This window comes from Anomaloglossus baeobatrachus, chromosome 10 (genome assembly GCF_048569485.1).
Source record: "Anomaloglossus baeobatrachus isolate aAnoBae1 chromosome 10, aAnoBae1.hap1, whole genome shotgun sequence".
Classification (NCBI taxonomy): domain Eukaryota; kingdom Metazoa; phylum Chordata; class Amphibia; order Anura; family Aromobatidae; genus Anomaloglossus; species Anomaloglossus baeobatrachus.
Window position 1 is genome coordinate 48,880,499 of NC_134362.1, and position 144,179 is coordinate 49,024,677.

The 144,179-nt window shown below is 47.4% G+C and overlaps 3 protein-coding genes and 1 long non-coding RNA gene across 5 annotated transcripts in view; 2 read left to right on the forward strand and 2 right to left on the reverse strand.

The window, feature by feature from the left end:
• Nucleotides 1-29,601: 29,601 nt before the first annotated feature.
• Nucleotides 29,602-86,001, reverse strand: LOC142254665 (uncharacterized). Of its 2 annotated transcripts, none has more exons than XR_012727295.1 (5): nucleotides 85,928-86,001; nucleotides 35,069-35,176; nucleotides 31,130-31,278; nucleotides 30,729-30,797; nucleotides 29,602-30,523 (listed from the first exon to the last, which is right to left on the reverse strand). It is a non-coding gene; the product is annotated as an uncharacterized LOC142254665 (long non-coding RNA). The 2 variants fall into 2 exon arrangements; XR_012727296.1 differs by lacking the exon at nucleotides 85,928-86,001 and adding an exon at nucleotides 44,987-45,116.
• Nucleotides 58,120-74,157, forward strand: LOC142254664 (uncharacterized). Its single transcript, XM_075325845.1, has 4 exons — nucleotides 58,120-59,005; nucleotides 67,827-67,959; nucleotides 71,711-71,911; nucleotides 73,514-74,157. Exons 1-4 carry the CDS (start codon nucleotides 58,448-58,450, stop codon nucleotides 74,062-74,064), a joined length of 1,443 nt encoding a protein of 480 aa, XP_075181960.1. The 5' UTR covers nucleotides 58,120-58,447; the 3' UTR covers nucleotides 74,065-74,157.
• A 19,912-nt stretch (nucleotides 86,002-105,913) lies between the features above and the next one.
• TTC9C (tetratricopeptide repeat domain 9C) lies at nucleotides 105,914-131,529 on the reverse strand. The gene is made up of 4 exons (XM_075326606.1): nucleotides 131,443-131,529; nucleotides 127,375-127,621; nucleotides 110,842-111,024; nucleotides 105,914-106,078 (listed from the first exon to the last, which is right to left on the reverse strand). Exons 1-4 carry the CDS (start codon nucleotides 131,452-131,454, stop codon nucleotides 105,984-105,986), a joined length of 537 nt encoding a protein of 178 aa, XP_075182721.1. The 5' UTR covers nucleotides 131,455-131,529; the 3' UTR covers nucleotides 105,914-105,983.
• Nucleotides 131,530-132,170: 641 nt separating this feature from the next.
• The window catches only part of HNRNPUL2 (heterogeneous nuclear ribonucleoprotein U like 2), a 47,705-nt gene continuing 35,696 nt past the window's right edge, over nucleotides 132,171-144,179 (forward strand). Inside the window, exons 1-8 of the mRNA XM_075326607.1 lie at nucleotides 132,171-132,685; nucleotides 134,901-135,033; nucleotides 136,069-136,139; nucleotides 136,626-136,765; nucleotides 137,783-137,873; nucleotides 137,982-138,094; nucleotides 140,227-140,490; nucleotides 140,642-140,764. Coding sequence (XP_075182722.1) covers nucleotides 132,250-132,685; nucleotides 134,901-135,033; nucleotides 136,069-136,139; nucleotides 136,626-136,765; nucleotides 137,783-137,873; nucleotides 137,982-138,094; nucleotides 140,227-140,490; nucleotides 140,642-140,764 — 1,371 coding nt within the window. The 5' untranslated portion in view covers nucleotides 132,171-132,249. The remainder of the gene's footprint in view (nucleotides 132,686-134,900; nucleotides 135,034-136,068; nucleotides 136,140-136,625; nucleotides 136,766-137,782; nucleotides 137,874-137,981; nucleotides 138,095-140,226; nucleotides 140,491-140,641; nucleotides 140,765-144,179) is intronic.

Below are 144,179 nucleotides of genomic sequence, written 5' to 3' on the forward strand. Positions count from 1 at the left end.
ACTCCTGGGTAGCTTTGGCTGTATGCTTGGGGTCATTGTCCATCTGTACTATGAAGCGCCGTCCGATCAACTTTGCGGCATTTGGCTGAATCTGGGCTGAAAGTATATCCCGGTACACTTCAGAATTCATCCGGCTACTCTTGTCTGCTGTTATGTCATCAATAAACACAAGTGACCCAGTGCCATTGAAAGCCATGCATGCCCATGCCATCACGTTGCCTCCACCATGTTTTACAGAGGATGTGGTGTGCCTTGGATCATGTGCCGTTCCCTTTCTTCTCCAAACCTTTTTCTTCCCATCATTCTAGTACAGGTTGATCTTGGTCTCATCTGTCCATAGAATACTTTTCCAGAACTGAGCTGGCTTCATGAGGTGTTTTTCAGCAAATTTAACTCTGGCCTGTCTATTTTTGGAATTGATGAATGGTTTGCATCTAGATGTGAACCCTTTGTATTTACTTTCATGGAGTCTTCTCTTTACTGTTGACTTAGAGACAGACACACCTACTTCACTGAGAGTGTTCTGGACTTCAGTTGATGTTGTGAACGGGTTCTTCTTCACCAAAGAAAGTATGCGGCGATCATCCACCACTGTTGTCATCCGTGGACGCCCAGGCCTTCTTGAGTTCCCAAGCTCACCAGTCAATTCCATTTTACTCAGAATGTACCCGACTGTTGATTTTGCTACTCCAAGCATGTCTGCTATCTCTCTGATGGATTTTTTCTTTTTTTTCAGCCTCAGGATGTTCTGCTTCACCTCAATTGAGAGTTCCTTAGACCGCATGTTGTCTGGTCACAGCAACAGCTTCCAAATGCAAAACCACACACCTGTAATCAACCCCAGACCTTTTAACTACTTCATTGATTACAGGTTAACGAGGGAGACGCCTTCAGAGTTAATTGCAGCCCTTAGAGTCCCTTGTCCAATTACTTTTGGTCCCTTGAAAAAGAGGAGGCTATGCATTACAGAGCTATGATTCCTAAACCCTTTCTCCGATTTGGATGTGAAAACTCTCATATTGCAGCTGGGAGTGTGCACTTTCAGCCCATATTATATATAGAATTGTATTTCTGAACATGTTTTTGTAAACAGCTAAAATAACAAAACTTGTGTCACTGTCCAAATATTTCTGGACCTAACTGTACCTGTTATAGAGAGATCGGATGCTTGGTTGCTGAAATATCTTTAATCAAAGTTGTAGAAATGCCCCTCACTTTAATTGACAGGTGCAACGGGGGTGGGTTTTTATGGGTTGGATCTTCTACGTTTATGCCTCCTCCGGCGTCCTTTTATTTATTTGAATATTGCTCTGGTAGTGCTGTTGTTGGCGGCGCATGTGCATTCCCATAGTAATTCTGTCTTCAATAAAACGGAGCCAGAGCCCGCGCATGCGCGTACCACGATCTTTGGCCCCATTTTAGTGAAGACACTGCGGTGAAGACTAAGATTTAAAAATAAATAAATAAAATTATAATCTGCACACGCGCCGATGCCGCTCATAGTCCTCTCCACAGTGTTTTTAATAAAATGGCACCGGAGATCGCAATATGTGCATGCACAGACTCTGGCGCCATTTTAATAAAGACAGAATTACAGTGGCAATGCGCATGCGCCGCCAACAGCAGCAATGGTGGCACCATATTCAAATAAGGAAAAGGGAACAAGCCAGGAGGACGCCGAAGGAGAAATAAACACCAAGGTCCTGAACCACAAAAGCCTGCAGTGCTGCACCTGTCAAAGTGCAGGGCATTTCTGCAATTTTGATTACAGATATTTCTGCAACCAAACATCGGATCTTTCTATAACATGTATGCCTGGATTCAGCATCTCACTGCCTGTATTGAACCGCCTTTACTTTATATAGCAAAATTCTGATGTTTGGTTCCCTTTAAGTCTTGTTCTATCGAGTCCTCCTGAGTTCGTAACCCAAATTATGATTCCTATTGTCTAGTAGTAGCTTCAAGAAAGAAAATAATAAATGTTTCCATTAGATTTTTTTGTTTAGGGTAAACTCCTGGGGTAGGATAGGTCATCAATAACAGATGGAAGTGGGTATCTGACAGCCATTATTCCCACGGTTCATCTGTTATCAGCTACAGTGGTGGTCAGAGGTAAAAGGTGATGTAAGATGGTGGCACTGGTACCTGTAGTTCTATAAGACTTATTAGAGCGTGTCTGTCTAGCCACATACCACTACACATGGGTGTGTCTCATATGTTATAATGGTGTCCGTTTGTTTGACACATGGTCAGCGTGTGTGGAGGTTGTTATGCCTCCTGTGGGATCTTGGTGAGTGATCCTGTGCGGGTGAACCCCGCAGAGATATATATACATATTATACATACACACACACACACACACACACACACACACACACACACACACACACACACACACACACACACACACACACACACACACACACACACACACACACACACGGCCCCTTTGAGTTTTTCAACCTTTTCCCACATTTCAGGCTTCAAACAAAGAAACATTTTTTTAATTTTTTTGTGAAGAATTAACAAGTGGGACACAATTGTGAATTAGAACAAAATGTATTGCTTATTTTAAACTTTTGTAAAATATAGAAAAACTGACAATTGGGGCGTGCAATATTATTTGGCGTCCTTAGGTTAATACTTTGTAGCGCCCCCTTTTGCTGCGATTACAGCTGCAGTCTCTTGGGGAATGTGTCTATCAGTTTTGCACATCGAGAGACTGAAATTCTTGCCCATTCTTCCTTTGTAAACAGCTGGAGCTGAGTGAGGTTGGATGGAGGCGTTTGTGATCAGCAGTTTTCAGCTCTTTCCACAGATGCTCGATTGGGTTCAGGTCTGGACTGTGACTTGGCCATTCTAACACCTGGATACATTTATTTGTGAACTATTCAATTGTAGATTTTGCTTTATATTTTAGATCATTGTCTTGTTGGAAGACAAATCTCTGTCCTAGTCTCAGGTCTTTTGCAGACTCCAACAGGTTTTCTTCAAGAGTGGTCCTGTATTTGGCTCCATCCATCTTCCCATCAATTTTAATCATCTTCCCTGTCCCTGCTGAAGCAAAGCTTCAAGTGTCTCCCAGGTGGCTTGTGGCAAACTTTAAACAACACTTTTTATGTAAGAGTGAAAATGTGAAAAATGGAATCTACATTCAGTAGCTAAATTTCTCTTGATTCATATGTTCATGGCAGTAATGCAGATTCCATTTTTCACATTTTCACTCTTACATATAGCTATTGGATTTTTCAAGTCAGTATTCACACAGCAGTTTCTGCTATTCCATGTATTCCCCTTACATAGTCACTGGTGTGCATACCTTATCTCCCCATAGTGATGTTTTTTTAGGTTTTTGCACCCAGTTCGGACTTAGAATGGTGTTCCAAACGTTATTCCTATTTGTTAGTATTTTTCGTTTGTGAACCCTCCCCAACCACACCTATTGCCAATCCATATCATACGCATATATAGCCTGGGTCTCAGCTTCCCATACACGGTAGGTTTTTTAACTGCATGAGAGGACACACACAAGCTAGGGACCCCAACGTAGAGAAATACTTTGGCGTAGTGTTGGGGCTCTATTGCATTGATCAATTCAGTAGCTAAATTTCTCTTGATTCATATGTTCATGGCAGTAATGCAGATTCCATTTTTCACATTTTCACTCTTGAATATAGCTATTGAATTTTTCATGTCAGTATTCACACAGCAGTTTCTGCTATTTCATGTATTCCCCTTACATAGTCACTGGTGTGCATACCTTATCTCCCCATAGTGATGTTTTTTAGGCTTTTGCACCCAGTTCAGACTTAGAATGGTGTTCCAAACGTTATTCCTTATATGTCACTTACTGGACTGTGTGTTGTAGTTTCAATACAACTACAAAACACATACAGCTGCACTCTAAAATGCTAACAATGAATAAGTGAACTCTGGTATTACGTTACTGCTATAGGAATATTTAAAAAAAAAAGATTTATTTTAATGTATTGGCCAATGCACGTGAGCCCGGTTACCACGGCAAGGTAATCTCTGTATACCGGGAACTTAACTTGAAATGCCGCTATCTGGGTTAAAACCTCCATGTCTGGGCAGCTAGACTCCAGTTATAAAAGGGGAATGAACACAGCCTGGTTATAAGACGGAGTGCTCAATCAGAAAGCAAAGCTTTACAAATATATCAAAAAGACTGACCCACACATCAAACAGGTGTGAACAGGTGCCAGCTGAAAACACATAACTACAAAACACATACAACTGCACACTATGCAATGGGGTGAAATAGGAAGTGGATCCTCCCAAGGCTCACACCATACAACATATAATCAGTACCCTGTTTATATATTAGCACTCTAAGTATTTGGCACCTACCTAATGAGTTAACTTTTAAATCCAAGTGGGTGTTCCGAGATAGCAAATCATACAAGGAGAAGAACTACGCGACCCGTATTAAATGTATCTTACAACACCCACTTGGTTGGACATTTGGTGCAAATTACTTTCATTACTAATACCTACATTATGGAAAGTCAAAATTACAAAAAAAAAAAAGGTTTATTCTGCTCTCCAGTCACTATTAGGCTATGTGCCCACGGGACTTTTGTATCTGCGGTTATATCCGCAGGTACGGCCGCAGGTTTCCCGCAGCTGTTTGCCGGAATCCGCAGCTATTTTTAGCTGCGGTAGTACAGCGAAATATCTGTGCTGTGGTAAACTTGCGGGCATTCGTGCAGATTACCTGCGGAAGTCCCGGCCTCTATCTCCATAGTGGAGAGCCGGGATATTCGCAGGTAAGGCGGCTTTCACACTACGTTTTTTTTTTTTCCAAAACGTTTTTTATTGATTTTTCAAATTTGTAAAAACATGACAAGTATCATTGCAAAAGAAGAACATTCGTCTGACAAAATGTGACATAGAGGTGGGTGATACCCCAATTTGGAGTTCCATGTTGCTGTTCGATTTAAGATAGTATACAGTAACATTAAACCAAAACAGAGGTAATGAAATATAATATAACATATGCAATACAATTCGTTAAATCTCTGTGTCGTCCCTGAATGATTTCAATTTTGCTAGCGTGTCTTGGTATTCCCAACCGTCTCGTCTCCCCCTCCCGCCAGAGCCCCCTCCTAGGTGATTCTCAGTTTACCCAGGCTGTCCTGGATATCGCTCAGGATATACCACTCCGAGTGAACAAAAGGTGCCATCAGGTTAATTATTTCTCCCTGTGTGAATTGGCTTTCAATAAAATGTCTCCATCTCACAAAAAACTTGGCTGTCAACCCATCTTTATCCCTCTCCGCTTCTAGTTTTTCCCACTTCAGAAGGTTGTGTAGTTCGCCCACAACCTCCTTTATGGATGGGCCCTCCCTTTGAATCCAGTGTTTTAAGATGCAACGCTTAGCTATCATGGCTATGTCATGCGTTATTGCGTATTTCCTCTTTTCCTGCGTGCTCGGTCCTCCTCCTACTCCTCCCTCAAAGGAGTGGAAAATCCACACCATTAAGTCTAGTTTGCTGAAAATTCCCCATGTTGACTGGGCAAATAGTCTGACTTGGTTCCAGAACCTAGCGATTGTCTCACATTCCCATAGCCCATGCAGCATATCTGTTTTTTCTTTTTGACACTTAGGACACCACCTATCCCTACCTGGTATGTTGAAACCTATAATGGCCCTATGTAGAATTCTGAATTGAGTGTCTCTCCATCTCTCATTGGTAATATGTTTCCGCACTTGTACCCATCCTCTCAGTATATCATCCACCACTTCTTCCCTTCCCAATTGTTTCCCCCACGCTTTTAAAGTCTGACTATCCTCCCGTGAGATAAGCACCCCCCCTTAGTGATCGATAAATTTTAGAGACATTTATACTTGTTACATCACATTCCAGTAACTCATCAATCGAACTTCTGTTCAGCTCTCTTCCAACCACACCCAGGTCTCCTATTATTCCATGTTTCAATTGTTCATACTGGATGACATGTGAGCTATTAGGCCTAAGCCACACGGCGAGAAAATCGGTGCGAGTGGAGTGCGATAAAACATCGCATTCCCCTCGGACCAATTCTAGCCTGTGTGTCAGCACACATGAGCGATTATTTTCTCAGCCCTAATCGGACCGAGAAACCAATCGCAGCATGCTGCGATTGTAATCCGAGACTCTTTCTCTCGCACCCATTCAAGTGAATGGGGCGAGAGAAAAATCGCACTGCACTCGCGGTACACCGGTGTACCGTGCGTGCAGAGCGAGAATGTCTATAGCCGGCTACACAGGCGAGAGGGAGAGAAATCCCTCCCTCCCCTCCTGAGAGCCGGCCCGCCCCCCGCAGCTGAGGTCTGCTCGCACGAACGGACCTCAGTTGCAAGGACACCAGCATGAGACTCGGCTCTGCTGTACTGCCAGCACGAGCCGAGTCTCATGCAAGGGGATCGCAGTAGTCCCCGTGTGGCCCCAGCCTTAAGGTTGTACTTATCCAACACTTCCCGACCTGTCATCCACCTCCTGTCCTCCACATTCATAACATCTATCATTCTCCTGACTCCCCTCTCTTTCCATCTAGTAAATAGCTTGTTTTCTCGTCCCAGGGGAAAATTTGGGAATGCCCAGGGGTTCAAGTACTTGGACACTTTCCATGAGAGCCCCAGTTTTTTCCTTACCGACTTCCATGTTAGCATGGTGTCTCGGAATATAATTGAGTTCCTTATGTGCCCTTCAACCCTGGATAGTGGGGAGTGCAGAATGGACGTCAGATCCCACGGTGACGCATATTTAGTTTCCATCGCATGATCTGAGTGCCTACTCGTTCCTCTCACCCAATCAATTACATGCCTCATGATACATACAAGATTATACCCTTGGACATCTGGAAAGTTTAGACCTCCCTCCTCTGCTGACTTCATCAGCGTACGCAGCTTTATTCTGGGTTTCCTTCCCCTCCACAGAAATTCTGTATACGCGGAGTTGAGCTTATTCACATCCTTTAGTTTTAGCAATAGCGGGATTGTCTGGAAGGGATACAGCAGCCTAGGAAAGCTCATCATTTTTATCAGGTGGCATCTTGCCAGTAATGGAAGTGGCAGACCTTTCCATCCCTTTAATTGAACTATAATTTTCCTGATTAGCGGTCCATAATTCAAGTTATAGATTGTTTCCACCGATCTTCCTATATGCACTCCCAGGTATTTAATTGAAGATTGTGCTATAGGAATTCCACATAGACAGCCATCCCTTATTTGTCCCCCCATTGTCCCATGATGCCCCTTTAGGAACATGATCTCGCATTTTTTTTTGTTCAGTTTGAAACCGGAGAATGAGCCAAATTTTTCAATCAAGGCAAGAGTCTGTGGCAAATCCGCACCGGGGTCCCCCATATAAAGTATGATGTCATCAGCAAAAAGCGCTGTCTTTACTTCTGAACCCCTTATCTTGATTCCTTTAAAGCTATTTTGTCCCTGTAGTATTCTTGACAACGGCTCGATTGCCAGGTTGAATAAAAGAGGAGATAATGGGCAGCCCTGTCTTGTTCCCTTCATCAAAGGGAACACGTCTGATAGAAAGCCCGGAGTGTGTACCCTAGCTCCCGAGTTGGCATAAAGGTTTCTAATGTAAAGTCTCATCTTGCCTACAATCCCTATGGCCTCCATTACCCTGTCTAACCACCCCCAATTTACATTATCAAACGCTTTTTCTGCGTCAAGTGTAACTAGGGCAGGTCTAGCCCCTCCCTCAGTGAGACCCAGTCTAACCGCGTCTACCACTAGAATTGTCTTTCGGATATTGGTAACGGCATTTCTCCCCTTAATAAACCCCACCTGGTGATTCGTAATGATCCTAGGTAAGATCTCGGCCAGTCTATTAGCCATGATCTTGGACATAATTTTTAAATCCTGATTTATGAGCGATATAGGTCTATAACTAGAGGGATCATCCAGGTCCTTGGTTCCCTTGGGGAGTAATTTAATATATGCTATGTTGGAATTTTTGGGTATTTCCGCCCCTCCCAGGAAAGCATTAAAGACTGAGGTTAGATCCGGCGAGATCAGATCCTTCAGAGCCTTATAGAATTCACTATTGAAACCGTCAGGTCCTGGTGCCTTGTTGGTGTTAAGCTCCCCAATTGTTCTCGTCACCTCCTCTACTGTGATATCTGCGTTTAAGGCACTCAAATCTTCCTCCGTCAAGCTAGGCATTTGGGCTTGTCTTAGCCACTCTGCCTCATCAGTCATGTCGTTATTCCCTGACCCATATAGTTTTCTATAGTAATCTCCCAACAGTTTATTAATGTCCTTAGGATCCGTAGTCACCTCTCCCCCCTTTGTTTTCAGTTTAGAGATCACTGTCATCTTTCTGCTGCCCCTTGCCAGATTGGCCAACATCCTTCCCGCCTTGTTGCCAAACCTATGTAAGTCAACCTCCTTGTGCGACCAGAATAGTTGTTCCTTTTTTTTGGCCCATTCGTCAAATCCCTCTTTTGCCTCCAGCCATCTGCTTTTTGTCATGGGAGATCTATTTGTCACATAATTTGTATATGCTACCCGTACTGCTTCACTATGGAAATTATAATTCTCATTGGTTTTCCGTTTGATCATGGCTGCGTACCCCACCAGACGGCCCCTTAGGACCGCTTTTGCCGTTTCCCAAAATATCACTGGGGACTCTCTATGTTCCTTATTGTCCTCTGCGAATTCTCCCCACCACTCCTGTAGCACCTTATGGAAATTATCTTGCCTGAGAAGGAACGATGGGAATCTCCATATGATATCTGTACCTCTCCTGAATTTCTCTCTAATGCCCAATCTCACCGGACTATGATCAGAGATCACCATATTCTCTATCACACAATCTTGCGTTCCACTCAGTAAGTCTTGCGAGATCCAGAACTGATCAATACGTGACCAGCTATCATGAGGGTGAGAGAAGTGTGTATACTCTCTGTCATGTGGGTGAGTTAGTCTCCAGATGTCTTTCAGTCCTACGTCTTCTAATGTTACATCCCTATTGTCTAAACTCCTGCCCACATTAGCTGTCCCCTCCTCGCCCCTCCTCCTATCTTCAGCTGAGTCTGGGACGGTGTTAAAATCGCCTCCCACTCACACTACGTTTTTTTAACATCCGTCATGAAAGTTTTTTTAACGCAAAAACGGATCCAGTGCAAATGCGTTTTCATTTCAATGCATTTGCAATGGACTCGCGTCAACATGCGTTCACCTGCGTTTGCGTGCGTTATAGTGAGGATCCAGCGACTTGCAGTTTTTTAACTTTTTTCAAAAACGCTACTTGTAGCGTTTTTGAGCTGCCTCCAAATACTGCAAATTGCTGGATCCTGACTATACTGGACGCAAACGCATGTGAACGCTGGCATGCTGATAGACAGGATCCTTCTTGCTCTACTGAGCATGCCCAGAAACCAGCCTCGCGTGATCAGTCTGTCTATCTACCTCCCTCTCCCTCTCCCTCTCTCTCCACCTCCCTCCCTCCCCCTCCCTCTCTCTCCACCTCCCTCCCTCCCCCTCCCTCTCTCTCCACCTCCCTCCCCCTCCCTCTCTCCACCTCTCCCCCTCTCTCTCCACCTCCCTCCCTCCCCCTCCCTCTCTCTCCACCTCCCTCCCCCTCCCTCTCTCCACCTCTCCCCCTCTCTCTCCACCTCCCTTCATCCCCCTCCCTCTCTCTCCACCTCCCTCCCTCCCCCTCCCTCTCTCCATCTCCCTTCCTCCCCCTCCCTCTCTCCACCTCTCCCTCCCTCCCCCTCGCTCTCTCTCCCCCTCCCTCCCTCTCTCTCCACTCTCCCCCCCCTCCCCCTCCCTCTCACCACCTCTCTCTCCACCTCCCTCCCCCCTCCCTCTCTCTCCACCTCCCTCCCCCTCCTTCTCTCTCCACTCTCCCCCGCCTGAGAGCGGAGGACGCTCGTAACCAAGGTAAACATCGTGTAACCGCTGTCTTAGTTACCCGATGTTTATCTTGGTTACGTGTGCAGGGAGCCGGCTCCTAGCAGCTGCAGATGCTCGTAACCAAGGTAAACATCGCGTATCCGCGGTCTTAGTTACCCGATGTTTACCTTGGTTATGTGTGCAGGGAACCAGCTCCTAGCAGCTGCAGACGCTCGTAACCAATGTAAATATCGGGTATCCAAGCAAGTTACCCGATGTTTACCTTGGTTACGAACCTCCGCAGCTGTCAGAAGCCGGCTCCCAGTCTTTCACGTTCAGTTCCCCTCACTCCCGATCACATGACTCCAATGCCCGCCCATAAACTTAAAGTGACAGGATCCTGCAAAATAATACATGCGTTTGCATGCGTTTTTTTTGCTGTAAAAGCAGGGTCCGCTTTTGCAGCAAAAAAACGTTCATGACGCATGTTAAAAAAAAAACATAGTGTGAAAGCAGTTTAATTCCGCAGAAAAAATTGACATGCAGTTATGTGCGCCTGCGGGACATCCGCGACATATTCCGCAGCTGCACGTATCCGCAGCATGGACACAGCACTCCCCATGTCCCATAGGATAACATGGGGAGTGTCTGTACTTGCTGAAACCTGCGGATTTACCTGGAAAATCCAGAAAATCCTCAGATTTTCCGCAGATAAATCCGCAGGTTTAATCTCCCATGGGCACATAGCCTTACACAGAGTCCTACTCAACATGAAAAATGTGAAATGTTTATCAAAGTAGCGGAATATATTTGAAAAATTTCCAAATTTTCCAAAGACATTGATAGCAAATGTCAAAAAAAACCATATAAATAAAAAAAATATTAAAAACACTGTCTTTGGTGCAAAATATATATATTCTGCTTTTACAGCTCATGTTTTAAAAGATGTCATTGTCTGCAATTTCCTTCAATATATAAAATCAAGCTAAGAGTGCATGATGAAATTAATATCGTAGTGACTGTCTCAGATTTTTTCGTTAATAACTTTTCAACATGATGTAATTTCTATCAGGTATGTGCGGAGGTTTGCGTCAGCCCCATGTATTGCCTGTCAGCCATGTGTTTGCTTTATTTCTCCCCCTAGTCAGCTCTGGCCTCCTACATGATGTACGTGTCCTTTTCCTCGTCTCTGCCTCCCTCTGTGCCTTTTTCTCTGCAGCGGCATACCTTTCATGATGTCCCAGACTTCCCACTATGACTTTGCTGCATCTTGTGACCCGTCCTTTCACTCTTTGTGCCCCCTCTCCTTTTAATACCACTTGCACAGCTAATGACTACATTCCTCCAAAATGCTCCCTACAGTCACCGTGGGGCATGGGATAACAGGGGACTGGGGCTCCTAGCCTGACCCTCAGGCAACGGGGGCGCTAGCTGTCCCCGATTCCAGAGATACGTCTGAAGGTGACGATGTCTGGGCCGCCTTCCTACCCCTGCTCCTTACCATCCCTGATCTAGTACCCCATCCCTTCCTACCCCAGGATGAGAGGGCCGGTATAGACGTGTGTAAACACCAATAGTGATAGACAAACAGGGGAACCAAAACTATCACACAGAGTAACCATACAATAAGGGATAAGGAGGAAAACTAAAGCAGGGAGGAAATAACCAAACGACAGGGGTTATTCTACAGTACACCAAACAACACACAGTAAATCACCTGACTGCAAAACAACAGCACACAGACCGGTGTAGCAGAAAGCTATAGTCGGCACAGGAAGACAAATTCCTCCATCTTAAAAAAGAGGGGAGTACCTGTGATAGGTCTCTTGCAACATATAATCCAAAAGGTAACCAGCAGGCTAGCAGAAATGAACTCCTGCTAGCCCGATCACTATTTAGCACACAGCTGGTCGACGCCAGAGCCTGCCCGTGCAACTCAGAAGCACCAGAGAAAGTATAACCTGTAATATGGCTCCCACCTGGCATGTGCCATGTCTATTACTGGTAATGTAGCAATTGGGCCATTGGGAACCTTATACACCAGGGTCCTGTGTGCGACTGCTACCTCTGCATCACCAGAGCTCCCGTTTCTACCAATAAAATCACAATTTTCCCCATAATAAATATTATATATAATTATCACAAAGTGGTAGAGCAAAGAGAAAAAAACAAAAGAAATATCCCACATCCAGAAAATTTTGCAAAAAGATAGTCTCCTGGTTTGATTGCAACACACCATGCATGGAGCAATAAATGGTGGCCCGAGTCACCCTGCGCACTTGCATAGGGTGGAGAGATCGACACCACAGAGGTTTATTCAGAAGAGGCACTCGATGTATTGAGGTCACCCTATTATGGATTAAAAGGATTTTCTGATAGTATAGTCTTATACAGGGGCGGACATATCATTGGTGTAACCAGTGCAGCTGCACGGACGTCCGAGAGGTAAGGGGGCCCATTTCTACCCCCAAAGTAGGTGGACTTGTGCATTTTGATGAGTTATTGGACTGCATATACTGTTTTTGCGCCCTTTTCTGCCTGTCTTCCAATGGTTTCATATCCCATTGAATAGACATCTAAATATAAAGACATACTAGATTATACTTGCACTTAGATCAAGTACTGCTTTTAGTGGATCTTCCCAATTCCTCCTACGTCCAATAATTCCTTCAGGTAGATTCACTAACCCAAGGTATGGATGTCCTCAATGGCTTCACATACAAAGGGCATGGGCTATCAATTCCCCTATAGAAAAAGTAACAAACAGTGAAAGTATTTTTTGTAAAACTGAAATACACCAAAACAAAATTCGAGTGGAGATCGTGCCAAGTATTGGCAACTGGAAATCACTGTTGAAACCCCGTAACTTAAGGCCCCTTCACACGCAACGACATATGTAACGAGATATCGCTGGGGTCACAGAATTCGTGACGCACATCCGGCCTCGTTAGCGACGTCGTTGCGTGTGACACTTACAAGCGACTGCTAACGATCAAAATTACTTACGAAATCGTTGATTGTTGACACGTCGTTCATTTTCAAAATGTCGTTCCTCGTTCTGGACCCTGGTTGTTCGTCGTTCCTGAGGCAGCACACATCGCTACGTGTAACACCCCAGGAACGACGAACAACAGCGTTCCTGCGTCCTCCGGCAACGAGGTGGAAGTGACGTTCATGCGGCTGCTCTCCGCCCCTCCGCTTCAATTGGTGTCCTGGTGTGTGACGTCGCTGTGACAGCCCCCTTAAAAAAGAGGTTGTTCGCCGGCCACAGCGACGTCGTTAGACAGGTATGTTTCTCTGACGCGACCCAGCGATGTTGTTCGCCACGGGCAGAGATTTGCCCGTGACGCACAAACGACAGGGGTGGGTGTTTTCGCTAGCGATGTCGCTACGTGTAAAGCAGCCTTTAGACTGCTTTGTTGCTAAACTAGAGCCAAGTCAGTAATCAAGGGTCTATCACAAGGACCTTGGCTGTGGGCTCATTACAAGGCTAGAGCAAGAGCGCACATACTATTGGGGCAGCCTGTTCGACCGCATAGGGGCCCAAGAGGTCAGGGGGCCCATTTCAAACTCCAATGCAGGTGTAATTGTGCATTTTGATGAGATCTTGGGCTGGAAAGGGCCCATATAGTTCTTGCATAGGGGTCCTTTCAGTCTGTGTGCGCCAGTGGGCTAGAGGTCTAGTACCCCGAAGCACGATGGTCGTGACCGTGCAGATTCTATTTTGGCAAGAGGATGGCTCTATGGTGACCAACAGGGACATGTAGGTGGTGTTCGAGATAGATGGGCTTCTGGTGGGACCTCCTGTGATATTTGGAGGTCTCAAAACCTACATGAGACTTGTTGCACCGAACACACTATACAGGTCTTGTAAATCCTTTAAGTAAAGTTGTTCAATACGAGTTTATCCTCTCAGCAAAATGTTAACACTTTACAGTAGATGCCAATACGCGTTCAGTTTATATTTTGACCTGTAATATTGGATCTAGGTAGCAAGGACACTCCATTTTTTAAAAGTCCTCTGATCATGCAGGAGACAGAACTAGTGCATGGGACAAGTGGTCGTATGTGCATGATCACTCAATTACTCCTTCTAGAAGATTCTTCTGTATATGTCCAATTAACCAAAATGGAGAGTGGCCACTAATATGACCCCATTACTCCACTGGGCACAGTTATCACTCACTATAATATTAGGATCTATTAAAAACAACAAATAAAATAAAAAAAACAAACAAAAAAAAACTTTAAGACATTCCTGTTAATACAGAGGGTGACATGAGTATTGAACTTGTCACCAATTTTCAAAGTAAATATACTTCTAAAAGATGCTATTGACATGATTTTTTTTTAACCAGATGTCGGTAACAACCCATCCAATCCACACAGGCAAAGACATAAAACCATAGATGTCCATAAATTAAGTTGTGTAATAATGAGAAATGACACAGGGAAAAAAATATTTAACACATGCAGAAAATAGAGGTGCAAACAGCCAAGGAAATTCACAACACCAGCTGAAATCCATCAGTAATTAGAAAACAATCCTGCCAGTTTGTGAAAAATATCAGCTGATTCAACCGACGGCCTATAAAAAGGTGTCTAAATACCATAGTGCCACACAAGAAACATCTTACAGTAGGTAAAACCAGTGAGCTTGCCTCAAGATATTCACAACCTTATTTCTTGCAAAACACACCGATGGCATTGGTTACAGAAAATTTCTAAACTACTGAAGGTTCCAGTGAGCACTTTTGGGCCAAAATCTGGATGTGGGAAGAACATTTCACCAAAAACTGGCCAGGACCAGGTGCCCCCCCACAAGATTTCAGATAAAGGAGTAAAAATAATTATCAGAGGAGTTGTCCAAGAGCCAAAAAAACACCTATGGAGAGGTACAGAAAGATCTGGAATCAGCAGGTAGAACTGTTTCAAAGAAAACAAATAATGCACTCAATCTTCATGCTCTGTATGCACCCCGCACTCAAAACTTCAGTGCTGAAAAAAAAACATGTTCATAAGCATTTAAAGTGTGGTCAACAACATTTAGACAAGTCTGAAATACTGGGAGAATATAGTTGGATCAGATCAGACCAAAATTGATCTCTTTGGAAGCCATAAGACACGCTCTGTTTGGAGGTCAAAAGGCAAATTACCCCCAAAACACCAGGGAAGTTTATAGGTGGGAGCATTACGGGGTCAGGCTGTTTTTCAGATTACAGAACTGGCAAACTTCATACAGAAGGAAGGATTAATGGACAAACGTACCAAGACATCTACTAAGATGATAAAGATAAATTGAAAGTGGACATTTCAGCAAGATAATGATCCTAAACAAACAGCCAAGGAAAATCTCAATTGGTTTTAGAGGAAGAAAATAAAGCTGCTTTAATGGCCAAGCCGATCACCGGACCTTAATCCAACAGAAAATATATGGAAGGAACTAAACCTCAGAGTTCATAGTTAGAGCCTGGGACCTTCAGGATTTGAAGAGTGTTTGTGTGGCAGATTGGGCCAAAATCACACCTGAGCAATGATGCAACTACTTTCTCTATACAGGAGGCTCTTTGAAGCTTCATCACCAATAAAGGCTTTTATACAAAGTAATAATACATTTCAATAAGTGCATTCAATACTTTTTCCTTGTGTCATTTCTTATTCTTAAACATAACTTAATTTATGGACATCTATGGTATATCTTTGATTGTGTAGATTGGATGGGCTGTTACTGACATCTGGGGAGAAATTCATGTCAGTTGCACCATTAAAAAGATATTTACTTAGAAAACTTGTGACATGTTCAATACTGAATTCACTTGCTGTATACAGTGTGTCCACCCATATCCTGTCCACTGCCATTAACTTGAGAATGGCGGCAGATATAGGCATAGAAGTGGTGTCTAGGTATAGTAAAGTAGCCATGCGCTACGCAATGAAACCACCTATAGCGCCACCTGGTGGAAAACAACGGAGATAGCATTTTTATCTCGAAAATGGAACGAGATAGAGAAAAAAAGTGAATTAAAAGATTGTAGGGCATCATCAATTCAATACGAAATGCTATGATATGAAACCCATGACCCCCCCCCAAAACATTGAATGCTGGTCATGCATATGGCGCTCATTTAACTTTGATGCTCAAAGTGGCCCCCGTCAGCTGCAATGCACATCTGGACTCTGCACAGCATACTGTATCTTGCTGCACGTTGTGCAATATGGTAGGTGACACGTTTGCACAAGCATCTGTGATACGTCGTCGTAGGTCCTGCAATGTTGGTGGAGGGGTCGCATACACCTGCTGTTTGATGTGACCTCACAGAAAGAAGTCCAATGGGGTCAGGTCAGGTGAGCGTGGAGGCCACTCCACACAGCCACCATACCCAATGACTTGTAGGAAGGTCTCCATGAGGTATCGCTTCACATCTGCAGCCTTGTGAGTTTACATGTTCTAATCATAGCATTTCTGTATGCAAGGTGTCGATTCGTATTGAATTGATGATGCCCTTCAACTTTGTAATTCACTTTTTTTTCTCCATCTTGTTCCGTTTTTGAGATAAAAATGCTAACTCCGTTGTTTTCCACCAGGTGGCGCTATAGGTGGTTTCATTGCGTAGCGCATGGCTACTTTACTATACCTAGACACCACTTCTAGGCCTATAGCTGCCACCGTTCTCAAGTCAATGGCGGTGGACAGGATATGGGTGGACACACTGTATATTGATGACTGGTACAAATCAGCAGAATGAATGGTCCCTGATTCCCCAGAACTTACCATAGCCCCTTTAATATTTTTCAGGAGTACAGAAATACAGTGCCTTTGTACTACATATACAAAAAAAAAATAAAAAAAAAAATAATATATATATATATATATATATGTTTATATATATATATATATATATATACACACACACATATACATACACACACAGTATAGCCCCTCATTGGCCCCTCAATGGTCTTATCCTATGGATTGGGCATCAGTGTGTGTGTCCTTCTCCATTCAATGTCTATATAGTTGAAGATCTTACCACAGTGATTAGACACACACAGATGGAGAAGTCATGTTCTAGATAAAGATGGGGTCCCGGTAGTGAAGACCCCAGTGATCACATTTATCACTTTGCTTGTGAATAGGTGATAATGTCCATTGTTGGATAGTGTTCACTAGTGTGATACTTTGTATTTATGGTTAGCATTTTTTGGGTTCAAACTAGTTTCTACTATTGTAAGCATGAAAATAAACAGAAACCAATTAGTAACCACTTTAATGAAGCTCTTAGTAAAAAACTTCAGACCTGGATGCGGTGATCAGCATAGAATGTCACAGCTCACAGCGTGCACGAAGCGGACTTTACTGACACTACAAAAAACAAACTATTAAAAGTCACTTTAAGACTCGGAAAGTGTGAGTAAATACACTAAAATAACTGCAAATAAATCTGCCCCGCGCTCAGAGCATCCGGCAAAGAGGTGCAAGGAAGGGGCTGTGACTGTATGTGTATCCAGACCGGACAAATCTGGAAACCTGTGTGTGTGGGGTACACACGTCTGCATTTAGTAAATAAAAACTCCATCACTTATGTGATTACTCTTTACAAATGTCTGTGATGTGTGACCTCAAGGAAAGGCAGCCTTGTAAAATCCGCATTCTGATAATCAGTATTTTATGCTGCGGGTGGGCTTCATGCAGTGACATATGTATAGTGATCGAAATCTGTTGGAAGGCATTGTACATCTTCCGTAAAGTAATCCACACCTAGTGGTTATTTACCTTCCTCAAATTGTAGCACTGGCGATTCACCAAAAAGAGTTAAGATCGCAGTCATATTTTTGCATACGTCATCTGCGGTCTTTGGTTTAAAGGGCTATTGCCATATAATATCCACAAGTGACGGTTACTCATCTGTCATGCAGTAGCTACCGGGGCTCCCTAAGGTATAGGGGAACTCTTGGCAAGCGCCGCAACACACACATAATGTATACCGGGAACACAATACAACGGTGGACTCTGGTGCTAGGGCAAGGGGAGCTGGGTCACCTAACACTCACCTGTGGCCTATACTGGTCCTTCCCCCTGTCGCCGATCACGTGCCACCTAGGTCTTTGCTTGTCCTTAAAATCACCCTGGCTAGTGAGAAGGTAGGCAAGAGCACTAGTCTCACTACTGTAATAATACAAGGGAAGGGAGACAGACAAGGGGAAAATAGACACAATAAGGAAAATACTCCAAGTTCCTGCAATGCAGCTGAATACCACACCTGTAATTGTCACAACACCTCAGCTTCTTCCAGAGACTGGCTCCTTCCAAAGTGGACAACATAAAGATTCTGTAACCAGCATCAGATGGTAAGACACGTGAGCCGCACCTGAGATTAAGGCTACAAAGTATAGCTAGATAGGAAAGAGTCCTTAAAGGGAACTTGACACCTACTCACCATTGGGGCGGGGCGGTCCGGTCTGATAGGCGTCACTGATCTTGACCCGGCACTTCTTCTATCCTTGCAATCGCCGTCCTCCTTCCTGCTTGGTGTAGATGATGCGTCCTCTGTTGCACTCCTGCGCATACGGATGTCTCTCTGCCATGCCGTGGGCACAGCAAAGTACTGTAATGCACAGGCACGGGGAAAGGTCAAGAACGCACTACATTACATTGCTGAGGGAATGGTTTGTGCACAGGAGCACAATGGAGGGAACTGTGTGGATGACGTAGGACACATCAACCAAAAAAACAAACAAACAAAAACAAACTCCACAACTGACGGAGGTTTCTAAAGCTTCTTGGAAACCCAGACCGCACACAGATATTATCAGAGTGCTGCTCAATGTTTTTTGATGGAACCATAGTTTTCCATTTGCAAATTTATTCCGAGATTTGGATCAAAATGTAACAGGTCTCTGTGATTTTGGGTGGATAACTTGGTCCACAAAAACACACAGACGTGAACAGAATACTTTGTTTATATTAATTCATACTTGGAATTTTTTTTAATCTTATCTAAATTAAATGTGATTTTTTATTGGCATAATTCATTCATTTTTGCTATGTATTCTATTTCAGTTACATGCCTTTACATTAGCTATAGGTGGGAATTTTTCTGATATTTTCAATAGGTCTTAGAGCCCCGACGTCTGCAGAGACGCTGACTTACCATCCTGGCTAGGTTGTGCCGTCTACCACACTTCCCCGGCCATCCACATGGGCTGCTGCCTCATTTCCCTCCTGGGCCCTGTACATGCCGCACGAGGTTCCCACAAGTGCATCTAAGATGCGCACACACTGGCCCTCGTCTTAAAGAAATAGTGTGATATTTCCAGGCAGGGCCGGCATGCTATTTCCAGGAAATGCCTCCCAGCCTAAAGGCCCCGTCACACTAAGCAACATCGCTAGCAACATCGCTGCTAACGAACAACTTTTGTGACGTTGCTAGCGATGTTGCTGTGTGTGACATCCAGCAACAACCTGGCCCCTGCTGTGAGGTCGTTGGTTGTTGCTGAATGTCCTGGGCCATTTTTTAGTTGTTGCTGTCCCGCTGTGAAGCACAGATCGCTGTGTGTGACAGCGACAGAGCAACAACTAAATGTGCAGGCAGCAGGAGCCGGCTTCTGCGGAGGCTGGTAACCAATGTAAACATCGGGTAACCAAGAAGCCCTGTCCTTGGTTACCCGATATTTACCTTTGTTACCAGCCTCCGCCGCTCTCACTGTCAGTGCCGGCTCCTGCTCTGTGCACATGTAGCTGCAGGACACATCAGGTTAATTAACCCGATGTGTGCTGTAGCTAAGAGAGCAGGGAGCCAGCGCTAAGCATTGTGCGCTGCTCCCTGCTCTGTGCACATGTAGCTGCAGGACACATTGGGTTAATTAACCCGATGTGTGCTGTAGCTAGGAGAGCAGGGAGCCAGCGCTAAGCATTGTGCGCTGCTCCCTGCTCTGTGCACATGTAGCTGCAGGACACATTGGGTTAATTAACCCGATGTGTGCTGTAACTAGGAGAGCAGGGAGCCAGCGCTCAGTGTGCGCTGCTCCCTGCTCTCTGCACGTGTAACTGCGTGCGCAGGTAACCAAGGTAAATATCGGGTTGGTTACCCGATATTTACCTTAGTTACCAAGTGCAGCATCTTCCACGCGGCGCTGGGGGCTGGTCACTGGTTGCTGGTGAGCTCACCAGCAACTTGTGTAGCGACACTCCAGCGATCCCTGCCAGGTCAGGTTGCTGGTGGGATCGCTGGAGCGTCGCAGTGTGACATCTCACCAGCAACCTCCTAGCAACTTACCAGCGATCCCTATCGTTGTTGGGATCGCTGGTAAGTTGTTTAGTGTGACTGGACCTTAATGCTGAAAGGTACAATGTATTTAAGGCAGCTTCCCATTAGGGGAGGTGCCTTCACAACACATTCAGTTAGTCAATATACCAGTCTGCTAGCTAGTTGTCAGGTAACGTTATCCCAGTGTCCGCTACCTATACCTCAGTCTACCTTCCCATACCTGCCTATCCCTACCATGCCCTCCATTCTTGTCCGTGCTCACCTGTCCAGCCTGCCTCAGTCATCTAGCCTGGGGGTTAGCTGCCACAGTCCTGGTCACTTTCCTGGAAGTGGTACCTGGCTTCCACCTTGCCATGGACGCTAAAGGCTGCTTTTTACATGCAGCGACATCGTTAGCAATATCGCTCATGAAAGCACCCGTCATTTGTGCATCACGGGCATATCGCTGCCCGTGGCGCACAATATCGCTAACACCCATCACACGTACTTACCTTCCTAGCGATGTCGCTGTGGGCGACGAACAACCTCTTTGTTAAGGGGGAGGTTCGTTTGCCGTCACAGCGACGCCACACAGCGGCCGACCAATCGAAGCGGAGGGGCAGAGACAAGCCACATTAACGACACGCCCACCTCGTTGCCGGAGGACGCAGGTAAACTGTTCGTCGTTCCCGGGGTGTCACACGTAGCGATGTGTGCTGCCTCAGGAATGACGAACAACCTGCGTGCACAACGACCAAAGAGATTTTGAAAATGAACGATGTGTCAACGATCCACGATTAGGTGAGTATTTTTGATCATTAATACTCGCTCGTAGCTGTTACACGCAACGACATCGCTAACAACGCCGGATGTGTGTTACGAATTCCGTGATCCCCACGACATATCATTAGATATGTCGTTTCGTGTAAAGCCCCCTTTAGTTAAACCCTTCCCACTAAAGGGTAAGCCCAGGTCCCCCCTGTGGTCCAGTGGGTGCACTAATACCACTCGCTGCCCCTACACTGGCCACAAGTGTTACAAATTTGATCTGTCTTTCAAAGAACTCGTACCTGTATGAGAAAAATAGACATCTGAATGAGCCGAGACAGTGATTGGTAACCATTATCGTCGGCATGTCGTCTTGACTAATAATTATGATAATTCTGTGTGGATAGAATTCTGTTCAGCCATATAACAAGATTTGATTGGCTTGTATATAGCCGATTGGCGGTTTAACAGTTAATGATGGTCTGTCCAAATGGGCTCTAAGTTATCAATGCTTCCCTGGAGGTTATGAAATACCTGTTCTTTGTTTGCCTACCGTTACCCATCCCTATGCATCGAAATATAGTGGTTTTCCAGACTATGGCTGGGACTACATGGCCATAGACCCCTGTATGTCAATGCTACATCTGAGCATAGTCCAAGTCAACGGGGGCTGCATTGTGAGCTGCAATAAGCAAGCTGCAAAATATACAAATGATTTGACTTTGAGGCTTCCATGTCTTTGTAACTTGGATGTCACAATGCAATCCTATTCCAACTGCAGCAACATTTTGTTATGCAAACTGCCTGGTGGCCAAAGTCACTATGTAGCCTCCAGCCTAATAGAAGAAGAGATGTAAAGAGGGGGGGGGGGTCAATGGGAGGCTGGGGTCAATTAATCTCATGCCCCCCAGATATGAATACTTTACCTTCCAACAGCCGAGTGTATATGGACCTTGTGATTACTGTCTATTATAAGAAGATAGATTTCCATGTTCCTTGTGAATGCCATTTGCAGTACTCACCAGTGTTATCAGTCAGAACTAATGGAGACAGTAAGGAGTTTAGATAGTATCATGTATTCTGAGATGTTTCTATTTCCTAATCCAACATGTATATCTGTAAACCTTATACTAATAAGACACAAGATTTATTACATAAACTTGTTTAAAAATAAAACAGCCGACGCCAAGATAGTATCCATTACACAAATAAGTCATTGTTACACTGTTGTGTTGGCCTCGGTGTTCTGTAAAGAGTGGAATTAATAAATCTTGTGTTATAAATTATTAATAATAATAATAAAAATTTATATCTCTTGTACATAGTCTGGTCTTTTCTGTAGTAACACATGATGTGAAACCTGGATGATAAAGAAGCAATACAGAAGAAGATTCAAGGCCTTTGAAGTGTGTTGCTGGAGAAAGATGTTCTCAATACCATGGATGGCAAGAAGAAGAAACAAATCAATTTTAGAACAAATCAAGCAGAGACATGTCACTCAAAAGGAAAGATCACCAAGCTACGAATTTCCTACTTTGGACACATCATACGAAGAGAGCAATCACTGGAGAACGACATCATGGTCGGAAAAGTAGAAGGAACAAGGCAAAAAGGAAGACCAGCAACCCGCTGGTTTGATACAATCAAGATAACGGCAGAGAAGAGCCTGGTGGACCTGTGGAGGCAGAGAAGAGCCTGGTGGACCTGTGGAGGCAGAGAAGAGCCTGGTGGACCTGTGGAGGCAGAGAAGAGCCTGGTGGACCTGTGGAGGCAGAGAAGAGCCTGGTGGACCTGTGGAGGCAGAGAGAAGACCCTGTGGACCTGTGTAGGCAGAGAGAAGACCCTGTGGACCTGTGTAGGCAGAGAGAAGACCCTGGTGGACCTGTGTAGGGAGAGAGAAGACCCTGGTGGACCTGTGTAGGCAGAGAGAAGACCCTGGTGGACCTGTGTAGGCAGAGAGAAGACCCTGGTGGACCTGTGTAGGCAGAGAGAAGACCCTGGTGGACCTGTGTAGGCAGAGAGAAGACCCTGGTGGACCTGTGTAGGCAGAGAGAAGACCCTGGTGGACCTGTATAGGCAGAGAGAAGACCCTGGTGGACCTGTGTAGGCAGAGAGAAGACCCTGGTGGACCTGTGTAGGCAGAGAGAAGACCCTGGTGGACCTGTGTAGGCAGAGAGAAGACCCTGGTGGACCTGTGTAGGCAGAGAGAAGACCCTGGTGGATTTGTGTAGGCAGAGAGAAGACCCTGGTGGACCTGTGTAGGCAGAGAGAAGACCCTGGTGGGCCTATGAAGGCAGAGAGAAGACCCTGGTGGATCTGTGTAGGCAGATAGAAGACCTTGGTGGAGCTGTGTAGGCGGAGAGAAGACCCTGGTGGATCTACGTAGGCAGAGAGAAGACCCTGGTGGACCTATGTAAGCAGAGAGAAGACCCTGGTGGACCTATGTAGGTGGAGAGAAGACCCTGATGGACCTATGAAGGCGGAGAAGACCCTGGTGGACCATCTTCTTACAGAGTAGTCATCCATTGAGATGAAAGCTCAAATCGATGGAAAAAAAATTATAAAATCTCTACTTACACTTTAGCTAAAGCATTATAAGATTGTAATTAGGATGTGGTAATGGTTAAATCTGGATGACAATGACTTTAATCCCATCACTACATTAGCAATGCTTGATCCTATGCGAGGAGATTCATTATATTGCAAATTATTTCTGTTATTGTGAAATCAGTGCAGTACAAAGGTCTTGTCCAGCTGTAACATATGCAAGACATCCCTGAGATACCTGGACCATGGCCTTCTATTGTGCATGTACATCAGGTCAGGTGCTTAGCGCAGGTACCTGCTGATAGAGCATTACCATGTGTAAGCTGGGTGGCTCCCGCCATCTGCTATTATCACTGGAGGGGGTGAGCTCTGCTCTTATCTACAGTCATTACACCCCACTGGTTTCTGTTGTTTTCCTAGAGTTGTGGGGGAGGGAGGGTCATTAATGAGAACAGACTGAGTTTGGAGGATGACATCAACCTGCTGGTAACTTGTTGAGACACCGACAGAAGTGGGACCTTGTGCACGAGCAATATATTGGCTCTTTGCAGTCAATATCTCATCATAATGCATGATTTCAAGTGATTTGGAGGGTGAAGTGGGCTCTACTACCTCTTGGGTACCTGGATGCACGACTGTCCTACTCTGGTTCTGATAACAGAATACCCCCTTCAGAGCAGATACGGTTTCCCCCTCCCCCCTCCTCAGACTGTGCTCAGAAGATGGACAGCAGCGCTCTTTTCATATATGGCTATGCAAGAGCTAATAATTCACTAATGGTAAATAAACTGTTCCTTGACTGTATCTATGGTAAGGAAGTGAAGTAATGGGTTAGCGCAGGTTCACACCGGCCACCTAAATGTAAACCACAGATTGGGCATGGGGATCAAGGAATAAACAACTGGTTTTAAAGGGTCATAAATGTTCAGGAACTGTTGGCCAAAAACATTTCTTCTGATGTTCCCATATACAAGCATTGAGGTATTTTACATATTGAGAGGGGTATAACCTATTGTCAGACACCTATCGAGGAAGGTCATCTCTGGTGGAACATACGTTGGACAGGTCCAGTCTATATTTCCCCCATAGACATTAACCGGTAGTATATGGCCCCCGTAGACATTGCGGGGGGCATATACTACTACCATGGATCCCGCATAGACATTAACTGGTAGTATATGGCCTCCATAGACAGTAGGAGGGCCATATACTACCACCATGGATCTCACATAGACATTAACGGGTAGTATATGGCCCCCATAGACATTGGGAGGGCCATATACTACCATCATAGATCCCCCATAGACATTAACCGGTAGTATATGGCCCCCATAGACATTGGGGGGGCCATATACTACCATCATTGATCCCCCATAGACATTAACCGGTAGTATATGGCCTCCTTTGTACTTTAGCCATCACAGGGGTTGCATAGTGGTAACCATATAACATGCATGGAGATTTGTAGCCTGATGAGTGGTGAACAGATATCAAAAGGGGAGTCCCTCTTAAATGCCAACACTTAAGATGCAGTCACAGATCAACAGAAAAACTCTATTTTCACAGCATAAAGCACATTATTTCTGTGTGACCCTTATCGAGGGCCAGTGACTCCACTCTCTTCCAGAGGTACCATCAAGCAGGACCTTTAGTTCACCGTCCAACTACTGTGCCACTATGGGTCTCAGTGGTGACCATCACAGTTTTCCCCCCTGTATATCCGACTCACAGGGTTGCACCTGTCACTTAGTTTGGAAACTGCTCTGCACCTCCATAAATCTTTGTGGCCACTTTGCCACTATTTTTTGCAAAATGCCAACTACACTTGGAGGAGTGCATACAGTTCCCATGAAACTCTGTGCAACTCAAGCGTATGGAGTGGAAAGGGGTACCATCTATTTAAAGGGCCGCTTAAGCATTAAGTTAATGCTACAATAGTAGACTCTACTTCCTCCCTTTTAGAGAACTTCTCGTTAGTCCTTCTAAGAGCCGTAAAGGCACAAAGCAATGTTCATCATATTGACATTGATGTCACCTTCGAGCCCTGTGTGGGACATAAATGACACTGAACTTATGAAAGATGGCCCCCAATAACCTAGATTGCCCGGTGTATAGCAACACGATCCGGTTGAGTTGGCAATTTGACAGTCAGTTGCCCACCAAACACTCTTACACAAGGGGCAAACTGGAGCGAGCGCAATAAGGAGGAGAGAAGCAGTGAAGGCTCAAAAACCAGTAAAGGGGGATGCAGACTAATCCGTTAGAGGGGAATTTTGAATGTCATTGCATTTAGTCAATGGAGGATTCAGTCTATGTGCCAAAGTCTTTAGGTTGCTTTCCACATCTTAATCTTTATGCATACATTGCTCATAATCCCATGTGTGGCCACTTCCACTTTCTAAAATGCAGAGCTAGACTCAATGTGGAGTCACCCCATAAACCTTCAGAGCCGTAAAATATATCTATAGGCCAACATAGGATCTATAATATCTGCATCTCACCCATAAGAGCAAATGAAAGAAAACAAGAATCATGACCCAAGTTCCTAAGATCAAACCAAGAATGATAAATACTATATGTGTTATGTCATTCTAAGGCTCCTTTCACATTGCGTTTTTCCCTACGTCCACAGGTCTCGTCGGGGCATCCGTCCGAACCGCCCCTCCCCCACTCTGCAAAGCGTGCTCCGGACGCATGCGCCCGAGAGGGCCATTCACTGTGATGGAGCACACTACGTTAGCGTGTGCTCTGTTTTGTGCCATTTTTGCACATATACGTTTTCTGCAGACGGACACCCGAACGTAGTCGACTACGTTCGGGTGTCCGTCTGCAGAAAACATATATGTGCAAAAAAATGGCACAAAACAGAGCACAAGCTAACGCAGTGTGCTCCATCACAGTGAATGGCCCTGTCGGCGGATGCGTCCGAAACACGATTTGCAGGGTGGGGGAGGGGCGGTTCGGACGGATGCCCCGACGGGACCTGTGGACGTAAGGCAAAACGCAATGTGAAAGGAGCCTTAGGCTGCTTTCACATTTCCGTTTTTTTCCTTCAGTTGCAATCCATCGCCTTGAGGAAATACAGTATCCTGCAAAATATTTAGTAGGATTCCATTTTTTCCCCATAGACTTCTATTACCGACGGATTATGACTGATGGCTTTGCGCTGCATCCGCCGCACAACGGATCAGTCGTTTACTGATTGACCGTCGGGCGGGAGCAACGCAGAATGTAACGTTTTTTGTCAGTGGCGAAAAAACGGATGCCGACGGATGCGTCGGGTTTTATAAATGGAAGCCTATGGGTGGCAGAATCCGTCGGTATCCGTTGCATGACACAATCCGGTGACAGATCCGTCTTTATCTAGGCATGCACAGATTGAGCGTAAATGAACTTCTGGTAAAATCTCTCTCTGTTTTAACCTTTTCCCGAAAAAAAAAAAAAATAATATAATATAATAATACCATGCTATTTCACCTGAAGAAGGCTATCTTTTTTAAGATTTTTAGCCGAAACGTGTTGTAATATTTTTTTTAATATTTTATAGTAGCCGAATAATATTTCTTCTGATATAATATATTTGGGGATCAGTGCCACGTTTTTTTGGAGTTGAAGGATTTTTCAAGCACTTCAATTTACCGGTTTCCTGTGGAGGTGATTCACAGTATATCAAATCCTAGTGAGCAGCAGATCAGCACAGAGATTGTGGAGATTGATCCTAAACAGATCTATGGGTTTGATCTAAAGGTACCGTCACACTTAGCGACGCTCCAGCGATCCAACCAGTGATCTGACCTGGCAGGGATCGCTGGAGTGTCACTACATGGTCGCTGGTGAGCTGTCAAACAGGCAGATCTCCACAGCAATCAGAGATCAGCCACCAGCGACCCGTGTAACGACGCTGTGCTTGGTAACCATAGTACACATCGGGTTACTAAGCAAAGCGTTTTGCTTATAGTTACCCGATGTGTACCTTGGCTACGTGTGCAGGGAGCAGGGGGCCGGCTTCTAGAAGCTGCGGACGCTGGTAACCAAGGTAAATATCGGGTAAAAAAGAAAAATCGCTTTGCTTGGTTACCCGATGTGTACCTTGGTTACCAGCATCTGCAGAAGCCGGCTCCTGCTCCCTGCACATTCAGTTGTTGCTCTGTCGCTGTCACACACAGTGATGTGTGCTTCACAGCGGGTGAGCAACGACCAAAAAATGGTCCAGGACATTCAGCAACAACCAGCGACCTCACAGCAGGGGCCAGGTCGCTGCTGGATGTCATACACAGCGACATCGCTAGCAAGATCGCTGTTGCGTCACAAAAAACGTGACTCAGCAGCGATGTCGCTTAGTGAGGCGTGGCCTTAACTTCAAACAAGGTGAGTGCAATTTATGCACATTTCTTAATTATTTATTATGAATTTAACTGTACCGTGGACCAGAGATGAGCGAACCCGAGGTTCATTACAAAGACATTACAAAATAAACAGAGTTCGGGTGGTTTACGTATACAAAGCCTTCGAGCGAGCATCACTGTGCTCGGGTATGCTTAGTGCTCAGCCCAGTACAAGTCGCTTGCAGTGTTTGATCGGCTCACACTGGGGTAACAACAGCCCGATCGGATGTAGTGTGCACCAAAAAGAAAAAAAATATGGAAAAAACCCTGCTCACCCTTCCCCGGAAGTGATCTGTTTATGGCTGCATGTGGGCGGAGATCTGAACTGCCCAATTTGTGACTTCCATTGGGGTTCAGGTCAAGTTTGGTGTAACGCTCGCAGCCGGTGTAGGAGCAGTGAGTGGGGTTAGTGGACCCATTGGACCACAGGGGGAACCCGAGTTTATCCTTTAATTGGAGGGGCTTAAGGAGCGCTTATCTTGAGGCAGACTCCAGGTACCACTCATAGGGTAGTGACTGGGACTGTGGAAGTTGACCCCCAAGGCAGGAGACGGACTGAGGCATAAGCTCAGATGCAGTCAAGTACAAGCAGGATGGCAAGTACAAGCAGGATGGCAAGTACAGGCAGGATGGCATGGACAGGTATGGTGAGCAGTGCAGGGACAGATAGGTATGGGAAGACAGGTAACAAGGTGATGAGGTGACGGACACAGGGATAACAGAACAGGAGCACAAGAACCTGACAACTAGCTAGCAGCAGATTGATATACTAACTAAGGTTGTTGTGCAAGTGTGACGCCCTGGGCAAGCCAGGGGTCACAGGTCATCACACCACCACACCCTACATCCCAGTTAGGAACACCAAAGCTACTCAAATCCTTGTTGCCTTCCTCCAGGGGCTGATGTTCACACCAGGAGGTGGGCCAGGCGGTAGGCTCCGCCCACCGAGGAGTGCACAGCCCTGGAGGCGGGAAGAACCAGTCAGTCAGCTCAGGGGAGAGCTTGAGTCTAGTTAGGGGAGTGAAGGAGTAAACAGCTAAGTGAAAGTGAAGTGGTAGTGGAGCAAAGAAGAAAAGGAACAAAAGTGAACGTAGAAAGACCTGAAGTTAGTCCAGCTAAGTGCAGGACAGGTCAGCAAGGTCAGCAACAGCGGTGATCGTCTGGAGGGGGACTGCTCGGAGGTTGCTGGAAGGACCGCGGACGGGTAGTGGCCCGGCGGTCTGGAGCGGTATACGAAGGACAGTCAGCACCAGGGCAGGGGCCTCTCGGACCCCGGCAAGGCTAGGAGTCGCCATAATTTGCCGAATCCGTCAGTGAAGGGGACGTCGCTCCCCCAACAACTAAGTCCCGACTGAAGGCAAAAGTCCAACCATTAAGGAGGAACACCGCCACCGCCAGGGCACCAGTTCCTCAGGGCCAGCGTCTGCGGGCAAGAGAGGGCTCCTCCGGCCAATATCCAAGCCAGGGAGCGGGTTACCGGTGGGAACCCATCGCTACCAACACAGAAACACTAGGTGCAGGTCAAAGGGACATCACCGTTACCTACTGGGAGAGCAAGTGCAGCTGTCCGTGGGAACCGTCTTTCCAGCCGTGTGGTTTACCGTAAAACTGTGTCAACGTCTCAGGCTGAGTGAGTACCACAGTGCCGCAAGGCACAGCGCTGCCCCCGCGTCCCTGCGCCCACCAGGCCCTGCACCTTCCACACCATCACTGGGCCCCGGGATCACCAACCCCTACCCACGGAGGGGCAACACAACACCTGGCTGCTCCGCATCACCACTCCCGGGATCCCCATATTGAGCAGCGGTGGTGCTACAAATCACCACAACCGTGGGTGGCGTCACGGACAATAAACCATCCCCACACCCAACAACCCCCTTTCACTCACGGGCGAGGAGCGCCGCTAGAGTCCCCGGGATCCGGCCCACCGCTCGAGCCACCGAGCAGCAGCAGGCCGCAGCAGCCGCGGCAGCCGGACCCGAGCAGCAGTGGGAGAGCGCGGCGTCCCCTCCTCCGCCTGCGACACAAGCACCTCCCCTAATGGGAGGGTGCTTAAATACATAATGCCTCTCAGCCATAGGCCTATGACAGAGGCATTTCCAGGAAATGGTGCGCCAGACTTTTAACAGGAGGCCCGGTGTGCTTGCACCCTAAGCACATCCGTGGTGAGCCTGTACAGCGTGGGGGAGGTGAGGGGGGGGGAGGTGAAGGGGGGGAGGGAGACAAGCACATGTGCGGCTGCGGGGGAGGATGCTACCTGGTGGCGGTGGTGAGTAAGTTGGCATCCCTATAGGGATACCAGCGGTACAATTGGGTCCCAAACCAAACTTTTTCAAAAGTCCAGCTGCACCTGCTGAACCGAACGTCCATGTGTCCGCTCATCTCTATTGAGGACATTTTTTTTCTTCTGGACGTAATGATAAAGACTTCAATTCACAATACATAATATGGCAGAGTCACAGTCAAGAGTCCGCTGTATCCATATGGAGGCAGCTCTTCCCAGCCTGTCCGTAAAATATTGTTCACAACTCTGGAAGTTTTCAAGAGCCTTTCAGGTCGCCAACCTCCGGTGCAAATAATGCTCATCAGAATGCCGCCACATATGTCCCATTGATTGCATTAATGGTTCCAGTGTGCCAGCCACAGATGTTCGGCTTTTCTTTGAAGGCACCAGGGAGCAGAGCGGCAGCCACCTGTCAGCTGACTACTGTGCAGAATAAAAGAATTAGCATTTGAGTGCAAAAAAAAACAAAAAGTCATAGCAAAAGAGCTACTGTACATGTGCCAGTGCTAAATCGTAGTGATTGTAGCGTTTAGCAACAGGTGTCCCCTCATATTCAGTCACAATTAATGTCCATAGGAATGTTCTTAGATTAAATTTTATTCCAAATTAATTCTGATTTCTTAGTTACCTTTTATTGTTTAAAGAGGACCTTTCATCAAATTTTTCATGTTGGAATGGACACACGATGTAACAGTGGCTGCAAAACAGAATAAACCATATTTTATATACAGTATATCTAAGCTTCAACTTCTACCGAAGAGAGCCTACAATTACATCACTAATAAAAATGCAAATTATATCAAATTTTATAACAAACAGACATCGTAAATTCAATGTAGCAATATTAGACAGAAAACAATAGAATGCAGCAGGGTATCATTAACCAGGTAGATCATATAAGGTTCCATATTAAGTGCCCACTTGTTAAATGTGGCCCATTGTAGAACTAGCCCGCTGTGACTACGTATCAGTTGGTACGTATCAGATAAAGTCCAAAATTGTAAATAAACATTAATATCGCAAAAATACCTCAATATCCAGGACACTTCTAAAATGATGCGGAATCCTAGGGTCCTGCGTTCACACAGTGTTCTATTCATGTTTTTCATGGATTGACCACATATCCATTATTGTCTATGGTGCTGCTCACGTGTTGGGGTTTTTTTTGGGACTGAACTCTATATAACAAAAATAAAAATAAGAAAAAAAAAATCACAATAAATAGATAACATCCATGTGCAATTGGAAAAGCTTGTAATTTTTTTTTTAACCCCTTCAGCCCCCGGGCACTTTCCGTTTTTGCGTTTTTTGTTTTTTGCTCCTTTTCTTCCGAGAGCCGTAACTTTTTTATTATTCCGTCAATCTTGCCATATGAGGGCTTGTTTTTTGCGGGACGAGTTGTACTTTTAAATGAAACCATAGGTTTTACCATATATTGTACTGGAAAACAGCAAAAAAATTCCAAGTGTGGAAAAACTGTAAACAGCAGATTCAGTCACTTTGTTTTTCCCTCTGCTCTCGGCCGAGGGAAAACGAAAGTGAAACATCATAGCTGCAGGCGTCATCACATGACCCTGTGCTACGATGGCAACCACCAATAGTCACGTGATAACGCACGTGACTTCCGGTGGGGGCGGCGGTAAGTAAAAAACATGGCCGCGCGCATTTAGATCTTGCTGCCAGACTTTGGCAGCAAGATTTAAGGGGTTAATGGCCGCGGGTGGAAGCGTTTCCACCCGCGGCTAGCAGGCACACATGTCAGCTGTTGAAAACAGCTGATATGTGTGCCGACTGCCGCCGCCTGCCCGCGGCAGGGGGCGGGGCTTAACAGGACACGATCCTTGATGGATAGATCCGTCCAAGGTCGTGAAGGGGTTAAACAATAAATTGTTATTGATTTTCAGATTATTCACATACAGAAAGGAGAGAACATCAAAGAACATATAATGATTCATTTACAATTTGGAGTATGTCACAAAGATTTAATATAACGTGGAGCTAGGAAACAACCATTTTAGCTGTCTGGTCTGTCGCGATATATGGCTTTACTGATCGCATTGGCGTCTATGGCCTGGTAGCCGGATGAGTAAACACGAAAGGTTTTCATGGTCTTGTATATACTCTTATATATTCCTAACCTAAAGCGGGCCTTACACGCTGCGACATCGCTAATGCGGAGTCGTTGGGGTCACGGAATTTGTGACGCACATCCGGCCGCATTAGCGATGCCGTTGCGTGTGACACCGATAAGCGATTTTGCATTGTTGCAAAAAACGTGCAAAATCGCTAATCGGCGACATGGGGGTCCATTCTCAAATCTCGTTACTGCAGCAGTAACGAGGTTGTTCCTCGTTCCTGCGGCAGCACACATCGCTGCGTGTGACGCCGCAGGAACGAGGAAGCTCCCCTTACCTGCCTCCCGGCCGCTATGAGGAAGGAAGGAGGTGGGCGTGATGTTACGTCCCGCTCAGCTCCGCCCCTCCGCAGCTATTGGGCGGCGGTTCAGTGACGTCGCTGTGACGCCGCACGGACCGCCCCCTTAGAAAGGAGGCGGTTCGCCCGTCACAGCGACGTCGCCGGACAGGTAAGTATGTGTGACGGGTCTGGGTGCTGTTGTGCGACACGGGCAGCGATTTGCCCGTGTCGCGCAACAGATGGAGGCGGGTACCCACACTAGCGATATCGGGACCGATATCGCAGTGTGTAAAGTAGCCTTTAGTCCCTCAACTTGGGGAACTCTCTACCATAACCGGGGAGAGAAAACACATATAAGGAGGAGAAAGAGAGAGAGCAAGCTATAAAGAAAGAGAAGAGATGGAGGAGAAAAGATATATGACATTGCACTTTACTTCAGGATATGGCGGTACAAGGGGGACGATAAGAACGCCTCCCAGTGGAACCAAATCTTGGCAACTGTATCCCTTTCCTGGTGGGAACATGCTACTAGAGACTCCATACGGTGTGTCAGGTCCACCTCTGCAAACCATTCCTCCAAAGACGGGGGATCCATGGATCTCCAGTGTCTGGGGGTTACTGTTTTTGCGGCCTGCAGTAGATGTCTGAGTAGTGATTTTTTGTATCTAGATTTAGACATAGGGATCATATAGAGCAAGATTGCTTCTGGAGACTGTGGGACTGAGATCTCTGTCACCTCCAACACCGTTTTGAGGACTCCATTCCAGAACGCGTTCAGAGTTGGGCAGGAGCACCATATATGTGACATCGTTCCCAGCTCCGTTGCACATCGCCAGCAAGTATCCGGCACCCCAGGGAACCATTTATTTAATGTAGCTGGAACCCTATACCATCTCGATATTATCTTATAGCTTGTTTCTTGTGATTTGGATGCTATGATTGATTTATGAGAGAGGGAGAAACATTTATCCCATTGGGTTTTTGTGAAAGTTTTATTAAGTTCTGACTCCCAGGCCTAACAATATGGAGGAAGGGAGAGTAGATCTTTTTCCGAGAGCAACTTGTAGATAATCGAGGTCGCATGTGGCATAGTTGGTTTTGCGAGACAAAGCGATTTGAAGGTTGACAGGGGGCGTGTCAGAGTGTCTTTCTCAGGGATTGATGCGTAAAAGTGCTGGAGTTGAGTGTATTCAAATTCATGGCATGGAGTGGGGGGAGTCTCTCCCAGGATCGTGTTAAGTGGCAACAATATTCCGTTAGGGGCCACCTGGTGTAAACGTAGCGGGTTGGATTTGGGGCAGCCTAGAAATGTCGAAGCGGTACATCCCGGTTCAAACTTAGGGTTTCCCAAAATGGGAAATAAGGGGCCGTGTCCGTCCACCAACCCTTTTTTCAGAGAAGGGACGTTCAGGGATTTCAGCGTATTGGCTGTTTGTATAGGATATGTCTAGATTATTTGGAAGTAGGGAAGAGCATAGCCAGGGCAGGGTTCCGACCGGGATTGGACACACATCCGTTGCCATGCGCACCCATAGTTTCGTCGAATAGCTATGAATTAAGTCTAGTACACGAGCATGTCCTGCCACTGAATAATATCGACGACAGTCCAGCAAGCCCGTCCCACCAGCTTCCTTAGGACGTACCAGGGTTTCCCAGCGTAGCCTCGGGTGTTTTGACGCCCATACGAAATTCTTAAATTTTCGCCTGATTCCGTCCCAAAACGAAGCTGGGATATACGTGGGAATTGTGTGTATTAGATACAACAACCTGGGGAGGATAGTCATCTTTAATATGTTAATACGTCCAAACCAGGAAAAACTCGTCCGATCCCAATCTGGAGAGAAATGGCTGAAAGTTCAGAGGGAACAATCTGGACAGCTCCGAGGGTAGACGAATGCCTAATTAGGTTATGACATTGCCTGCAGGCCACTTAAATGGGTAATGCGTCTTCAAGTCTTGTACCATCTCGTTAGAGAGAGAAACATTGAGGGCTTTGGATTTGTCCATAGTGATCTTGAAATTGGACCACCTACCGAATCTCTCCAGCAAATCCAACAGGTTAGGCAGGTAGGTCGCTGGGTTGGTTATATAAATTAATAAATCGTCAGCGAACGCAGAGCATTTATACTTTTTACCAGCTAATTTAATTCCTCGAATCTCAGGGATGTTGCGGATAGCGGTCAGGAGATGTTCCATGATTATTACGTAGAGAAGGGAAATAGTGGGCAGCCCTGTCGGGTACCATTGTGGATGGTAAAAGGGTTTGATATTGAACCATTAATTTTCAGCCTAGCTACTGGGGATTTGTATAGTGCAAGTATTTTAGCACGGAAAGAGGGACCGAGACCAATATGCGTAAGGGTTTGTGCTAGAGAAGACCATGAAATTCTATCGAATGCCAGAAAAGCTTGTAATATTTTTTAAACATTGTTTGTAAACACTGATATTGGTAAAAACCCAGTTGAAAATGTGAGCCAACACAACAATAGAAATCGGTATATTTTTTATACATAAGTCGTACATCTAAGGCCTAACAGCATATCATATACTCACTGTCAGTATTTTGTTGTGTTGCGGAGTATCGGTTGCTCAACACCTGACCATTCCTGTGGTTTGATACTTTTTTTGACCATGTACCGTCCGCTCATTTCTGATTTTTCACTTGGGACCATCGAGAGAAGTAGAAGAGAAAGAGATTGTCAATTTATCACAAATGAGATGTCATACAGCCATGGTTATGATGCCCAATTATCTCAGAAAACATCTGCCCCTTCACCCTTTAGGTCAGGTTCAGATGACAATGTGGAAAATCGTTGGATTTTCATCCAATTTCCTTCCAATTTGTCATCTGGATGTTCATTTATTACAATTGTATTGACATCAGTGTGTCTGACATTCATTTTTGTACATCAATATTATAAAAATTGATAAGACCAAATACAGTTTGCATGTCAATAATGGTAAGAATAACTGTGGAAAGAAAAGGCGCAAATAGGGTCTTACCCGGTATGACACGTGGGGGCAAGTGTGGGTTAGAACACTCACCTGATGGGGTTGTGCAAGTCACAACCCCTATGAAGGCACGTAGTAAATGTGTAAGGCAGTGGTCCCACAGTGTAGAGGTAATCCAAGAGATAGAGGAGAAAGCAGGTTTAAAATTCCGCGCCAAGCAACAGAGAATCCAGATCCTTTTTAGTAAATCCCTTTCTTTATTTTTTACACAGGTCTACGCGTTTCGAGGACATATGCGTCCTCATCATCAGGACAATGTACAATATAGTTAGTCTTTCTCTGTACATTGTCCTGATGATGAGGACGGATGTATCCTCGAAACACGAAGACCTGTATAAAAAATAAAGAAAGGGATTTACTAAAAAGCATCTGGATTCTCTGTGGCTTGGCGCAGAATTTTAAACCTGCTTTCTCTTCTACCTCTTGCATGTCAATAATGGCATTGTATTTGTAAACATCGCATGTAATACAGATGGTCTGTATAAGATACAATGTTTTTGGCAAACCCATAGATTTCAAATTGGAAAGTCTCATCCAAACCAAGGAAAAAAAAAAATACAAAAATAGTGCATACTACCTATATACTATCTATACTGCACCTGTGTACAGCGCACCTGTGTACAGGACAATCTGCAGAATATTAGTGGGTTTGGCCAACTTGGTTGGGGTCCATTGGTGTGGTCACTGTCAGCTATGGTGAGGAATATTCTTCCTCTACATCTCTCAGGGTATGATGCCACCAAGGTCAAGCTTACGGGTAGACTATCTTCCCCCCTCCAAAACAGCAAAGTGTAAATATATATATATATATATATATATATATGTGACACCCTGGGCAAGCCAGGGGTCACAGGTCACAACATCACACGCACCCCACATTCCCTGCAGGTACACACAAGGTCAAAACTAAAATCCTTGTTGCCTTCCTCCAGGGGCTGGTGTCCACACCAGGGGGTGGGCCAGGCGGTTGGCTCCACCCACCGAGGAGTTCACAGCCCTGGAGGCGGGAGGAACCAGGCAGATAGAGTTTGGAGAAAGAAGTGGAAAGAGGAGATAAGAAAAGTTAGAGGAAGTAGAAGGAGGTGAGGTGGTAGTGGAGCTAAAGAGAAAAGCTGAAGTGACAGAAAAGTGAGAGTAGTAAAGCCTGAAGTTGGTCCAGGTGTGTGCCCCGGACTGAGACAGCAAGGTTGGCAGACGGCGGTGACTGTCTGCAGGCGAGACTGATTGGAGGTTGCCGAAAGGACCGTGGACGGGTGGTGACCCGGCGGTACCGAAGCGGTATACGAAGATTAGTCAGCACCAGGGCAGGGGCCTTTCGGATCCCGGCAAGGCTAGGAGTCACCGAATTTGCCAACAACCAAGTCCCGTTGAAGGCAACAGTCCAACCGTTAAGGGGAGACACCGCCACCGCCAAGGCACCAGTTTCCCAGGGCCAGCGCCTGCGGGCAAGAGTGGAGCTCCTCCAGCTCATATCCAAGCTGGGGAGCGGGTTACCGGTGGGAACCCATCGCTACCAAACAACAATACATAGGTGCAGGGAAGAGACCGTCACCGCTAACTGCAGGGAACCGCAGCACCGTAACCATCCGAGGGACCCGTCCAACCAGCCGTTTGTTTACCGAGGACTGTGTCGTGTTTACTGGCTGAGTGAGTACCTCCGTGCCGTGCGGCACAGCGCTGCCCCTGCGCCCCTGCACCTCCACAGGCCCCATACCCGCCTGTCCACCATACCAACCCCATCACTGGGCCCCGGGAGCACCAAAACCCCTACCCACGGAGGGGCAAATCAACAACTGGCTGCTCCGTACCAGCACTCCCGGGCTTCCCAAACAGAGCAGCGGTGGTGTCCACTCAATCACCAGAGCCGTGGGTGGCGTCACGGACAATAAACTATCCCAAAACACCAATTCCCCTTTTCACTCACGGGCGAGGAGCGCCGCTCGAGTCCCCGGGATCCGGCCCATCGCTCGAGCCACCGAGCAGCGGCAGGCCGCAGCAGCCGCAGTGCCAGCCGGACCCGAGCAGCAGTAGGGGAGCGCGGCGTCCCCTCCTCCGCCCGCGACATATATATATATATAAAAGCCGTAGTACCCGGGCGTTGCCCGGGATAGTAACTGTCTCTTTGTCTCTTTCCCAGTCTCTGTCTGTCTGTGTCTGTCTGTCTCTTTCTGTCTGTGTCTGTCTCTTTCCCTGTCTGTCTGTGTCAGTTTCTATCTATGTCTGTCTGTCTATATCTCTCTGTATCAGTCTCTCTCTCTCTGTCTGTCTCGTTCCAGGTCTGTCTCTTATCCTCCTGTCTCTTTCCCTGTCTGTCAATCTCTGTCTTTGCTTATGTCTGTCTGTCTCTTTGTCTCCCTAGAAACATCTTATTACCTTACCTCACACATAAGTTTCTTATACTAACAATTTATTTTGTTCCTATAGCAACCAATCACAGCTGCTATTAATAAGCTGTAGCTCCTATCTCCATTGACTTTAATGAAGGCATGTTTTTTGGAGAGTAACTGTAAGGCGCAGGATTAAATTTTCCTGTCAAAACATAGTATGACATTCCCTGAGTCCCATTGGAGGTCTGTGCAAAATTTTGTGATTGTAAATGTGACGGTGCGGATTCCTTTGGAGGACATACATACATACACATTACATATACATACATACACACAGCTATATATATTAGATTATATATATATATATATATACATACATACTTTAGAAAAAAAAAATTAAAAATAGAGCAGCACAATAACAAAAACTTTTTTAAGGGTGCAATATTCCCACCTTGCGGTTTCTTCAGATAACTATCCATAAAAAGACAAAAGCAGACAGCACTCCACAGGTTTTTCAATTACCTGACCCTTATTGGTCACATAGGTGTATAGTGACGTTTCGGTTCTGATGTGAACCTTCTTCTGGAAATGATATTGTCAGAAGAAGGTTCACATCAGAACCAAAACGTCACTATGCACCAATGTGACCAATAAAGGTCAGGTAATTGGAAAACCTGTGGAGTGCTGCCTGCTTTTTTTTGTGTGTATGTGTATATATATACTAGAAGGTGGCCCAATTCTAATGCATCGGGTATTCTAGAATTTATTGTGTAGTTAATGTATGATTTTTGTTATATATATATCGATGTTGTTGTGTGTAGTTGCCAGTGTTTGTGTAGGGCGCTGTAAATGTTCTGGGTGTTGTCTGGGTGTGGCGGGGGGTGAGAGCGGTGTTGTAGTTGTATGTGTGTTGCGTTGTGTGTGTTGCGTTGTTTGTTGAGCGCTGTGTGTCTGCAGTGTTGTCTGTGTGTGGTGCTGTGTGTGTTGCACGGTTTGTGTGGGTGTGGAGTGCGTGTGTGTGTTTTGGGGCAGGTATGTTTTGTGCAGTGTGTGTGTTGCGCGGTATGTGCGTATATTTGTGTATGCCGCGGTGTTTGTGTGTTGGGTGTTGTGTGTGTGCGGCGTTGTCTGTGTGTGTGTGGGTGTCTGTGTAGGGCGGTGTTTGTGGTTCCAAGTGTGTGTGTGGTGTGTTGTGTGGTGCGCGTGTGGCACTGTGTGTGTGTTTTGGGGGGAGGTGTGCACCCCCCATCGTGCTCCATCCCCCATTCTGCGCACCCCCCATCGTGCTCCATCCCCCATGCTGCGCACCCTCCATCGTGCTCCATCCCCCATGCTGCGCACCCCCATCATGCTCCATCCCCCATGCTGCGCACCCCCTATCGTGCTCCATCCCCCATGCTGCGCACCCCCTATCGTGCTCCATCCCCCATGCTGCGCACCCCCTATCGTGCTCCATCCCCCATGCTGCGCACCCCCCATCGTGCTCCATCCCCCATGCTGCGCACCCCCCATCGTGCTCCATCCCCCATGCTGCGCATCCCCCATCGTGCTCCATCCCCCATGCTGCGCACCCCCCATCGTGCTCCATCCTCCATGCTGCGCACCCCCCATCGTGCTCCATCCCCCATGCTGCGCACCCCCCATCGTTCTCCATCCCCCATGCTGCACACTCCCCATCGTGCTCCATCCCCCATGCTGCGCACCCCCCATCGTGCTCCATCCCCCATGCTGTGCACCCCCCATCGTGCTCCATCCCCCATGCTGCGCACCCCCCATCGTGCTCCATCCCCCATGCTGCGCACCCCCCATCGTGCTCCATCCCCCATGCTGCGCACGCCCCATCGTGCTCCCTCCCCCATGCTGCGCACCCCCCATCGTGCTCCATCCCCCATGCTACGCACTCCCCATCGTGCTCCACAGTCACACATCAGACAGTATACACGCACACATCTGATCGCATACACTCACACCCCACTTCTCCCTGTGCCCTCCGGTGGGCGGTCCCAGCAGCTGTGCTGCACGCCGTGCTCCTCTGCCTTCTGCCGACACTCACAGATCCGATCGCATACACTCACACATCAGAACACACGCACACAAGGGCGGACTGGCCCACCAGGAGGTCGGGAGAACCCCCGGTGGGCCCCTGCTATTGATGGCCACGCCCCCTAGGCCCTGCCCCCCTACCCCACCTGGGCCCCTATGGATGTGTGTGAGAGGCCCCCCCCGGCCGGTAATTTCACTAATCATATCGGCACATTGCCGATATGATTAGCGACAATCCCATTCCCTCTGGAGCGGCAAGCAGGGAGAGCGATCTCCCTGCTCTGCCTGCTGTCACTGTCAGTGCCGCGCGGCTCTGACTCATCTGCGCAGCGACACTGCAGGAGGAGGCAGTCTCAGAGTGATGACTGCTTCCTTCCTGTGCAGGTGCTGGCAGCATCGCGCTGCGCAAGACGGACCGGCGTCACCCCACTGACTGCAGCAGCACGTGAGTATAGAAGGCGGGGGCCCCGGGGGAGGGTGCGGGGGCCCGGGGAGCGAGCAGGGGCCCCGGGGGGGGTGCGGGGGCCCGGGGAGCGAGCAGGGGCCCCAGGAAGGGTGTACGGGGGCCCCGGAGGGGGGGTGCGGGGTCCCGGGGAGTGAGCAGGGGCCCCTCATGCTCACCTGTCTGCAGCCTCCCGGTGCCATGTCCGCTCCCGGGAACCGCGGCTCCGGCTGTGTGCAGACGGCCGGGACACCTCCGATAGCTGCAGGACCTGGCGCTGATCACCTGATGCGGTCACCTGATGGAATCAGCTGACAGTGATAGTGACAGCGGTGACGCCGGCTTTTTACTACCCGGCCGGCTAAACTATCAGCTGATGCCGTCAGGAGACTTTATCAGCTGATTACCGCCGGGTCCTGCATTGATCGGTCTGACAGGAGTCTGCACAGAAGTGTGTGGGTTTTTTTTCTTTTTTTTTTTGCACTGATGCATCAGCTGATTGTATAAACGGCTTTTATACAATCAGCTGATGTGTGATGTGATTCAGCCCCTAGAACCTGACACATCATCTGATTGCTTTGCCTTCCAGCAAACGATCAGATGATATTGGATCTGGATTGGATGGCGCGGGACCCTGATCCAGGATTACTGCGGAGGGGGGTTCTTTATTTCAATAAAGATGGAGTCACTAATTGTGTTGTGTTTTATTTCTAATAAAAATGTTTTTCTGTGTGTTGTGTTTTTTTTTTATCTTTACTAGAAATTCATGGTGGCCATGTCTAATATTGGCGTGACACCATGAATTTCGGGCTTAGGGCCAGCTGATAATATACAGCTAGCTCTAACCCCATTATTACCCAGCGAGCCACCCGACATCAGGGCAGCTGGAAGAGTTGGATACAGCGCCAGAAGATGGCGCTTCTATGAAAGCGCCATTTTCTGGGGTGGCTGCGGACTGCAATTCGCAGAAGGGGTGCCCAGAAAGCTTGGGCACTCTGCACTGCGGATTCCAATCCTCAGCTGCCTAGTTGTACCTGGCTGGACTCAAAAATATGGCGAAGCCCACGTCATTTTTTTTTTAATTATTTAATGAAATTCATGAAATAAAAAAAAAAAAAAGGGCTTCCCTATATTTTTGGTTCACAGTCGGGTACAAATAGGCAGCTGGGGGTTGGGGGCAGCCCATAGCTGCCTGCTGTACCTGGCTAGCATACAAAAATATGGCGAAGCCCACGTCATTTTTTTGGAGGGCAAAAAACTCCTGCATACAGTCCTGGATGGAGCATGCTGAGCCTTGTAGTTCTGCAGCTGTCTGCTCTCCTGCATACACTAGTGGAGAATGAAGAACATATTGAAGAAGGAAATTACATCAGATCTTTTGTTTCAACAATCTTTAATGGCATTGTTCACTGATAAAAAACGCATAAAAAAGCAGTGAGCAAAAACGCAGCCAAAAACATAAAAACGCATCGCGTTTTTACCGCGGGTGCATTTTTGCGCGTTTTTCTGCAGCCAAAAATGCACAAAAAACACCTAGTGCGCACATACCCTTAGTGCTTGGAGCAGATAAGCGCTCAGTGACCCGAAGATGCAGGGAGAGGGGCCACATAAGATGGCAGCTATATGTGGCTATATGTGGAGAGGGGCCACATTAAGATGGCAGCTATATGTGGCTATATGGGGAGAGGGGCCACATTAAGATGGCAGCTATATGTGGCTATATGGGGAGAGGGGCCACATTAAGATGGCAGCTATATGTGGCTATATGGGGAGAGGGGCCACATTAAGATGGCAGCTATATGGGAAAAGGAGCACATGGGATGTAATCTGCTGGGAAAAGAGGCCATAATGAGATGGGACCTGCTGGGGAAAGAGGCCATAATGGGATGGGATCTGCAGGGGAAAGAGGCCATAATGGGATGGGATCTGCAGGGTAAAGAGGCCATAATGGGAAGGGATCTGCAAGGGAAAGAGGCCATAATGGGATGAGATCTGCAGGGGAAAAGAGGCCATAATGGGATGGGATCTGTAGGGGAAAAGAGGCAATAATGGGATGGGATCTGCAGGAGAAAGAGACCATAATGGGATGGGATCTGCAGGGTAAAGAGGCCATAATGGGAAGGGATCTGCAAGGGAAAGAGGCCATAATGGGATGAGATCTGCAGGGGAAAAGAGGCCATAACGGGATGGGATCTGCAGGGGAAAAGAGGCCATAACGGGATGGGATCTGCAGGGGAAAGAGGCCATAATGGAATGGGATCTGCAGGGGAAAGAGGCCATAATGGGATGGGATCTGTAGGGGAAAAGAGGTCATAATGGGATGAGATCTGCAGGGGAAAGAGGCCCTAATGGAATGGGATCTGCAGGGGAAAGAGGCCATAATGGGATGGGATCTGTATGGGGAAAGTCGTCCATTCCAATTTTAGCAGGGCTCCTTTAGTAATAATTTTTAAAAACTGTAGAAAAATCATTTAATACAATAAGACTGACAGTGACTGGAACAACTGGTGCTGGACAGGAGAGGAAGGGGAAGGAGATTTTACTTTAAATTACTTGTATTTTTTGGTTGAGGAAATTGCGTGAAAATGGGTGTGGCTAACAGAATGGGTGTGGTTACAGAATGGGTGTGGTTTTCAAATGGGCGGGGTTTACAGATAACCTGTTAAAAATTTGAATCCCACCCGTGCTATATATAGTACGGTAACTGTATGGTGCTGGTGGGCCCCAAGATTGATTTTTCCTGGTGGGCCCCAGGTACTCCAGCCCGCCGCTGCACGCACACATCCGATCGCATACACGCACACATCCGATCGCATACATGCACACACACACTGACGATATCGCACATATGCGCTCACACACTCACAACATCCGGAGATACCACATGCTTCCGACCATGTGATCCTCCGGCAGGTCCTGGAAGGTCACTGCACGCACAGTATCGCCGCCGAGAAGTAAGCGATATCACTGGATGTTGTGAGTGTGTGGATGCGATCTGATGTGTGTGTGAGGTGTGTGTGAGAGGGAGTGTGATCTGATGTGTGTGTGTCTGTTCTTATGTGTGTGTGTGCGTGTGTGTGTGTTCCGCCGCTGCAGGACCTTGATGCGCTCACCTGCTCCCGGTCGGCGTCTGGTGAGTATGACTGCGGGGTCTTCTTTCTTCTGTCTTCTCTCTTCTGGGGGTGCTATAATGAAGTGTCTTGCAGTGTCTTTAACTGTTTCACCGCTGCATGACACTTCATTATTGACCACAGCGTATGCCGGCTCCCTGCACATGTGTACCGTGAGCCGGTGTTCGCTGGTAACCATGATACACATCGGGTAACTAAGGGAAGCGCTTTCTATAGTTACCCGATGTTTATCATGGTTACCAGCGTACACCGGCTCCGTCACGATCCCAGCATCGCAAGGTTATGTCCGCCGGAGGCGGGGCCGAGTGTGCCAACGTGTGGCGGGGGCGAGCAGGCGAGGCGTCAGCGTATGCCGGTTCCCTGCACATGTGTACCGGGAGTCGGTGTACGCTGGAGCGGGCGATGCGTGCAGAGGGCCAGGGCAAGCGGCTAATCCATGCAGGGGGCGGGGCCAGGCCGAGGCGAGCGGCCAATCCGTGGGGGGGCGGGGCCAGGCCGAGCCCAGTGGCCAATCCGACAGTTGTCACGCTAACGACACTATCACGGTGACACAATTTTGGAGCAAGACAGACAGACAGAATAAGGCAATTATATATATAGATATATAAAGCTGAATGTGTGTGTGTGTGTGTGTGTATGTATGTGTATGTCCGGGATTGGCATCTGCACCGTTGCAGCTACAGCCACAAAATTTTGCACACTCACACGTCTGGACCCCGAGAGCGTCATAGGCTATGTTGTGAGGCGAAATTTTAACACCGCGCGTTCAAATTACCAATCAATTTTACCCCCATCTACATAATGGGGAAAAAGTGAAACGAAAAGTGTATCCGCACCGTCGCATTTACAATCACAAAATTTTGCACAGACACCTCATGTGACCCAGGGAACATCGTAGACTATGTTTTGACAGGAAAATTTAACCCCGCGCTTTACAGTTACTCTCCAAAAAACATGCCTTCATTAAAGTAAATGGAGCCTGGAACTACAGGTTATTAGTAGGATCTGTGATTGGTTGCTATAGGAACAAAAGACATTCATAGTATAAGAAGCCTATATGTGAGGTAATAAGATGTCGGTAGGGAGACGGATAGAGAGAGACAGACAGAGACAGAGAGACAGAGAGACAGACAGAGACAGACAGGGAAAGAGACAGACAGAGACAGACGGGGAAAGAGACAGACAGAGACAGACCTGGAAAGAGACAGACCTGGAAAGAGACAGACCTGGAAAGAGACAGACCTGGAAAGAGACAGACCTGGAAAGAGACAGACCTGGAAAGAGACAGACCTGGAAAGAGACAGACCTGGAAAGAGACAGACCTGGAAAGAGACAGAGAAATAGAGACAGACAAGGAAAGAGACAGGCCGGAAAAGACACAGACAAAGAGACGGGGAGACAGACGGGGAAAGAGACAGACCTGGAAAGAGACAGACGGGGAAAGAAATATATATATATATATATACATTTGGAGAATAAATAGATGCTGGGGTGAATGCTTCTTGCACAATCTCACCTTAGTGAGTGGAGGCCATTACATTGAGGCACTGGTGATAGTGGTTGGCAGCTTTATAGCTTTTTGGTTGCTGGGGCCATTGATGTTATTCAGACACTGAAGATAACAAAAGCCAAGCTTACCAGAGAAGTGCATAACCTGTGGAAGGAATTACAGGGAGGGTGCACTTTAGTCAACATGTCAGCACAATTTCTTTCTCTGTGTAGGAGCGTTGGGGGGAGGGCGATATCATTAAGTCTTCCTTAGGTGGGGGATGGTACCTTTATCCTCTAAAAAGTTGCTGGGAGTCCTGGGGCAGCTCACATACAACTGTATAGGAGAATAGCTATATATAAGGTCTACCAATGTCCTTACACACAATATTTATCACTATAACTGCTATTTTGTAAATATGTATCTCTGTAGTGGGAAGAGATACAAAGTTACAGAACACCATTAGTTAGCAATAACCAATTCAGAATCATGAGAATTGGAGTTTACATTATTACTGCTACAGTCAATATCGGATTATAAGTTATTCATATGAAAAAGTCAGCAAATAAATTATATGATCACGGTAATTGTACATATATTGGGTTTTAATGGTTATATTGAACTCAATAGGGCATATTTACTTTAACACGTAACTAGGTTTTCTTCCACCTGGAGCAAAGATTCATCTTGGCGTCCCTCCCCCACAGAGTAATACATACAAATCCCTGTATACTGTATACTGACTTGCACTTGTGATTTAGGAATATTTTGTTCAATGGCCAAATAGGAGACATTCAGCTGCAGTTTAGCTTCTAGATCATGGCTGCAAGCCGATTTGCCCGTGTCGCACAACCGATGGGGGCGGGTATGCACGCTGGCGATATCGGTCACGATATCGCAGCGTGTAAAGTAGCCTTTGGCTGAGTTCACATGTTCAGTAGTCATTCGTAAGAACGGATACAGCAGAGATCCATTGGCAAAATAGTTCTGCAAACACAACTTTTTTTGTCTATTGTTTATAACTAATTTCTGCTGGATCCATTTTTTAACATTGGAGTGTATGGAGAACGGATTGCTATTTATCTTCCATTTGAAATGGATCCTGTAAGAAAGAAAAAAAAAAAGGATCTTTTACAAATGCAAGAAAAATGGATGACTGAATAGCAATCTGTTAACGGATTTGTCCAAAGATTTCAATGTCCAAAAAAAAAAACAAAAAAAACAAATAAAAAAACCAAAACAAAAAATGGATCTAACAACAGACAAAAAGAAAAGTTGTGTTTGCAGAACTTTTTTTCCCAACAGATCTCTGCAGGATCCGTTCCAAAAAATGATTAGAGGACATGTGATCTCTGCCTAATATTGTTCATACTGTTTATTCTAGTTCAAAAACCATGAGTTTTTCAAGCAGAAACCAGGAAAAAAAAACTTCCCTGGCTGGGGCGGTTTTTTTAGGTTTCCCAAAAGTGGTTTTCAAGCGTCTTAGAAGTGTTTTTTTTCGAAGCGCCAGTTTGCAGCCATTTGATTGGACAGTGCCTTGTTTGGAGAGGTTACCTTTTGGATCTTTTAGGCTAAGTTCACACATCCTGTGTTTTGCATCAGTCACAATCCACAGCCTTGAGGAATTACGGAATCCTGCAAAATATTTTGCAGGAATCCTGTATTTCCCCATAGACTTCTATTAGTGACGGATTGCGACTGATGACCCTGCGTTGCATCCGCTGCGTCGCGGTCCGTCGTTTTTGACTGACCGCCGAGCGGGGAGCAACGCAGAATGTAACGTTTTTCGGGCCGTCAAAATTAACGCGCCGCGCAGGAATCCGTCGCCATCCGTCAAGCTTGTAATGCATGTCTATGGTGCTGGATTCCGTCGTAATCCGTCTTACAACGGAATCCAGCGCAGGATTCCGTCATGCTCTACTGAGCATGCCCAGCATGCTTGGCACGCCCACTGGGCTGTCCCAAACACAGACGGATCATGACTGATCCGTCAAAAAACGGACGCACAGCGGATGTAACGGACGCAACTGATCCGTTTTTTCACAGGATTCCTGTGAAAGGAATCCTGTGAAAAACACATCAGTTGCATCAGTTGACATCTTGAAAATGACTGATCCGTTGCTGACGGACCTGACGGATTGAAAACACAGGATGTGTGAACTTAGCCTTACAAATAAGTGACATGCACTATTTTTTTTTTCATCAGGTGTTTTCAAAATGTCTTCAGGAAGAATAAAGCTCAAGAAAACTTGTATGAACAATAAATATTGTGCACCTGTCCCCTTCTAATTGGATGCAAAAGCTTCACGATACCTCTGATTGCATATGACCTGGAAGGTATCAGTAGACATTATGTTTGCTGCCCTCCTCTCCATATGGCAGGGAGTAGACCAGGGCTAACCTTTCAACTATTGCAGCTAGTGCCTATGGTCCCCCCAATCCCTGACACCTACTGTGCCAATCCCCTGCCTAAGGTTGCCATTGTCTAGCCTGCATATTGTAAACTTAACCATAGTATCATGGCCGGACATATCATTGGTGCAACCTGTGCAGCTAAACAGGGACCCAAGAGGTCAGGGGGGCCACTTTTACCTCCAAAACAGGTGGAATTAAGCATTATGATGAGCTATTGGACTACAAAGGGCCCATATATTGTTATTGTGTTGCGCCCAGAGAAGGGGGTGCTTGGTCCCAGGCGGTAACAAATGGGAATGTCAGTCTGGTGGCCGTTGCCCGGTCCCGTGCCCTGGGGCTTCTTTTGTAAAAGGGGGTATTTACAGGGGTGAATAGAGTTAATGTCATGGGACGCCACCTGTGGGTTACAGTTAAGGATGGAGAACCGCCGCTGGTAAATGTGGGTGCTCCCAGAGTGGGTGGTGATTGCAGCAATGGTGTTAGGCCCTCCGCAGGTAGGGCCTTGTCTGGGAGATGATGAGGGATAATAATGGAGACCACACCAGGTTGTCTCTACTCACTTGGACCCAAGGGTTGCTGGTTTAGGTCCCTTGGAGTATCAGTGCCAATGTAGTGACCCAGGTTGCTCTGTCCCTGTCTCTGTTGGTTGGGTCCCCGTAGCGTGGAGCATTTGGGGCCTGACTGTCCCTTTTGGGATGCAGTCTCCTTTATACGGCGGGCAGTGAGGACTCTGTGGGGAGATAAGTGTCTGAACCCTGATCCTAGTTTACTGCTGATGCCCCCGGATTATTTGGTTTGGTGAAGTCCGTGAAGGTGTCCTCACCGGGCAGGTATTTATCAAGCCTTGTAGAACTGGCGCCTGATCTAGGGCCCTGTGCCCCGTGCGTGCTCCGGTCCCAGTGGTATCTGTGGTACCCGTCCTGGCGACCTCTCTCCTGTCTCCCCAGGTCACGGCTGCACGGACCCAGCTCAGGCACGTCCGCACACCTCTCCTGTGTGCCACACTCTCTAGACTCTCTACTGACTGACCCCTCCCACCAGGCTGGCTAATCCCAGGGACTCGTTCCTTTCCATGGCGACCATCCCCTTACATGGTTAACTCTCTATGCCCGGTGTCAAGTGGAGAACTAGGATTTTGGTTGTGCTTTGGTGGTATCGGCACTGGTACTCCAGGTCCCAGGGGGTAGGTCTTGCATCCCCTAGAGCAGTCATGGCGAACCTTTTACAGGCCGAGTGCCCAAACTGTAGCCCTAAACCCATTTTTTTTCCCGAAGTGCCAACCAATCCTATTATATAAATAATTGATTTTAATCTTACCTTTGCCGTCTTCTCTTCAGCAGGGGGCATCACGCTCATGCATGCTTACCACACATTGAAGCTGAGCCCTTTCCAGACACAGCAGTTGGATTGATCTTTCTGGAAAATATTGCAGCATATTAAACATAGATTTTAGCCTGGAATGCAATCAGATGTCACCCTGTAATCCACATCTACACTTCAAAGTCTGAACATCTTGAAATCCCATAAAGACGTGCGAGTTGCTATCCTCCCCTTTCATTGTGTAGTTATGTCCCCCTTCCTGGCCTCTTCCTGGTAAACATGTCCCCCATCCTGATATAGATTTCCTACATTCTGGTATATTTGTCCCCATCATGGCCCCATCCTGGTAAATATACCTAATCCTGGTAAATGTCCTCCATCCTGGTAAATGTATCTTATTCTGGCATGTTCCCCCATGCTGGCAAATGTACCCCATCCTGACATATTGCCCATCCTTGTAAATGTTCCCCCATCCCGGCATGTACCCCATTCCTGGTAAATGTCCTCCATCTTGGTAAATGTCCCCCATTCTGGCATGTTCCCCCATGCTCGTAAATGTACCCCATCCTGACATATTGCCCATCCTTGTAAAAGTTCCCCCATCCCGGCATGTACCCCATTCCTGGTAAATGTCCTCCATCCTGGCAAATGTTCCCAATCCAGGTAAATGTACCCCCATCCAGGAAAATGTACCCCCATCTAGGTAAATGTCCCCCTTCCTAGCATGTACCCCTTCCTGGTAAATGTACCCTATCGTGGCATGTTTTCCCCATCCTGGCATGTATGTTTCCTCCATCCTGGCATGCATGTTTCCTCCATCCTGGCATGCATGTTTCCTCCATCCTGGCATGCATGTTTCCTCCATCCTGGCATGCATGTTTCCTCCATCCTGGCATGCATGTTTCCCCCACCCTGGCATGCATGTTTTCCACATCCTGGCATGCATGTTTCCACATCTTGGCATGCATGTCACCCCCCCCCATGCTGGCATGCGTGTTCCCCCCCCCATGCTGGCATGCGTGTTCCCCCCCCCATGCTGGCATGCGTGTTCCCCCCCCATGCTGGCATGCGTGTCCCCCCCCATGCTTGCGTGCGTGTTCCCACACCATGCTGGCATGCATGTCCCCCCCCCCATGCGTGTCCCCCCACCCCACGCTGGCATGTGCGTTCCCCCACCCCACGCTGGCATGTGCGTTCCCCCACCGCCACCCCACGCTGGCATGTGCGTTCCCCCACCGCCACCCCACGCTGGCATGTGCGTTCCGCCACCCCACACTGGCATGTGCGTTTCCCCACCGCCACCCCACGCTGGCATGTGCGTTCCCCCACCGCCACCCCACACTGGCATGTGCGTTCCCCCACCGCCACCCCACGCTGGCATGTGTGTTCCCCCACCCCACGCTGGCATGTGCATTCCGCCACCCCGCGCTGGCATGTGCGTTCCCCCACCGCCACCCCACGCTGGCATGTGCGTTCCCCCACCGCCACCCCACGCTGGCATGTGCGTTTCCCCACCGCCACCCCACGCTGGCATGTGCGTTCCCCTACCGCCACCCCATGCTGGCGCTGCCCCCCCCGGCACAGCCACACACGAGTTATAAAAAAAAAAAAAAAAGCAACACACAGCTTACCTTCCTGCACACGCTTCCCCGCTGCGCGCCACTGGGTCCTCAGTTCACACGCAGCCAGAAGACCTCATTACGCCGGCACCGCTCACTGATGCTCCTCCGTCTCCTAGGCAACACACCTGCAGCTTGGGAGCGGAGGAGTGTCAGAGCGAGGAGAAATGTCTCCTCCGCCTCAACACAGATTTGATCTGCCGGCGCGACTGCACCAGCAGATCAAACCGGCAGGATCAGGTGACAGCACGCGTGCCAGCAGAATGGGCTCTGCGTGCCCCTGGTGGCACGCGTGCCATAGGTTCGCCATCACTGCCCTAGAGGATGCAGTTCCTTGTAGTGCCCTGAGTGGCTCAGGGGCGCTACACTTGCACAGGGGCCCTTTACTGTTAGTGTCCGCAAGTGCATAGTATAACTGTATACAAAGAAGTATTCTGTAAAGCAGTGTTCCCAAACTCCAGTCCTCAGGAGCCACCAACTGTGCAGGTTTTCAGGATTTCTTTAGTACTGCACAAGTGACAATTCCAACACCTGAGCAATATAAGCAGATCCTGAAGGCATGCACAGCTGGAGGCTCTTGGGGACTGGAGTTGGGGGACTCTGCTGTAGGGGATGTTTTTTTATTGGATTCAAAATTTGCAACTTTTATCACCGAGCGCAGTGCGAATTTAGCTTAAATTATCCCGGCTGATCAATAGAGTTTACATTAATCTTTTCATTGGGTAAGAGGCAGACCTGTGTGTGGTATAGCCGTGTGATGGGACCTGTCTCCGCTCTTCACCTGACATTTCTTTTGTTTCAATGCTGGTTTTGTTCTCTTGCTCTGTGCATGAGAAAGAGTTCACACAAGTCCATGGCCCGGGGGCATGCTTTTTACTTCTAAGCTGCAGACAGAAGTGGTTTATATAAGAGACAGGCACAAAGCAGCAACCGCCTCATTCCAGTGCACAAAAGAGGTGACACTGCACAATGTGCAGAACTGTGTACAGACGGGGCCACAGATGTGTTTGCGTGTGTGTATATATATATAAAGCATTATCCCAGAAGGCACCAGTATTGTTACTGGCACATGATAGGTGGGTGGGCTTTTAAGGCAACATTCCAAAGGCATGTAAATTCCTATGAACCTGGTGCAGGGCACTCAGTGGCGCATAAGGCTAGGTTCACATGTCCGTTGTTTTGCATCAGTCACAATACGCAGCTCTGATAAACAACGCAATCTGTTTGGCGGATTCCGTTGTTTCCCATAGACTTGTATGAGCAGCGGATTGTGACTGATACTCTTGCGTTGCATCCACCGCCCGACTGCTCAGTCGTGGAACGACTGACCGTCGGGCGGCAGGAACGCAGAGTGTAACGTTTTTTGAGCAGCAGAATCCTTAGGATTTCGCTGCACATGCTCTCTCTCGGTGGCCAAACGATCAGCTGATCATCCGGCGGCCAGCTGCTGTGAGCGATCAGCTGATCACCCGGTGGCCGGCTAATGAGAGCGATCAGCTGATCACCCGGCAGCCGCCTTCTGTGAGTGATCAGCTGATCACCCGGTGGCCAGCTAATGAGAGCGATCAGCTGATCACCCGGCAGCTGCCTTCTGTGAGCGATCAGCTGATCACCCGGTGGCCGGCTAATGAGAGCGATCAGCTGATCACCCGATGGCCGGCTAATGAGAGCGATCAGCTGATCACCCGATGGCTGGCTAACGAGAGCGATCAGCTGATGACCCGATGGCCGGCTAATGAGAGCGATCAGCTGATGACCCGATGGCCGGCTAATGAGAGCAATCAGCTGATCGCTCTCATTAGCCGGCCGCCGGGAGATCATCTGTTCGCTCTCAAAAGCTAGCGGCCGGCTATAGTGAATGATCAGCTGATCGTTCTCTCTCTCACGTTTTACAACGGAGTCTGATAATGAATTCTTATCCTTGTCATCCGTTGTACAACGCATCAGTCACAAGCGTCAAGCAACGCAGGTGACTGATGCAAACCAACGGAAATGTGAACCTAGCCTTAGCATTGCAAAGGATGAAAGTTGGCAGGACCTCTGCAGCTTACGTTGCATACTTCAGGTCTCAAACCTGCAGCACTTGTCAATCTACAGTCACGGGGGATATATTTTGCAGCCAATATATGAGATTTCTTTTAATCTTGTGCACTGTTCTGGCACTGGAAATTATAGATTCTCTGCAAATGTGTTTTTGCTATGAAGGAATTTACCCTAAGGGTAATTGCACAAGGTGAAGACTTTACATGTGGAAAATCCATAAGTGTAATTGTCACATAGTGACCTCCAGGTATAAGGGAACTCCTAGAAAGCACTGCAATGCCCAGGGTACACAATACAATGGTGTGGCCTGGCGCTAGGAAGACAGAAGAGTGTGGCCACCTCCAAATACTGAACAGAGGCTAATCCCTACGGTCCCTATACAGGTCCTTCCCCTCGTTGTCGTGGGGTCACCTCCTAACACTCCACTGATACTGCTCCCTGCACTCCCTTAATGTCCCTATACAGGTCCACCCCCCCAAATTGTCATGAAGTCACCTCCTAACACTCAACTGAGACTGATCCCTGCACTCACTAAAGTCCCTATACAGGTCCTTCCCCCCCCATCGCTGATCACATGCCTAGGTCCTTGCTGGCCCTGAACTCACCCTGACTAATGATGGCCAGAGAGACAGTAGTCTCACTACTGACATAAGACAACACAAGGAAGGTAAGACAAACAGGGGAGAAAACCACAACAAATAAACACTTGGACAGGAACTTCTCAGCTGCAACTGAAGCAACACCTCAGCTTCCTCCAGAGCCATGCTGCTTCCAAGTCGACAGCAATAGATATGAGCTATAGCTAACATAGGGAGGAGTGGATATTTATAGCAGAAGGGAGTGGCTGCAGCTGAGATTACAACTACCTGTTATATCACTGCAGGATAAAAAGGAACCTTAACCCCTTCAGTACCGGATATAATTAAATACGCTCCAACTCAGGGTAAATGATGAGTGGGCAATAAAGTGGCTAAGCATTCCACAATACGCTGTGACCTTCTGATCCCAGATTCCCCAGAGATCACATCAGGGTGTAACACACTCATGACGGTAAGGCCTCTTTCACACGTCCGTGAAAATCACTCATGTTTTTCACGGACATGTCAAAGGTGCGTATTGTCCTCCGTATGCCGTTTTTATGGCACACGTGTGTTCTCCGTGTGTTATCTGTGATAACACATGGAGAACGGGAATTTTCTGCTCACCTCTCCCTGGCGTCGCTGTCCGTGGTGCTGATCTTCGGTCTCCGGTTCTGCCGGCTCCCCGCTGCTGCTGCTTCCGGCCGCAATGAAGTGACTATGCAATGAGCATAATGAGCGGCGGTCGGAAGCAAGTGACAGCAGCGGCAGAGACAGCAGGACAGGAGAAGGTGAGTAAAGTTTTGTTATTTTTTTACAGACACGTGTGTATTCTCCAGTGTGTGTCACACGGAACACCTCCGTGTGGTCCGTTTGCCTTCTGTGTGACACCCGTGATGCCGGAGAAAAAAGGACATGTCTACGTGTGGAGCACACGGACACACGTATGCTCCACACGTACACACAGTCCATGGCAAAATACGCACCTGAGCGCAGAGCCATTGATTTTAATGGGTCTACATGTGCCCATGTCTCTGGTACATGAGGAAACGGACCAAACACGTCCCGGAGACACGGACGTGTGAAAGAGGCCTAACACAGTACCTGCGAAGTTAATGAGATTTTTAAAATACATTTTTCACAAAAAAACGGAATTATGATGCAAAATGTCAATTCTTTCTACATCCTTCACAATGTACTTGTCAAAAGTCTAAACAAATTTTCAGTATGGAACATGTGAGAATTGTGATGCAAAAATGCAGTGGAAATACAGCAGATATACTGAGAAAAATCCATATCAAATCCGCTATGTGTGCAGGAGAGCTCAGAGTTTACATTTCGGCCAAGAAAGTACAGGTTATGCCCCCATTAATAAAGCAAAGTCATACTAGTGTCATGGTTTTTGTAGATATCAGAACCATGGCAGCTGGACTAAGGTCGAATTCACACATCAGTGAAACATGCACTGTGCTCGGATCACAACCGTCAGGTTTCCGGACCAGAACTAAGTATTTCATATATACGAATGAGAATGTTAGCGTAGGTTGTGAGATCCTCCGAGCGGGTCAGGTACTGTGATCTGAGCACGGTGCGTGTTTCACAGAATTCATGACATATGGAATACCAAACGGATTTCACTCATCCAACTTTTCAGGATGGAAATCAGAGCAATTTTTTATACTCAAGCGGGAGGGAAGTCTTAAGCGGGCTTTACACGCTACAATTTCGCTACAGCGATCTCGTTGGGGTCACGGATTTTGTGACGCACATCCGGCCGCTGTAGCGATGTCGTAGCGTGTGACTCCTAGGAGCGATTTTGGATCGTTGAAAAAACGTCCAAAATCGCTCCTCGTTGACATGGGGGCCCGCTGCCAGTTATCGCTGCTGTCGCAGGGGCGAAGTTGTTCCTCGTTCCTGCGGCAGTGCACATCGCTACACGTGACGCCGCAGGAACGAGGAACATCTCCTTACCTGCCTCCGGCCACAATGCGGAAGGAAGGAGGTGGGTGGGATGTTACGTCCCGCTCATCTCTGCCCCTCCGCTTTCATTGGGCGGCCGCTTAGTGACGTCGCTGTGACACCAAACGGACCGCCCCCTTAGAAAGGAGGCGGTACGCCGATCACAGCGACGTCGCTATGCAGGTAAGTATGTGTGACGGGGGTGCCAGATTTTGTGCGCGCCGGGCAGCGATATGCCCGTTTCGCACAAACGATGGGGGTGGGTCGCATGCTAGCGATATCGGGCCGGATATCACAGCATGTAAAGCCACCCTTATGGTGTGGACTGACATCATTTACGGTAGTCTTCATTCCAGGTACACTAACATCACGCGTTAATTTGATGTATTTGGTCGTGGAACCATTTCACCAAAGTTTCCCAGTAGACATTTTACAAAAAGACATTGCCAGGCCGCTACTGTGAGCAGCCTGCATGGCCTAAATGTGCTACCATGATCTGCAGCATCTCCCATCGAACACATCTGGGATGGCAATTGCGAAGGAAGCTGTCAGCGGTGGATCTTGATGACTTATGATGTGCATTCAGTGTGGCATAACCATTAAAGGGGTGGTTCACTACTCTGCAATAGTGGCCACATCTCCGTAGAACATGATAGGGAAGGCTTTTTCTAAATACCTTGTTCAGCCAATTCAGCCTCTGAGTGGCGCTATTGTGCTCCGCTCATCACCATGAAGTGGCACTCTGAGATCTGGTGATGTCGGGTCAACTCCCAGTTGAAACTCCGCCCACAACCCAGTCACTCAGGAAGACTGGGGCCTGCCGCGTGATGTTGGGTAAACTGGAAGTTGCCCCGACATCACCGGATCCCACAGGTCACGTGATGGGGATGGGCGGACCACAATAGCGCCGCTCGGAGACAGAATTGGCTGAACAAGGTATTTAGAATAAGCCTTCCCTATCATGTTATACAGAGATGTGGCCACTATTGCAGAGAAAGTAACTGCAGATTTTTCTGTGGGAAAACCCGCAGATTTTCTAGATAAATCCGCTGGTTTACGCAAGTACAGACACTCCCCATGTTATCCTATGGGATTTGGGCAGTGCTGTATCAATGCTGCGGTATTTGTGACTGCAGAAAATGCTGCGGATTTTCCGTAGCCGCACGTAACTGCATGTCAATTATTCATGCGGAATTATCTGCGGCATTCCTGCCTTCCCACTATGGAGATTCAGGGTGGGAAATGCGCAGGAATTCTGTATGAAATCCGCACTGTTTCCGCAGGTTTACCGCAACAATTTTGCAGAAATACTGCATCAATTGATAGCTGCGTATTCCGGAGAGTTGCTGCGTGAACCTGCGGAAATACCTGCAGAAAAGTCCACAGTTACTTTCTCCCGTGGGCACATGGCCTTAGGGCTTATGCTCACGTAACTGCTGAATATTCTGCAGCGATTTGACAGCACATGTGCGCTTCAAATCACTGCAGAAACACTGCATAATGGGTGCAGTTTTTGTGTTAAAAAAAAGCCAATTTCATGCGCTGGGAGTGGGAGCTGCATCCAGAACGCACATATCCTCACTGATAGCAGACAAGGCTGATTGTATGTATGTATGTGTATATATATATATATATATATATATATATATATATATATATATATATATATATATATATATATATATATATTATATATTATATATATATTTGAAACAGAAAAAATTGTAGACCAGCTCACCTGTCTGAGCTCAAGCCCGGGTGTCTCAGTCTTCCTTATTGCACGGACCCGAAATGGGAGGCTTCCAAGAAATGTAGAGCAAGTAAAGAGATCCAGCAAGGTAAGATGACTCCAGCGGGCAATAAAAGGAGTATATTTTTCTTTTTCTTTCCGACTTTATTATACAAGGATAAAAAAATTCCAGAGCTCTTGACAGATAGTTATATCCAAGGTATACGCAGTATGGACTATGCGTTTCGGCGGTAACAACCGCCTTCTTCACGGTCCCAAGCCAAAACTAATTTTTTATCCTTGTATAATAAAGTCGGAAAGAAAAAGAAAAATATACTTTTTTTTATTGCCCGCTGGAGTCGTCTTACCTTGCTGGATCTCGTTTTTTTATTTAGAATATATATATATATATATATATATATATATATATATATATATATATATATATATATATATTCTTTATTTCTATAGCGCCAACATATTCTGCAGTGCTTTACAATTCAGGAGGCTCATATACATATCATATACATAAACATATGCAAACAAGTAACGATTATAGACGATACAATATTTAAAGGGAAAAATGGCAACCCTGCTCGTGAGCGCTTACAATGTACAATGAGATGGGGGGAGGGGCAAGGCACAAGTGCTTACTTACAATGACAATCCAGCCATCTCATGGGGGATAGATAATGGCTGCCTGGACCAATAGGCCAGAGCCTTGAGATGCATTTGGGTGCCATGGAGTTTGACGTGGGGTTATGTTCTGAGAAGTTGTAGAGGGATTAGGTGAAATTAGTTTGGCTAGGGAGTGTGATAGGCCGCCCTAAAAAGATGCGTTTTTAGGGAGCGTCTGAAGCTGAGTAAGTTGTGATTTGTCCCAACTTCTTGGGGTAGAGCGTTCCAGAGGTTTGGTGCAGCTCGGAAGAAGTCTTGGATCCGGGAGTGGGAGGTTCGAATTAGTGTGGATGTTAGTCGAAAGTCATTTGCAGAGCGTAGAGAACGGGTGGGGTGATAGACAGAGAGGAGGGTGGAGATGTAGGGGGGTGCCGCACTGTGGAGAGCTTTGTGGGTGAGAACAAGCAGTTTGAATTGGATCCTATGATATATGGGCAGCCAGTGCAATGACTGGCAATATATATATATATATATATATATATATATAAAATATGTAAGTTTGTGTGTGTGTGTGTATATATATATTTATATATATATATATATATATATATATATATATATATATATATATATACATACTGAATATACACAAAATTACTCCATACTCACCTCACATTATATATATGCATATATAGCATCAGTGTAGCTTTACCATATACAGTGCTTGGACCTGTGCTTTGAGGCTGCAGGTTCCCACCCGCTGTGACGTCACTGAGTTTAAATCCCCGGCGCCGAGTGTGAACAAAGGCTGCAGAGCTCGGGGTGCGCAGAGTGGGTGCGCAGGGCTGCGGCTCAGTAATTGGGGCAGAGCTCGCCTGTGTATCCCTCCCTGCCCAGTCTGTGCAGCTGATCTTTGATAACAGCACAAGGAGCAGCGCAGGCTGCAAATCTGCAATCTCCTCTCATTGTCCAAGTGCTGGCATCCGGAAAGTGATTGTTCAGACTGTGACATCTAGGATCCAATTACTCCCGAGCTCTGATTGGCTGCTCAGCCTCTGGGGTCTGCACCAAGCTCTGCTCTCAGGACTCCATGCTCTGATCTTCAGGCTGCAGCCTTGCTGTTCTTGGCTACATGACCGAGGAGTTATATAAAAAGGACTGAACAGAACCAGATTCCATCATCCATCCAGGTGTGATCCGCTTCACTATGAGAGCCCAGCCTCCTGCTCATACCCGATCTGATCGGACATGGTTGAATAGATTGCTGGAGGTGACCACAGCAAGTCTGCAGGAACTCCATGTAATGAGACAAGAGGTACAGGAGAGGGTCAGGGGGGTCCTGGAGGGACAGGGGGAACAGCCCAAAAGGCAAGGTTCTAAGAGGAAAAATCTGGACCTGGATCAGACAAGATGTAGAAGTTTAGAGCTGGAGAACATCCAGGAGGAGGTTCTTGTCAGACTGAGAAGATGTAAACTGGAAAACTTTCAAGAGATGAGTCCTCCAGAGGATGTAATCCAAGGCTACAGTCCAAAATCCAGCAGCTTCCAACAAGATCTTGGTCAAGACTTAGTAGAAGGAGCTGAGGCCAAAGTTCATGCAAGAAAAGCAGCCCAGTGGAGAATGGATCCACAAGCTTCAAGGAGACTGATCCAAGAACCATCTGACGTTGTCTCCAGCCACCAACCCTGGCCGTACCAGCCATCATCATGGGCCAGAACCGATGGCCAAGAACTAGACCATGTGGAGCAAAGTGAAGACCCAGAGGTGAGTCCACCTGTAGCCTGTACATGCCTCATATGTGTAGCTAATAATGGTAATTTCTAGCGTTGTACATAGTGGTGACCCATGAGCTTACACTCTATGGCCATGACACAGTAGCAGAAACGCACAGGAAATGTCTTTATCCTCTATTGCTCTTTTAGGAAGGTCACAATCAGATCTTTTCTAACTCCTTCTATCTCGGTACTTGTTAAGAGCTGTGTGTTTGTGTAAGGTGTGTAGATACTTAATTGCAGGACAAAGTCTTCCTATCGGTCAGTGTTACAATATGGCACTTACAATCCGTGGCTTTCCAACACCTAAATCCGTGAGCTTGCACCAGGCTGTTACCTGACACTGTGATCCATTCTAGTTTGCTATTTTCCTGAATGTCAAAATAAATTAATCTTAACTTCATCCCATAGACCTCTGACTCATTAAGACTAGTGCTTTGTACCTTTAATGAACGGAGCGCTGGAGTAAGAGGTACCCTTTAATGAATTTAGTGAATGTCATGTCTGATAATACAATTAACCTGCAGATATAGGGTTAATCTACAGATTACACAGCTGTATCGAAAGTGCGGCACCTGGGAGAAAACAAACTTTTTTTTATTTGGCCCTGGAGCTGCAGCTTTCAGTCATAGAGACGTAATTACAGTCACGGCTGACAGCACTGAAAGTGGCGTCTGTAAGCATGCCCTGGCACTGATTGACAGCTTGTTATACACTGCAGAGGCGGCTGTCAGTCAGTACCAGTGTGTGCTTACAGACATCTCTTCCAGTGCTTTAAACCGTGACAAATTTCTGTAATTTTGTGCCTAACTACATCGGTATGACTGAAAGCTGTTGCTGGGAGAAATAAAATTAACTTTCTCCCAGGTGTGCTTCCAGTGCTGTAAGCCGTGACAAATTTCTGTAATTACGTGACTGTAACTACATCTGTATGACTGAAAGCCAGCGGCTGCTGGGAGAAATAAAAAGGAACTTTCTCCCAGGTGTGATCCCAGTGCTGTAAGCCATGACAAATTTCTGTAATTACGTGACTGTAACTACATCTGTATGACTGAAAGCCAGCGGCTGCTGGGAGAAATAAGATTATTTTTCTCCCAGGTGCCACACTTTTAGTTATAACACTATTATCATACAGATTAACCCTATATCTACAGGTTAATAGCTTTATCAGAGCCAACCAGTTCCCTTTTAAGAGGTTTATGCCTCTTAATTAAAATAGTGCCTGATATATTCACTGGTCAGAATGCATCTGTCATAATTTATACCACTTGAATTCTGATAACTTGGTCAAGGTGCCTATGATACTTCTTGCCTGAACTCCAACCACTTCTCAAGACGTTGGTGAAGGTGACATTGATGGGGGGGTCTTAGTGGTGGACCACTCACTAATCTTTATCTAATTGATACATAGTCAAAAAAGTTGGTGGGAGAACACCACAAGGGCGAATATGTTTATAAAGTATCATTCTGGACTCCGTGCTGCACAGGCTTTGCTGGAACCTGATACAATGTAGCAAGCCGTGACCTGTGAGAAGTATTGTGGACACATTGAGTACAGCCAATAGATTATTCTGCACCAAAAAGAGTGTTGGCATGAAGTTCAATCAGAAGATTAGAATCGCCACCGCTTTCTCTCCATCCGAGAAAAATTGTCCTATTTGGATCTAACTGATCAAAGTCTGATCACATTGGCGTCAGTTTTTCTGGGACTCCAAGAGGAAAAAAAAAAAAAAAAAAGTTTTTTTTGTTTTTGTTCCATTATGTGAGTCCGTGAGAATCACAGATGGCGCTCGTCCGAGATAATCTGTCCTGTGCACGAGCCCAAACTGTGGGAAAACATCTTGGTGAAATAGGGGCCAGTGTCCATTTCACAAGAGGCCATTTCATCTATCCATACATTAAGGCTATGTTCACACACTGCATCTTTTTTCGACCACAAAGATGCAGCGTTTTTGTCCCAAAAAACGCACCCACTGCAAAACGCGTTTTTGTCAAATCTATTGACTGGAAGGGCTCAAAATCACTGGAAAAATGCAAAAAGAATTGACCTGCTGCCTCTTCAAAAACGCAAGCAAGATGCCGCCAAAAAAAGATGGCAAGTGTAGATGGCAAAATAGAAATCTCTTAAGGCCGCTTTACACGCAACGACATCGCTAACGAGATGTCGTTGGGGTCACGGAATTTATGACGCACATCCGGCCTCGTTAGCGACGTTATTGCGTGTGAAACGCACGAACGACCGCTAACTATCAAAATTACTTAACTAATCGTTGACGCGTCGTTCTAATCCCGATTATCGTTTCTGTTGCAGGACGCTGGTTGTTCGTCGTTCCTGCGGAAGCACATATCGCTACGTGTGACACCGCAGGAACGAGGCACGTCACCTTACCTGCGCCCGCCCGCAATGAGGAAGGAAGGAGGTGGGTGAGATGTTCCACCCGCTCATCTCCGCCCCTCCGCTTCTATTGGGCGGCCGCTTACTGACGCCGCACGAACCGCCCCCTTAGTAAGGAAGCGATTCGCCGGCCACAGCGACGTCACTAGGCAGGTAAGCCCGTGTGACGGGGACTAACGATATTGTGCGCTACGGCAGCGATTTGCCCGTGACGCACAAACGACGGGGGCGGGTACGATCGGCAGCGACATTACTAGCGATGTCGCTGTGTGTAAAGTGGCCTATAGACTTTGCTAGGGGAAGAAAATGCATGCATTTGGGTGCATCTTTGTGACCTCAAAAAAACACAGCAAAAGATGCAGTGTGTGAACATAGCCTTAAACATGCAGTTTTCTTTCAGGTACTCAAGTCTTTCTCTATACGGCTATGTTCACACGTTGTGGGTGTCTTTGTGTTCTTTTTTTCATTGGTTTTAAGCAAATACATGCTAATAAAAAAACTACTTTTTATAGTACCAGCAAAACCTTCAAGATTCTGGAATCTTGTGTGTGTGTGTGTATTCTCACACACACACACACACACACACACACACACACACACACACACACACACACACACACACACACACACACACACTTGCTCCCCCCCCTTCCCCTGACTGAATGGAAAACTGCTCCTTCTTTTTTCTTTTTTTTGGGTGAATGAAACGAACTTTATTTAAACATACACTGTACAAAAATGATACCCCCAAAAACTCAATAACAAAAAACGGCTTCTTTACTGCCAAGAGATCTGGTTTTGATGCAGCAAAAAGGCACTGTGTGAACATAGCGGCACCTTCATTTTATTTATTTCTGTTTTGTGGTGAAATCACTTCAGGAAACCCCCACCCCCTTCATTTTTTTTTTTTTTTTTTTTTTTTTTTTGAAGCATTCTTTGCAGAATGCTAAATGAACAGTGCATAGTTTGGAGAGATTTTTTTTCAGGGCCATCATCAAAGAAGTCACAATAATTTTTTTTTTTTTTTTCCAACCAGGTGTTTTTCAAAATGCCTTCATGGGGGTTAGGGGAGTCATGAAAAGCAAAATACATTTCCCATGGAAAACCTTTCCAATTAATTTCAAAGAGTTCTTGAGGAGGCTTTTGTTTTAAAGGGCTAAACTACCCCCCCCCCCTCCCCCCCCAAAAAAACAAAAAAAAAACAAAGCATCTGTGAAAATACTCATCCGGAACCAGAGTGCCTTTCCCTTTGAACTAACCCAATGCTTTTATGTGGATTTCGAAACCGATCCATTTAAAAAAAATTGTCAGAAAGTGTATTGTAAATATGCCTCATGAAATGGGGAAAAGAAAATGTGTGTGTGTGTGTATGCATGTATGTGTGTAAAATAAAAAAATATATATATTATATAAATTTTACACGCATGTGTATATGTATATATGTGTATGTATATGTATATGTATGTGTGTGTATGTATCTACAGTGCCTACAAGTAGTATTCAACCCCCTGCAGATTTAGCAGGTTTGATAAGATGCAAATAAGTTAGAGCCTGCAAACTTCAAACAAGAGCAGGATTTATTAACAGATGCATAAATCTTACAAACCAACAAGTTATGTTGCTCAGTTAAATTTTAATAAATTTTCAACATAAAAGTGTGGGTCAATTATTATTCAACCCCTAGGTTTAATATTTTGTGGAATAACCCTTGTTTGCAATTACAGCTAATAATCGTCTTTTATAAGACCTGATCAGGCCGGCACAGGTCTCTGGAGTTATCTTGGCCCACTCCTCCATGCAGATCTTCTCCAAGTTATCTAGGTTCTTTGGGTGTCTCATGTGGACTTTAATCTTGAGCTCCTTCCACAAGTTTTCAATTGGGTTAAGGTCAGGAGACTGACTAGGCCACTGCAACACCTTGATTTTTTCCCTCTTGAACCAGGCCTTGGTTTTCTTGGCTGTGTGCTTTGGGTCGTTGTCTTGTTGGAAGATGAAATGACGACCCATCTTATGATCCTTGATGGAGGAGCGGAGGTTCTTGGCCAAAATCTCCATGTAGGCCGTGCTATCCATCTTCCCATGGATGCGGACCAGATGGCCAGGCCCCTTGGCTGAGAAACAGCCCCACAGCATGATGCTGCCACCACCATGCTTGACTGTAGGGATGGTATTCTTGGGGTCGTATGCAGTGCCATCCAGTCTCCAAACGTCACGTGTGTGGTTGGCACCAAAGATCTCGATCTTGGTCTCATCAGACCAGAGAACCTTGAACCAGTCTGTCTCAGAGTCCTCCAAGTGATCATGAGCAAACTGTAGACGAGCCTTGACATGACGCTTTGAAAGTAAAGGTACCTTACGGGCTCGTCTGGAACGGAGACCATTGCGGTGGAGTACGTTACTTATGGTATTGACTGAAACCAATGTCCCCACTGCCATGAGATCTTCCCGGAGCTCCTTCCTTGTTGTCCATGGGTTAGCCTTGACTCTTCGGACAAGCCTGGCCTCGGCACGGGTGGAAACTTTCAAAGGCTGTCCAGGCCGTGGAAGGCTAACAGTAGTTCCATAAGCCTTCCACTTCCGGATGATGCTCCCAACAGTGGAGACAGGTAGGCCCAACTCCTTGGAAAGGGTTTTGTACCCCTTGCCAGCCTTGTGACCCTCCACGATCTTGTCTCTGATGGCCTTGGAATGCTCCTTTGTCTTTCCCATGTTGACCAAGTATGAGTGCTGTTCACAAGTTTGGGGAGGGTCTTAAATAGTCAGAAAAGGCTGGAAAAAGAGATAATTAATCCAAACATGTGAAGCTCATTGTTCTTTGTGCCTGAAATACCTCTTAATACTTTAGGGGAACCAAACAGAATTCTTGTGGTTTGAGGGGTTGAATAATAAATGACCCTCTGAATAAACTTTTCACAATTTAAAAAAAAAAATAAAAAAAGAAATAACATTCTTTTTTGCTGCAGTGCATTTCACACTTCCAGGCTGATCTACAGTCCAAATGTCACAATGCAAAGTTAATTCCGAATGTGTAAACCTGCTAAATCTGCAGGGGGTTGAATACTACTTGTAGGCAGAGTGTGTGTGTGTGTGTGTATATGTGTGTGTGTGTATATATATATATATATTAGTTAGGTCCAGAAATATTTGGACAGTGACACAATTTTCGCGAGTTGGGCTCTGCATGCCACCACATTGGATTACAAGTGAAACCTCTTCAACAGAATTCAAGTGCAGATTGTAACGTTTAATTTGAAGGTTTGAACAAAAATATCTGATAGAAATTGTAGGAATTGTACACATTTCTTTACAAACACTCCACATTTTAGGAGGTCAAAAGTAATTGGACAAATAAACCAAACCCAAACAAAATATTTTTATTTTCAATATTTTGTTGCGAATCCTTTGGAGGCAATCACTGCCTTAAGTCTGGAACCCATGGACATCACCAAACGCTGGGTTTCCTCCTTCTTAATGCTTTGCCAGGCCTTTACAGCTGCAGCCTTCAGGTCTTGCTTGTTTGTGGGTCTTTCCGTCTTAAGTCTGGATTTGAGCAAGTGAAATGCATGCTCAATTGGGTTAAGATCTGGTGATTGACTTGGCCATTGCAGAATGTTCCACTTTTTTGCACTCATGAACTCCTGGGTAGCTTTGGCTGTATGCTTGGGGTCATTGTCCATCTGTACTATGAAGCGCCGTCCGATCAACTTTGCGGCATTTGGCTGAATCTGGGCTGAAAGTATATCCCGGTACACTTCAGAATTCATCCGGCTACTCTTGTCTGCTGTTATGTCATCAATAAACACAAGTGACCCAGTGCCATTGAAAGCCATGCATGCCCATGCCATCACGTTGCCTCCACCATGTTTTACAGAGGATGTGGTGTGCCTTGGATCATGTGCCGTTCCCTTTCTTCTCCAAACTTTTTTCTTCCCATCATTCTGGTACAGGTTGATCTTGGTCTCATCTGTCCATAGAATACTTTTCCAGAACTGAGCTGGCTTCATGAGGTGTTTTTCAGCAAATTTAACTCTGGCCTGTCTATTTTTGGAATTGATGAATGGTTTGCATCTAGATGTGAACCCTTTGTATTTACTTTCATGGAGTCTTCTCTTTACTGTTGACTTAGAGACAGATACACCTACTTCACTGAGAGTGTTCTGGACTTCAGTTGATGTTGTGAACGTGTTCTTCTTCACCAAAGAAAGTATGCGGCGATCATCCACCACTGTTGTCATCCGTGGACGCCCAGGCCTTCTTGAGTTCCCAAGCTCACCAGTCAATTCCTTTTTTCTCAGAATGTACCCGACTGTTGATTTTGCTACTCCAAGCATGTCTGCTATCTCTCTGATGGATTTTTTCTTTTTTTTTTCAGCCTCAGGATGTTCTGCTTCACCTCAATTGAGAGTTCCTTAGACCGCATGTTGTCTGGTCACAGCAACAGCTTCCAAATGCAAAACCACACACCTGTAATCAACCCCAGACCTTTTAACTACTTCATTGATTACAGGTTAACGAGGGAGACGCCTTCAGATTTAATTGTAGCCCAGAGAGTCCCTTGTCCAATTACTTTTGGTCCCTTGAAAAAGAGGAGGCTATGCATTACAGAGCTATGATTCCTAAACCCTTTCTCCGATTTGGATGTGAAAACTCTCATATTGCAGCTGGGAGTGTGCACTTTCAGCCCATATTATATATATATAATTGTATTTCTGAACATGTTTTTGTAAACAGCTAAAATAACAAAACTTGTGTCACTGTCCAAATATTTCTGGACCTAACTGTGTATGTATGTGTTTATATATATATATATATATATATATATATATATATATATATATATATATATATATATATATATATATATATATATATATATATATATATATATATATATATATATATAATTTCACCTTCTTTCCCTAAGCTTCTATACAAGAAAAGAACTATGGGTATTCTTTTTCTCCCTTCCACATCCCTGCCATTGGTTGCACATTGTCATTTAGCAGACCCCATATAATTGATAATATTTATTATTGCATACACTGCCACAAACACCATACTGTGGAAACTCATGTGTTGGCATGACAAATGCTGCATAAAATACGCACTATTTATTTATTTATTTGTTTTATTCATTTCAATGTTATAGGGGGATTTGTTTTGTGGTTTGTTTGTTTTTTTGCCCACAATCATTTGAATGGTTGGGGAAAAAAAACAAAACACACTGATAGGACAGATATGCTGCGGATTTTGAAAACAAAAAATGTTTTTGGTTCATATCCTCAAGGAGAAAAAAAAACGAAAACAGCATCTCCATGAGTTTTCTGAGCTTACTGATTTTTCTGGTACTGTAAATTGCTGCAGACAATTCCCCCCCCCCCCCCCCCCCAGGTAAAAATCCAGAGCATGAACAAGCCCTTGAGCCTGTAGGGCGATGTTTACATGTACGATATGTTTTTCTTGCCCAAATTCTTCTGTTTTAAAAATAAACAACAAACGGAAAGCAGATGGGTTCCATGTAATCACTGGGGCCTCCTCTGCTTCTGTTTGAAACAAGACGGCCGAGGATTCTACACGGAACAGACAAATGGAAAACATAAAGTTACAGGAGAACAGAGGATGTGTTTCCATTTGTCGCCAGTAAACAGATATTGGAATCTGGGATGGAACCAAACTGCAAAGTAAATTCTGAATGTATTTAATTTTTTTAATTATTATTAATTAAAATAAAAATATATTATATAATAAAAAAAAAACTTTTTTAGCATGAACATCTTAGTGAGTTTTTCTTTTCTTTCTTGGAATATTTTTTGCTACAGATAGAGTGTGTGTATGTATATATAGATAGAGATATATATATATATATATAATGAAGAAAAAAAACCAAAACAAATAAATATTAAATATTATATATATATATATTTATTTTTTTTTTAAGTTGTATGTGATTTCATCAGCGAAAAGTTGCGGATCCGCTCCCCCATTGACTTACATTGGGCCGGATCGGATCCGGACTTCTGGGGCAACCCGTGACTGATCCGGATTATTAGCAACCTGCTCAACTCTAATAAAGTATCTATTCTTGGTCTGTTTTATGAATCTGAAATACTTGTAGTTGGAGTTTTGCTTATTTGTCTTTCACATTTTGCAAAAAATAGCGCCACCCCGGTGGCCAAAGCATCTCTGTTCTACACCATATATTATGTCCAATAAACAACTGTCTACTTTCCGTTGTTTACACAGCTCCAAGAAATTCTACAAAACTGCATAGACTACAATCTTTCACATTTACTGGCCTCATTTAGGCAAAATTCATGTATTTGTTGTATTCGCTGCTAACTGAGTTGTCAGATTTTAGTACATGCACAGGGTGGTTATCAATGTTATATCTTTCTTACCATTTCCCTCTTTTATCCAGCCACTACTTCCCACTGAACTTGCACCATTGCGCAGAATTGGATCTGGATCTATGGCACCACGGCTAAGACTGGGAAGTTCTGGAGTTACAACTGATATTCTGTTTTCCAGGAGGATGTCGGCCCATAGCTCAGGTACTGGATATATGCTGGTAAATGTCACTGTCTGCTTTGGAGGATCCTTTTGTTGAGCGTGTTGCCTGCATGGTGCAGCGCAAGAGGAACTCTGAAATTCTTCTGCCAAATTTCGGCTTAAGGGCTCATTCAGACGACCATTCCGTTTGTCCTGGTCAGTTCCTGGTTTTTTTGCAGACCCACGAACAGGACCATCTTTTCAATGTCTTTTGTGTAGGATCGGATGGTACACGGGAGCACTTCCGTGTGCATCCGATCCTACAAAAAAACACATCGGATGCCGCATGTCCGTTCCGATATTATGGAACATGTCCTATTCTGTTCCTTAATAACAGACCGTGACTCAATACGAGTCAATGGGCCCGTAAAATCCCCGGAAGCCGCACGGAAGCACTTCCGTGGACTTCCGTCGGGTGCCCCTGCAGTCTGTGTCCCTCTACAGCCGCAGCCCCGCAGCTACCCGCACTGCAATGTCAGCATATGCTCGCACTGTAGTGTGTCCCCAGCTGCCCGCACTGCAGTGCATCAACATATGTGTGCACTGCAATGTCAGCATATGCTGGCACTGCAGTGTCAGCAGCCGCGAGGATGATGAACACTGCCGTCGGGAGGTTAGTAAAGTTTATTACCTACAGTGATGAAGTCCTGCCCTCCTGACGTCAGCGCTCGTCACTGACAGCCGTGTTCTTACATCACCTCTCGGGGCGGTCCGAGACTGTGACTAGCGGTGACATCACGGGCCGCTCGCGATACTTGGTTTGTGAAGGCGGCGGTCATTGAACTCAGTGACAGCGCTGATGTCAGGAGTGCATCGATCACCGCAGGTAATGTACCTCCTGACAGCATCCCCTGCAGTAACCTGGGCTGACCTATTGATGTTAGCTCAGGTCACTGCACTGCTCTCCCAGCCAATGGGGAACATTATGTTCTCCATTGACTGGGACAGTGACTATGGTATGAATCGTCGTGGGATCCTCTTGGATTACACCAGACCTGGATTTGTTTGTTTTTTTTCTAATAAATTGGTGAAAGAGGGAATGTATTGGGGAGTGTTTTTTCAAATAAAAATGTTTCTTTTTTTTTTTTTTTTTTATTATTATTACTGAGTGGGTTGGTGATGTCAGATAGACGCTTGACATCACTAACCCCAGGGCTTGATGCCAGGTGACATTACACATCTGGCATCAATCCCATGTATTACCCCGTTTGCCACCGCACCAGGGCAATGGGATGAGTTGGGGCAAAGCACCAGGATTGGCACATCCAATGGATGCGCCACTTCTGGGGTGGCTGTAGCCTACTATTTTTAGGCTGGGGAGTGTCCAATAACGGTGGACCTCCCTAGTCAGAATACCAGACCACAGCTGTCTGCTTTACCTTGGCTGGTAATCCAATTTGGGGGGACCCCATGTTTTTTGTTTTAAATTATTTAATTTAAAATAACAGCGTGGGGTGCCCTCAGTTTTGGATTACCAGCCAAGGTGAAGCTGACAGCTGTGGTCTACAGGCTCCAGCCGTCTGCTTTACCCTAGCTGGCTACAAAAGATAGAGGGGACCCCACGTCTTTTTTTTTTTTTTGGCTAAATACAAGGCTAAGCACCCTTTAGTGCCACATGAAAGTCACAAAAGTGTGCCAGCTTAGAATATGCAGGGGGGTGGGACATTATATATGTCTTTCTCATCTATTATCTCTCTATCTATCCCTCTATTCATTCATCCCTTTATCTCTCGGTCTCTATATCTATCCATCTCTATATATCTACTTCTGTATTTATCTTTCTTGCTGCTTCCGATTTTTGCGGTAGGAAAAAAAAACGGAAGGCACACGGACCGTATGCGGAACGGATGTCACACGGGTGCATTCTGCATTCGTGAACAAAGGACCGTTTTTTGTGGCCCGCAAAAAATGAACGGTCATGTGAATGTAGCCTTAGGCCGGTTTCATACATCCCTAAAACATGGACCATCCTCTGATCTGAAGACCCTGCCAGACTGCTGCCATGTTTTCTGATCTGAACTTCCTACCTCATAGGCATTAGAAGTAGTTTGTCTCCCAACATTCGTGCCAGATATTCTGATCTGACATGTGAAACTGGCTTTAGAGCTCGTTTAGAGAAATGGATAACTAATCCCATGTCTAAAACGTGCCAGACTGCACACTGACTCATTATATCCCGAGGTCCCAACCCATATAGAGCCATGGTATTTGTGAAAGAAATGCCCTTTTCTGGTCTTTATATGGACTATAATAACCGGCTTACTGCGGTTCTCCTGAACTAGAATAGGCCATGCAGGCATATGAGATGAGGCAGCGTAACAATTTTTATCACAGAGGGTGTGAATGTGACTGGGTTCATGCTGGAGGAGGGCCCGCTGACTCCTATTTCAGCTGGATATGTATGCCAGGATGCACATTCAACTGAAATGTATTGCAGAGCAGAGACCCTATGGGTCTTCGCACCGCAATACATACCGCTGGCTAATCAGCGGTCGGCAGCTGATCGTGAGCTACAGGTGATGCATAGCAGTGACAACATACGTTACCCGTAACGGGCACTTGATGTCAGCTGCCAGGCTCTATGCTGGCTAGCAAAGAGTAAGTCATGGGAGTGAGGGAAGGTGAAAATGTCTGGGGTTTTTTCTTTTTTTTTTTTTTTATGCATTAGAGAACAGTGGCAGAATGGAGGACATATATACCAGGAAGGGCGACATGTATACCAGGAAATGGCCCAGGATGGGGGACCTATATACCAGTACAGGGGAAATGTATAGAAGGAACAAGCCCAGGATGGTGGACATATATACCAGAACAGGCAACATTTATACCAGGATGGGCGACATATATGCCAGGAAGGGGCCCAGGATGGGGAACATACATACCAGTACAGGGAAATATATAGAAGGAACAGGTCCAGGATGGTGGACATATATACCAGTACTGGGGAAATATATAGAAGGAACAGGCCCAGGATGGGGGACCTATATACCAGTACAGGGGAAATTGTATAGAAGGAACAGGCCCAGGATGGTGGACATATATACCAGAACAGGCAACATTTATACCAGGATGGGCGACATATATGCCAGGAAGGAGCCCAGGATGGGGAACATACATACCAGTACAGGGGAAATATATAGAAGGAACAGGCCCAGGATGGTGGACATATATACCAGAACAGGGAACATTTATACCAGGATGGGTGACATATATACCAGGAAGGGGAACATGTATACCAGGATGGGTGACGTGTACACTAGGATGGGGCCCAGGATGGGCGATGTGAGTACCAGGAAGGGGCCCAGGATGGGTGACATGTACAGGATGGGGGAGATTACTACATAATGGAGGGGCAACACGTACACTAAAAGTGCCTATACAGCTGACCAAAATGCAGGCAAGAGGTGCACATCTAAATCTTAGATTTGGGCCCATCGGACTCTATTTATGTCACTGATGAGATTGTAGGTTCGTATCATTAGACAATTGGTTTGAGGCAGCATTTTGGGATGTATACAGACCGTGACATACAGCCGCCCACACCTGACCTCACTCTCTACACTACAAGTTGTATTTCTACAGTAGTCTGTACTCCTATAATAGACCCCAAACTACAGACTGCCATACAGTAGGCTGTGCCTGGCGTGAACCCACACAGGACATTGTTAATTTATATAGTTCTATTTTATACTTAAAAAAAAAAATAAAAAAAAATGCAGCATTCATGAGCTAGTTGTTCTTTCTCTCCCGCAGGTTTCTATGAGACAAGTGACCTGGACTCCACATCTTCGTCGTGCTCTTCCCTCTGTAGCGACATCTCTTGTCACACTTCTGTTTCCTTGATGTCACCGCATAGAAGCTGTGCGATGAGACCCAGGTCTATAGATTGTAGTCTGGAAAGGAGAAAGGAGCTGCAAGGTGGAATGACACCAGCGAGGAGGCCAATGTCTGCAGGTAATGTACAGCAAGAACTCAGGGGTTTATGCACTTTTTTAAGTAAAGCACAAGATGGCTAAGAATGCAATCACACGTCTCAATTTGGGCTGCAATCCCTTAGCCGACCTCATGTTGACCTGAATGAACAATATATCTATATCTCTTTTTTTTTTTTTTTTTTTTTTTTTTTGTTTTCCCCACTCATGGTTAGTGGTTGGGTGAAGCCATTTATTGTCAAACTTCTGTGTTTTCTCTTTTTAAATCATAATGACAACCAAAAGCATCCAAATGACCCTGATCAAAATTTCACATACCCTGGTGATTTTGGCCTGATAAGGCTATTTTCACACATCAGGTTTTTGGCATCGGGCACAATCTGGCGAAAAAACTGATGCAACGGATCCGTTGAAAAAAATGGATCTGTCGCATCAGTTTTTTTCAATCAGTTTCCTCCGTTTTTCGATGGATCCATTGTGATACTGAGCATACTCGGTTTAAAACAACGCAATCGTCACTGTTTTGCGTTTTTTTTTTTTTGTTTTTTTGCCGTATTACGACAGATCCGGCTTTGGTAGGCAACCATTATCCAACACACCAGATCCGTCGGCGGCCGTTTTTTTAAGTTTTTCAACAAAACCCTTTTTCCTTTTTTCATTTTTTTTTTTCTTTTTTTTTTCTTCAGGCACAAACCTGAAGTGAATTTACATATGTTCTGGGCATGCCCAGAAACAAAAAAACGGATCAGTTGCCTGATTCCATATTGTATATTTGTATTTTTTTTATTTTTTACGGATGGCGACTGGTCTGGTGCCCATAGGCTACCATTGTGTAAAAAAAAAAAAAAAAGCCAGCGCTGGATCCGTCGCAATCCGTTTTTTTGCGGGACACAAAAAATGTTGGATGCTGCGTTCCTTCTGGCAGCCGCACACACCCGGCGCGTGCCGGATCAAAATGCAAGGCCATGCGGCACAATCCGGCTCAAACACTATGACGGAAAAACTAATCCGGTGCTGGATCCGTTTTTTCAAAAAACGCCAGATTGCGCATGATGGCAAAAAGTGATGTGTGAAAGAGGCCATACATGGTGTGTCGTCTTCGGCCACACACAACTTTTGCCGGATCCGGTGCATGCCGGATGAAACGCAACAACATGCGGCACAATCCAGCGCTAATACAAGACTATGGGGAAAAACTGATCCAGCGTCGGATCCGTTTTATCCGTTTTTCGCCGGATTGTGCCTGATGCCAAAAAACTAATGTGTGAAAGCAGCCTAACATGCACAGAAGTTGACGCAAATGGGTTTGAATGGCTAATAAAGGTAACATCCTCCCGGTGACCTGTTTACTTGTAGTGTGTGTGTGTGTGTGCGTGTGCGCATAAAAGCGGAGTGACTTTCTGGGGTCCAGACAGACTGTTGCATCTGTCATCCAGCCTCTGACGTTTGTGGATTGTGAATCATGGGGAAAGCACCCTGTAAACTTCGAGGGTGTGAAGTATTGAGACCGAAGTTCCTGTGTATCCTCAGCCTTTATTGATTGATTCATTGTCTTGTAAAAGTTTCGATTTGAAGAGTACATATATTAATTGCTTAAAGGTACACTGTTATTCTCTATTTACAGGGGCTCTGGACGGTTACTTTTTACGATCTCCTTCTCGATTTGATCTCGCACATACTTACGATGTGGCTCCTTGTGACTATCCGTTCTCCGGCACCCCTCCACTCTGTGTAATCCAGCAGCGTCGAAAAGCTGAGCGATATATTTGTAAGTTGGCCCTGAAGTTCCGCTGCAAACCGGGAGGATCCAATGTGCGCCCAGACCTCGGCCCACCACCAACTTCCAGACGTCCTGCTCACGCCTTGCGCGTTTCTGGTCGCCACGTTAGCTGCCCTTCTTCACCTCAAGTCCCTTCACTTTCTTCTAGCCTGGTGGATGTCCGAAAACACTCCACGGGGTCTTGGGGACGATTTCTTAGCCGTGTCATGCTTAAGAAGGACTCTAGGATTGCAGCCTCCGAGTTAAACCTTGACCAGTACGGGAAAAGCTCACAAGATCCTTTGCAAAGTCCGTCGCTGGCAGAGGGCCAGTTTCTGCGGGCAAAATCATTCCGAGATTTGCTGTCTGTTAACCCATTCAAGAGGAGCCAGAGGGGGCTGAACAAAGCGTGGTAGCTTTATAGTCCTCACCCACACAAGGCCTTTACATTGTTTTGTCTTGATATGTAAATATATATATAAATGGTTTATACTCTAATTAAACAAATTATAATGGTAGAAACAGGTTTTTTTTTGTTTTTTTTTTTATTTTGCCCCCCCCCCCTCCCATTTGTATAATAAATCTTTAATTATGCCTTGATCCGGAGGAGACCTCTAGACACTTTGATTGTATAAAACCTGCAACAAACCTTAATCGCGTGCAGTTGGGACATGCTCCTATGTAGCTAAAATGTTGCAAATTTTTCTGGCGCTTGTGTGCAAAAGGTCCGAAGCAGATAGAACCAGCTACAAAATCCATGGTGATGGGTGATCTGCAATGTATTAATTTATGCTGCAGATTTCATTTCTTGTAAGCCTAACTGTCTGAATGAGGCCTATGTGCCCATGTGGCTTTTTTTTTTCTTGCTTCTTTTAGGCCATGTGCGCACATTGCGTTCAATAATTCCGCAGCGTGTAAGTATTCCGCAGCGTGTAAGTCCCTGCATATGCGTAACAGAATGCAGCCGAAAAAGCTACATTCTGAGACTCATTCGGCAGAACGCAACGTGCGCACATTCCTGGAGAATTCATGCGTTCTGGATGCTTGCTCTGCCATAGACAGAGTGGGAAAAGCATCCAGAACACACATTTTTCACAGTACGGTACCACTCAGCTCTGCAGCATCCCCATAGACTTGCAGCAGAGCCGAGTGGGACCGCACTGTCAAGAAGAGCATGGCTGGCTGCGAGACAGTGCCGCGCGATCAGAATGAACTCGGATGAACTTCACCCGAGTTCATTGTGATCGCACGGCTGTGTGCTTGTGCCACAGCTTGATTTGCGGTCACACGTGAAGGACTCACCTGTGATCGCAAATCCCCTGAGTGACTGCAGTGAGCCGCGCGATCAGCTGTGCTCTCACTCGGGTTAGGCTAGCTTCACATCAGCGGTTTTTTGCCTTAAGGCAAAAAACCGCAAACTGCATGTTACAGGATCCATTTTTAAAGGAGAACGCATGCCACCGCTAGTGACCTGAACTTTTTTTTTTTTTTTTTTTTTTTTTTACTGGATCAGTCTACCGGATCCAGCAAAAAAACTGACTGTTAACTTGTGTTTGCATGCATTTGGGTGCTTTTTTTTTTTTTTTTTTTTTTTGCTTAGTTTTGACGGATCCGTTTTTATTCTCAGCAGCTATGTCAACTGCCATTCAGCTCTGCTACATGGCCACTGACAGCAGACACAGACAGAGCCGCACGATCAGAATGCAGTCGGATGAACTTCACCCGACTTCATTGTTATCCCGTGGCTCTGTCTGGGTGTTGCGTCCTGATTAGCGGTCACCCGTGAAGGATTCACTGGTGACCACTAATCCCCCTGAGTGACTGAAGTGAGCAGCGTGATTATCGCTGCTGTCACTCAGGTTATCCGCGGCCAGCTGGAGTCCTCCACCCGAGACCGCAACTCACCTGTGACTTAATCACTGTCACTCGGGCGACTTGCTGTCACAGTTGGAGGATCCAGGGTGGCTGCGAGTAACCCGAGTGATATCGCTGATCGCGCTACTCACCTCAGTTGCTGCGTGGAGCTGTCAGGAGCGGCGGTGTTCTTCTGCAGCTCCTGTCACCTTCATGTAGCAGAGCTGGATGCGACGCGGGACCTACGTGGATTAGGGCGGACATGGATGGGTTTTTGGGGCTTAATAAAGTGGTGAACGAGGGTATTTGTTCGTGTTTATTATTGCAAATAAAGGATTTTTTCACTGTGTGTGTGTTTATTAACTTTAAATTACAGGTTAATCATTGGGGGTGTCTCATAGACGCCTGCAATGATTAATCTAGGACTTAGTGGCAGCTATGGGCTGCTGCCATTAACTCCTTATTACCCCGATTGCCAACGCACCAGGGCAAATCGGGAAGAGCCGGGTAGAGTCCCAGAACTGTTGCATCTAATGAATGCAACAATTCTGGGCGGCTGCTGGCTGATATTGTTAGGCTGGGGGGCTCCCCATAACGTGGGGCTCCCCATCCTGAGAATACCAGCCTTCAGCCGTTTGGCTTTATCTTGGTTGGTTTAAAAATTGGGGGGGGACCGCACTTTTTTTTTTTTTGTTTTTTTTTTTTAATAATTTTACTGCACAGTATAGACACGCCCACCGGCTACTGGGATTGGTTGCAGTGAGACAGCTGTCACTCAACGTGGAGGCGTGTCTCACTGCAACAAATCATAGGCGCCGGGAAAGCAGGGAATACGAGATTTGAAAAAGCCGGCCGCTCATTATTCAAAGTGGAGAAGCCGCCAGAGCAGTGTGAACGCTGTGCAGTGCTGCGCCGGGGATCGGTGAGTATGAGAGAGGGATAGACCGACATGGACAGAGAGACCGACAGAGAGAGAATAGAGACTTAAAAAAAAAAAAGATAGTTAATACAATAGTTAGCTAAGGCCGGCTTCTCACTTGTGAGTTTCTCGCAGTAGTGCAATGCGAGAAATTCTCGCATTGCACTCGGACACGTTATTCAATAATTCAGCTCCCATCTGCAATTTTTTTTTTTTTTTCCCTCAGTCCAAATTGGACTGAGAAAAAAAATCACAGCAGGCTGCTTTTTGTAGAGTTTCTCGCAGAGTCTCTCCAATGCAACTCTATGGGAGCGTGAAAAAAAATGCATGTCACCCGGACTGGCACTCACACCATACTGGTGACATTCGTTTTTGTAAATACATTAATCGCATGTCTCTCAAAGCACTGGAAATGAGTGAGGTCTCACAATGTCTGTCAATTATAGAGATTGACAGACAATTTGAGACCTCACTCATTTCCAGTGTTTTGAGAAACATGCGATTGTCGGTCGGTCTCTCCATCTCTGTCTCTATTCTCTCTCTGTCGGTCGGTCTTTTTCTCTCTGTCCATGTCGGTCTATTCCTCCCCCCCCCCCCCCCCCCCCCTCTCTCTCATACTCACCGATCCCTGATCACCGGCGTGGTGCTGCACGGCGGTCACACTGCTCCGGCGACTTCTCTTTTGAAAAAGCCGGCCGCTCATTATTCAATCTCGTATTCCCTGCTTTCCCTGCCCACCGGCGCCTAAGATTGGTTGCAGTCAGACACGCCCCCACGATGAGTGAAAGTTGTCTCACTGCAACCAATTACAGCTGCCGGTGGGCGGGTCTATATCATGCAGTTAAAAAATAAATAAACTACATGGCTCTGTCTGTGGCTGCTGTCACCGGCCATGTAGCAGAGCTAAAGTGCAGATGACAGCTGCTGAGAAAAAAAAAAAGGATCACACACGCTCTGCTACCCTGGAAACAATTAAAAAAAAAAAAAAAACCATCGCACTTGCATTGCACACTGACCTAACGTGAACTAAAATCGGCCGAGTTTTTTTTTTCAGGCAACCCGGACCGATTTTACACGCATAGGTGTGTTTCCAGCCTAATGAAGAGATACATAGATATATAGATCGATAGAGAGATAAAGATAGATGCATAGAAATATATACATTATATATATATATATATATATATATATATATATATATATATATAGATATACAGTGCCTACAAGTAGTTTTTTTTTTTTTTTTAATCCAATCAATTTTTATTGTAGGAAGTTACATTACAAAAAGGAGAAATTCAGGTATCATTGGCAATAATACACAAAGAGAATAACGCTGTAACACATGGTAGTATCACCTTTGATTATGATTCACATTTCCTGTCACACCACCACCAATCATGTCTGATGCAAGTTGCAACTTTTTTTTAGGTTAATCAATACCCAATACGTATAGAGTCAACCTACCAATTTACTCTTTAATCCTCAAAGCGAGGGATCCAAACAACCAGAACCAGAGAGTTAAGGCCCCGTCACACACAGCAACATCGCTAGCAACATCGCTGCTAAGGAACAACTTTTGTGACGTAGCAGCGATGTTGCTGTGTGTGACATCCAGCAACAACCTGGCCCCTGCTGTGAGGTCATTGGTTGTTGCTGAATGTCCTGGGCCATTTTTTAGTTGTTGCTGTCTCGCTGTGAAGCACAGATCGCTGTGTGTGACAGCGACAGAGCAACAACTGAATGTGCAGGCAGCAGGAGCCGGCTTCTGCAGACGCTGGTAACCAATGTAAACATCGGGTAACCAAGAAGCCCTGTCCTTGGTTACCCGATATTTACCTTTGTTACCAGCCTCCGCCGCTCTCACTGTCAGTGCCGGCTCCTGCTCTGTGCACATGTAGCTGCAGGACACATCGGGTTAATTAACCCGATGTGTGCTGTAACTAGGAGAGCAAGGAGCCAGCGCTAAGCATTGTGCGCTGCTCCCTGCTCTGTGCACATTTAGCTGCAGCACACATCGGGTTAATTAACCCGATGTGTGCTGTAACTAGGAGAGCAGGGAGCCAGCGCTCAGTGTGCGCTGCTCCCTGCTCTCTGCACGTGTAGCTCCGTGCGGTGGTAACCAAGGTAAATATCGGGTTGGTTACCCGATATTTACCTTAGTTACCAAGCGCAACATCTTCCACGCGGCGCTGGGGGCTGGTCACTGGTTGCTGGTGAGCTCACCAGCAACTTGTGTAGCGACGCTCCAGCGATCCCTGCCAGGTCAGGTTGCTGGTGGGATCGCTGGAGCGTCACAGTGTGACATCTCACCAGCAACCTCCTAGCAACTTACCAGCGATCCCTATCGTTGTTGGGATCGCTGGTAAGTTGCTTAGTGTGACTGGACCTTAAGAAAGGAAGATAAAAGTAGTATTCAACCCCCTGCAGATTTAGCAGGTTTGATAAGATGCAAGTTAAGGTCCAGTCACACTAAGCAACTTACCAGCGATCCCAACAACGATAGGGATCGCTGGTAAGTTGCTAGGAGGTTGCTGGTGAGATGTCACACTGTGACGCTCCAGTGATCCCACCAGCAACCTGACCTGGCAGGGATCGCTGGAGCGTCGCTACACAAGTTGCTGGTGAGCTCACCAGCAACCAGTGACCAGCCCCCAGCGCCGCGTGGAAGATGTTGCGCTTGGTAACTAAGGTAAATATCGGGTAACCAACCCGATATTTACCTTGGTTACCGGCGCACGCAGCTACACGTGCAGAGAGCAGGGAGCAGCGCACACTGAGCGCTGGCTCCCTGCTCTCCTAGTTACAGCACACATCGGGTTAATTAACCCGATGTGTCCTGCAGCTACATGTGCACAGAGCAGGAGCCGGCACTGACAGTGAGAGCGGCGGAGGCTGGTAACAAAGGTAAATATCGGGTAACCAAGGACAGGGCTTCTTGGTTACCCAATGTTTACTGTGGTTACCAGCCTCCGCAGAAGCCGGCTCCTGCTGCCTGCACATTAGTTGTTGCTGTCTCGCTGTCACACACAGCGATCTGTGCTTCACAGCGGGACAGCAACAACTAAAAAATGGCCCAGGACATTCAGCAACAACCAACGACCTCACAGCAGGGGCCAGGTTGTTGCTGGATGTCACACACAGCAACATCGCTAGCAACGTCACAAAAGTTGTTCGTTAGCAGCGATTTTGCTAGCGATGTTGCTTAGTGTGACGGGGCCTTAAGTTAGAGCCTGCAAACTTCAAACAAGAGCAGGATTTATTAACAGATGCATAAATCTTACAAACCAACAAGTTATGTTGCTCAGTTAAATTTTAATAAATTTTCAACATAAAAGTGTGGGTCAATTATTATTCAACCCCTAGGTTTAATATTTTGTGGAATAACCCTTGTTTGCAATTACAGCTAATAATCGTCTTTTATAAGACCTGATCAGGCTGGCACAGGTCTCTGGAGTTATCTTGGCCCACTCCTCCATGCAGATCTTCTCCAAGTTATCTAGGTTCTTTGGGTGTCTCATGTGGACTTTAATCTTGAGCTCCTTCCACAAGTTCTCAATTGAGTTAAGGTCAGGAGACTGACTAGGCCACTGCAACACCTTGATTTTTCCCCTCTTGAACCAGGCCTTGGTTTTCTTGGCTGTGTGCTTTGGGTCGTTGTCTTGTTGGAAGATGAAATGACGACGCATCTTAAGATCCTTGATGGAGGAGCGGAGGTTCTTGGCCAAAATCTTCAGGTAGGCTGTGCTATCCATCTTCCCATGGATGCGGACCAGATGGCCAGGCCCCTTGGCTGAGAAACAGCCCCACAGCATGATGCTGCCATCACCATGCTTGACTGTAGGGATGGTATTCTTGGGGTCGTATGCAGTGCCATCCAGTCTCCAAACGTCACGTGTGTGGTTGGCACCAAAGATCTCGATCTCATCAGACCAGAGAACCTTGAACCAGTCTGTCTCAGAGTCCTCCAAGTGATCATGAGCAAACTGTAGACGAGCCTTGACATGACGCTTTGAAAGTAAAGGTACCTTACGGGCTCGTCTGGAACGGAGACCATTGCGGTGGAGTATGTTTCTTATGGTATTGACTGAAACCAATGTCCCCACTGCCATGAGATCTTCCCGGACCTCTTTCCTTGTTGTCCTTGGGTTAGCCTTGACTCTTCGGACAAGTCTGGCCTCGGCACGGGTGGAAACTTTCAAAGGATGTCCAGGCCGTGGAAGGCTAACAGTAGTTCCATAAGCCTTCCACTTCCGGATGATGCTCCCAACAGTGGAGACAGGTAGGCCCAACTCCTTGGAAAGGGTTTTGTACCCCTTGCCAGCCTTGTGACCCTCCACGATCTTGTCTCTGATGGCCTTGGAATGCTCCTTTGTCTTTCCCATGTTGACCAAGTATGAGTGCTGTTCACAAGTTTGGGGAGGGTCTTAATTAGTCAGAAAAGGCTGGAAAAAGAGATAATTAATCCAAACATGTGAAGCTCATTGTTCTTTGTGCCTGAAATACTTCTTAATACTTTAGGGGAACCAAACAGAATTCTGGTGGATTGAGGGGTTGAATAATAAATGACACTCTGAATTAACTTTTCACAATTTAAAAAAAAAAAAAAAAAAAAAAAAAGAAATAACATTCTTTTTTGCTGCAGTGCATTTCACACTTCCAGGCTGATCTACAGTCCAAATGTCACAATGCCAAGTTAATTCCGAATGTGTAACCCTGCTAAATCTGCAGGGGGTTGAATACTACTTGTAGGCACTGTATATAGATAGGAAGTAAGCAAGATTATGGAAAGACATATATATATATCGATAGGTTGATTTTTAATTTAAATAATTAAAAAATAAAAAAAGGAAAGTTTGATTGCTATAAATATAGAGATAGATGAATATTGATATAATGTAAAATATAAATATTTAATTTACCTTTTAAAATTCTATTTTGAAATATATATTTGAATAAATATATAAATGTATATTATAGATTTTTTTTTTTTGTATAAAGAATTTGAAGAATTTAAAAGATAACTATGTGCTTCAGACCATGTTTTCCACGGGAAAAAGGATCATTCCTGCCGCATACAACCGAAAGTGAGAAACCAGAATCCGGCGCCCATTGAAATACATTGCAGCTACTGCTGCAATGTACAGGAACCGGTGAGCTGCAGTTTTTGGTCGGAGGCAAAAAACGCTACATGTTGCATTTTTGAAACAGGATAGGATCCAGACACTGCCACATGCAAACGGATGCAAATGCATGTTGCCGCTGGTCCATTGACATTGCATTGAGCAGACAATGGATCCGGCAACATGTGTTTTGCGTTTTTCTGCCGACCGGCAGAAAAACGCTGATGTGAAGCTAGCCTTACCCGTGGCCACAGCTGCAGTCCTCCACCTGAGAGTGGTGGCCGCGAGTAACCACAGTGACAGCACAGCTGATCGCGCGACACTTCAGTTGCTGCATGGAGCTGACAGGAGCGGCGGTGTTCTACTGAAGCTTCTGTCAACTTCCGATGTAGCAGAGCTGAAAGCGTCATGGGACCTTGCGTGGATTACGTCGGACCTGGAGGTGTTTTTGAGGGGTTATTAAAGTGGTGAAAGAGGGTATTTTCTTTGTTTTTTTTGTCTATCATTCCAAATAAAGGATTTTTTTTGGATGTGTGTGTTTATTTTCTTTAACTTACAGGTTAATCATGGAAGGTATCTCGGGGAGACACCTGCCATGATTAACCTAGGACTTAGTGGCAGCTATGGGCTGCTAACATTAACTCCTTGTTACCCCGTTTGCCACGGGACCAGGGAAATTCGGGATGAGCCGGGTAAAGTCCCGGGACTGTCGCATCTAATGGGCGGCTGCTGGCTGATATTGTTAGGCTGGGGGGCTCCCCATAATTTGGAGCTCCCCATCCTGAGAATACCAGCCTTCAGCTGTGTGGCTTTACCCTGGCTGGTATTTAAATTGGGGGAACCGCACGTCGTTTTTATTTTTGTTTTTTTTTACTGCTCGATATAGACACGCCCACTGGCGGCTGTGATTGGTTGCAGTCAGACAGCTGTTACTCAGCGTGGTGGCGTGTCTGACTACAACCAATCATAGGCGCCGGAGGGTGGGGGAAGCAGAGAATGATGATGGTTTAATGAGCGGCCGGCTTTTTCAAAACAGAAGCCGCCACTGTGTGACCGCCGGGCAGCACCGCGCCGGTGATCGTGGTTCGGGGAGTATGAGAGAGGGGGTGAGAGGGAGAGACCGACATGGACAGAGAGAGAGATGGAGACATAGAGAGAGACACCGACCGACAGAGAGAAAGACAAAAGACCTACCTTTGTTATGTTAAAAAAAAAAAAAAATGCGGATCGCAACAATAATACAATGCAAGCGCACTGCTTAACATTTTGGCAGCGATTTTCTACAACTCATTGATTTCAATGTTCTTAAAACGCTGCCAAAATGGCAAAAACAATTGACATGCTGCTGCTTCAAACGCAGAAATTTTGACAAATTTTTGAAAATCAAAACGCTGGGTTTCAAAAAGCATCGTGCGCACAGAGTTTGCATGATTCTTATAGACCTTGCTGGGGAATCAGAACGCATGCATTTTGTCAATGACACAGTGCAGTTGTAAACGCAGCCAAAACGCAGAAAAAAACATAAAGTGCACACATAGCCTAAATCACTAAAAGCAAGGAAAAAGCATCCCAGCAAAGTGTGAAAATCGTAACTAGCTGAGCACACACTGCATATTTTTTTTCTTGCAGATTTCATTGTGAAAAAAAAGTAGCATGTCAATTGTGCATGCATTTTGTGCATGGTGTGTGAGGTTCTCTGTAGCTCAGTAACCCAGGGTCGTCGTCCTTGTGGCAGCAATCGGTTCCCTGTGATCGAATTCCAGGGACCTGATCACCAGGGATAGGTAGGAGATCAATCTCCTTGACTTATGAATGCTGCGATCGGAAGCGACACGGGCATCGCTCCGGGTAGTGAGAGCCTAGTGCTGGCTGTCACATCAACCGGAGACCCGGTGGCGATTGCAGGGGTACAGCACCTGAACCCCCTGATGATCATGACTAAAGAAAGCACAAGAAGCATGAATAAAATGCATATGAAATTGTGCAAATGCAATAAAATAATTAGCATTTTTATTTTTTCCTGACAAAACATGCTTTGTGTGCAGAAAAGAAGCATGTAAAAAAGCAATGTGGGCACATAGCCTTAGTTTTCTTATCTGTTTTTTTGTGGGTTTTTTTTTATTTTCCCCCACATGGACCCATAGGCTTGTTGCATTATTGATTTTTTGATGGCACACTTGGCTCAAAATTGGATATGTCCTGTGATTTTTGCACTGACCACATGGTCCAAGGAACAAATCTGATGTGAACCGCTTCAGAGGTACAAGTATTATTCATGGAAAAACTGACATTTACCGTATTTTTTGGACTATAAGACGCACCGGACCAGAAGACGCACCCTTGTTTTAGAGGAGGAAAATAGAAAAATAAAATTTTTGAGGATCTGCTACTGACATTGTATGGGGGGGGTCATTTAAAAAAACAAAAAAAAAACAAAAAAACAAAAATGGCGTGCAGTTCCCCCAATTTTGATAACCAGCCAACATAAAGTCTCACAGCTGGAGGCTGGTATACTCAGGCTGGGCAGACTCACGTTAAGCCTAAAAATATCAGCCAGCAGCCGCCCAGAATTACCGCATCCATTAGATGTGACAGTCCTGGGACTTTTCCCAGCTCATCCTGATTGCCCTGATGCAGTGGCAATCGGGGTAATAAGGAGTTAATGGCAGCAGCCCATAGCTGCCACTAAGTCCTAGCTTAGTGATGGCAGGTGTTTATGAGACGCTGATGATGATGCGCGGGGGAGCAGTGAATACAGCCGCACATGATCACTCCAGGCTGTAGTTGCCTGGGGTGATCACGCGGGCCGGCTCTTTAGTATGCACGCATCCCCTGCCCATCATCCTGCCCACGTGTCAGCGCCGGCTTCAGGGCTGAGAGATGATGGGTGTGCATATGAAATGAGCGGGCCCACGTGGTCAGGGTAGCGCTGCTACAGCCTGCTCCTTCCTCTGATGACCCGCTCCACCGCACCCGCCTTCACCCACTCTACCGCACCGAAGCCATCTGACTATAAGACGCACCCCCCACTTTCCCCAAAAATTTTGGGGAAAAAAAAGTGTCTTATAGTCCGAAAAATACGGTAAATGAGGCCTAAACCTATGTTCACACACTGCATCTTTTACTGCATTTTTGGTGCATTTTTGAGGTCACAAACATGCACCTAAGCGCATGCATTTCCTTCCCCCAGCAAAATCTATGAGATTTCTATTTTGCTGTGTACACTGGGCATCTTGTTTTGGCTGCGTTTTTGAAGATGCAGCATGTCAATTCTTCTTGCGTTTTTGTGCCATTAAATCCTTTGCGCAAAACGTGGCAAAAAACGCATGCGGGTGCATTTTTTGGGGCTGAAAATGCTGCATCTTTGTGGTTAAAAGATGCAGTGTGTGAACATAGTCTAATAATTTGGAGGATGAAATTTTGTAACAAAATCCTCAAAAAAAAAAAAGAATACACAATATTCACATGTGACCAGTAGTTTGTTTTTGGTTGGCTTTTTTTTTTCTCCCCATAATGACACCATCTGCTCTATCCTGCCCCCTGCCATACACAAGGCGGCTGTCAAAGAACCAACATACAGAGTGTTAACACCTCGTTACTAGCAGGCAGAGACTGGTGGTGTGAATGACAGGGCCATCGTGCTACTTAACCCAAAAATAAGCCACATTCACACTGACCGTAGCAAAAAAAACAAAAACCCTGAAGACATCTGATACCAGACAGGCAAATTATCCCTGCAACAGCTGATGTTGTCCCTGCTGTCCTGTTAGTTTATTCCCTCCAATGTCTGGACCTTTAAAATATTACCATCCTGATTCCTCATACACCTTAGGCTGCTTTCACACCTCCGGTTCTAAAACCTATGCAACGGATGCGGCGGCAATATGCAAAGGATGCGGTAAGTTTTTAACATGCGGCCCGCTTGCGGCAGGCTACTGAGCATGTGCAGTGGAAAAAACCGCATGCGTCGGCCGGATGCGGTTTTTGCTGCAGGACACCGTATGCGGCGTCCATAGGCATGCATTGCAAATCGTACCGCATCGGCCGGATGCGTTTTGTTTTTTTTTTTTTTTGCCGGACAAAAAAACGTGCCAGGCAACGTTCCATCCGGCCGCCGCATCGGCTAAATCTGCTGCGTGCGGCAACAAACGGACGGAACGCAAGGCCATGCGGCACAATACAGCACTAATGTAAGTCTATGCAAAAAAACCGCAACAGGCGGCAAAAAAAACGGTTGCGGTTTTTCTGCAAAGCGCCGGATTGTGCCGCACAGCAAAAACCGGATGTGTGAAAGCAGCCTTTGATGGTCCTCTGGTCACGTCAACTTTCATCTAATGATTATTTGGACCCAATAGGGATTAAACAAAAGAAATATGAGAAGCTCACCGCGTAGCTTGGTTCAGAGTTGGAGAAAATGGTCACCGTTGGGTGTCGGTACCGCTGGTGAACACAGCAATCCTGTGCAAAGATAGATGGCATGAATAAGGGCTCTAGTTGCCAAAAACGCGTCAGGTTTTAATATGGATCTTATTTGAATTTTAATTAACTTCTGTTTAATTACTGGATGGTTTATGCTGAAGACCCCCCTCCTCCCCGAATCATCAATTATTCCCTTTCTCCAAGCCTGTAAATAACAGCATGGCCCTCAAGCTTGTAAAGTGCAAAGCACTACTGTTTACAGTCCCAGACTCTGCTGGGACTGTAAAAAGCAGCATTTTATTACCATGGATTTGCATAAAACCAAGGCAAAGCCATAGCTAAAAAATGCAAAAACGCTCAGTGAGATCATAGCCTTTTTTTGTTTTTGCTCCCGCATCTGAGAGCAGCATAAATGTAGAGACAGAGATCCTGATTCCAGAGATGTGTCACTTACTGAGCTGTTTGATAAAATCAATGTTTTCTCTGCTGCAGATCTAGCAGTTATACAGAGCTCATGAATATGCTGGACTACCTGCAGCACGCCAACTAGTCCTGTAATGATAATCTCCTGCTGATTAAACTGATTATATCGAAACTACACTAAGCCGCCTAGTAAGTGACACATTGCTGGATTCAGAGTCTCTGCTCCTACGTTATGATGCTCTCAGGTTAGGCGGCAAAAAAATGGTGACAGGTTCACTTATGGGTACGCTCACACGAGCATATGAATCGGACGAGTGCAATGTGAGAATCTCTCATTGCACTCGGACCAACGTTAGTCAATGAGGCAGAGCAGTTGGTCAGGTTTTTTTCTCATACAGATTCTGGATGAGAAAAAAGTTGCAACATGCTGCGATTTGCTACCCAAGTTGTCCGAGACTCGTCAATGGGTACGAGAAAAAAAAAACTGACGTCACATGGACCATCCTAGTGACATCAGTTTTTTTTTTTATAGGATTGTATCATGTAGGAGAGAACACTGTAAATGGTCCTGTAAATGACAATCACTAATAGCTGCTGAGAGAAAAAAAAAAATGACTGCACACTGACAACACACGGATGACAAGTAAGAAAAATATCGTCCTACTCTCCTGGATGAGAATGGCACCGTCTTTTCATACGTTCGTGTTAGTCCAGCCTAATGGAGTGAATTCCTATTTTATATGAAGTAGTCACCTTTTGTAAAATAAAAATAAGACCTACTCCCTTTCCATACCAGCTCTGTTCCAGTTATTTTGGTGTTCAGTCTCCTGGGGCTTGTGTGACATTGACTGTAGGGCTCACATAGCATAACAAGGAGCAGCCACCATTGGGCTCCTAAACTCTTTGACATTTTTCAGAAAAATGATAGCACAGCTGCCCAATAGTGTCTTATTGTCAGCAGAGGTCATTGGGCATTATGCCATGTGAGATGTGGCACCAATATGGCTGGAGTGGCAACGATGGAGGAGGCAAGTATGTTTTTCTAGTTTACACACATGTCTAATTGAATTAAAAAGGGGTTGTCTTAACACAGCCACAGTTCTAAATATACACACTGTGTGTGTGTGTGTGTGTGTGTGTGTGTGTGTGTGTGTGTGTGTATGTATGTATATATATATGTATATATATATATATATATATATATATATATATATATATATATATATATATATATATATATATATATATATATATATATATATATATATATATATATATATATATACACACATGCATACATATACACACACACGCTTTGGTTGTTAGTAGTGATGGACGAGCGCCACAGCTCTTTACTCAATTAAGCCTCGGAGTTTGAAAATGCTCATATTTTGCCTCCGACTTCCATTTTACTCGGTACTAGAGGTGCGTCGGAGAAACCTGATGATTAATCGAGCAATGGCGGCCACGCTCGCCCATATCTACTTATCCATCTGTCCTGACGCTGTTCTTTTAGTTTCGTAGAATTTCACTTAACCTTTTTATTACCCTTAACCTTCGTTTTTGCTTCTCCTCGCCTTCTTCCAAGAGCCATAGTTTTCTTCTTTTTTTTTTTTTAACCTTTCCATCAACAAAAGTATGAGGGTTGTTTTTTTTTTTTTTTTTTTTTAATAGAATCTGTATTTCTAAATGAGATCATTCATTTGGACATGCAATATCCTAAAAAAAAGTCAGATGCAATGGTGAAGAAAATGCAACACCATTTATGTGATAAAATGCACCTGAGAAATGTTTCTCCAGGTTAGTGTGATTAGTCAATACTGAACTTGCATTGTTTTTTTTGTTTTTTTTTCTCTTATCGGAAATTTGTAAAAAAAACCCAAAATTGTTTTTTTACTTTGTGCTACCATTTTCCATAAGATTGAATTTTTTCTTTATCAATTTGTGGTACATACATTTTGATAGTTTATTCTGTTTATTTAGGGACTACAGAACAGGAGAAGGACTTGGAGATTCTGGTTACAAATAAGCCGATATAACCAGGCCGCAGCTGATAGAATAGGAACAGAATTAGAAAAAAAAACATTGGAGAGTGTCCCATTAAAATGTAACTTTTAATACCTTAAAAAGTCAAAGACCGTAACATTCACAAAAAAACAAAAAATTGGATCCAGCAGTGTATAATAGCACAAAAACCAGGTGGGAGAGTTAGAATATACACTGGCCCTAAGTAAGCCCTGTTGGAATCGCTCCCTACCTAGCAATGGAGGGTATAACGCCCTAAAGGTTCTTGCGCCCCCATTCACCGATGGGAAACCCTATATAGCCCTGTTCGGCCCTGCAGATTTAAAAAAAAAAAAAAAAAAAAAAAAAAAAAAAAAAAAAAAAAAAAAAATCACACCAAAAAATAATAAACAAAAGACCACCATCTAAATAGATGGAAGGTCAACAAAACTTATCTGGTGACAGCTTTGTCCAGAAGTGGTGTCCCGACTCGTTTCCTCCCAGATGTAGCCGGTGATGCCCTCTTGCACCATTTATCTGACGTCTCAGGGATATCGCTGCATTGGCTCCAGAATCCCTGACTGTCCCCTGATGAATCCCGGCTACATCTGGGAGGAAACGCGTCGGGATGCTACTTCTGGACAAAGCTATTATCAGATAAGTTTTGTTGACTTTCCATCTATTTGGATGGTGGTCTTTTGATATGTTTTTGGGACATTGTCTTTGAAAATTTACCAGATAAGTTTTGTTGACCTTCTATCTATTTAGATGATGGTCTTTTGTTTATTATTTTTTGATCTGTGCAGGGCCGAACAGGGCTATATAGGGTTTCCCGTCGGTGAATGGAGGCGCCAGAACCTTTAGGGCGTTATACCCTCCATTGCTAGGTAGGGAGAGTTTCCATTAGGTCTTACTTAGGGCCAAGTGTATATTCTATCTCTTCCACCTATTTTTTGTGCTATTATACACTCTGCTGGATCCAATTTTTTGTTTTTTTGTGTGAATATTATGGTCTTTAACTTTAAAGATATTTATTAAAAGCTACATTTTAATTGGACACTCTCCAATGTATTTTGTTTTTTTTTTTTTTTTTTTTTCAGCACTCAATGTAAAGCAGCAGCTGCAAAAGCAAACACGATTTTAGGGCTCGTGCGCACGTTGCATAAAGTCACTTTATTACTCTGCGTATTGCACTGCAGTGTAAATGCATGCATTCTGCGTCCCCTGCACAATCTATGAAGATTATGCACAATCCATCCGCACGCTTTTGTTTTTTTTTTTGGTTTTTTTTTAAATGCAGCGATTTGTATGCTAAAATTTTGACCCAAATCCGTGCGTTCAAAAAAGCAGCATGTCAATTATTCCATGCACTTTGGATGCAGTTCCCGCTCTGTCTATGTGGGGGCAGCATTCTGAGCACATGAAATCAGGATTTATTCTGCTGAAACACTGCATCCATTACACAGTATTTCTGCAGTGATTTGAAGCACACATGCACTGCCAAATCACTGCAGAAAATTCTGCATTTACATGCACACAGAGCCTTAGGCTATATAAAAAAGTTAGATATGTTTAGCTTAGAAAAAGAAAAAAACAAACAAAAAAAACGACGTCTCAGAGGTGATCTCATTTATATGTATAAATACATGTGTGGTCAATATAAAGGACTGGCACATGACTTATTTCTTCCAAAGACAATACTAAGGACCAGGGGCACTCACTGCGAGTGGAAGAAAAGCGATTCCGACAGCTAAATAGGAAAGGGTTCTTTACAGTTAGAGCAGTCAGACTGTGGAATGACGACCACAAGAGGTAGTAATGGCTGATACGATAAGGGCTCGTGCGCACGTTGCGTAAATGCATGCATTTATGCTGTGTATTGCACTGCAGCGTAAATGCATGCGTCCCCTGCACAGTCTATGAAGATCGTGCATGATATGTGCGCACGATGCTTTTATGAATGCAGTAATTTGGGTGCTAAAATTTTTACCCAAATCCGTTCATAAAATGAGCATGTCAATTATTCCGTGCACTATGGATGCAGCTCCCACTCTGTCTATGGTGGGGGGGGGGCAGCAGCCAGAGCGCATGAAATCTGCTTTTCTTGTACAAAAAAACTGCATCCATTATGCAGTGTTTCTGCAGCGATTTGAAGCGCACATGTGCTGTCAAATCGCTGCAGAATATTCTGCAGTTACGTGCGCATGAGCCCTAACAGCTTTGAAAAAAGGGCTGGATGGTTTCCTCAGTATACAACATTGTCAGCTTTAAAGGGAACCTGTCAGCAGAAATGTCCCCTAAAACCTCACAGATTCCCCCTCTGCAGCTCCTGGGCTGCATTCTATAAAGGTCCCTGTTATGATTGTGGCCACTTTCTGACCTAAAAAAAGTGTTTATAAAGTTGTACCTTTTTTGCTTCTGATTCTGTAAATCTGTCACGGGGGCGGTCTGCCTGATGGCCGTTATTCTGCCCCCTGGTCCTGTATGCCGCCCCCATCGCTGATTACAATACTTCTGGACACCGCCCCCTGCTCCATCCATCGCCGCGCATGCCCAGTGCCCATCTCTCGGGGATGAGCACTGTGCCTAGCGTCACCGCTGGTGACGTGCACGCAGGGTTAAGATTATGGGCGGTGCTGTGATGTTTATTCCTAAGCAACCGCCCATAATCGCGGGGCCGCGCTTTCCCCCTCGGCCTGCTTCGTTCTGCGCAAGCGCGCTGCTGCTGACCCCCACGTCACCTCCTTCCCATCTTGCCCCGAGGGGGAAAGCGCGGCCCCGCGATTATGGGCGGTTGCTTAGGAATAAACATCACAGCACCGCCCATAATCTTAACCCTGCGTGCACGTCACCAGCGGTGACGCTAGGCACAGTGCTCATCCCCGAGAGATGGGCACTGGGCATGCGCGGCGATGGATGGAGCAGGGGGCGGTGTCCAGAAGTATTGTAATCAGCGATGGGGGCGGCATACAGGACCAGGGGGCAGAATAACGGCCATCAGGCAGCCCGCCCCCGTGACAGATTTACAGAATCAGAAGCAAAAAAGGTACAACTTTATAAACACTTTTTTTAGGTCAGAAAGTGGCCACAATCATAACAGGGACCTTTATAGAATGCAGCCCAGGAGCTGCAGAGGGGGAATCTGTGAGGTTTTAGGGGACATTTCTCATGACAGGTTCCCTTTAAATGATTTAGTGTTGAAATTTGTAATTTGTGGAAGACGGTTGAAGTAGATGGACCAAGGGCTTTTTTCAACCTTTGTAACTATGTGCCTTTTAAATGCCTGTTTGATATTGACAACATCTAAATGGTTAATAGCTGCAGCCAGAGCTCAGCTCCAGCCATGACTGTGAGGTGACACTTATCGCCATGTAATATAGCCGCCATCTACTGTGAGTGGAGGAGGCTCTGCTCCCGTCTCCCCCTCCACACTTGCAGACTTCTACCCAGAACGTTTATTCACATCCTAATGTGTGAAATATTTAATCTTAGGAGAATCTACGGCCTTATACACTTCCCAATTCATCCTGCTAATTACCATATCTATGCACGATTCTGCTAAAACGTGGACCAGTCATGTCAACAAATATCATACCCGAATAGTGCAGGCTGCAATTTGTTAGTGTGCACTGGCAGCACATAGACTAATAGCTCGTTCAGACGAGTAGTATTATGTGCCCATGTTGCGTTTTTATGTGTGTTTTCATGTTTTGGCAGGTAAAAAAAAAGTCACATTTTTTATTGCGCGTTCCCCCCCCCCCCCCATGCTTCTTTTTGTATGTTTTTTAATCGTGGTGACCACAGGGGGTTCAGGTGCTGTACCTACGCCCGCGATCGCAGCTGGGTTTTCGGCTGATCTTACAGTCAGGACCTGGCTCTCACTGCCCGTGCTGCTCTCAGCATTTTAACACCCTGAATACTGCGAGCAGTGCAATCACAGCATTCAGAAGGCAAGGAAAGAGATTTCTTAGCTCTTCCTGTCGATCGGTTCCCTGCAATCTGATCACAGGGACCCGATCGCTTCCATTGTAAGCCTAGGTCGTCACCATGACAACCCCAGGTTACTGAGCTCCAGAGAGCCTCACACACCATGCTGGTTGCACAGTGTGTGAGGTAAAGTTCTGCGTTATAATCCCCCTTAGTGATAAAGCATTGCAGGGAGATTATAGAAACACAGGAAATACACGCAGAAACAATTGACATGCTGCTCCTTTTTTCAGCAATAAAATCTACAAGAAAAAAAAAATCAGCGTGTGCACAGCAAGTCACAATTCTCAGACTTTACTGGGATGGGAAGGGAAAACAAAAAAATAAAAAAATGCAACGTGGGCAAAAGGCCTTAACCTGGCTTTTAGGTGTCCATACAATCTTTTTACAGAGCTAAAGTTCTGAAGTTCTACCTACAGAAAAGGATTTTTTTTTACCTATTGCCCTAATGGCTGACTATATTTGCTTCCAAGAGACTCTGCCTCTCTAACATGCTCTTTTTACACCGTCATGTGACTTAAAGGGAACCTGTCACCAGTTTTTCGGCCGTTAAGCTGCGTCCACCACCATTGGGCTTTTATATACAGCATGTATATAAGAGCCCAGGCCGCTGTGTAGAATGTAAAAAATGGATTTTTGTATACTCACCGTAAAATTGTTTTCTCTTAGCCATCATTGGGGGACACAGGACCATGGGTGTTATACTGCCAATCCATAGGAGGACACTAAGTAGATGCAAAAGCATAGCTCCTCCTCTGCAGTATACACCCCCTGGCCGGGCCAGGCAAGCTCAGTTTTAGTACACAAGCAGTAGGAGAAAAGCCAGTAAAAACGTACCTCAACAGAGGAACATCAGAAAAGAAGAGTCATAACCAAATAAGGTACTGAGAGAACCAAGGCCCAACAGGGCAACAGGGTGGGTGCTGTGTCCCCTAATGATGGCTATGAGAAAACGATTTTACGGTGAGTACACAAAAATACGTTTTTCTCTGACGCCTCATTGGGGGACACAGGACCATGGGACGTCCTTAAGCAGTCCATGGGTGGGAAAAATAAAAACAAGAAACATAAAAGAAGACAACGCAACCCAAGGACTAGGAACCAGCCCCAGACAGCCTGGAGCACCTACTGAGAGAAGGTGCTCTACTGCCGTTTGCAGAATTGTCCTACCCAGATTTGCCTCAGCTGAAACCTGGGTATGGACTCTGTAATGCTTTGAAAACGTATGTAGGCTAGTCCAGGTCGCAGCCTTACACACCTGTTCCACTGAAGCCTGATGCCGAATGGCCCACGAAGTGCCAACTGCTCGTGTGGAATGAGTCCGTAGCCCACTAGGAATGGGCTTGAGTTGTAAGAGGTAGACTTCCTGGATCGCAGAGCGAATCCAGCGAGCCAGAGTCTTTTGAAGTTGCCTGTCCCTTCTTAGGCCCCTCAGGAATGACGAACAAGAGTTCGTTTTCCTAAAGGGGGCTGTCCTGGATATGTAATATCTGAGAGCTCTGACGAGGTCTAACGAATGCAGAGACCTTTCCACCCTATGAACTGGGTGTGGACAAAAGGAAGGCAGAACAATGTCCTCGTTCAAATGAAACTAGGTAGGAACCTTTGGAAGAAAATCCGGAAGGGGGCGCAGAACCACCTTGTCCTGGTGAAAAATCAGAAAAGGCTCGCGGAAAGAGAGTGCTGCTAGCTCCGAAACCCATCTGATGGACGTAATTGCCACCAGGAACGTTACCTTCCAGGACAGAAAAGCAAGGGAGGATTCCTTGAGAGGTTCAAAGGGGGACCTCTGGAGACCGTCCAGAACGAGATTGAGGTCCCATGGTTCCAGCGGCCGTTTGTATGGGGGAACTAGATGGGAAACGCCCTGGAGGAAGGTCTTGACCTGCGCTTTTTGAGCCAGGCGGCATTGGTAGAAGATTGAGAGCGCTGAGATCTGCCCTTTAAGGGAACTGAGAGCGAACCTGCAGAAAATCGAGAATTCTGGGGATGGCCTGAGGCAGAGGCTAGACGTTAGTTTCCCTGCACCATGAAAGGAAGATTTTCCACGTATGGTGGTAAATGCGGGATGAAGCAGGCTTTCGGGCGCTGATCATGGTGGAGATAACCGCGGGGGAGAATCCTACTCTTGATAATACCCAGGTCTCAATGGCCATGCCGTCAGCTTCAGGGCTCTGGAGTTCTGATGGGAAATGGGCCCTTGTGTCAGCAAGTCTGGGATGTCTGGAAGGCACCACGGTACGTCTACGAGCATTTGTACTAATTCGGCGTACTAGGTGCGCCGGGGCCAGTCCGGTGCTATCAGTATCACCGGGACTCCCTCTGCCTTGATTTTCCTGATTACCCGCGGCAGCAGAGGTAGGGGTGGAAATATGTAAGGCAGGCGGAAGTGGAGCCAGGAGCAGACTAGAGCAGACTAGAGCATCCACGCCGATGGACTGCGGATCGCGTGACCGGGCTATGAACGCGGGTACCTTTGCGTTCAACCTTGAGGCGATTAGATCCACGTCTGGTGTACCCCAGAGAGTGCAGATGTGTAGGAACACTTCTGGGTGGAGAGACCACTCTCCGGCGACCAGGCCTTGGCGACTTAGAAGTCTGCTGCCCAGTTCTCTACTCCCGGTATGTGTACCGCTGATATCACTGACCCTGTCGATTCGGCCCAGCTGAGGATCCTGTGGGCCTCGAGATAAGCTGCCTTGCTGCAGGTGTACCCCTTGGCGATTGATGTAGGCTACAGCTGTCGCATTGTCCGATTGGACTCGAATCTGATGACCCGCTAGCAGAGGGCAGAATGCCCCGAGAGCAAGGAAGATCGCGCAGATTTCCAGGATGTTTATGGGTAGGGAAGACTCTTGGGGCATCCAACGTCCTTGAGCAGTGTGGTGCCGGTACACTGCTCCCCAGCCTAGGAGGCTGGCGTCCGTGGTCAGAACCAGCCAGTTCACTGGGAGAAAAGATCTCCCCTTCGATAGGGATGAGGACCGAAGCCACCAGCGGAGTGCGTACCTGACTGAAGGCGTCAGGTGAAGATGTCTGTCCGGGGAGAAGGGGCTCTTGTCCCAGGCCGCTAGAAGGGCTAGCTGCAGTGGGCTGAGGTGCAGTTGAGCAAAGGGTACTGCTTCCATAGCCGCCACCATCCTGCCGAGCACCTTCATGCTGAATCGATTGGAGCGAGACGGAGGACGTAGAAGGCAGCGTACCGCTCGTTGAAGAGCGATCGCCTTGTCCAGTGGGAGATAGATCAAGCCCCGACGGGTGTCCAGGGACATGCCCAGGAAGGTGAAGGATCGTGATGGGATCGGGGATGATTTGTCTAGATTCACCAGCCACCCTAAGCGGGATAGGGTGTCCACAGTGATCTGTACGCTGGTTGAGCAATCGTGGAAGGAGGGGGCCTTGATGAGGAGGTCGTCCAAGTAAGGGAGAACGACTACTCCCCTGGCGTGAAGGACGCTCATGGCGGCCGCCATGACTTTGGTGAAGATCCTTGGTGCGGTGGCAAGGCCGAAGGGTAGAGCTAAAAAGTGGGAGTCCTGAATTGCAAAGCGGAGGAACTTTTGGTGATCTGGGGTGATGGGTATGTGCAGGTACGCGTCCTTGATGTCTAAGGCGAGGAATTCCCTTTCAACCATGGATGCAATAATGGACCTTAGGGACTCCATTCTGAATCTCCGTACGTGCACATGTTTGTTCAGGTGTTTGAGGTCCAGAATGGGTCGAACTGACCCATCCTTTTTGGGGACCACAAAGAGGTTGGAATAAAAACCCCTGAACTTCACGTCGTCCGGGACAGGTATCACTCCTGCTGTTTGGAGCGAGTGGATTGCTGAGAAAAAAGCTTGGCGTCGTTTTCGAGTCTTTGGGGGGTTTGAGAGAAAGAACCGACTCGTGGGTCGGGTCCTGGTAACCGGAAGACACAAGGTCTCGCACCCATTTGTCGTCTGAGGCGGCAGCCCAAATGTGTTGAAAAGAGCCGCAGTCGACCTCCTACAATGAGTGTATCTTCCGGGGCGCCGAAGGAGTCATGAGGGGAGAAAACGTCGTGGACGAGTCTCCCTAGTCCTGGACTATTTCGGTCTAGGCTGCCATGACTAAGTGGGTTTCGGGGAGAGCTGAGAAGGTCGGTCCCTGCGTAGTCCGCTGCTGGCGGCGGGGACAGCACGGGATGTCGACCAACCAATGAGTTCCGAAGGAGCGGAACGAGGACTGTGGTCGTCTGGTGAAGGTCGTCCTTTACTTCAGCTGGGGGAAGAAGGTACTCTTTCCTCCCGTGGTGTCAGAAATCAGCTTGTCCAGACGGTCGCCAAACAATCGGTCTGGAAAAAAGGGGAAGGCCCGTGAGAGACTTCTTGGAGGCATAGTCCCCTCGCCATTGTCAGTGCCAGAGAGCTCTACGGATGGCTATGGTATTTGAGGCGGCAAACGCTGCGTAGGTAGCAGCGTCCATGGAGGCCTGCATGAGGTACTCCGCCGCAGCGGCAATTTTGAGCTGTTACCTCTGTGACGGTATGAGTGAACTGGGATTCCTCAAGCGAAGTGTTAAGGGATTCTGCCCAGACCGAGATCGCCTTTGTGACCCACACAGAGGCAAAGGAGGACGAGAGGGAGAAACCCACAGCCTCAAAAAGCTGAGCGGGCGAGGTGCTCCACCTGTCTGTCCGGTCCTTGATGGAGGAACCATCGGGTAAAGACAGGAGCATCTTTGTGGCAAGGCGGGAGACCGGTGGGGGGGGGGGGGGGGGGGGGAGGGTCAACCGAGGGCGGATTGGCCCTGCCCTTAGGGGCAGGTGGGGTAAAAGGATACTGGGACTCCATGAGTTTTCGGTTACCGAAGCGCCTGTCAGGCTTCTCCCTTTGCTTTGTGAGGATATCCTGAAACTCTGGGTTATCAGGGAAAACCTTTTGGGGTTTCCTTGCCCTCTTAAAGGAGACCACATGGTCAGTGGTAGTGGATGGGGGATCCTACACATGCAGGGTTTGGTTGACTGCTGCTATAAGGGAGTCTATTGCAGTTTGATCATCTGGGGAGGATGAAACCAAGGAATCCGCCTGGTACAAACAGCATTCTCCCTCCTCCAGCTCTTCAGAAGCTGTGGAGCGTGTGGGAGAGCCTGCCCTGTGTGCTCCTGAGGGAGAGTCATGAGGGCTATGAGAGAGTGCTGGAGACACCCGGCCGTGTGCTCTTGTCCTGATCCCTGCAACTGATAAAGCATGTGCCCGGATTACCTCAGAAGGATCCTCCGGCTGCGTTCCGTCCAGGGACCCAGAAGGGTGTGGAGGACGACATTGCATAGCCAGAACCAGGTTCTGTGACAGTTTTTCCATGGATTGGTACAGAAACTGTGCCCATTACGGTGGGCTGGGAGCCCTAGGCTCTGGGCTGACTGTTGCAGCGGTGGTGGCGGGGAGGGGGGGGGGAGGGGAGGGTCTTTGGGGGGGCTATAGGGGCACAGGAACCACAGAGAGGAGGTGTGTTTACGTGGTAGCTCAGCGTGGCAGGCAGTGCAGGCTGAATAGTGGACTATATGAGCCTTAGCGCTCTTAGTGCCCTTAGAATTCTGCATGTTCCTAATAGGAGTATGCCAGGAGGGGGAGCAATGGTCAGCAGAGCTACAAGTGAGGCAAGTACCTCACCAGAATCAGCCGATGGCCCTGCGTCCTCAGGAAGGAGTAAGCTCTGATTTGAGCTGTTACCTCTGTGTGGAGATCTTCGCACGCTTTCCGGGGGGGGGGCTTAGCGCTAAAAGAGCGCCAAGAATAAGTCAGTGTGCCCCCCTGCTGTCGGTAGCACAAAAACAGCGGGAAGGGAGCTTCTGTGACATCTCCCTCCAGTCAGTCAGCACACAGCTTGTCACCGAAGGATAATCTCTGCCGGCTTTCTGCAATCAGAGCACGCAGCTGGAGCAAATAAAGTGGGAGTTTCTGAGCTCTGGGAACTCGCCCCCCCCCCCCCCTCTCACCTTAAACACTGCTTCAGTCCAGGCAGTGGGAATAGCAGAGTCAGCCTGCTGTTTCCGGTCACACAGTGCAATGTTCAACTCAGAGCCTGCAAAGAGGAGCTGAGGAACTGTGCTTCTGCCCTGGGCTCTGGAAAATCGGTGTCTGTGGGACCCGTCGTCCAGTAAAAGGCAGCCCAGGATCCAGCGTCGCAGGAGGGGGTACGTGGAGGCAGCACTGCGCGTTCCCGCCCGTTGATGGTATTGGGAGATCGGTCCCAAAAGGAAACCGTCGCCCTCAAAAAATAACAAAACCTTGGAAGATGTGCCTCCTACAGACACTAAGTTAAAACTGGGCTTGCCTGGCCCGGCCAGGGGGTGTATACTGCAGAGGAGGAGCTATGCTTTAGCATCTACTTAGTGTCCTCCTATGGATAGGCAGCATAACACCCATGGTCCTGTGTGCCCCAATGAGGCGTCAGAGAAAAACACTTTATAATACTCACCTAACGCTTGCGCTGTGGTGGATTTTAGTCAGATGGGAGACTCTGTTGTCCAGTGTCGGTACCGCCTCTTTCAGCCATCTTAGTCCTCCTTCTGAAGCCTGTGAGCATGATGCCTCCTACGTCATACACACTCGCCAGTCCCGCGCAGGCGCACTACAATACATTGATCTGCCCTGCTTAGGGCAGATCAAAGTGCGCCTGCGCAGGACCTCAATGCCGGCGAGTATGGATGACACAGGATGTATCATGCACCCCTGTTACAGAAGAAAAAAAACGACAAAGATGGCCGAAAGAGGAGGCGCCGGCACCGGTTAAGCCCATCTGACTCAAATCCACCGCAGCGCAACCATTAGGCGAGAGTTAGTGGGTTTTTTTTTATGTTCTACACAGCAGCCTGGGCTCTTATATACAGCATGTTAGAATACTGTATATAAAAGAGCCCAGTGGTAGCCACAGCTTATAGGCCGAAAAAATGGTGACAGGTTCCCTTTAATCAAAAAGAACTGGAGGATCATTTTTAAAAAAAATGTACCACTTTTCTAGCCTTTTGATAACAAACCTTAGTTGATGTATCGCTGCCATCTCCTTCTAAAGAAGTTAATTTTTTTCTAATGAAATTGAAAAGTGTCCACTGTTTAACCTATGATCTGTGTTCTATTGTGAACAAAACATGGCTGAGATTTCCACAACATTGTATTGTTGTTTTCTTTACATTTGACAGTGTCCCAAATTTTCTTTGAAAAGAAGGGAATTTTGTTTACTTACCGTAAATTCCTTTTCTTCTAGCTCCTATTGGGAGACCCAGACAATTGGGTGTATAGCTTCTGCCTCCGGAGGCCACACAAAGTATTACACTTAAAAGTGTAAACCCCTCCCCTCTGCCTATACACCCCCCCGTGCATCACGGGCTCCTCAGTTTTGGTGCAAAAGCAGGAAGGAGGAAACTTATAAATTGGTCTAAGGTAAATTCAATCCGAAGGATGTTCGGAGAACTGAAAACCATGAACCCAGAACAATTCAACATGAACAACATGTGTACACAAAAGAACAACCAGCCCGAAGGGAACAGGGGCGGGTGCTGGGTCTCCCAATAGGAGCTAGAAGAAAAGGAATTTACGGTAAGTAAACAAAATTCCCTTCTTTGTCGCTCCATTGGGAGACCCAGACAATTGGGACGTCCAAAAGCAGTCCCTGGGTGGGTAAAAGAATACCTCGATAAAAAGAGCCGAAAAACGGCCCCCTCTTACAGGTGGGCAACTGCCGCCTGAAGGACTTGCCTACCTAGGCTGGCATCTGCCGAAGCGTAGGTATGCACCTGATAGTGTTTCGTGAAAGTGTGCAGACTCGACCAGGTAGCCGCCTGACACACCTGCTGAGCCGTAGCCTGGTGCCGCAATGCCCAGGACGCACCCACGGCTCTGGTAGAATGGGCTTTCAGCCCTGAAGGAACCGGAAGCCCCGAAGAACGGTAAGCTTCAAGAATTGGTTCCTTGATCCACCGAGCCAAGGTTGACTTGGAAGCCTGCGACCCTTTACGCTGGCCAGCGACAAGGACAAAGAGCGGCGCAGGGGTGCCGTACGAGAAATGTAGAGCCGGAGTGCTCTCACCAGATCTAACAAGTGCAAATCCTTTTCACATTGGTGAACTGGATGAGGACAAAAAGAAGGTAAGGAGATATCCTGATTGAGATGAAAAGGGGATACCACCTTAGGGAGAAATTCCGGAACCGGACGCAGAACCACCTTGTCCTGGTGAAACACCAGGAAGGGGGCTTTGCATGACAGTGCAGCTAGCTCAGACACTCTCCGAAGTGATGTGACTGCCACTAGGAAGACCACCTTCTGTGAAAGGCGTGAAAGAGAAATATCTCTCATTGGCTCGAAAGGTGGTTTCTGAAGAGCCGTTAGCACCTTGTTCAGATCCCAGGGTTCTAACGGGCGCTTGTAAGGAGGGACAATGTGGCAAACCCCCTGCAGGAACGTGCGGACCTGCGGAAGCCTGGCTAGACGCTTTTGAAAGAACACAGAGAGCGCCGAGACTTGTCCCTTAAGAGAGCCGAGAGACAAACCCTTTTCCATTCCGGATTGAAGGAAGGACAGAAAAGTGGGCAAGGCAAATGGCCAGGGAGTAAAACCCTGATCAGAGCACCAGGATAAGAAGATCCTCCACGTCCTGTGGTAGATCTTGGCGGACGTTGGTTTCCTGGCCTGTCTCATAGTGGCAATGACCTCTTGAGATAACCCTGAAGACGCTAGGATCCAGGACTCAATGGCCACACAGTCAGGTTGAGGGCCGCAGAATTCAGATGGAAAAATGGCCCTTGAGACAGTAAGTCTGGACGGTCTGGTAGTGCCCACGGTTGACCCACCGTGAGATGCCACAGATCCGGGTACCACGACCTCCTCGGCCAGTCTGGGGCGATGAGGATGGCGCGGCGGCATTCGGACCTGATCTTGCGTAATACTCTGGGCAGCAGTGCCAGAGGAGGAAATACATAAGGCAGCCGAAACTGCGACCAATCCTGAACTAATGCGTCTGCCGCCAGAGCTCTGTGATCTTGAGACCGTGCCATGAATGCCGGGACCTTGTTGTTGTGCCGGGACGCCATTAGGTCGACGTCCGGCTTCCCCCAGCGGCAACAGATCTCTTGAAACACGTCCGGGTGAAGAGACCATTCCCCTGCGTCCATGCCCTGGCGACTGAGAAAGTCTGCTTCCCAGTTTTCTACGCCCGGGATGTGAACTGCGGAGATGGTGGAGGCTGTGGTTTCCACCCACAGCAGAATCCGCCGAACTTCCTGGAAGGCTTGCCGACTGCGTGTGCCGCCTTGGTGGTTGATGTATGCCACCGCCGTGGCGTTGTCCGACTGAATTCGGATCTGCCTGCCTTCCAGCCACGGCTGGAACGCCTTTAGGGCTAGATACACTGCCCTTATCTCCAGAACATTGATCTGAAGGGAGGACTCTGGCTGAGTCCAGGTACCCTGAGCCCTGTGGTGGAGGAACACCGCTCCCCACCCTGACAGACTCACGTCCGTCGTGACCACAGCCCAGGTTGGGGGTAGGAATGATTTCCCCTTCGACAAAGAAGTGGGAAGAAGCCACCACTGAAGGGAGGCCTTGGCTGCCCGAGAAAGAGAGACGTTCCTGTCGAGGGACGTCGACTTCCTGTCCCATTTGCGGAGAATGTCCCATTGAAGTGGACGCAGATGAAACTGCGCAAATGGAACTGCCTCCATTGCTGCCACCATCTTCCCTAGGAAGTGCATGAGGCGCCTCAAGGGGTGCGACTGGGCTCGAAGGAGAGATTGCACCCCTGTCCGTAGTGAACGCTGTTTGTCCAGCGGAAGTTTCACTATCGCTGAGAGAGTATGAAACTCCATCCCGAGATATGTCAGCGATTGGGTCGGTGTCAATTTTGACTTTGGGAAATTGATGATCCACCCGAATCTCTGTAGAGTCTCCAGAGCAATGTTCAGGCTGTGTTGGCATGCCACCCGAGAGGGGGCCTTGACAAGGAGATCGTCTAAGTAAGGGATCACCGAGTGTCCCTGAGAGTGTAGGACCGCCACCACGGATGCCATGACCTTGGTGAAGACCCGTGGGGCTGTCGCCAGGCCGAAAGGCAGTGCCACGAACTGAAGGTGTTCGTCCCCGATGGCGAAACGCAGGAAGCGCTGATGCTCTGGTGCAATCGGCACGTGGAGATAAGCATCCCTGATGTCGATTGATGCTAGGAAGTCTCCTTGGGACATCGAGGCGATGACGGAGCGGAGGGATTCCATCCGGAACCGCCTGGTTTTTACGTGTCTGTTGAGCAGTTTGAGGTCCAGAACGGGACGGAAAGATCCGTCCTTTTTTGGCACCACAAACAAGTTGGAGTAAAAACCGTGACCCCATTGCTGAAGGGGAACAGGGATCACCACTCCTTCTGCCTTCAGAGTGCTCACCGCCTGAAGAAGAGCATCGGCTCGCTCGGGGGGCGGAGATGTTCTGAAGAAACGAGTCTGAGGACGCGAGCGGAACTCTATCCTGTAACCGTGGGACAAAATGTCTCTCACCCATCGGTCTTGGACATGTGGCAACCAGGCGTCGCAAAAGCGGGAGAGCCTGCCACCGACCGAGGATTCGGTTTGGAGAGGCCGAAAGTCATGAGGAGGCCGCTTTGGGAGCGGTTCCTCCGGCGGTCTTTTTTGGACGTGACTTAGACCGCCATGAATCAGAGTTCCTCTGACCCTTCTGTGGCCTGTTGGACGAGGAGAATTGAGACCTGGCTGCGGGCCGAAAGGACCGAAACCTCGATTGTACCTTCCTTTGTTGAGGTCTGTTTGGTTTGGACTGGGGTAAGGACGAGTCCTTTCCCTTGGATTGTTTAATGATTTCATCCAATTGCTCGCCAAACAGGCGGTCGCCAGAAAATGGCAAACCGGTTAAGAACTTTTTGGAAGCAGAGTCTGCCTTCCATTCACGTAGCCACATGGCCCTGCGGACTGCCACCGAATTGGCGGATGCTACCGCCGTACGGCTCGCAGAGTCCAGGACAGCATTCATGGCGTAGGACGCAAATGCCGACGCCTGAGAGGTTAAGGACACAACCTGCGGAGTAGAGGCACGTGTGACTGCATTAATCTCAGACTGACAGGCTGAGATAGCTTGGAGTGCCCATACGGCTGCGAATGCCGGAGCAAAGGACGCGCCGATAGCTTCATAGATGGATTTCATCAGGAGCTCTATCTGCCTGTCAGTGGCATCCTTGAGTGATGCACCGTCTGCCACTGCAACTATGGATCTAGCCGCCAGTCTAGAGATTGGAGGATCCACCTTGGGACACTGAGCCCAACCCTTGACTACGTCAGGGGGGAAGGGATAACGTGTGTCATTAAGGCGCTTAGTAAAGCGCTTATCTGGATAAGCACGGTGTTTCTGGACTGTATCTCTGAAGTCGGAGTGGTCAAGAAACGCACTCCGTGTACGTTTGGGAAACCTAAAATGGAACTTCTCCTGCTGAGAAGCTGACTCCTCAATCTGAGGAGTTGGAGGAGAAAGATCCAACACCTGATTGATGGACGCTATAAGGTCGTTCACTATGGCATCCCCTTCAGGTGTATCAAGGTTGAGAGCGGCGTCAGAATCAGAGCCCTGATCTGCCACCGCCGTTTCATCATCCAGAGAGTCCTCATGCTGAGACCCTGAACACTGTGATGAAGTCGAGGGAAGCTCCCTGCGAGCCCGCTTAGCCGGTCTGGGACTGCGGTCCGTGTCGGAGTCCTCACCGTGGGACCTAAGAGTCGCCCCAGGAGCACTTTGCTGCGCCGACCGAGGGGGGTCTGAGTGAAAAGGTTCAACAGTACCCGTGGCTTGTGATACAGGTCTGGACTGCAAAGCTTCTAGTATCTTAGCAGACCATTTATCCATAGACTCAGAAAGTTTGTCAGCGAATACTGCAAACTCTGTCCCTGTCACCTGGACAGTGGCAGCAGGTGGTTCCACCTGGGCCGAGGGCCCCACCAGTGGCAGAGGCTCCGGCTGAGTGAGTGCCACAGGGGCCGAGCATTGCACACAATGAGGGTAGGTGGAACCTGCAGGTAGCATAGCCGCACATGAGGTACAGGTTGCAAAGTAAGCCTGTGCCTTGGCACCCTTGCTTTTTGCGGACGACATGCTGTTGTCTCCTCTTAGAGCAATCAGAGAGGGTATATAGCCAAAGCAGTATTGCGGCCGTACAGCGTAAATGTATACAATATAAACATATAAATATACACTTCAGCACCCAGGGGGGCAAGCACCTAGTAACAGGTGCTGCTTACCGACCGCCCTCAGCGTTTGTGTGATCACCAGATTCCCTGCCTGGGTCTCCCAGAGCTGTTGGAGCTCGTCTCTGAAGTTCTCCAGCGTCAGAAGTGCTGATAGGAATGGCTGCCAGCGTTCTGAGAGGAGGGAGCCTTGGGCGTGCCTTAGAAAGTGCGGGAATCTGGTGCCCCACGGTGCTCAGTGAGGGGGGAGGAGGATACAAAGTATGCTACAGCCCTCAGCGCTGACGTCCAGTGCAGCGTCCCGCCCTTACCCCTGACTGGCAGGCTTGGGGGCGGGAATATGCGGTACTAGGCCGCAAAAGCCGGGGACTAAAGTTATAAGCGCGGCCGGCAAACAAGCGCGGTCAGCGCGGTAGTCCCGGCGCACTAACACAACCAGCAACTGCTGCAGCGTCCATTAGACAGGCGCTCTATGCGCCGTCCCCAAGGGGACACAGAGTACCTCAGAGGAGCAGGGCCTGTCCCTGACGATACCCGGTCTCCTGTCCAGCAGATTCACCCAGGGGCTGCGGAGGGAGCACGGTCCCAGTGCCTGGTGACCGGTTAGGATCCCACTTCACCCAGAGCCCCTAAGGGATGGGGAAGGAAAACGGCATGTGGCTCCTGCCTGTGTACCCGCAATGGGTACCTCAACCTTAACAGCACCGCCGACCAGAGTGGGGTGAGAAGGGAGCATGCCGGGGGCCCTGTTATGGGCCCTCTTTTCTTCCATCCGATAAAATCAGCAGCTGCTGCTGACTAAATTGTGGAGCTTGCGTGCATGTGTGCCTCCTTCAACACAAAGCATAAAAACTGAGGAGCCCGTGATCCACGGGGGGGTGTATAGGCAGAGGGGAGGGGTTACACTTTTTAAAGTGTAATACTTTGTGTGGCCTCCGGAGGCAGAAGCTATACACCCAATTGTCTGGGTCTCCCAATGGAGCGACAAAGAAATGGGGTTGTATAAATACTGTGTATTGGGGTGCTGTGCTATTACCTAGCTGGATTCTGCATTGAACACTTGCCATGCGTCCCTAATAACCTCTGCAAAATATTATTATTATTATTATTATTATTATTATTATTATTAATAAAAAATAAATATCTGCTTTCTAATTTGATGTAATGCACAAATAAAACAATCCATAAGATTTGGCTTTGTGCCACGCCGGCTCATCGTCTAGTCTCCACGCTGAACATTGTTTATCTGTTTGTAGGGTCTGAAGGTGAAAATATCCATGTTACATAAAGAGCCATTGTGTAGGAATGGGGGAAAAAAAAAAAACAAAACAAAAACTGATGTAGTAAACAATCTTTTTATATTTAATTTTTCCTTATAAAGATAAGCCACATGGATCAAATTTACAAAACACTAATCAAACATGCCCTGATATCGCTGTTTCTCCTTTTCCCGGGAAGCGGTGATGGCGGCGTCGACCAGTTCTATATAACGTCTGATGTTTGTATCTAAAGAAATAAAACAAAAAATAAAAATTGTAAATAATAAAAATATATTACTTAAGTTTGCTAGATCAATGGAGCTAGTACTGAATAAATGTTTCAGTACATTAACAATATTAATCTATTGATTTTATTCCACAGAGCTATAAATGTATTTTGTGTAAAACTCTGATTGCTCTCGCATTACATATGGGATACTATTCGGATTTCACTCGTGGATGAAAATGAGAGATTTTTTTTTTGTACACCAGTATGAACAAACCCTTTGGGTAAGGCTCACAATTCATGTGGACATTGGCCGCACAGAAGGCCACAATGCAAGTCCGCACCCTTAACCTCTTCCCAACGTAGGATATACATGCACGTCCTACATCAGGTGTGGGTGTATGGTGCAGGCTCAAAAATGGAGCGGGCTCCAAATATAATTGGTGCAGTCTGTGTTACACAGCAGAATGTGCCTCTAAGGCTAGAATCATACTTGCAAGTGTAAGATTCTCATGCCAGAAAGTCGGATGATTTCTGTTCACATTTCATCAGTGTGCTGTCAGTGTGCAATCAGTTTTTACCCTCAGCAGCTGCTACTCATGTACTGTTATGTACAGGAGCATTTACATTGTTCTCTGCTACATGCGTGAAATGTATTGAGAAAAGCCCATGTCACTAGGATGGTGTGTGTGCCATCCTTTTTTTTTTTCACGCACCCATAGACTTGCCTTGAAGAGACTCGTGCGAGAAACTCACCAAAACGCAGCACGCTGCTATTTTCTTCTCAGTCCGATTTGGACTGAGAAAGAAAAAAAAAAAAAAATAGCAGATGGGAGCTGCCTCATTGATGAACATGTGTCCGAGTGCAATGCGAGATTTTCTCGCATTGCACTCATGCGAGTTAATCGCAAGTATGAAGCCGGTCTAATAGCAAGAAAAGTGAGCTCTGATCGCTGCTGTTTAACCATTTAGATTTCACTGTCAATTTCTGACAGCTGCAATGAAACAGTTCTGTTGTGTGTGCGCGCGCCACATTCATGGCAATTGGATTGCAGTGTGCCCATGGGTTACAAAGGCATGAAAGGGCCTATTGAAGGCCCAGAGAGAGAAGGAGAAAGAGGAGAAAAGAGAAAGAAAAAGGAGAAAGAAAAAAAAAAAGGTGAAAGAGAAAGAAAAAAAAAAAAAACACAAAAAAAAAACAAAAAAAAAAACGAGAAAGAAAAAAGGAGAAAAAAAAAAAACAAAAAAACCAAACGCATTTAGCATTCTGTATTTGTAAAATCCTGGTCTATGAAAATATAAAATTTACATACATGGTAAAAGGCCCTCATATCAAGAATGCCCCTGAATTGGTTGTGTTTTTCTATCAAGATGTTTAATTATAAAATAAAAAAAAGGGAACAAAAAAAAACAAACCCGCATTTGTTTACAATAGTGTATGTGTGTGTGTGTGTGTGTGTGTGTGTGTGTGAGTGTGTGTGTGAGTGTGTGTGTGTGAGTGTGTCCTAGAGAATCATTTTGGCAGGTCATTTTTACTGCACAGTTAAACCACCACTCCAGCGCTTGGGTGGTGGTTTTAAATGTAAGCCTCCGCTCCAGTTCTTATATTCGCCCTCTGGTGTTTTCATCCTTTTTTGGCACAGATTCTATCCCACGGCGCCATCTTGTGCCCATAACTTCTAAATTTCCGAAGTCAGAAGTTACGTCACAAGCTCTCAATGCAAGTCAGAACAAGGCTCTCAGACTTGTATTGAGTTGTGATCTCCAGCTTCATAAAACACTGGCAGGTCACACAGACCAGACCAACTGGGAGCAGCGCTAGAAAAAGATGAAGAGGGCGGAAGGCAATTATAAGACCGTGGGCAGGGGACTTGCCTATTAATCACCACTCCAGCACTGAAATTAAAAAAAAAATAATATATTTTTTTTTTTTTTATAATTTATTGTATGCTGGAGTGGTGCTTTTATAAATTTAAAAAAAAAAACAAACAAAAAAAAACAAAAAACCTTGCATTTTTATTTTTTTTCCAATATTTCACCCCACTTTGTTTTTGTTCCTCCAGTACACTATATATACTGTACAGTAAAGCGATTTGTGTGAATCAAAACGACAACTCATCCTGTAAAGAAACAAGCCCTCATATGGATATGTTGACACAAAAAGAAAATGTTAAACTGCAGAGAATTTTTTTTTAAAAAAATAACATAAAAAACGGATCTAAAAAGGGGAAAGAAAAACCTAAATGATACTAAAAAAACATACCAGCGTGAGGATGAGCTAGGGTTGTCAATCTGACGGTGTTAAGAGGCCATAAATTTACAGTGATGCAATTTAATTCTGCATCTACCTTAACCCTGTCTACATCCAAATCATGAGTCATTTGTTAGTAGCATGCATACTATTCTTCCATACAGACCAGAGAAAAGAACCAAAACATTGATTGACATAACAATAAAGACAGTATATAACGTGCAGGTGTCTGAACTCGCCTGCCATTACACATATAACCTGGAACATACCAGAAGTCACCGTATATCACAACTTCCTCATTTTCCTCTAACGTTAACTCAAGGAAAACGAAACTTGGAACTTCTGCTTTTTCCTCAGGACAGACAAAAAACCCAAAACACACTACATTTAACATTATGAAGACAGCTTAAGGTAAAATGACCAGGTGGGTTCTCTTAGGACGGCTTATCTCATGCGAGATGGCGGTCATCATTAGGTGTAGACTGGGACAGCCCAACCCCCCCCTTTCGAAATGCAAGTACACGCATAAGGTCTGCGAGGTGAGATAAGACAAATTTTCTCACTTGCTGGAGATGCGCATTCTCCCCTCTCGTGTAGTTGCCTTTTCTAATAAAGGTGTCAGCATGGCCGTCCGTCATCCAGAAGTTCAATCCTAAGGTACGCTTGGACGCCATTTGTTAAGGCAGGCCATAAATTTACAGTGATGCAATCTAATTCTGCATTTACCTTAACCCCGTCTGCATCCAAATCCTGAGTCATTTGTTAGTAGCATGCATACTATTCTTCCATACAGACCAGACAAATGACACAGATCTGCATAGAAAATATGACTGGCTTTATTACGGAAGTTCATACATTTAAAAGGAATAAAGTTGGCTAGGAGCCAATAATACGTGACACGTCTCCTAGTGGGTAAACTATGATAAGAGCTTATTCTGGGATATACAATATACTGTAATGTATAATGTATTTCCTCATTTACATTAAAGTATGTCAGCATGATTCACTTGTCACATGAAAGTCCAGTCTGTCTGATGAGACTTATGATGTCTGAATGCAAATATACGTGTGGTACACAGTTCAAGCACTTATCTTAAATTCTGGTTTTTGGAGATCTTCATATAACTCTTAATACTCATAAGGCTATGTGTCCACGGGAGAATGTAGTTGCGGCTTTTTCTGCATCAAAATCCGCAGCTTTCCTGCAAAATCCGCACCTTTTCAAAGGTGCGGATTTACCGCGGATTTTTTTTTTTTTTTTTTCCAATTTAAGCCAAAATCCGGATGAAAATCCGCAACAATAATTGACAAGTTGCAGATTTTTCCGGACGAAAATCCGCACGATTTCCACTGCGGAAAAATTTGCAGCGTGGACACAGCATTTCCAAAATGTCATAGAAATGGCTGGGGAGTAGCAGTGCTGCAGATTTTCGGGAAATCCGCGGCTTTTCCGCGAGAAATCCGTGGCAAAATCTGCGCATTTTCCGCAGCGTGGGCACATAGCCTAAGGCTATGTGCCCACGGGACTCTATCTGTGGATTTTTCGGCATCAAAATCCGCAGCTTTCCCCCGGAATCCGCACCTTTTCATAGGTGCGGATTTTGTGCGGATATGACGCGGATTTTGCGATTTTTTTTTTTTTTTTTAATTCAATTGAATAGGCAAAATCCGCACGAAAATCCGCAACAAATAATTGACATGCTGCAGATTTTTCCGCACGAAAATCCGCACGATTTCCGCTGCGGAAAAATCTGCAGCATGGGCACAGCATTTCCCAAATGCCATAGAAATGGCTGGGGAGTAGCTGTGCTGCAGATTTCTGGAAAATCCGCGGCTTTTCCGCGAGAAATCAGCGGCAAAATCCGCACATTTTCTGCAGCGTGGGCACATAGCCTAAAGGCCACTTTACACACAGAGATAAATCTTTGGCAGATCTGTGGTTGCAGTGAAATCATGGACATATTGTTCCATTTGTACACAGCCACAAACCTGGCACTGATTGTCCACAATTTCACTGCAACCACAGATCTGCCGCAGATTTATCTCTGTGTGTAAAGTGGCCTAACGAGTTCATAATCTTGTCCATAACAACTGCACCATGTGAAAGTACATTTATGTTTTGTGGACCTGTGGCTGATTGCTAGGATTACTTTTTTGGCATCATCATTCAAAAAGGAGCAACTTCAATGAGCCTCTCTTGAAATCTATGGGGGTCCGGGCAATCAACAAGTTATTACCTGTCCTGAGGAAAAGGTGATAACTTGCTAAGAAGGGAAGAATTCTTTAAGGCCACGTTTTCACATTGGGATTTTTAAATCAGTATTTGTAAGTCAAAAGCAGGAGTGGGTGAAAAATGCAGAATCGGTGCCTGTGTTCCCATTATACTTTTCCTCCGATGGTCCCACTCCTGGTTTTAGCTACAAATACTAAAGTAAACCCCTCACCAAATACTGAACGTGTGAATGTGGCCCAATATAAAGAATCGAGGCAGAAATAGAAGATATCCAATCTATAGATATGCTGCAGATCCTACCTTTGGGTTGTTGTGCGGCAGCTTTTCTTAAGTAACTGTGAGCGGTTGCATAGTCTTGCAGGTGATAGCTGGAGACACCAGCGCGGTATAATGCCTTTACATTATCTGGCTGTATTTTTAGTGTCTGTAGACTACATTCATATACCCGTTCATATTTTGGAGGATCATTTTGCAGGAGACATGCTAAAAAAAAACAAAAAAACTTAAATGGTTAAAAAGGGTCGCAATGCGTCTTTTTCCACCATTTCTTGAGTCAGTCTGCTCAATGAGTGTAAGAAAAAGATTAACAAAATGATTAAAAGAACATTCCTATTAAATTGTATGGAAAAATGTCTCCCTGGTCAAACATTCAGGCTTTTGAACGTCTTTTAAAAGTTAAATCTGTCTCCAGGTTTTTGTTCCCCCATCTGAGAAAAGCATAATTTAGAGACAGAGACCCTGATTCCAGCGATGTGTCACTTACTGAGCTGTTTGCTGTCATTTTGATAAAGAAGGGAATTTTGTTTACTTACCGTAAATTCCTTTTCTTCTAGCTCCAATTGGGAGACCCAGACAGTGGGTGTATAGCTACTGCCCTCTGGAGGCCGCACAAAGAACTACACTTAAAAGTGTAAGGCCCCTCCCCTTCTGGCTATACACCCTCCCGTAGGAGTACAGATTCCTCAGTTTTAGTACCAAAGCAAGAAGGAGGAAAGCCAATAACAGTTTCAAAAACAAATTCAATCCGATAACATGATCGGAGAACTTAAGAAACAACATGAACAACATGTGCACCCGAAAAACGAAACCCTAAGAACAAATAGGGCGGGTGCTGGGTCTCCCAATTGGAGCTAGAAGAAAAGGAATTTACGGTAAGTAAACAAAATTCCCTTCTTCTTTTTCGCTCCTAATTGGGAGACCCAGACAGTGGGACGTCCAAAAGCAGTCCCTGGGTGGGTAAAAAGATACCACATGAACGGGCTGTCAGACAGCCTCTTCCTACAGGTGGGCCACCGCCGCCTGAAGGACCTGTCTACCTAGGCTGGCATCTGCCGAAGCGTAGGTATGCACTTGATAGTGTTTGGTAAACGTGTGCAGACTCGACCAGGTAGCCGCCTGGCACACTTGCTGAGCCGTAGCCTGATGCCGCAATGCCCAGGACGCACCCACGGCTCTGGTAGAATGGGCCTTCAGTCCAGATGGAATCGGAAGCCCAGCAGAACGGTATGTGTGAAGAATTGGTTCCTTGATCCACCGCGCCAGGGTGGATTTGGAAGCTTGCGATCCCTTATGCTGACCAGCGACTAGGACAAAGAGCGCATCAGAACGGCGTAGAGACGCCGTGCGAGAAATGTAAATCCTGAGTGCTCTCACCAGGTCCAACAGATGTAAACCCTTTTCAAATTGGTGAACTGGATGCGGACACAAAGATGGTAAAGTGATATCCTGATTGAGATGAAAGGAAGAAACCACCTTGGGAGAAAACTCTGGAATTGGACGCAGTACTACCTTGTCTTGGTGAAACACCAGGAAGGGAGATTTGCAAGATAACGCCGCTAGCTCGGACACTCTTCGAAGAGACGTGACCGCCACAAGAAAAACTACCTTTTGTGAAAGCCGAGAAAGGGGAACCTCTTTCAAAGGCTCGAAAGGCGGCTTCTGGAGAGCAATGAGAACCTTGTTCAGATCCCAGGGTTCCAATGGCCGTCTGTAAGGAGGAACGATATGACAAACTCCTTGGAGAAAAGTGCGTACTTTAGAAAGCTGTGCCAAGCGCTTCTGAAAGAATACGGATAGCGCGGAGACTTGACCCTTAAGAGAGCTAAGCGACAAGCCTTTTTCCAACCCAGACTGCAGGAAGGAAAGAAAAGTTGGCAATGCAAATGGCCAGGGAGAAAACCCTTGAGCCACGCACCACGCTAAGAATATCTTCCACGTTCTGTGATAGATCTTAGCTGAGGAAGGTTTTCTAGCCTGTCTCATTGTGGCAACAACTTCATGAGATAAACCTGAGGCCGCTAGGATCCAGGACTCAATGGCCACACAGTCAGGTTCAGGGCCGCAGAATTCAGATGGAAAAACGGCCCTTGAGACAGCAAATCTGGACGGTCTGGTAGTGTCCACGGTTGGCCTACCGTGAGATGCCACAGATCCGGGTACCACGACCTTCTTGGCCAATCTGGAGCGACGAGTATGGCTCGATGGCAGTCGGACCTGATTTTCCGGAGAACTCTGGGTAACAATGCTAGAGGTGGGAACACATAGGGGAGTCGGAATTGCGACCAATCCTGAACCAAGGCGTCTGCCGCCAGTGCTCGGTGATCGTGAGACCGTGCCATGAAAACTGGGACCTTGTTGTTGTGTCGTGACGCCATCAGATCGACGTCCGGCGTCCCCCAGCGGCAACAGATCTGCTGAAACACGTCCGGGTGAAGGGACCATTCTCCTGCGTCCATGCCCTGGCGACTGAGAAAGTCTGCTTCCCAGTTTTCCACGCCTGGTATGTGAACTGCGGATATGGTGGACGCTCTGTTTTCCACCCACGTCAAAATCCGTTGGACTTCTTGAAAGGCTTGGCGACTGCGTGTTCCCCCTTGGTGGTTGATGTACGCCACCGCCGTGGAATTGTCCGACTGAATCCGAATCTGTTTGCCTTCCAGCCATTGTTGGAAGGCTCGCAGGGCAAGATAGATTGCCCTGATTTCCAGAACATTGATCTGCAGGGTGGACTCTTCCAGAGTCCACATCCCCTGAGCCCTGTGGTGGAGATACACCGCTCCCCACCCTGATAGGCTCGCATCCGTCGTGACCACTGCCCAGGACGGGGGAAGGAACGACTTTCCCTGTGACAATGAGGTGGGGAGAAGCCACCAACGCAGAGAGTCCTTGGCAGTCTGAGAGAGGGAGACAGTCCTGTCGAGGGACGTCGATTTCCCGTCCCATTGGCGTAGAATGTCCCATTGTAGAGGGCGCAGATGAAACTGCGCGAACGGGACTGCCTCCATTGCTGCTACCATCTTTCCTAGGAAATGCATGAGGCGCCTCAGTGAGTGCGACTGGCTCTGAAGGAGAGATTGCACTCCAGTCCGCAGCGAGCACTGCTTGTCCAGTGGAAGCTTCACTATCGCTGAGAGAGTATGAAACTCCATGCCAAGATAAGTCAGAGATTGGGTCGGGGTTAGATGAGACTTTGGAAAGTTGATAATCCACCCGAAACTCTGGAGAGTGTCTAGTGCCACTTTCAGACTGTGTTGGCATGCCTCTTGAGAGGGTGCCTTTATAAGCAGGTCGTCTAGATACGGGATGACCGAGTGACCCTGCGAGTGCAGTACAGCTACTACTGCTGCCATGACCTTGGTGAAGACCCGGGGGGCTGTTGCCAGACCGAAAGGTAACGCTACGAACTGCAGGTGTTCGTCGTGTATGACGAAGCGTAGGAAACGCTGATGCTCTGGTGCGATCGGCACGTGGAGATACGCATCTTTGATATCTATTGATGCTAGAAAATCTCCTTGAGACATTGAGGCTATGACGGAGCGTAGGGATTCCATCCGGAACCTCCTGACTTTTACGTGTCTGTTGAGCAACTTTAGATCCAGGACGGGCCGATACGATCCGTCCTTTTTTGGGACCACAAACAGATTGGAGTAAAAACCGTGACCTTGTTCCTGAAGAGGGACGGAGGTCACCACTCCTTCCGCTTTTAGAGCGGCCACCGCCTGCAACAGAGCATCGGCTCGGTCTGGTGGGGGAGAAGTTCTGAAGAAACGAGTTGGCGGACGAGAACTGAACTCTATCCTGTACCCGTGAGACAGAATATCCCTCACCCAACGGTCTTTGACGTGTGACAGCCAGATGTCGCCAAAGTGGGAAAGCCTCCCACCGACCGCGGGTGTGGGAATCGGAGACCTCAAGTCAGGAGGACGCCGTTTTGGCAACGGTTCCTCCGGCTGCCCTTTTTGGGCGTGACCGAGACCTCCAAGAATCTGAGCGTCTCTGGTCTTTTTGAGTCTTTTTTGACGATGCGAATTGGGACCTGCCCGGTCCTCGAAAGGACCGATAACCAGACTGACCCTTCCTCTGTTGGGGTCTGTTTTGTCTGTGTTGCGGTAAGGATGAGTCCTTACCCTTGGAGTGTTTGATGATTTCATCCAAACGCTCTCCAAACAATCGGTCACGAGAAAAAGGCAAATTGGTTAAGCACTTCTTGGAATGAGAATCTGCTTTCCAATGTCTCAACCACAGGGCCCTACGCAAAACAACGGAGTTGGCTGACGCCACTGCCGTGCGGCTTGTAGCGTCAAGAACAGCATTAATCGCGTACGACGCGAATGCCGCCATTTGCGAGGTCAATGGTGCTACCTGCGGGGCAAATGCACGTGTGACGGAGTCAACTCGCGCAAGCCCGGCTGAGATAGCTTGGAGTGCCCATACGGCTGCAAAAGAAGGCGCTAATGACGCTCCAATCGCTTCATAGATGGATTTCAGCCAGAGCTCCATCTGCCTGTCAGTGGCATCTTTAAGTGCCGCTCCATCTTCAACTGCAACCAAGGATCTAGCTGCAAGCCTGGAAATTGGAGGATCCACTTTTGGACACTGGGTCCAACCCTTGACCACCTCAGGGGGAAAAGGATAGCGTGTATCTTTAAGCCGTTTAGGAAAACGCCTTTCAGGATAAGCGTGGGGTTTCTGGATTGCGTCTCTAAAGTCAGCGTGGTCCAGAAAAGTGCTTAAAGTACGCTTAGGGTATCTGAAATGGATTCTCTCGTGCTGCGAAGCTGACTCCTCCACAAGAGGAGCTGGTGGGGAAATATTTAACATCTTATTGATGTTAAATATAAGATCATTAACTATGGCGTCACCATCTGGTGTATCTAGATTGAGAGCGGTTCCAGGATCAGAATCCTGATCAGTTACGTCCGCCTCATCACCCATAGATTCATCTCGCTGGGATCCTGACCATTGAGATGAATGTGAAGGCCCGTCATAGCGAGCCCGCTTAGGCTGCCCGGGGCCATCGTCCGAGTCAGAGTCTTCACCCTGAGGTGTATATGCCCGTCCCGGAGCTTGGAGCTGAGGGGGACCAGGGGGCAATGATTGCACAGTGTCCGTGGCCTGAAGTACAGGCCTAGCTCGCAATGTGTCAAGAATTTGTGACATAGTGAGAGACATTCTGTCAGCAAAAGCTGCAAACTCAGTGCCTGTCACCTGGACAGCATTCACAGGTGGTACACCCTGGGTCACGTCCAGCAGAGGCCCCGGCTGTGCAAGCGCCGCAGGGGCCGAGCACTGCACACAATGGGGGTCCGTGGAGCCTGCCGGTAGAAAAGTCCCACATGCGGTGCAGGAAGCATATAATGTCTGTGCTTTGGCACCCTTGCGTTTTGCGGACGACATGCTGCTGGCTCTCTGAATGTGAGAGAGTCTATAGCCAAAGGGCGACCAGCGCTATGTAATACCAAGTATTTGTAGCAACAAAATACTAAGAATACTACTGGCACAAGAGGGGGTGAGCCCTGAGGGCTGCTTACCGCCCGCTGAATAGCGGGTAAGAGGCGAAGAATTTCTTGTCTGGGTCTCCCCGGCTCCCCTCTGCAGCTCAGCGTGTCAGCAGGAATGGCTGCCGGCGTCTGTGGAGAGGGGCGGTCCGTGGGAGTTCCCAAACAAAAGTGCGGGAAACAGTGTCCCCTCTGTGCCGATTGTGAGGGCTGGAGTATGTAAAAACGACTCCAGCCCTCAGCGCTGATGCACTGGCCAGCGTCCCGCCCCTCTCCTGACTGGCAGGTCTGGGGGCGGGAACGAACGGGAGCAGGCCGCAAAAGCCGGGGACTCGAGTTATCAGCGCGGCCGCCGTAAAAGCGCGGGCCGCGCTGAAGTCCCCGGCGCACCACAAGTGCCAGCCGCGCCGCAGTCCCAGCGGCCGGCATGACCGATTTCTAGATGTGGCCAGCGTCCCGCCCCTCTCCTGACTGGCAGGTCCGGGGGCGGGAACGAACGGAATCAGGCCGCAAAAACCGGGGACTCGAGTTATCAGCGCGGCCGCCGTAAAAGCGCGGGCCGCGCTGAAGTCCCCGGCGCACCACAAGTGCCAGCCGCGCCGCAGTCCCAGCGGCCGGCGCGACCGATTCCTGGAAGTGTGCCTGCTTCAGCTAAGCTGAATGAGGCCATGGCACAAGCGCCGTAGCGCTGATGTCCCCCGGCGCACTACAACACCCAGCATGCTGCGGTGTGAGCGCCTGCACGGGGACACAGAGTACCTTGAGGATGCAGGGCCATGTCCCTGATGTACTCCGCTCCATCCAGCATCTTCTCCAGGGGCTGTAGATGGAGCCCGGTCTCAGTGCCTGGAGACCAGTAAATCCCACTTCACCCAGGGCCCTGTAAAAAGGGATGGGGAAGGAATCAGCATGTGGGCTCCTGCCGCCGTACCCGCAATGGGTACCTCAACCTTACAAACACCTCCGACATACAGTGGGGTGAGAAGGGAGCATGCTGGGAGCCCTGTTTATGGGCCCTCTTTTCTTCCATCCGACATAGTCAGCAGCTGCTGCTGACTAAAAACAATGGAGCTATGCGTGCGTGTCTGACCTCCTTGCGCACAAAGCTAAAACTGAGGAATCTGTACTCCTACGGGAGGGTGTATAGCCAGAAGGGGAGGGGCCTTACACTTTTAAGTGTAGTTCTTTGTGCGGCCTCCAGAGGGCAGTAGCTATACACCCACTGTCTGGGTCTCCCAATTAGGAGCGAAAAAGAAATCAATGTTTTCTCTGCTGCAGATCTAGCAGTAAGGCTATGTGCGCACGTTGCGTACAGTCACTGCAGAAATTTCTGCAGCGATCTGAAGAGCACATGTGCGCTTTAAATCGCTGCAGAAATGTCCGTAGTGAAAAAAAAAAAGCAGATTCCATGCGCTCTGCCTGCAGCTCCTCCCATAGACAGAGCAGGAGCTGCCGGCAAAGCGCACGGAAGAAGTGACATGTCACTTCTTAGAACGCAGCGCTTCGGCAGAAGCCGAAGCGCTGCGCTCTAAAACGCCACGTGCGCACAGCCCCTGCATAATCTCCATAGACTGTGCAGGGGACGCAGGACGCATGAAGTTACACTGCGCTACAAAGCGCAGCGTAACTGCATGTATTTACGCAACGTGCGCACATAGCCTTAGGGTACGCTCACACAGGTGTATGACTTGGGAGAGTGCAATGCGAAAAAAAATCTGGCATTGCACTCCGACCAATGTTATTCAATGAGGGAGAGCAGATCAGCTTTTTTCTCATTCAGATTCTGGATGAGCGAAAATTTGCAGCATGCTGCAATTGTCAGCGAGAGCAGTGTCACTCACACCCATACAAGTCTACGGGTGCGAGTGAAACATTGGATTGCACTTGGATGATATTCAAGTGCAGTGCGATAATCGAATCAGCTGACAATGGAGGAGATGTGGAATTAACCCCTCCCTCAACTCTGCAGCTGTGATCCGATCGCATGATCGAATCACAATTGCATGACACTTGGCTCACGCTGACAGCACAACAGGAGCCAAGGGTCATTAGCATATTGTATCCGATGCCATACCATCATGTGAATCCAGCCTTATACAGAGCTCATGAATATGCTGGACGACCTGCAGCACGCCAAGTAGTCCTGTAATGATAATCTCCTGTTGATTAATCAGTGAATAATTAGCAGGAGATTATCGTCAGAGTGACATCGCTGGAATCAGGGGCTCTGCCCCTACTGCTCTCAGATTAGGCGGCAAAAACCTAGTGACAGATTCCCTTCAAATATGTCAAGTGTTTAAAGAAAGTAACCCAACCGTTTTTTCAGGCCTTTAACACTAGGAAGCCGCTCAATGATGTTTTCTTCATTGTTTAATGGATAACACCCCCCCTCAAAAAAAAAAACCAAACAAACAAAAAACAACCAAACAACAAACAACCCTCATCTGGTAAGTGGCAGTAAGGCCCTGTGCGCACTAGGCGTTTTTACCCGCGGATTTACCCGCGGTTTTGATGCGGAAATTTGAGAAATGTTTGAAATCTTTCTGCAGACATTTCCCAGCAAAACCTATGGGGAAAAAAAAAAAAATAAATAAAAAGAGATGTGCGCATGCTGCGTTTTTTTCTCAAGAAAATACTTTCTGAAGATGTTCTTGAGAAAATTTCTTGAGAAAATGTGCATGTCACTTCTTTTCCGCAGGTACCTGCGGAATACCCCCGGTATTTCACTCCATTCACTGTAATGTAATTGCGAAATTCCGGGGGTATACCGCAGGTAGCAAATGATGTGCGGTATACCCCCGGTATAGCCGCGATTTACCTGCGGTAATGCTCATCGCTGCCTGCGGTTTTGCAGGAAGTGATGTCATTATGACAGGAAGAGGAAGCGGAGCAGAGTAAACACACACGTCACACTCCCTGGACGCCGCACAGAAGCGCTTCCGTGCGACCTCCAGGTGCCCGTGCAGTCTGTGTCCCGCTCCAGCCCCGCCGCTGCCTGCACTGCAGTGTCAGTGTGTGCCCGCAGTATCAGCAGCTTGTCACCCTGCAGTGCTGGCAGCCGCGGGGATGACGGGCGCTGCTGTCAGGAGGTGAGATGAGATCATTACCTGCTGTGACGATCTCCTGCCTCCTGACGTCACTGCCAACTATGCCTGCGGCCCGAGACTGTCACTGGCGGTGACGTCACGTGCTCTCACGATACTGCTGATAACGCGGCGGGCATAGAAGGCAGTGACAGCGCTGATGGCAGGACTGCAGGAGATCATCACAGCAGGTAATGATCTCATCTATCCTCCTGATGGCAGCGCTCAACATCGCCTGCAGTGACCTGGGCTGACCTATTGATGTTAGCTCAGGTCACTGCATTACTCTCCCAGCCAATGGGGAACCTTCTGTTCTTCATTGACTGGGACAGTAACTATGGTATGGATCGTCGTGCCCCCCCCCCTATTGGATTACGCCGGACCCGGATTTGATTGTTCTTTTCAATAAATTGGTGAAAGAGGGAATGTGGGGAGTGTTTTTTCAAATAAAACTTTTTTGTTGTCTATTTTTTTATTTCTTACTGACTGGGTTGGTGATGTCGGGTATCTGATAGACGCGGGACATCACTAACCCCAGGGCTTGATGCCAGGTGACATTACACATCTGGCATCAAACCCATATATTACCCAGTTTGCCACCGCACCAGGGCAACGGGATGAGTTGGGGCGAAGCGCCAGGATTGTCACGTCTAATGGATGCGCCACTTCTGGGGCGGCTGCAGCCTGCTATTTTTAGGCTGGGGAGTGTCCAATAACAGTGGACCTCCCTAGTCTGAGAAAAGAGAGAGAGGTAGTGGAACGGGGCTTTCAAAAACCGCGCCAAGGATCCCAGATGTAATCTTGAATCAATGTATTTTTATTTTGGCATAGGTCTACGCGTTTCAGGAGGCTCAGCTCCCTTCCTCAGGACCAGCAAGCACAAGATACATCAAATCAGAGATTTGATGTATCTTGTGCTTGCTGGTCCTGAGGAAGGGAGCTGAGCCTCCTGAAACGCGTAGACCTATGCCAAAATAAAAATACATTGATTCAAGATTACATCTGGGATCCTTGGCGCGGTTTTTGAAAGCCCCGTTCCACTACCTCTCTCTGTTATCTGCCGTTTGGGGTACTGCTGCCGTGATCCACATACATGCTGCTACAGGAGTTGTGCCTTTCACAACCCTGATTGGTGAGTAGGATTACTCTTCTTTACCCCTTGGTTATCAGGGTAAGACCCTATGCGCTTTCTTTTCCACAGGTCCTTTGCCTTAGTCTGAGAAAAGAGAATTTTGTTTACTTACCGTAAATTCTTTTTCTTATAGTTCCGTCTTGGGAGACCCAGACCTTGGGTGTTTAGCTTTTGCCTCCGGAGGACACACAAAGTACTACACCTAAAAGTGTAGCTCCTCCCTCTGAGCTTATACACCCCCTGGTGAGCCAGTCACAGCCAGTTTAGTGCAAAAGCTGAAGGAGAATAGCCACCCACAAGTAGAACAGAGCAAGAGCCGGAACAACCGGAGACTCTGTCCACGACAACACCCGGTGATAACACGCGGAACAAGGAAATTGCCAACAGGCAACAGGGAGGGTGCTGGGTCTCCCAAGACGGAACTATAAGAAAAAGAATTTACGGTAAGTAAACAAAATTCTCTTTTTCTTTATCGTTCCTTTGGGAGACCCAGACCATGGGACGTTCCAAAGCAGTCCCTGGGTGGGAAATAAACAGAAAAAACTAAGAAGTAGGCAGAACCTAACTTCACAAATGGGCGACCGCCGCCTGAAGGATGCGTCTGCCCAAGCTCGCATCTGCCGAAGCATGAGCATGCACTTGGTAGTGCTTCGAGAAGGTATGCAGGCTAGCCCAAGTGGCAGCCTGACAGACTTGTTGAGCCGTAGCCTGGTGCCTAAAAGCCCAAGAGGCACCGACAGCTCTGGTCGAGTGTGCTTTGATCCCCGGCGGGGGAGGCACCTGAGTACTCTGATAAGCGTCCGAAATGGTCGACCTAATCCAACGGGCTAAGGTCGGCTTAGAAGCAGGGAGGCCCTTGCGCCGACCTGTGGTTAGCACAAAAAGAGACGTGCACCGCCTAAGCGCAGCGGTGCGAGACACATAGATCCGGAGAGCACGCACCAGATCTAGAGCATGTAGAGCTTTTTCAAAGCGATGAATAGGGGCCGGACAGAAGGAAGGTAAGGTAATGTCCTGGTTAAGGTGGAAGGGAGAGACCATCTTAGGAAGAAAGTCCGGAGTCGGACGGAGAACCACCTTGTCTTGCTGAAAGACAAAAAAAAAGAAAAAAAAAAAAAAAGTGTGACTCCGAGGAGAGCGCAGCCAAATCAGAGACTCTCCTGAGAGAAGTTATGGCCACCAGAAAGGCCACTTTCTGTGAAAGACGATACAAAGAAACCTCCCTAAGAGGCTCAAAGGGGGGTTTCTGCAAGACCGTGAGAACCAAGTTAAGGTCCCAGGGGTCCAAGGGCCGCCGGTAAGGCGGAATGATGTGAGACGCGCCCTGCATGAAGGTGCGGACCTGAGCCAGCCGAGAAAGACGCCGCTGGAACAGAACTGACAGAGCTGAGACTTCTCCCTTGAGAGAGTTGAGGGACAGTCTTAGCTGCAGACCGGACTGTAGAAAAGACAGAAGAGTCGGCAAGGAGAATGGCCAAGGGGGATGGCCGGTAGAGCGACACCAGGACAGGAAAATTTTCCAAGTCCTGTGATAGATCTTAGCGGACGAAGACTTACGGGCCCGAGTCATAGTGGAGATGACTTCAGGGGGAATACCAGAAGCCGTCAAAATCCAGGACTCAAGAGCCACGCCGTCAATTTGAGGGCCGCAGAATTCGGGCGGAAGAACGGACCTTGCGAGAGTAGGTCTGGACGGTCCGGGAGAGGCCACGGCATCTCTACGGACAGTTGGAGCAGGTCCGGATACCAAGCTCGCCTGGGCCAGTCCAGTGCAATGAGGATGAGTCGACGACCCTCCCTTCTGATCTTGCGCAGGACTCTGGGCAAGAGAGCTAGAGGGGGAAACACGTAGGACAGACGAAACTGGGACCAGTCCTGAACCAGAGCGTCCGCGTCGAAGGCCTGAGGATCGTGGGAGCGAGCCACGTAAACAGGAAACTTTGTTGTTGTGACGGGATGCCATTAGGTCCACGTCCGGAGTGCCCCATTTGCGGCAGATCGACTGAAATACTGCCGGGTGCAGGGACCACTCGCCACCGTCCACGCTTTGACGGCTGAGATAATCTGCCTCCCAGTTGTCCACGCCTGCGATGTGGACTGCGGATATGGTGGACCTGGAGTCCTCCGCCCATTGAAGAATGCGGTGTACCTCCATCATTGCCAGGCGGCTGCGTGTCCCGCCTTGATGGTTGATGTAGGCAACCGATGTCGCGTTGTCTGACTGGACTCGAATGTGCCTGCCCGCCAGCAGATGGTGAAATGCTAGGAGAGCTAGAAGTACGGCTCTGATTTCCAGCACCTTGATTGAAAAGGCTGACTCGGACGGAGTCCAAGTGCCCTGCGCTCTGTGGTGGAGACATACCGCTCCCCAGCCGGATAGACTGGCATCCGTGGTGAGAATCACCCAGGACGGGGCCAGGAAGGAGCGCCCTTGGGACAGGGAGAGGGGCCGAAGCCACCACTGAAGAGAGCTCTTGGTCCGTGGCGACAGAGCCACTAACCTCTGTAAGGAGGAAGGCCGCTTGTCCCAACAGCGGAGAATGTCCAGCTGCAGGGGGCGCAGATGGAACTGGGCAAAGGGAACAGCCTCCATGGACGCCACCATTTGACCCAGCACCTGCATCAGACGCCTGAGGGAATAACGGCGGGGCCTCAGGAGAGAGCGCACCGCCAACTGGAGTGACAGCTGTTTGACTAAGGGCAACTTCACAAGTGCCGGCAGAGTCTCAAACTGCATCCCTAGGTACATGAGACTCTGGGTCGGAGTCAAAGTGGATTTGGGAAGAATGACAAGCCACCCGAATTGGGCTAGAGTGCTGAGAGTGAGCGAGACACTCCGCTGACAGTCTGCGCTGGATGGAGCCTTGACTAGAAGGTCGTCCAGGTAAGGGAGCACTGCCAACCCATGGAGGTGCAGGACCGCAATCACTGCTGCCATGACCTTGGTGAATACCCGAGGGGCCGTGGCTAACCCGAAGGGGAGAGCCATGAATTGGAAGTGATCGTTTCCTATTGCAAAGCGTAGCCAACGCTGGTGTGAAACTGCAATTGGCACATGCAGATAGGCATCTCTGATGTCGATGGACGCCAGGAAATCCCCTTGGGTCATTGAGGCAATGACTGATCGCAGGGACTCCATGCGAAAATGCCGCACCTGAACATGCTTGTTGAGAAGCTTGAGATCCAGGATGGGCCGGAAGGTACCGTTCTTCTTGGGAACTAGGAAGAGGTTTGAGTAAAAACCTCTGAACCGTTCCCGGGCGGGAACTGGTACAATTGCGCCGTTGGCCTGCAAGGCTACCACGGCCTGCGAGAAGGCGGCGGCCCTGGAGCAGGGGGGAGTTGAGAGAAAAAAATCTGTTTGGCAGGCTGGAAGAGAATTCTATCCTGTAGCCGTGAGAGATGATATCTCTCACCCACTGATTGGAGACTTGTTGAAACCAAGCGTCGCCAAAGTGGGAGAGCCTGCCACCGACTAAGGATGTGGCTGGAGCGGGCAGAGAGTCATGAGGAGGCTGCCTTAATGGCAGGACCTCCTGCGGTCTTCTGCGGACGCGCTCTGGAGCGCCAGTGGGATTTCTGGTCCTTGGCTGAGTTAGCGGACGAGGCGGAGGGCTTAGAGGACGACCAGTTGGAGGAACGAAAGGAGCGAAACCGCGACTGAATCCTACCCTGGGCAGGTTTCCTGGTCTTGGTATGTGGCATGGAAGTACTCTTCCCGCCAGTAGCCTCTTTAATAATTTCATCCAGCTGTTCACCGAACAGCCGGGAACCAGCAAAAGGGAGCCCAGCAAGGTACTTCTTTGAAGAAGCATCTGCCTTCCACTCTCGAAGCCACAAGATCCTGCGGATAACGAGGGAATTAGCCGAAGCCACCGCAGTGCGGTGAGAAGCCTCTAGCATGGCAGACATGGCATAGGAAGAAAAAAAAAAAAAAAACTTAAGCTTAAGGCAACCATCTCGGGCATAGATTCCCTGGTGAGGGAATGCATCTCCTCCAGAGAAACAGAGATGGCTTTGAGGGCCCACACTGCTGCAAAAGTTGGGGAAAACGCGGCCCCCACCGCTACATACACGGATTTGGCCAGAAGGTCAATCTGACGGTCAGTGGCATCCTTAAGGGAAGTGCCATCAGCCAACGACACAACGGTCCGGGCTGAGAGCCTAGACACCGGAGGGTCTACCTTTGGAGAGTGAGCCCACTCCTTGACCACCTCAGGTGGAAAGGGAAAACTGTCATCAGAACCACGCTTTGGGAAGCGTTTGTCAGGACAGGCCCTGGGTTTGGTCACAGCTGCCTGAAAACTGGAGTGGTTAAAGAACACACTCTTCACTCTCTTAGGCGAGGTAAAACTGGAGCTTTTCTGCCAGAGAGGGTTGCTCCTCTGATTAATGGAAGCAATCAAGTCACTAAGGTCCGAGTCACCCTCGGAAGGATCAATGGGGCACATGGAGTTAGCCTCCGAGCCCCCTGTAAAGGCATCCTCCTCATCCTGCGAGTCCTCAGCCCTTGAATCAGAGCCGCGAGATGAGGGGGGAGAGGGAACCCTGCGGAGCCTCTTAGGAGGACGGGGCCTGTGCCCTGATGATGAATCCTCTGTGAGCTCCAGTGGACGGAGGTCAGAGGATAGGGATCCTAAAGGACCCTTAGCAAGAGCATTAGAAGCACCCTGTGAAGGGGGCTGATGCATATTCAAAGTCCTGGACAGAAGTCCCATGGACTCAGCAAATGACTGGGAGATAGACCTAGAGAAGGACTCTACCCAGGCCGGGGGTTCAGCCACAGGTGCAGGAGCAGCCTGAGAGACCACTGGGGGTGAGACTCCAGGCCGTGGCACCTCCAAGTTAGAGCAGACATCACAATGTGGATAGGTGCTCGCTTCAGGCAGCAGGAGCTTACATGCAGCGCATGCAGCATAAAGCTTTGGAGCCTTGCTCCTCGTGTGAGACATGTTGCTTGAGTGGGGGAAACAGCTTCTACAAAGAGAATGAACCCCAGGGAGAATATAGCAGAGGTCCACAACCGGAGACCGGCTGTGGCATACCAGACCGCTGGAAGCGGTGTCGCGTGCCCTCCAGATCCCGAAGCCCAGACCCCCAATGCACAGCACCTCAGCAGGGATGCAGAGTGCAGGATGGCCCAGAGCAGAGTGAACCCTGCCCAAGAAAATGGCCGCCGGAGCGAAGAGAGGGGGTGGACGGGGGCGTCCCTCGGAATCTGGAGGGCCGTAGAGGCCTGCAGGGGGAGGGGGGTTGGGAGTCGCGCACAAGCAGTGGGGAGTGTCCCTCCCCTGTGCAGGACAGTCGCCGGGAGGAGCCATGCCTGTCCCTCTGCATGAGTGACATGCGAGGGCAGGTAACAGAAACTAGGCCTTCGCCGGGGCCTAAATTTGAGCAGCGAGGCCGACGCGCAGGCACCATCGGCGCGGTTCTCAGGCGAAAAGCCAGAGGACCCGCCGGAAATGCCAAAAAAAACACAGCAAACACACTCTCCCCATACAATAAAGGACATGGACCCCCGACATATGAACGTCTCAAGGTACTTAGCTGCTGAGACGCAGGGCCAGGTCCCCGGGGATGAGTGCTCCGGTCCAGCAGGGTCCTCAAGGAGCTGTGGATGGAGACCGGTCTCTTTCCAGGCATGGAGACCGTGCTGGCTCCCACTTCAATCCAGAGCCCAGGAGGGATGGTGAAGGAGCACGGCATGTAAGGCTCCAGCCTTGGAAATCAACCTTACAACACCACCGACACAGTGGGGCGAGAAGGGATATGCCGGGGGTCCAGACGTGGACCCGCTTTTCTTCAATCTTTTTCCAAAAAATTTACGAAAAAGGAAAAATCATATGAGAATGCATGTGTGGATGTATATCCTCCTGAACACAAAGCAATAAACTGGCTGTGACTGGCTCACCAGGGGGTGTATAAGCTCAGAGGGAGGAGCTACACTTTTAGGTGTAGTACTTTGTGTGTCCTCCGGAGGCAGAAGCTAAACACCCAAGGTCTGGGTCTCCCAAAGGAACGATAAAGAAATATCAGACTCCAGCTGTCCGCTTTACCTTGGCTGGTAATCCAATTTGGGGGGGACCCCATGTTTTTTGTTTTAAATTATTTATTTAATGTAAAAGAACAGCGTGGGGTGCCCTCTGTTTTGGATTACCAGCCAAGGTGAAGTTGCCAGCTGTGGTCTGCAGGCTGCAGCCGTCTGCTTTACCCTAGCTGGCTACAAACGATGGGGGGGGACCTCATGTCATTTTTTTTTTTTAAATTATTTATTTTTTGGCTAAATACAAGGTTAGGCACCCTTTAGTGCCACATGAAAGTCACTAAAGGGTGCCAGCTTAGAATATGCAGGGGGGTGGGACATTATATAGGTCTCTCATCTATCTATCTATTCATCTATCCATCTTTCCCTCTATCCATTATCTGTCTATCGATTATCTATCTATTATCTATATTTATTGCAGTTCAGCATAAAAAAACCGCAGGGACCAACCTGCGGAAAAACCGCGGCAAAATCGCGGGAAAAACGCATGCGTTTTTCCCACGGTTTAGGTGCGGTTTTTTTACTGCAGGTGCGGTAATCTTCAACTCCCAGAAGTTTCTCAAGAAATTTTCTTGAGAAAAATCACTTTTCTAGTGCGGACATAGCCTAAAAAGATGTCCAAAAAATGCTAGAAAAAAAAAAAGGGGGGGGGGGGGGGGGCGACATGGAAGTGTCTTTTACTCTGCTTGGAAGTTGGATATTTAAGAGTACCAGATATAATATATAATATAATGTGTGATTTTGCATATTTTTTTTTTAGGCATTGCCAGGTTCCCCCCATTTAGCGGTATATATTACCTGCTAAATTATTATAACAGTCTGCTTGAAGATTTTTGAGTGTTTCCAGTTGCTGAGACGTGAGTTCCACAGTTGAAGGGCCCAATCCAGCTAATGGGTTAAGTAAACTAGGGTCCAAGCTACGGAGTTGGAGGAGGGCCCGGTGATACAGACTCACAGCCTCTCGTATACGGTGTTCAGAGTAGCACGTGTTGCCCTGAGACTTGTATAAACCTGCTTGAGAGAGACGATGTTCAACAGATCCATCCTAGAAAGAAAACAAGATGAAAACTGTATGAAGAGAGGATTTTTTTGTACTCGCTGCAAAATCTTTTTCTGGGACCCTTCATTACGGGACACAGGTAACCATGGGGTGTATCTGGTTTAAAAAAATAAATAAAATAAAAAAAAAAAAAAAAAAAAAAAAAATGAGCCAGGGTATACATGTGTGTCTCTCACACACTGTAGTGCTAAGAGACGTGGAACAATGAATATGGGAATATAGACATGCATTACTGCTATGAAAAACATGTAAAAAAATGAGATACTTAGCACACAAAAATGGCCAGTTTTATGTGAGCCGCACAGCCAACGGTAAGATGACCTCTTATTGTTGGGTCCCCATCAAACTAATGCCTCTCTTTGGGTTGAAAAACACCCCTACAATTTATGGGCGGACAGGAACCTGCAAATGGAGAATTAAAAATCACCTAAGCCTGAAGAGCAAAAGTGCTCAATCAGAAGGCATGACCCTGTAATCTAAGAAAAAGACTGATGGCACCTCCTACCTTTTTAATGTGAATAGGTGCAAACTGAACATGAAACAGTAAGAAGAAAAAAAAAAAGAGACCGTTGCACTCTGTAGTGCTAAGATATGTGGAACAATGAATATTGAAGGTTTAACCCAAAGAGGAATTAGTTTGGTAGGGATCCAACAAAAAGAGGTCGCCTTGCTGTTGGGCTCACAAAAAACTGGCTAAGTATCTAAATTTTTGCATGTTTTCCATAGCTGTAATGCAGGTCTATATTTCTATATTCATTTACGCATATCTTAGCGTTACAGAGTACAACTGTCTCCTTTTTGTTAAAAGCTTTGAAAAGTAATAAAATTTAAAGCCAAATCCTCTAAAATTTTGACTTTTGGCGTCTTCACAACAGTTTCTCTTAGCTCCACCGAAACAGCAGCCACAAAAGGTTGTGATGCCACAGTTAAAGTGAACCTGTCAGGTGCAATATGCACCCAGATCCACGAGCAGTTCTGGGTGTATATTGCTAATCCCTGCCTAAGGCTAAGTTCACACACTGCGTTTTTTTGACGCTGCGTTTTTGGCCACTAAAAACGCACCCGCGTCAAAAAACGCGGCAAAAAACGCATGCGTTTTTACCACGATTTGGTGCGTTTTGCTGCGTTTTTGATCTCTGCGGTTTTCTGCGATTTTCCAATGCATTGCATGGGGGGAAAACGCAGAAAAACGCAGGAAAGAATTGACATGTCCATTTTTTTTTAAGCTCAAAAACGCAGCTTAAAAAAAAAACAGTTGTGTGCGGACAGCAAAAATGAAAACTCAGACTTTGCTGGGGAAGCAAAGTCATGCAGTTTTGAGGCCAAAAACGCACCCGAAAAACGCGCAAAAACGCCACGAAAAACGCACTGTGCGCACATAGCCTAACTGTCCCTGTATACAATAGCATAGATCAAGAGATCTTTAGAAAAAGTATTTCTAAAGATCGTATATGATAGGTTAATGAGTGCAAGGACTAGTTGCAAGGGAGTTAGTTCCCTTGGCTAGTTGGCCCCCTTAGCAAGTAAGCATGTCCCTGTGGACGTGCTAACATGCTAATGAATGCGCAGTGTCAGAGGATGGTTGTGCTCACCTGTCTGCTGCCATTGCGTCCTACTCCTGGATTTTGGCTCAGTGCGCATGATCCCGGACTTTCGAGCATGCGCACTGCATGAGTTTTAAGTCAAGATATGTACACGAAGTTTCATAGTATGCATGACCGAAAGAGATCGTCAAAATCCAGGAGTAGGACACGTTGGTAGCAGAGCGGTGAACACAACCATCCTCTGAAGCTGCGAATTCATTAGCATGTTAGCATGTAAGCCCTTCCCTGTGGGCGTACTAAGGGGGCCAACTAACCAAGAGTATTAACACTGTTGCGACTAGTCCCTGCGCTCATTAGCATATGATATGGGATCTTTAGAAATACTTTTTCTAAAGATCCCTTTATCTATGCTAGTGTATACAGGGACGGTTAGGCAGGGATTAGCAATATACACCCAGAACTGCTTGTGGTTCTGGATGCATATTGGACCCAACAGGTTCACTTTAATCTAATTAATGAAGAGGTGTGGAGTCTCCTGTGCCAGAAATTTGAGTCTAGTGTCTGGCTGGAGTGAGATTTCTGGTGTTGGGCACAAGCCACTTGTCAGACGCTCCAGATTCATGCACCTCTTCATGAATCGGGAGCTTCTGGTTCCACCACGCCGCTTCATCAAGGCCAGCGTGAACAACCCCAATCTTGATGACCTGGGCCAGTTATCTTTCTGCTGAGTTTTTGTAGCAGTCGTTGGCTGTGCACATGGTGTCTCTTTCAGGTGGTTTCTGAGGCAGAAACCGCCCGAATACTGGCGGCACGATGGCTCAGTGGTTAGCACTGCAATCTTGTGGTGGCTCAGTGGTTAGCACTGCAGTCTTGTGGTGGCTCAGTGGTTAGCACTGCAGTCTTGTGGTGGCTCAGTGGTTAGCACTGCAGTCTTGCAGCGCTGGGGTCCTGGGTTCAAATCCCACCAAGGACAACATCTGCAAGGAGTTTGTATGTTCTCCCCGTGTTTGCATGGGTTTCCTCCGGGTTCTCCAGTTTCCTCCCACACTCCAAAAACATACTCATAGGGAACCTAGATTGTGAGCCCCAATGGGGACAGTGTTGCTGATGTATGTTAACCGCTGTGGAATTAATAGCGCTATATTAATAAATATTATTATTGTTACTACTGCACATTATTTGCTTGTGTGTGTACATAGCCTAAGAAGAGACGGCACAAAAATGTGAATGAAAAAGTTCAGGAAACAACAATCAAAAAACGCTAAAAAATAAGCTTAAGGGGAGGAAAAAAAAATAAAAAATTGACCATTGTTCCTTCTGAAAAACTCTGCTTGGAAAAATGTATAAAACTAAAATGTGAAATAACTCCCCTAAGGGTATGTGCGCACGTTGCTTTTTACCTGCTTTTTTCCTGCTTTTTTGCTGCTTTTTCTTCTGCGCTGTTTAATGCCAAAATGGATGTGTTCTTCTATTCAAGCAAAGTCTATGGGAATTTGGGTTTCTTGTTCACACTATGTTGTTCAAAATGCTGCCTTTTTGTGGCAGAACTTTGGTCAAAAACTCAGCTTTGCAGTGCAAAACCCAAATGGCAAAAACAATTGACATGTTGCTTCTTTGAAAAGCTGAGTTTTTGACCAAAGTTCTGCCTCAAAAAGGCAGCATTTTGAACAACATAGTGTGAACAAGAAACCCAAATTCCCATAGACTCTGCTTGAATAGAAGAACACATCCATTTTGGCATTAAACAGCGCAGAAGAAAAAGCAGCAAAAAAGCAGGTAAAAAGCAGGTAAAAAGCAACGTGCGCACATACCCTAAAGATGGAGCATATCCTAAGTCGGGTTCCACTAAAAAGTTTGTGGCCCAAAAAACATACTGTGTGAACATACCCCAAGAGAGTGTGCACACAATTTTTTGGAGTAGTTTTTGGAGTGGGTTCACAACCCTTCCCAAAAAAAAAAACAACATCTGACTCATTCATTTGCACTGTAAGCGCTTTTTCCTGCTTCAGGTTTTTAAAAAACCTGAAGGGAAAAAATAAAGTAGGTTCCTTCTGTGAGGGGGAAAAAAGGCTCTGTGCAATCACAAGGCTAAAAAAAAATGAAAATCAAAACAAGAAAAATCTTGTTGTTGCCCATAGCAACCAATCACAGAGCAGCTTTCATTTCTCAAGCGCACAGTATGACATGAAAGCTGCGCTGTGATTGGTTGAGCTATAACAAGCGCCGTGCGTTCTGCTGTGCTGTGCGGTCGGGTCACTCTACCTGCTCAGCCATACTGCTCCCATGCTGCGCCCGCCCGCACCACTCTCTGCCGGTAGCTGATCACGTGACACCCAATTTAAATAACTTTATTCATAGCTTACAGACACGTGAACACGCAGCAATAATCAGAGCGCAGGCCGCAGCGGCCCTATATTATGAGAGAACACGCTCCATCTATTATCTTCCCCTCCCACCACATTTATTTCGGAGCTGTTAGGCGTGGCATGTCTTCCTTTATGTACAGGAATTGCCTCCAGCCCTGGTCTCTTATATTTCACCACCTCGTGGTCAATTATTCCACGTTTCAAAGAAAAAAAAAAAACAGGACCGAATGTATCAAATGCGCTGTAATTTTAGGAGGAAAAAAAAGCATAAGCTCGACCAATCACACGTTGCACGTCACTGTACGCTAGCTGTCAATCAAAAACAGGCGGGAACACGAGAAGCAGTCACGTGACAAGAAAGAGCCAATGAACGCCCGCAAGTATCATTGTATTTAAAAGGGAGGGGCAGCACTTGGTTTAAGCGCTAAAAGGGGCGTGTTCCCGCTTTGCTTCAATTATCATAGGTCAAAACAGTGAGTTAATTTGCATAAACCGCCTAGTTTAACCAATCAGAAGATAATACGTCAAAGGGAGCCGCCCACATAAAGAAATGTCCGTTTGTACAGGCGCTGTGTGGTAAAGACACGCCCCACTTCCGCCAGCTTTTCCACCCACTTCCGGGGTGTGGTCTCTGAAGCTCCGGCTACTTCCTGTGTGTTTACAGCACATCCGCCCTGTGTCTTTATCTGTGATCAGCGGCATCATGAGCGGCCTGGACCCGCGCAGGATGAAAGTGACGGAGCTGCGAGCTGAGCTGCAGCGGAGGGGGCTCGATGTCCGGGGGCTGAAGGCCGAGCTGAGCGATCGGCTGCAGGAGGCGCTGGATTCCGAGATGCTGGGAGGAGGCGAGGAGGAGAGAGCGCCGGGCAGCATGGAGGAGGAGACGGAGGAAGAGCGGGCCCTGGACCTGGGCGAGGAGGAGGAAGAGGAGGAGGACGAGTCCGGCGCGGCCGAGGAGCAGCTGGAGGAGGACGACGACGAGTCCGCGGCGGAGCCCGCCACCACCCGGGAGGATGCGGCCTCTCCACCTGCAGAGGGCGCTGCGGAGCCGGCGGAGGGGATGGACGAGGCTCCACCTACCGGGGACGGCGCGGGCAACCTGAATGGAGCGGCGCAGAAAGGGGAGGGAAAGGGGGGAGGTGAGAAAGAAAGCGTCCATTCTCCTGTGGGGGGCGCCATCCTGCATTGTGGTGTAATCTGGGGGTCAGGGCCACCTGTGGGGGGGCGCCATCCTGCATTGTGGTGTAATCTGGGGGTCAGGGCCACCTGTGAGGGGTGCCATCCTGCATTGTGGTGTAATCTGGGGGTCAGGGCCACCTGTGAGGGGCGCCATCCTGCATTGTGGTGTAATCTGGGGGTCAGGGCCACCTGTGAGGGGCGCCATCCTGCATTGTGGTGTAATCTGGGGGTCAGGGCCACCTGTGGGGGGCGCCATCCTGCATTGTGGTGTAATCTGGGGGTCAGGGCCACCTGTGAGGGGCGCCATCCTGCATTGTGGTGTAATCTGGGGGTCAGGGCCACCTGTGAGGGGCGCCATCCTGCATTGTGGTGTAATCTGGGGGTCAGGGCCACCTGTGAGGGGCGCCATCCTGCATTGTGGTGTAATCTGGGGGTCAGGGCCACCTGTGAGGGGCGCCATCCTGCATTGTGGTGTAATCTGGGGGTCAGGGCCACCTGTGGGGGGCGCCATCCTGCATTGTGGTGTAATCTGGGGGTCAGGGCCACCTGTGGGGGGCGCCATCCTGCATTGTGGTGTAATCTGGGGGTCAGGGCCACCTGTGGGGGGCGCCATCCTGCATTGTGGTGTAATCTGGGGGTCAGGGCCACCTGTGGGGGGCGCCATCCTGCATTGTGGTGTAATCTGGGGGTCAGGGCCACCTGTGGGGGGCGCCATCCTGCATTGTGGTGTAATTTGGGGGTCAGGGCCACCTGTGGGGGGCGCCATCCTGCATTGTGGTGTAATTTGGGGGTCAGGGCCACCTGTGGGGGGCGCCATCCTGCATTGTGGTGTAATTTGGGGGTCAGGGCCACCTGTGGGGGGCGCCATCCTGCATTGTGGTGTAATCTGGGGGTCAGGGCCACCTGTGGGGGGGCGCCATCCTGCATTGTGGTGTAATCTGGGGGTCAGGGCCACCTGTGGGGGGCGCCATCCTGCATTGTGGTGTAATCTGGGGGTCAGGGCCACCTGTGGGGGGCGCCATCCTGCATTGTGGTGTAATCTGGGGGTCAGGGCCACCTGTGGGGGGCGCCATCTTGCATTGTGGTGTAATTTGGGGGTCCGATCCACCTGTGAGGGACGCCATCCTGCATTGTGGTGTAATCTGGGGGTCAGGGCCACCTGTGAGGGGGTGCCATCCTTCAAAATGGGGCATTCTGGAGGCCAGGTTTGCCTGTGGGGGGTGCCATCCTGCATCTGGGAGCTAGGCTTGCCTGTGGGAGGTGCCATCCTGCAAATTGGGGCATTCTGGAAGCCAGACCTGCCTGTGGGGGGCGCCATCCTGCATTGTAGTGTAATCTGGGGGTCAGGTCCACCTGTGAGGGGGTGCAATATTGCAAAATGGGGCATTTTAGAAGCCAGATGTACCTGTGGGGGGTGCCATCCTGCAATGTGGGGTAATCTGGGGGTCAGGCCCACTTGTGGGGGGTGCAATCCTGCAAAATGGGGCATTTTAGAAGCCAGACGTACCTGTGCGGGGTGCCATCCTGCATTGTGGGGGTACCATCCTGCATTGTGGGGTAATCTGGGGGTCAGGCCCACCTGTGAGGTGGTGCCATCCTGCAAAATGTTATTCTGGAGGCCAGGCTTGCCTTTGGGGGGCGCCATCATGCATCTGGGAGCCAGGCTTGCCTGTGGGGGGGCGCCATCCTGCATTTTGGGGTATTATGGATGCCAGGCCTGCCTGTGGGGGTGCCATCCTGTAAAATGGGGCATTCTGGAAGCCAGACGTAGCTGTGGGGGGCACCATCCTTCTAAATAAAGCAATCCGGTGGCCAAGTCAATCTTCTGGTGGGCACCATGGTGCATTATGGATGCCACGCCTGCATCCCATAGCAGAGATCTCCTCTACTGCAGGGACCAGCCTGGAGAGGAGCAGTTTGATAAGCGCTGCTCTCCGTTCCCGTCCTCTGAGGGACTGACCATTGCTTCTGTGCACACCATCCTGGGTGCCTCTGCCAGTTGAACGACCCCTGATATCTCTCAGGTGCCCAGGATGCCGGGCACAGGAGTGAAGCTCGGACTGGAAACCAGTGTGTTTCATATCTAGCACATAACCCCTATGCTGTGGGTATGTAAGGGGATGAACATCTGACTTCTCAATACTATTTTCACTAATGTGGTCTTACTCTTTTTAGATGGGAAGAAGGATAAAAAGGATAAACAGGTCAAGAACCCTGGAGCCGCCCGCCAGGGGGTGAAGCGTGTGCGAGAAGAGGAGCAGCGAGGACGCACATATCATGAATACAAAGAAGAAGGTTATTACAGCCGGTGAGATGGACGCTGCTGTCATCTATAAACCCAATGGGTTGGATTCAGCAAACTATTCTCTGGAATAAGATGCACCAAATTCTGTGCCCTAGAGAAATTCATTGCTACTGCAGGCTGACTGTTTGTGGTGGTGCACTGTGCACACTGTCAATTGCAATTGATTTTCAGCACAAGTGGGCGATTACATGCAGACTAGACTTTCATCTGTTTCTATCAATGTAAGCTGAGATTCTAGCTGGCATGCGACTGCAAAGATGTAAATCGCTTACTTGTCACACAATTGCTGGAAATACAGGGGATTCCTGACAGTGTGCACATTGCACACAGATATTGGTAATCTACAGTCAGAGGAACCGTGAAAATGTCTGTCAAAAGTGAGTTTCGGTCAATTTAGGACACTTCGCAGCTGCTGCGACATGAGCACGGCCACGGCCCTCCCCATTAAGCTCCTCCCACTCAATAAAATGTCTTATTATTATTTTGGGGGTTCCTGCTTGATCAGTCCCAATGTTTTTATCATATAAAATCAAGAAATTGTCAAATATCTAAATGAGCCCCACAGCTTTATGTACAGATGCCAGCGCCCAGGAAGACCCTTTAACCCCCATGGATCTTCTATACAGGTCAATAAAACCATTCAGTATGAGCACAGAGACAAGCGAAGTCTGGAGTCCTCCATCCTCTTAAATAGACATTATATATATATATATATATATTATGCCATTTTTCATTTTCTGACAATACCGTTCCTTTACATCTTTTAACTCCTTGTAACACTCTAGCATAGTTTCCCCTGCAGTGCCCACTACAGGGCAAATGTAGCATTACATGGTGCCAATTTTAAAAGAATGGTTGACTTTAATTCTATGATGCCCCAGATTTAGGACCCTCATCCACACAGGCTCATCTCTTGCAGCATAGGGGAGTTCTAAGTTTGGGGACCCAAATTGACATGTACTGTATCCCTTTAACGTGCTTCTCACCCTCCTTTTAAAAAAAAATGTAGGTTTCATTTAGGGTTTTTTTTCTCCTCAGGTCCAAGTCCCCTGTACCCCCGGAGGAAGCTGGTGATGAAATTGAAGAGGCTGTACTGTGTCTTGATAAATGTAAGACTTTCTGTGCTTTCTACACCTATTAGACAAGCTAATCTGATATCTAAAATTCTGCTGCTTGCTTCATGTGTAAGGTGAAGCAGTCTTCATTCGGCAGGTTCTCTTCTCTAGGACATTGTTTTTGGTGTATGTATATAGGAATAAGGGTGTGTATAATGTATGTATGTATGTATGTATTTGCTCCACTCGTGTAGAGTATAGTGGAAATCAATGGGAAACTTGAGCATTTTTTTTTTTTTTTTTTTTTTTGGATCGTCAGTCAAAATGCTCATGTTCACCATTGATTTCAATTTTACGCTCTGGACAAGAGTTGCGCCCATCCGAGCATTAACTGCTCATTCTGAGTACGAAGTACCCCACCATGGTAGTGGATTCTCGTCAGTATTAGCCATCTAAATGTTGTAGTCCATTTATTACTAAATATCTCTTTTGAAAGAAACTTGCCAAAATACGAACGTTTGTTTGATTTTCTGGTTGCAGCTACCTGTGATCTGCAATTTAAAATGGATAAGGATTGCTTTGGCGGACGTCCTTTGTTTGCTGAGAAATTCCCTTCACTGTGGTCAGGATCCCGAGCTACACATGGAGCGAAAAAGGGGAAGGCTTACTTTGAAGTCAAGGTGAGATTTTGGTTATACCCCTATTCCTATAAAATAAAGGTGATTTTCGGAGAACAGAGCTTTGTAGGAGCATCGTGAGTGGAGTGGTGGTGGACATGCTCTGCCTCTGTTTTCTTTTTGTCTATGATCCTGCTGGAGAAATCTGATCTCTTTATTGTATTTCCATCTATACCATAGACAATGAATGAAGCAGAGGTTGACCATGCACATCTATATTCAAGAGTTAATGAGCCAGTGTTCTGGCTAGGCACAAATGCTAGCCAGGATGAAGAAAACTCTTAATGGCTCCTCTAATGGAGAGCTGTTACCACCTAGAACACTAGTATATTGTTGAATGGTTTATTCAGGGCTTTACTGATCTATCCCTATAGGCCTACTAAGGTACAGGCAGGTGCTTGCTAACTACCTGCTTGTTCTGCCCATAGCCGATCCCTGCTGGCTAAGAGCGGTCAGGGCCCCCTCTGGGCGGCGATTCTGTGGCTTCGTGTTATGTCAGGTCAACGGAGTAGCTTGGTTGGCCGACAGGGTGTTGCTGCTAATGTCTGTCTTTTTGATGCTTTGCTCCCCGCTATCTAACTGCGGGGAGTTGGCTGTCAATCAGTAGGACGTTGATAGTGATACCCTGGCAACAGAGTGGAAGGGAAAGAGCTGCTCTGTTGACGCGGCGGTCAAAGGAAACTATTGGTGCTGTCCGTGACTGCTTTTAACAGCCAAGTAGCTAGACTCCTTGCCTGTAAGTCTTTATTCCCATAGGGACAAATAAGAAGTTCTGGATAATACAATTTGATACAAAAGGGGCTTTGGAATGAGATAAAGTAGCAATACACGTGGGAGGGTTTTTATTTTTTCCTTTCACTTTCATTACGTTGGCTGCCCACTGATTTCAGAGTCAGCTATGTCTGCTGTAGTAGTGCCACAAGGAGGTTAAACAGTTGCTGGTAAATTTTCCCCCAAGTATGTGACCGGTTGCACCCATTTCTCGCAGAGGCTGAAAACCCAAATCTTCTTGTTTTGTAGGTGACTGAGAATCTTCCTGTAAAGGAGGGCAGTACAGAAACTCCGTTGCTGCGTGTGGGATGGTCAGTGAGCGGCTCTGCTCCTCAGCTGGGTAATCGCACTCTTTATTATTGTACTACCCCTTCCTCTGTTATTGGTGTGTCATCCATGCCTAATGCTGAGCGCCTTCCCCTCTTACTCTTCTTCTTCTGTCTCGCAGGCGAGGATGACTTGTCCTTTGCTTATGACGGCCGTGGGCTGAAGGTCACCAGCGGAAATTTTGAATCGTACGGGGAATCCTATGAATTAAATGATGTGATCGGGTGTTTGGCTGTAAGTTCCTATTTTACTTTATACAGTTTTTAATGTTTACAGGTGATCATTACCTTCTATCCATTAAAGGGGTCGTCCACTACCAAGACAACCCCTGATCATTTCCCCATGTGTGCCTCCATAAAAATAAGCCCACCTTCCCCTCTGGTGCCAACGCAGTTCCAGCGATGTCTGAACTCACGTTCCCAGAGTCCGTGTGACATTGATACTCGAGCTCCACAACCAATTGGTGCCGGCTTAGGTCTCCTGGCCTTCATATGGTTAAGTAATAGGAAGTGAGAGCTGCGACTTCCACTCTCTTCCCGTTAATTACGGAGGAGGCGAGATAGAAGCCGGCCTGATTGGTCTCGGGATTCTCATATCATAATGTGACATGGGCCCGTGGAATGAGAGCTCCGACATTGTGGGCAGCAGAGGCAAGAATAGGCTCTAATTATATGGGGGCCGCACACGGGCAATGAGGATTGTCCAAGAGGTGGATAACCCATTAAACCTCACATTAGCATTGTAAAGATGATATCTTCATTTTAAACTGTTTAAACATTTCTAAAAAGGGACTATTTAGAGGTGAAATAAATCTGTGACCACATCCTGAGTCATGAAAGTGTGTGATGTGCGCATCATCACTATTCCCGTGTATTCATATATGGTCACATGACTGCTCACTGGCAGAAGGAATTGTGGCTGTGAACATTGCACACTGTCATGATTTGGCTGTCTGCAGTTATGATAGTAAAATAGTGGCTGTGGACTTTTCATTTCAGCTTGATCTAGTCCTTTTAAGAGACTACCAAAGTTGGTGAGAAATGTAGTAACTCGATCACCACTAAAGAGTTGGGTATTAAGTTGCTCAATTACCTTAGACAAGAGCAAATGTGTCAGTATGTAGTAACAAAACCTTTACAGCCCTTCTTACCCCCAGACAGTTGCTCTCTTGTGTGATTCTGTAGGCCCCTTTATGCCTATTAGAATTGTTTTCCTCTCATGTTTATGGTACGCATATACACCTTTTTATAAGGTCTCTGCACCTGCTAAGCCAGTATAGGACTGGCTTTAGGTTATATAGGAAAATCCTAGTGATTGGTTTCCCTTTAGAGGGAACCGGTCACCAGTTTTTTGCTTTATAATCTGTGGCTACCCCCACCGGGCTCTTATATACAGCATGTTAGAATGTTGTATATAACAGCCCAGGCCGCTGTGTAAAACGTAAAAAACAAATACTCAAACCGGTTGCTGCGGTGGATGTGGCTCAGATGGGCATCTTTTGTCCTCCAGTGCCTGCGCCGCCTCTGTCCTTCTGAAGGCGCGGTGCATGACGCGTCCCTCGCCCACACTAGCCGATATTCAGGTCCTGAGCAGGGCAGATCAAAGTATTGCAGTGCGCCTGTGCGGGATCGGCGAGTGTGTATGACGTAGATGCGTCACTCACCACGGCTTCAGAAGGAGGATGAAGATGGCCGAAAGAGGAGGCGCCCACACAAGAGGACGAAGACGCCCATTTGAGTCACATCCACTCAGCACGACCGTTCGGTAAGTATTCTAAAGTGTTTTTTACGTTCTACACAGCAGCACGGGCTCTTATATACAGCATGTTAGAATGATGTGTATATAAGAGCCCGGTGGTGGTGGCCGCAGCTTTATAAAGCAAAAAACTGGTGACCTGTTCCCTTTAAGTGTGCACCCGCAGCACATTCTGCCTTTGTAAACAAGACTGTTAATCAACTGGAAATCATGTTGCTGATCATTGGTTGGTTGTTAAACGCAGCACGTGACTTTGTAAATATATTACATCTGAGTATTACGGTGGCTCAGTGGTTAGCACTGCAGTCTTGCAGCGCTGGGGTCCTGGGTTCAAATCCCACCAAGGACAACATCTGCAAGGAGTTTGTATGTTCTCCCCGTGTTTGCGTGGGTTTCCTCTGGGGTCTCCAGTTTCCTCCCACACTCCAAAGACATACAGATAGGGACTCCAGATTGTGAGCCCCAATGGGGACAGTGTTGCCAATGTATGTAAAGCGCTGTGGAATTAATAGCGCTATATAAATGAATAAAATTATTATGTAAATTATTAACTGCCAAATGCTAGCATAGACATTTCTTTGTGTGATCTCCTGTTTTATCTCGTCCTACAGAACCTAGACGCGGACCCAGTGGAGATATCCTTCTCCAAAAATGGCACTGACTTGGGTCAGGCTTTTGATGTGCCCAAAAGTACTTTGGGAGAGGAAGCGCTGTTGCCCCATATCTTGTGCAAAGGCTGCACTTTCCAGGTTAACTTTGGACAAAAGGAGGAACCCTGGCACCCACCATCAGAGGGCTTCTCATTTGTGAAAGACGTCCAGTCTGAGGACCTGAAAAGAACACCCCTTCCACCAAGTGGTGCAGAGGAGTGTGAGGTAGGTGCTGGACCAAAGCCAGCGATCAATCAGTTCATTATTGCAGAAGCATCGTGCCAAGCTGAGACCCCTTATTAATGAAAGCCTCATGGATCTCCTAACTTGTGTGTGATTTTTTTTTTTTTTTTTTTTTTCTTTTTTACATTTCCAGGTTTTATTGATGATTGGTCTCCCAGGCACTGGCAAAACCACTTGGGCCCAAAAATATAGTAAAGACAACCCTGAAAAGCGGTTCCATCACCTGTCTACAGAAGCATTAATCCCACAGCTAAAGGTGTGTGAGGAAATTGACTTAAAAAACCTTCCAGAATGTACAAACAATAGGTAGATGTCTGTTCTCTTTAGATTCTTTCTGGATTTTGATACAGACTAGACTAAACTGCTTTAAAAAAAGGGACTAAATTTTGTTTCCAGCATTCCAAGGATCTAATGGGGATTTCCGTTAAAACAAATATCTTGATCAAATTACCCTTTCCTCTTAGGCTATGTGCCCACGGGACAACGTACCCTTGGATTTTGCTACAAATTTATCTGTATTTCTTTGTCGCTCCATTGGGAGACCCAGACAATTGGGTGTATAGCTATTGCCTCTGGAGGCCACACAAAGTATTACACTTAAAAGTGTAAGGCCCCTCCCCTTCTGGCTATACACCCCCAGTGGGATCACTGGCTCACCAGTTTTGTGCTTTGTGCGAAGGAGGCAACACATCCACGCATAGCTCCACTTTTTAGTCAGCAGCAGCTGCTGACTATGTCGGATGGAAGAAAAGAGGACACATATAGTGTCCCCAGCATGCTCCCTTCTCACCCCACTGTATGTCGGAGGTGTTTGTAAGGTTGAGGTACCCATTGCGGGTACGGCGGCAGGAGCCCACATGCTGATTCCTTCCCCATCCCTTTTTACAGGGCTCTGGGTGAAGTGGGATTTACCGGTCTCCAGGCACTGAGACCGTGCTCCATCTACAGCCCCTGGAGAAGATGCTGGATGGAGCGGAGTACATCAGGGACATGGCCCTGCTTCCTCAAGGTACTCTGTGTCCCCGTGCATTTGGCGCTCACACCGCAGCATGCTGGGTGTTGTAGTGCGCCGGGGGACATCAGCGCTGCGGCGCCTGTGCCATGGCCTCATTCAGCTTTGCTGAAGCAGGCTCACTTATGGGAATTGGTCGCGCCGGCCGCTGGGACTGCGGCGCGGCTGGCACTTGTAGTGCGCCGGGGACTTCAGCGCGGCCTGCGCTTTTACGGCGGCCGCGCTGATAACTAGAGTCCCCGGCTTTTGCGGCCTGCTTCCGTTCGTTCCCGCCCCCAGACCTGCCAGTCAGGAGAGGGGCGGGACGCTGGCCACTTCCAGGAATCGGTTGCGCCGGCCGCTGGAACTGCGGCGCGGCTGGCACTTGTGGTGCGCCGGGGACTTCAGCGCGGCCCGCGCTTTTACGGCGGCCGCGCTGTTAACTCGAGTCCCCGGCTTCTGGGCCTAGTCTCCCTTCGTTACCGCCCACAGCCCTGACAGTCAGGGTAGGGGCGTGACGCTGCATAGAGCAGAGCTGAGAGCTGGAGTATGTTTTGCATACTCCACCCCTCTCACTGTGTGCACTGTGAAACCGGATTCCCGCACTTTCTCAGGCACGCCCACGGCTTCCTTCTCTACAAGGACACTGGCAGCCATTAGTGTCAGTTTCTGTACAATACAGAGACAAGTGTGGAAGACCCTGGCATTCTGATAGTCACACAATCGCTGTAACAGGCGTTAAGCAGCACCTGTGGTGCTAACCCCACTAGTGCAGAAGTGCACTTATAGATATGCTTGTGCTATATACATTGCACTGTTTGGTCGCACGTTGTATATACCCTCCTGGATTATGCGGAGGAGTTATCAGCATATTCTCTGTGTAAAACAAAGGTGCAGAACCACATGTTTTTCTATACAGCTGGTACAGCATGTACGGCTATACGGCCGGCAGGTACATAGACTCCCATTCTATGCACTAATGGCCAGGGGATGAGGACGGTGTCTGCAGTATTTACTGACAGTTTTTCTGAGACTATGGCTATGATACTAGAAGCCTAGCAGTCCGGACATGTCTCTCACAATATGGGCACTGTTGAATCATTGATCCATGGCCCCCCTCAGTGTGAATAACTAACAGCTCCGGGAATGTCACACGCATCCCAGAGTCACGGCTCTGCACGGACGTCAGTCCCAGACAGCCTAAGTGGGCTCGCTATGAGCGGCCTCGGTTTCATCAGGGTCCTAACAGAAGGACTCGCTGTGTAATGAGGCGGAAGTAGCGGCTCAGGATTCTGATCCTGAGACCGCTCTCAATCTGGATACACCTGATTGTGACGCCATAGTAAATAATCTTATAGCGTCCATCTATAGAATGTGGGTTATTTCTCACAGCTCCTCCAGTGGAGGAGTCAGCTTCACGTATTTTTCTGGACCACTCTGCCTTCAGAGAGGCAGTCCAGGAACACCACACTTATCCAGATATGCGCTTCTCCAAACGGCTTAGGATACACGTTATCCCTGTCCCCTGACTTGGTCAAGGACTGGACCCAATGTCCCGAGCGGCATCCTCCAATCTCCAGGCTTGTAGCTAGATCCATAGTTGCAGTGGGAGATGGAACTGCAAACTCAAAGATGCCACTGACAGACAGATGGATCTCTGGTCGAAAGCCATCTATGAGGCTGTCGGCGCACCGTTGGCTCCGGCATTCTCTCCCTTGGGGCACTCCAAGCTATTTCAGCTTGTCTTACACAGATTGACACGGTTACACGTACATCTGTGCCGCAGGTGGCATCCTTAACCTCTCAAATGTCTGCATTTGTTTCTTACGCGATTCAGGTTGTCCTGGACTCTGCGAACCGTGCGGCGGTAGCCTCCGCTACTCCGTGTTTTTTAGCAGAGCCTGGTCTGCTCGTTAAGTGAATGGAAGGCAGATTCTGCTTCCAAAAAAGGTTGCCTAACCAGTTGCCTTTTTCTGCTGACCGACTGTTTGGTGAGCGTTGGATGTAACCATCAAACAGTCCAGGGGTAAGGATTCATCCTTTCCTCAGCCCGGACACAACAAACCCCAACAGAGCAAGAGGCAGTCGGGGTTTTCGGCCTTTTCGAGGCTCGGGCAGGTCCCATTTTTCCTCGTCCAATGTGGACTCAAAAGGATCAGAGGAGCTAAGATTCTTAGCGGGCTCAGTCTCGCCCAAAAAAGCGACAGTCTGAAAACCCGCTTCCAAGGCGGCTTCCTCATGACTTGCAGCCTCGGTCGGTAGCAGGCTCTCCCGCCTTGGCGATATTTAGCTGCCATAGGTCAATGACCATTGAGTGTGAGACATTCTGTCTCACGGGTACAGGATAGAGCTCACTTCTCGTCCTCCAACTCGATTCTTCAGAATTTCTCCACCTCCCGGCCGGGCCGCTGCTCTTCTGCAAACAGGGTGCACTCTATAGGCAGAAAGAGTGATGACCCCCGTTCCTCTTCAGGAACAAGGTCACGGTTTTTACCCCAAATTCTTTGCGGTACCTATAACAACGGGCCGTTCCGTCCCGTTCTGGATCTAAAAATGCTCAGCAAGCTCGTGGACACCAGGCGGTTCCGGATGGAATCCCTCCGCCATGTCATCGCCTCAAGGTCCCAAGGATATTTCCTAGCATCATTAGGCATCAAGGATGCTTATCCACACGTGCCGA

Bases quoted from the DNA above. Each gene is read 5' to 3' on its own strand.
- LOC142254664 (XM_075325845.1), top strand. From the start codon at position 58,448: ATGAGAGCCCAGCCTCCTGCTCATACCCGATCTGATCGGACATGGTTG. The intron at 67,960-71,710 runs GTACTGGATATA...TCTCTCCCGCAG, and splicing joins GATGTCGGCCCATAGCTCAG to GTTTCTATGAGACAAGTGAC. The intron at 71,912-73,513 runs GTAATGTACAGC...CTCTATTTACAG, and splicing joins GAGGAGGCCAATGTCTGCAG to GGGCTCTGGACGGTTACTTT.
- TTC9C (XM_075326606.1), bottom strand. The intron at 111,025-127,374 runs GTAATATATACC...GTTTTTTTTTAG, and splicing joins CTGTTATAATAATTTAGCAG to CATGTCTCCTGCAAAATGAT. The intron at 106,079-110,841 runs GTAGGATCTGCA...TTATTTCTTTAG, and splicing joins TGCCGCACAACAACCCAAAG to ATACAAACATCAGACGTTAT.